This window comes from Macrobrachium rosenbergii, chromosome 10, assembly GCF_040412425.1.
Source record: "Macrobrachium rosenbergii isolate ZJJX-2024 chromosome 10, ASM4041242v1, whole genome shotgun sequence".
Classification (NCBI taxonomy): domain Eukaryota; kingdom Metazoa; phylum Arthropoda; class Malacostraca; order Decapoda; family Palaemonidae; genus Macrobrachium; species Macrobrachium rosenbergii.
In genome coordinates, this window is record NC_089750.1 from 9676937 (window position 1) to 9799436 (window position 122500).

General features: G+C 35.5%; 3 protein-coding genes and 2 long non-coding RNA genes across 5 annotated transcripts in view; 1 reads left to right on the top strand and 4 right to left on the bottom strand.

The window, feature by feature from the left end:
• Positions 1-6595, bottom strand: part of qsm (Zona pelucida superfamily protein qsm) — a 172309-nt gene extending 165714 nt beyond the window's left edge. The window contains exon 1 of the mRNA XM_067109860.1: positions 6291-6595. Within this exon, the coding sequence (XP_066965961.1) occupies positions 6291-6363 (73 nt within the window). The 5' untranslated portion in view covers positions 6364-6595. The remainder of the gene's footprint in view (positions 1-6290) is intronic.
• Positions 6596-14513: 7918 nt separating this feature from the next.
• Positions 14514-23595, top strand: LOC136842968 (uncharacterized). The gene is made up of 2 exons (XR_010854390.1): positions 14514-14667; positions 22692-23595. It is a non-coding gene; the product is annotated as an uncharacterized lncRNA (long non-coding RNA).
• LOC136842967 (uncharacterized) lies at positions 19331-21881 on the bottom strand. The gene is made up of 2 exons (XR_010854389.1): positions 21694-21881; positions 19331-21560 (listed from the first exon to the last, which is right to left on the bottom strand). It is a non-coding gene; the product is annotated as an uncharacterized lncRNA (long non-coding RNA).
• A 7371-nt stretch (positions 23596-30966) lies between the features above and the next one.
• LOC136843002 (uncharacterized) lies at positions 30967-42698 on the bottom strand. The gene is made up of 4 exons (XM_067110994.1): positions 42623-42698; positions 38958-39019; positions 37902-38017; positions 30967-34388 (listed from the first exon to the last, which is right to left on the bottom strand). Exons 1-4 carry the CDS (start codon positions 42696-42698, stop codon positions 34064-34066), a joined length of 579 nt encoding a protein of 192 aa, XP_066967095.1. The 3' UTR covers positions 30967-34063.
• A 13783-nt stretch (positions 42699-56481) lies between these two features.
• LOC136842483 (aromatic-L-amino-acid decarboxylase-like) lies at positions 56482-98810 on the bottom strand. The gene is made up of 15 exons (XM_067109863.1): positions 98506-98810; positions 79709-80044; positions 79425-79590; positions 78701-78771; positions 72855-73091; positions 71186-71285; positions 70617-70720; positions 70305-70372; positions 69950-70040; positions 69413-69606; positions 68883-69028; positions 68575-68651; positions 61927-62104; positions 58325-58400; positions 56482-56690 (listed from the first exon to the last, which is right to left on the bottom strand). The coding sequence occupies exons 2-15, from the start codon at positions 79907-79909 to the stop codon at positions 56534-56536; spliced, it is 1866 nt and encodes a 621-aa protein (XP_066965964.1). The 5' UTR covers positions 79910-80044; positions 98506-98810; the 3' UTR covers positions 56482-56533.
• Between the last annotated feature and the right edge of the window lie 23690 nt (positions 98811-122500).

Consider the following 122500-nt stretch of genomic DNA (forward strand, 5'->3'; position numbering starts at 1 on the left):
GTCCTTGCAATCCTCGGGTGAAGATAAGTATTGAGGACAAATGTAATCTTCTCCAGGTAAACGAGGTTTACACTCCAAGTCACGAGAAACCGCGAATAAAAGCTACTTTCATTTTACGGGCACATGATACTGTGATGATGGTGATGGTTATTTATTACACCATTTATCCCTTTTCCCTGAGACAGGTTGACCTCAAAAATTTAATACAAAATTCACTGGTGCATTCACACTGTCTTCTGAATCGTGGATGAATCTCCTGTGTAGAAAACTAGCACATTAGCCGTTTGATACACCTACACATAATACGTACCAGCAGCACGTTGAACCCCAACAACATACATGCATACGGGCCATTACCTTGCAATGCATTTTTCCAAGGAATAGGAAGTCAATACGTTGAAGGAAAAGCAGGGAGAAGAAAATATGAACTATAAACCAGTGCCAAATATCGTATCTTTCTTAAGATTCTCTGCAAATTTTGGCATAAAATATTTTAGTTCGTTTATTGAAGGTCCTTAAACCGTCGGGAAAATAATGAATCATAACCTTGCCAAGTATAATGCAATATCTCATTAAGCGTCATGGGATAATGAGTTGAAGGTTACAAGATAACAATGCAGAAGTTATTTGCGTTTCAAATATTTATGTCAAAAATCCCGCTGTGGAAAAGAAGCTTGAAATTCTCTCTCACAAAAGATTGTTGATGCTGTGTTGATTCCATAAGTACTGCAACTCTTCCAGAATAATCTCATGGAAGAAATTGATCTCATCTACATGTCGCTAATAAGGAACCTTAAGATTTCCTTTTATTTTTCACCTTATACGATTTTTTCCCTCTAGAGGAAGTGGGCTTAGAATGTGCAACCGTTCCAATTCTCAGCAAATACTGTTGGGGTGAGGTTGCTAGACCTACGTCCTGACCCATATTTACTCAAGGGTCTTAAGTGCTGACGCCGCCTGGCATTTGCTGGTGATCACCAATCCAAGTACTGATCACACCCAACCTGACATAACTTCGCTGTTCGGGCGAAAATAACGTTATACAAATTTGACCAATATATACTTGAGCTTAAATATGCCTCACTGCGCGGCTAACCCGCAATAATCTCTCATTCCTAACGAATTAACCATAATATTCATTTCCCTTTCTCAATCTCCATTCAACAGCTTCCTCATCAAACTTCATAGGTCAGATTACGTCTGCCAGACCCATTGTTTCTTGGATGTTAATAAGGAGAAACCAGCATCAGACCATCCATTATATACCAAGAGCTATTGACTAAACAACATCAATGTCAATTCGTAAAACGTGTTCTGGTAACCTACCTCATTGTGCCTATTCTATTGCCAGTTATGTATATAAAATAATAATAATAATAATAATAATAATAATAATAATAATAATAATAATAATAATAATAATAATAATAATAATAATATGGAGGAACAAATCCACAGTTATGTATGGGTACAAATATATTTATTTAAAAATAAAGCTAAACAGAAAGCTTTCGGGAATCTGTTCAATTCACCCTTTGAGATTAAAAAGGGGAATCGAACAGATTCCCGAATGCTCTCTGTTCAGATTTATTTTTGAATTTATAATAATAATAATAATAATAATAATAATAATAATAATAATAATAATAATAATAATAATAATAATAATACGACCCTCATAATTTGAGTTTTCTACATTTATTTGTAAAAATCTTAACAACTTCCCAGGTGTTTCGGAAACCCTTTGTTTCCTTCCCAAAGGAGATTGGAATGTACCAGTAGGCTATACTACTAAGAAATGCTTCAGGTACTGTTCATAAAGGGAGTGGTTACATATCGTTGCATTTTTTTTAGAATGCCATACTTCAGATTTCACAAAATCTACCAGGAATTTTAGATAATAATAATAAAAATAAAAATAAAAATAAAAATAATAATAATAATAATAATAATAATAATAATAATAATAATGTGTAATAAAAATCCATACTTATATAGTAAATATATTATTACCATAAACGTGTGGATTTTTATTACACATTATTTTTCACGAAATTATGAATCTCTCAGCAATAATAATAATAATAATAATAATAATAATAATAATAATAACAGACATTTTGAGCAACCCTCTGGTCGAAAGGTAACTTTTATTAACCATAAGCGCTACGTTTATAATAATGACCACTGCAGTTATGATAACAGTATATACTAAACATATCACTTCAAGTATTACAATTGCGTATGAATAATGCTGTAATGCTATCATTATATCTGGTGTGCTTGCGCGAATTCAAGATCACATGAAGACAGAAGATGAATTTTTGCAGGTGGGCAGATTCAACCTTTGTAAAAATTTGCTTTTTATCAGAAGTCTGAAAGCATAAATTCTGCTTTGTGTCATAAGTACTGAAAGCATAAATTCTGCTTCCTATTAGAAGTCTCAAAGCATAAATTCTGCTTTGTGTCAGAAGTCTAAAAGTATAAATTCTGCTTTTCATCAGAAGCCTGAAAGCATAAATTCTGCTTTTTATCAGAAGTCTGACAGTATAGAGTCACGAGCGTTAAGGTACAGAAATTAAGCAGAATTTATACAAAGAAAAAAATACAAAAATTGCGAAAATGCATATAAACAACAACAAAAAAATACACAACATGAAAATATTAGTGTTTTTGTTCCAAAACACGAAGGTCAGCATACATAAAATGCATTACCATGATATAAATTCCAGCATGAGAAAGTCACGAATATGCATAGCCAATACGTTTATATAAAAATGTTGAATGACAGAAAATTTGTAAGCACACAAATATGCATTATATATAAATGAATATTTACGGACAATATACATAATACACACGCATACGTACACGCGCAGTTACTAGCACACACACACACATATACATTAGTTGTGTGTGTGTGTGTGTGTGTGTAAAATTTATAAAATGTCGATATCATGATTGTAAAAGGACAAAGTGCTAATCCACTTCCGGTGCACACAGGGTCCTTGCTTATTGACCACACTGCCATTAGTTCCGATGGTTAGTGACAATAGTCTGTTATCCGCTACACGAAGGATGTTAACGCGAAGCTCGGCCCAGACACAGACAATAGCTTCTTTTTTTTGTCTTTTAACCTTGATTTCAGCGAATTCTCCGAAAAGAAACTACAGTTTTTATTATTCTAAAATGAACAGACCAAAGTCTCACTGTTCGATTCCATTACCATCGTGCATTTTGTTACAATCTATCATACGTGTAGGCCTATAGGCTATCATGTATTTAGCTTTCACATTCTTCACTAACCTTTTATGAGGTTTCTTGACAATCAAACATGAATAATTAATAGCTGTTCTCATTCCTGTGAAAGATAATTGCTAACACTGAGTTTCACAAATAAATAAAAATCAAACAAATTTCAAGTTAAAAAAAAAATGAACATTCAAATTTCCTGACAGCAGTTATAGTACATCGAGACAACATGCTTTGAATTTGGTTAGCTCATTTCAACTATGAGTTATGAAGGTAGTACATAAAAATGATAGAATTTAGTACCATATAATAAAAATTCCGATGTGTGTGTGTGTGTGTGTGTGTGTGAGAGAGAGAGAGAGAGAGAGAGAGAGAGAGAGAGAGAGAGAGAGAGAGAGAGAGAGAGAGAGAGAGAGAGAGAAAAAATACACTGGGACCAAACGAAATCTTATTTAGCCTACTCTTATTTAGTCCACATCCTATTCACAGAAAATAATAATAATAATAATAATAATAATAATAATAATAATAATAATAATAATAATAATAATAATAATAATAATAATAATTGTTATTAAAATGAATGGGAGTCGAAACGTTAAAATAAAAACAAAAATTAATAAAATATCATATGAGCTTGTACCTAGGGACTTAAAATCTTGAAATGCCTAAAAAGTTCCGTAGTATCTGCAGCTCTGATGAAAATTCGCATTTCATACAAGAGATACAAAAAATGAATAAATATATAAAAATAAAACTAATAAAAATAGTAATCGCGTCCATGTCGAATATTTTATAAATTATAAACCGGCGCCTTCACCAACTACTTCTGAACTTACCTATCAGGATTCTAAAATATATAAATTAATAGTCTGAGAAATAATTCGCTCATTTTTTTCTGTGAAACATAAAATGAATAATAATAATAATAATCACCATCATCATCATCATCATCTCACCATAACAAACGTATTGACAAAGTTCATCACAATGTAAACGATAAACCTGATGTTACCGCTTCTAAACCACGGTTTTAAAGCTATCTTTCAAGTTACCAAACAATAAACTAAGATTCATAAAACATCTGAACCTATTCCATGGTTCTTATTCGGAAAAAAAAAATCATATACCCAACGGAAAAAGGGAGGCTAGGATATGAAAGGTTGGTTGGTACTTCTCTTTCGACCTTACAGTAGGTGGGTGGCTGGTTCAGAATTCTAGATCAAGATGGCCTTATGCCAGCAGGGGCCTTTACCTTTTGAAAGACCGTGTGCTCGGGTCCTGGTCGTTATGTTTATGGTATTTACCGTTATGTTTATGGCATTTACCATTATTATTTCATGTTTTACGTACATCCCCAAGGGGCTGGTACCAAACACGGCGCCCATTTTGCACGTAGCCTAAACGTGCTTACGGCCGAAATGACTTAAGGCCGAAACAACTCGAATGCGTGAGCTCTAGTGCTGAAGGGTAGGAAGAGGATAACCAACGTGGACCTACCAAAGTAAGTAGGCTACATGGAATAGTGCCCTAGACATACCGATTTAACTACACTCAAGAGAGGACCCTAAACTTATCAAAACAAATTCATGCAACAGAACCCTAGAGCCACTAAGATAACCAAATGAAACAGAGACCTAGACCTACAAAAATAAGCGCATGCAATACACATTAGACCTACCAATTAAGTACATGCAACAGAGAACCATTGCACGTACATGCAACATAGACCTATCAAAATAAGTGCATGCAATTGAACCCTAGACCTACCAAAATAAGTGCATACAACTGAGCCCTGGACCTACCAAATTAAGAACATGCAACAGAGCCCTAGACCCACCAAGATAAGTATATGCAATAGAGCTCTAGTCCTAACAAATTGAGTACATGCAATACAGTCACAGACCTATCAAGATTGGTTCTTGCAACAGAGAACCCTAGACCCACCACGATAATTACATGCAATAGACCCCTCGGCCTACTAAGATAAGCACATGCAAAGAGAGCTAGACCAACCAAAATACGTACACGCAATAGGGTTCTATATCTACCTAGATAAATACATGCAATAGAGACCTAGACCTAACAAAATACGTGCACGCAACAGATCTAGACCTACCAAAATAAGCACATGTAACTTGTAATCAAACGCAAAATTAAACCAAAGATTTTAAAGCATATTCTAAACTATACAAGCAACATTAAGAACCAAAATATCCTAAATATTTCTAGTTTAAAAAGCCAAATGTATTGATTTTAATCTACCTAACATAACCAAAAATAAGTATGACAATGTAAAGAAAACGGAGGATCTAAATTTGAAAATGAACCTAACCATAACAGGAATGTAATACTGGATCGTAACACCAAAATCAACACGTCATCTTGAACTCCAAGGAAATGTAGTTTTTATATATTCTTTTTAAAGTTTGGTATCATGAGAAATTCTTATTAAGCTGCGTTAACTTTAGCCTACAGTGAGGTAAATCATAATTAACTGACCAAACGGAAAAACGTCAAATGGGTGGTTAACTTCAGTCTACAGTCAAATTAAATTAAAAGGCCATGACTGGTTTTCAGCGCACAGTGAAATTAAATTAAAAGACAATGGTCTGTTAATTTCAGCCTACAGTGAAATTAAATAAAATGGTAATTAACTGCCGATACAGAAAAACGTCAAATGGTTGCAAGACAAAATTCGTTATTAATATGCATTACACGTTTCAGAACTCTGTAATTGTGATAAACCTACAAACATACACATAACTATTAACCTAAAACATTTCATAACCTTTACATACACAGTATACATGATATGTATGTATATATATATATATATATATATATATATATATATATATATATATATATATATATATATATATATATATATCTTTTCCTCTCCCAGAACGATCCCGCTAGGCGACGTCCCTACTAGGAACTTCAAGGTGGTGGTGGGGGTGTGTAAATGAGGGGAATGGGGAGGGGAGAGAGGGGGTCACATTGCGTGGGAAGTCGGGTAGGACCCCCTTCCTTACCTTTAGTTGATCCAGTCAAAACTGCCGTTGATGATAAAATCATCAAAATCAAGGCTCCTCCTCTGCCCTCCATCCTGCTGGGTGCTCTGTCTCGACACAGTATCCCCGAAACGCGAGTATCCCTTGCGAATTTACAAGATTCCTTCACTCATAGACGCAAATTTTGAGCAGATGTGGGAAGAGTACAACGAGAGGAAATTTTGACGCACCACCGTCACGTCACACCGTCAAGAGGATACTGAGTGTAGGCAACCTCAAGGTACCTGGAACTGGAAGTGTTGTCGCCCACACGAGACGATTGGTCTTCGGCGCATGCGCGCCTTCACGCTGATCTCATGGCCGTAATATATCTTGAGTTGGTTAGGTGTTAAGATTTCATTTATAGCCTATCTGTTTTTTTGTCTATATTTCTTGTAAATGACCATAAGTATTCATCATTTGCATGTTACACGTTGTGGTATCTTGTATATATTAATTTCCTAAGTGGAATAACACTGATTTTAAGCAAAAAATGTAAACAGTTACTAGACCCAAGATAACATTAATTTCATAGCATGAAAAATAAGTTTTAGTTGCTCACAATCTCCACAATAGATCATTATCATGATTTACAATTGTAGTTCTTTTTCACCACCTTTAGACTACTTTTTTTATAATAAGCAAGAGCTGCAGTTGCAAATGCAATTGTAGCAGCAGGAAAGGCGGCAGTAATACCAGATATAAATATATGATTTATCTGCAAATTACGTGAATTAGAGGAATCCTGAATTTAAAGCAGAAGAATCATTGGCAATAGCAGTAATAATAGTACTAGCAACGGTATCACAGCAGTACCCTAGCATTTATGCTTAAGTATTGAAGGGAAACTATCTCATTTCCCTTTCATCCTGCCAAATTACTCAACGATTTTTCCACGGAGAAAAGAACGACCCTGAAAACACGCGGTCATGTTTCCATCAAGTTATTTCCTTCCCTGACGTCATCGACTGGTCGGTCTCCTGGCCTTGCATTTTCCAATGAGAAATTTCTGTGGCCGGAGACTAAAAAGGAAGTAGTTTAATCTTTTCCAGCATATCTCTTACAGCGTCTTCTATTGTTTTCGTTTTTTTTTATTACTAGGTGCAATAGCAAATAAACATTTTAAAATGAATTTAATTTGAAAAATTAAACTTCGTTCAGCCAGCGATGTTTAGTGGCTTTGGGTCTGGTCAGGACTTGGATGGGTGACCCACTAGGAATGATGGGTATCTTTACTACACGAATCTGTTAATCTAATGACACAAAACTTACACCTTACAGCCTTGTTCCTAAAATATTCCTTTAAACCGGAAGGGTATCACCTACCTGGTGTATATATATATATATATATATATATATATATATATATATATATATATATATATTGCAAGAATGCCTTTTACTGTAACTAAACAGTAATATATATATATATATATATATATATATATATATATATATATATATATATATATATATATATATATATATGTATATATATATATATATATATATATATATATATATATATTGCAAGAATGCTTTTACTGTAACCAAACAGTAATATATATATATATATATATATATATATATATATATATATATATATATATATATATATATATATATATATATATATATGACAACTGTGGTAGACTTATGCTTGCTAAGGTTTGCACATGAAAATTTTACAGCTTTCTTTCTGTCAAAAATCTCTCAGAATTTGGACAAGCTACTCTTTACAGATGAGCCTTATGTGTAAGAAATATACTTCGCAGAGAAAGCATCATAATCGCCATAGATAATATATTGAAGCCAAAATAAACTCCTCCCACAAAAAAACAAGTAAAAAACGCACTGAAGTTTCTTCGGCGCAATCGAGTTTTCTGTACAGCCGCTGCAGCGTATGATCAAGGCTACCGGAGATAGATCTAGAGATAGATCTATCTTTCGGTGGTCTCGGTATAATGCTGAATGAGCCACGGCCAACGAAACTTTAATCACGGCCAGGTGGTGGCCTGGCCTATATCGTTGCCGGACTCACGATTATGGCTAACTTTAACGTTAAATAAAATAAAAACCACTGAGGCTAGAGGGCTACAATTTACTATGTTTGAAGATTGGAGGGTGGATGATCAACATACCAGTTTGCAGTCCTCTAGCCTCTGTAGTTTCGAAGATCTGAGGGCGGACAGAAAAATTGCAGACTGAAAAAAGTCGGACAGAACAAAGTGCGGACGGACAGACAAAGCCGGCACAATAGTTTTCTTTTACAGAAACTAAAAAAAGGAAAACGTTATACACATTCGGCTGTGCTTCCTCGCTATGTCATCCTTGAACCGACAAAGAGACGATCCTCTCACCCCTCAAAATTTGCATCATAACCTTTGTATGGTGATGATCTGATCGTCATTGCATTCGTGTGGCTGATGACGACGATTTCAGAACGCCAGGAGGAAGGTCACCGCTCAATCAGCTACCGCTTTGAATAAAACTGGGTCCGGATGAGGCGAATTTCAGTCGCTAAAATTGATTGGTATTGAAGTTGGAGTCCATCTTTGTGGAAATTTTGCTGACAATTGTTTTGCGTCCTTGGGAAAACCAAACAATTTCCATCGGCAGTTTTAATCTGTTTATATTTACTGCTTTATTCTGGTTGAATTTGTGTCTGAAGGTCAGGCGTGAGTTGGCAAGGATTTGTCACTAATTTTTATTAGCGCATTAGAAATATCATTACCTTGAAGAATGGTCGCTGCTCTGTTCGTTCTCCGAAGCAATTAAGTGAATCAGAAGATAATCTATTTATTTCAACCAAGAGTTCCACTTATATATTTTTGTATATATATAAAGTAATATGCATATATATAATATATATATAAATATATATATATATATATATATATATATGTGTGTGTGTGTGTGTGTGTGTGTGTGTGTGTGTGTGTATTATTATATATATGAGCAAAGTTACAGCCACCAGGGAAAAGTGAAACAATTGAGATGGTAAGTACTGACGTCCTATTAACAAGACATGGTCACTTGCCCTTCGTGGCTGTAACTTTGTTCGTATAATCATCACGCTTTTATCATTTTCGTGATTTAAAATCAAACACACACACACACACATATATAACTGTATATATATTCAATGTCTCTATACAGTTCTTTGAATCTATGACGTAACTGCCACCTCGTAATTCTGCAGTTATGAAATCATCGGTAATTCTGTAACCTCCCCCAACGCTTTTGTATCGGCTGACCCTTAATAATACCTCATCCAAAGATCCTACGAGGGTTCCAAAGGGAGTTTTGCGTCACTAATCCGACGGAGAGGTCCTATTCCACCGCTTCCTAAGGAATTATTGTTACCTTGAAGAATGGTTGTTGCTTTGGGTAAGTTCTCAGAGGTAATTAAGTGAATCAGATAATCTACTCGTTTCAACAAAGTGTTCCATTTAGCGAGCTCCTCGACTTTTGTATTCAACATAAAAGATCCTTCTTATCTGATTACAATTTTCCTCTGTAAAATGTTGTACAGTAAGTTCCAAAAGTGAAGCTACAAATTTCAGAGGATTTCGTTCGAAATTCACTAACTGGCAACTTCAACACGTAGCTGAAAAACTTATTTTTTTCGACATTGAAAGCTCCATCAAGCAAAATAAAGCTAACATGTGATGCACAAATATCATATCTATGATATTTATAACAATCATAAGAAAAAATTACGGTAATAGTAATTATTTCAAAGTACAGTAATTACTTCAAACTACAGAAATTAAACAATTTGAAATTTTCGTTCAACACAGGATTACCAACATTACCGTTGTATATTTCGAGCAATGTGGAAACAAATATTTAATATCATAGTGTATTATCAATTATTTTAGCGAAGATGCATAAAACCATGCAAGTGTCAATAGAATATAAGGGGAAAATCTCCGTAACATTAAGCATAATGAATCATGAATGCACCTAGATTCAACAGAGAAGTTGGGTGTGGTTGGTTGTTCTGATTTTAGATTTCAGTACCCGACCATTCGGACTCTACTTCAGCTTTGGCTTCGGTTTCGACCCACGACACAAACGTAACATTATCTACCCAACCTATGAATCACCAGCCGTGTCCACCCAATACCCCCATCGCCAGCCAGTAATATTGAATAAACAGGTAAATCAGTTCCCTCCTTCATTATGTTTGCAATAACTGACAGAAAGTAACCACTATTGAAATGGTAAACTTGATTGCAAACAGGTTTTCCGTTACAAATACAGAACCGTTACAAATACAGAGAGCTTCCCCAAATAATAAAAGTGTTCCCATATCATTCAAGTCTAAGATCCACCAAGGCTGACCGAAAACAACTGAAAATTCATTTATCTGACTTCCTCACTTCCTCTGCCTTGGCTTAGGCCTACACTTCCTCACTTCCCCGGACTTGACTTTGGCGTAGACTTCCTCACTTCCCCTGACTTGACTTAAGCCTAGACTTCCTTACTTACCCTGGCTTGGCTTAGGTCTAGACTTCCTCACTTTCCCCGCCTTGGCTTAGGTCTAGACTTCGTCATTTCCCCTGACTTGGCTTAAGCCCAGTCTTTCTCACTTCCCCTGACTTGACTTAGGCCTAGACTTCCTCACTTTCCTGACTTGACTTAGGTCTAGACTTCCTCACTTCCCCTGACTTAACTTAGGCCTAGACTTCGGCGTTTCCCCTGACTTGATAATGAAACCTAATTAATGGAAAATCGTGTTTACAACCATCTAGATATCCAAACAACTCAATTTATTAAATAACAAGCTGGAAAATATATTTCCTTGATTTTTTAAATATGCCTAACCATGTAGCCATGCTAAACGAGCATATAACATGGATTTCGTTTTTATTTTTATTTTTCTACACCAACTTGTGTCTTATTTATATTTCATTCAATCAGATGCTAAACTTCTTTGTGCTTTATCAAAAGAAATCATAATAACTTTCGATTTGACGATATAAAAGTGGAAAGTTAATTTACAAATCACATTAGGCCAATGCTTATGCACTCGGTTCCTGCTGCCAGTCAATGGTGAACACTTGATATCACACATTGAGGGCCGCAAATTCTTTTTTTGTTGGGGAATTTTTTCTTTTAATAAACAATTCTTGAACTAACATTGACCACTCACTGGGGAAATACCTTCTGTGGTTCTACAGTTAATCACTGACACTTATTATCAGATAAAGAAGATGACAATAATTGGAATAAAATATACTAACTGGCAACCCCACGAGTTTCTAAAGTAGTACGATCAATTTTGAAATTTGTAGCTTCACTTTTGGAAGTTACTGTACCTAGAATAAACATCTAAAAGCTATATCTTCAGTATTGCTTTGGGCTCAGAGAAATATTAATTTATTTTGGTCAAGTGACACTGACGTTTGTGCAGCAGAGAACAATTTGAGAAGAATTTTCAGAAATACAATTTCCATCATTCACGCAAGTTAGTATTGTAGATAACTATCTAAAATCATAATATATACCTACAGATGACAATCAGAGGGCTCGGAAATACCCCTCTTATAGTCCAGCAACATCTTGTACAACTGCCCTGTGGTTGAGTTTAAATTGAATGAAATTGATTTCTGTACATTAGCACTGATTCTGCTTTCTTCATTAGAGCACACATTAAAAGTATTTATCAACCGTGACTTGGTTTTAGACTACCTTCTTATACCTGCCGGTAATTATTAATGTTAAATATTCAGTGATTTCAAAGTCTTTCAGACATGTGAGATTCGCATTTCGTTCGTGCGCAGGAAGTGCTCTGGAGTTCCAGTAATGTATTGTGAGATCGGATTCCAGACATATCGCAAATGTCATTTCGGCCTCAACCTTAGTTAGAGCAACCTAATGTAACTTAACCTAACCTAACTTAACCCTGCATAGTGCCTGAAGCAATCAGTGCAGACACGGCTTGCTTCCATTAGACACTAGATCCCAGTCAGTTTTCCCATCATTTGTTAAATTCATTTTAACAGTTTCAACTAATGGTTATGAGCCTTCAAGACGTGTGGACTGAACTGCCCTGAAATGGGAAACTGCAGTATCTGCAAAATTTTCGACATTGCGATATGCCACCTACTGGGCTCGTGAAACACTAATACACAAGATACTGCAGTTTCAGAATGATTTTTCAATGCCTTCCACAAAGATATTAATCAGAGGACCTGTAATCAATCTTTGAACCATATTCTGTGATGCAATCAACTTATGAAAGAATAACAAAAGCACTATCGTAACAGTTTGTAGATTTAACTATTTCTGATAGCGATTGCAGTGATTAAAGCGTTATTAAACAACTGATTGCATTAGCAAGAAGGCGCTAGTTGAAGCAATTTTGAAGTTGCTTCAGTTTTCAAAAATTTTTGTTCTGTTATAACCAGAATTCCAGTTTACCACAACGGTTACTATGTGATTCCATTACTATAAAATAATGTTCAGCACGCTGGCAGAGTAGTTAGTCTAAAAGTTCATTAAATTTCTTTGCTTTTGTAAGGTAAATACATTTTGTACTAGACCTCACTGTTACTGTATTGCTAATGTAGCTAATGTTCCCTTTTCTCAATCATTATTGTTACCGCAGTGATAAATGATATTATTATGAAATTCGTCCGATGACTGGGTAGAATAGAATAAAATAGATAGAATTTAGGCCAAAGGCAAAGAGCTGGGACCTATGAGGTCATTCAGCGCTGAAAGGGAAATTGCTAGTAAGAAGGTTTCAGAGGTGTAACAGGAGGAAAACCTCGCAGTTGCGCTAGGAAACAATTGTTAGGAGAGGATGGAAAGAACGATGGAAGAATGAGAATATGAACGCAGGTACAGTAAAAGAAATTAAAGAGGTTGCAGCTAGAGGCCAAAGGGACGCTGCAAAGACCCTTAAGTAATGCCTACGGTGTACTACGTGAGGTGCACTGACGGCACTACCCTCCTACGGGAGTTGACTGTGTAGAGGCCATATATCTAAACGAGGTCCTTTCTATACTTGAGGGCCGCCTTTAGGCAAGGGCCACTGCTGGCATAAAGCCGGCGTAATCCTAACCACTCAACTGATAATCAAATTTTGGGCTGTGCCAATACTAACGCTTTCATGGTTTTCCAAATGTTATCAATAAATCAGCGTGACTCAACTCTTTCATATGCAGTGACGTAAGTTAAGTACACCTTAGTCTAACCAGACGTAAAAGTCCATCATCACCTTCTCTATTATTATATTTAACCTCTTTGGCTCTGCTCCCCAGTTCCTTCCCCTCCCGCCTCGGCCTAGCTCCTGCGGGAAGTTCCAGAAGAGGAGCTCTCGGTCATATCTAGATCCTTAGGTTCCCCGAGGTTCCTTGGGAATCGGCGGGAAAAGACCTCATCTGCAGGAATAGGGACGCAGACCTATCCTCTGGAATCCTCGCTAGTTACGTCACAGATTCAAAGAATATGTATAACAATATTGAACATATCTCTTACACACACACACACACTCACACACACACACACACACACACACACACACACACACACACACACATATATATATATATATATATATATATATATATATATATATATATATATATATATAATCTATATATATATAATGAACAGGTCAGCGAGAAGACTAGCAATCATGTCTTCTTTTCAATTAGCTACGTCAAATCAATTGGTACAATCTTGTTCAAATTGATTTTATTGTAGCCCTATTCATTATTAAACTTTTGATATATATATATATATATATATATATATATATATATATATATATATATATATATACATACAGTATATATCATCGACCGCTTCACATACATGCAAACGAAAGCTTATCAGCAGCCGGTTTATGTCCTACTACAGTGATACCCATCTGTATCACAGACGTATTTTCACGCTTCCTTGAAATTAGAGCTTGTCTGTATCATCTACTTTCCTCTCTGTTACCTATTCTTAGGTTAAAACACATACACGCAACCGTGCGCGAGCGCACACACACACAAACACACACACACGTACACACACACATGTATACTGTTTGTACAACTCTCAGCGAACCCTAATATGCTTTACGGTGAACAAAACAGCGGAAGACCAAAACCAATCTGATTTTATATTTCAGCAATAGATGGCACCACATACCCTTGGGGCGTTTCGATTAACCATGCCGTTAAGATCCTTTTGTTGTTAATATAACAAAGCTGAACTTCGTTTGGTGTACAAAGTGCGTTTATCGTTCACAGTGTCGGCGATATTTTTCAGTTATGGTGACGGAACACGTGTTGTGAAAGTGGCAATCGGTGCATGACAGTGGAAGCGTTCACGGCCGGCAATAGCTGATAAGGTAAGCAACAAAGATACCTTCCTTTTCGATTATATTTACTTTTGCGCTGACCGGCCGCCATATGCGTCCGTGAACTGTAGCTTAGTATGATTTTCATGTGTTTACGAACTTACTGGGCTGCTGCATGTACACAGATAGTTGATAGCATCCCAAAGAATGATGGATCGTGGTTACACATGCACAAATATTCCTAGGGGACGAACAAACTAACCCATAACAGGAACGACGTGAGACCGACTTACATGAACGGGTTGCGTACAGAGTATCGTGCCTGCCAAACTTGGCTTTCCAGAAACAGTATTACTGTGTTAACGAACATGTCACCTAAATTAGCTTAAGCTTACCCTGTTAACGTAGCCTGGCAACTACTTACCTTATCTGAAGACAGAATTATCCCCGACCTCCGCCATGTGCATATAAAGAAATGCCATACGTAGGCTAACATGTAAATATTACATATATAGGCCTACATTTTATCTACCTTATTTACTAGCCTTTGAAGATTATTAGAACCAGAAGGCAGTACGTACATATGTACTGAATTATCGTTTTTATCCAACGCTTATAGATTGATGAAAATTTTGTAAAAGACTGTAGTTTATATTTACTCTCCAGTTACAATTTTACTACCATTGTTTACTGTTGGCTTAATTCATTCTATATTATGCACAAGGACGTTATATTACTTGCAAAGTAAATTTTTTCTTCTTGTTACACAAGAATGCGGCAATATGAGTAATCAAACCGATAATGGTCTTGGTGTGACGTGGATAATGGACAATTATTGTTGTTATTGTTAGGTCTAGAATTCATTAAACAGTTCCACAATAACAGCACTACGGAGCAAAAAACGATCTTTAACATGACTTCTTCGTTATATTGACTTAGACTACAAAATGAAGAATTAATCTGCAAGTACCATTAACATACAACATTGTTTGAACATGTCAAGAACTGTGGTATCACTGGCATAGCGAGTTGCACCTGTTTTTGTATTTACAAGAGTTAATATTGCTCCAGCAAAAGAAAGACCGTCCTACAATGAATTTATTTTTTCTGTGTGAAAAGTTTCATTAAATTTCTCGTTCTCACATTCTGAGGCCTAAAGCATTATACAGGCTGAGATAGCTGCACCAAAGAAAAGGGGTTAAAAGGCAGCTGAGTCTAGCTCTTTTATTACTTAATATTATACTTGGTCACTCCCCCTACCCTCTCTCTCTCTCTCTCTCTCTCTCTCTCTCTCTCTCTCTCTCTCTCTCTCTCTCTCTCTCTCGTAGCAGTAGTAGTAGTAGTATTTTCAAGGCATTCGGGTCGTTTCGGCCGTAAGTCATTTAGGCCGTAAGTACGTTACGTGCAAAATTGGCGCCGTGTTTAGTACCAGCCCCTTGGGGATGTACGTAAAACATGAAATAATAATGGTAAATACCATAAACATAACGTCTTACATTGTTTTGGATGTTACGACCGAAACGACCAGGACCGTTTTCAAGCAGGTGTCCTCTTGGATTCATTAGGTTAGTCAGCTAAAAACAAGGCGCGGTTTGCTCTGGTTTTAATTTCTCTGGTCTGTTCCCAGTGTTTAGTTCCACCTTTCTCTATAGCTGGAGCAGTAAGTTCTGTTTTCTCCTTCTCTAGCTCTAGTTCCATAAAGGAAGTATAATGTACTACTATGAGTTGATTTTTATCATGATTAGCTATTCCTCGAGGTCATTTTTCTGCCTCGGCTGTCCTCATCAGTGGTCCTGAAGGACTTGTTCAATGTAAGGTTATTCGCTTTTTTTTTTTTTTTTTTTTACTAGTTTTATCATTACTGAAACGTAAACTTTACTTAGACAAAAACTCTATTGTTCATCAGGAAACGTGGCTACTGTAATGATATCGTATGTAATGTTAGATGAAATATCACATCTTGACATTGTTAGTGCTTCGTTTATGAACAGGTATAATAAACTGAGTGGGAATGCTTTTATTTAGCTGCATAGCAGCTATACCCCTGTCATAGGGAAGGCTGGTTTTAAATTTATGATTTTCTTGGTCTATTTTTAGATTCTCGTTTTCATTTTCCGATATGCTAAATTAGGAAAGAAGCAAGCAACCCAACTCGTATAAAGTAATAGAGATATATAGAACAAAATATATAAGAAAAGTAACAAAGGAAGACAATTACATTAAAACTCTTAAATTATCCAGAATTAGAGACCAGCTCTTGCTGTCTACAGCACCCTCGTACAGCTTTTAACGGAAACTTAAAGTTCGTTATGTTATGTAATTCAGTAAAAATGGAAACGAAGTAGTTTACTGTAAGACAAAGCCAGTGTAGTTAATTTTTTCATAGGCCTACATCAACTTTCTACAGATGGATCTTGTCAACAAATCAACATTCATTTCAAGCACATTTCTAAGATCAATCTTCACTTCAATCACGTTTAATAGCAAAGTTTCACTTTCCTAGAGGAACTTGTCCAACAATACCTTCAAACATTTCAAACCTTACCTTCTATTGACATTCACTGTCTACCGTTTTACATAATATACAGAGCGATGCTATGTTCCTTTAAATCCTCGTTCCGTCTTTCACATTTTCTCATATGCAGAGGGCCAATTTATTCATGGCATTTTCCAGCCTCTAGGGTCTGTCTAGACCAACCCTTGGCCCATTTAGGCTACCCGTTCGACAGTCGCTGTCACCTCTATGATTCTGTTCCAGACGGTGACAGCACTTGGCACCGTTCGTTTCTTTTAACAATTGTTCGTCCCGCGTTCATCTATATATATATATATATATATATATATATATATATATATATATATATATATATATATATATATATATATATATATATGTGTGTGTGTGTGTGTGTGTATAATAAAGTTTTAATGTTAAAGATAAAACCATACACTGCTGGAGCTTTCTTAATCGACCTCATACAAAACAGAAAAAACACAGTATCATCTTTGATTTACTGTGGCAAGTTTAAGCATTCTCTCTCTCTCTCTCTCTCTCTCTCTCTCTCTCTCTCTCTCTCTCTCTCTCTCTCTCTCTCTCTCTCTCTCTCTCAAAAATTAATATACTGTTATTAGTGTCCTCCATTTGTTTCCAAATTTTCCCTTATTTTTTATAACACGCACATTAAAGAAGGTTTCAGTAGCAGTCGAGAGAGAAAGATTCCTTTATCAACGCGAAGGGAAAGAGTTGCGGGAGGCGTAAAACATTTTTTATTTTTTATCTTCCTTTTTTCGTCTTTATTTTTCCCATTTTTCCTTTTCCCTCGACTTTTCATGTTTCATTTTCCCCACTTTTCGTTTCTCGAAGGACTCGAAATAATCTCTTGGGAAATTAAACACCCGGTAAAGAAAGAAAGGTTCCAAAGTATTGTCCTATCCTAGTCTTTTGAAAATAGCTTGTCTTCTCACTCTCGCTCTTGACAGTGGTTTGTAAACTTCCCAGTTGGTGTGTATCTGTGATTAGGCTTTTTTTTTTTTTTTTTTCTTTTAACATTTTGTAGGATTTTTCCTATTTTTATGGTTTTTGCTCTATCGTTTCGTGTTGCTTGGTGCTTATAAGGATTTGCTTTTATGTAAAGTGTAACAATTTTAAGAAGTTGTTCATGTATTTACCCGCTTGACAAGCTTGTTTGGTAAGCAGTCAGTTAGTGATTTAAATAGCGATGAGGCTGAACTATATTATTATTATATTATTATTATTATTATTATTATTATTATTATTATTATTATTATTATTATTATATTATTATTATTATAAGGATTAGGAGGGCCTTGTGATTATTCGTGTTATAATCACAGTTTCAACATCTTCTTCTTCTTCTTTTAAGTTTCAACATATAATTCTTTTATGTAAAAAGTGTAACTATTATAGGACACCTTGAATGTATATATATATATATATATATATATATATATATATATATATATATATATATATATATATATATATATATATATAATTCCCTTTGCTGGTAAGTTATTCTCAAAGTAATGTAACTTCGATAATTGATATTTGCGGGTTAATATTTGTGTAAATACAGATAATATATATGTGTGGGTTTTAAACATTAGAAATACGTTATGAAGTCAGTCAGTTTAAATTCATAGCATTTCAGAACCCTTAATGGTTACTGAATGGCAGTTTCAGCCAAAATTGACAATCAGCTGTGTGAGTGTTAATGTAGCTTTGGTGAAAAATTATTGATCGTTCAATTCTTATATCTCCCTATAAGGTTTATAGAGTCCTAGGCGTGTTTATGCATCGTAAACGGCAGAAAATTTCAAGTTATAATAATGAAAATACTTTGTATCTTTTTACTATTAATACAGCTTTTACTGGAATTGGACGGAATTCAACGTGTTAGTGTCGTCAGCAAAATAAATATAAACTGTGACCTGTCACGGAAATTAAAAGTGGGTTTGCCAAACTCATTTTACCGTCTCTTATACTTACCTCTCTCTCCTTAACTGGACAATCCCCCCTTCTCCTTTCTCTCAGCCTTGCAACTGGTTCTGTTCTATCCCACCAAAACTGATCTGACTAGGTCCAAGTCACTGTGATTTTCCACCTCCACTCAGCTGGGTAACTAGTTGTATTCTCTATCACTCACAGTGACCTAGGCTGGGTCAAAACGGCAAGGAAATAGAAGGAAAAGCATGCAACATTATCGTTTAATTTAACATGTCTCTTCATCGATAAATAATTACAATACATATCACTTCCATGCTAAATTTTTAAAAGCACACTCGACTTAGGGTATCACTAGGTTTCTGCTGTTTACAGTAAACTCACACTGGTAAAACTTCCATGACAGTTACGTGTTTTAACTATGTATACGCATAATTTATCACATAATATAAAGCACTTTTAATATAACAACCTATGTACATTAGCTTCTAAAATAAAATATAAATATATTTCATTCAATGGCATTTATATAGGAGAATCATCTAGAATATGCTAAGTTACAAGCGAATTTGTAAGTTATAGGAAGGTCCATCTGCTTCAGAATAATATACATTAGTATTTTATCTTTACACCTCACGCTTTTTTACTACTTCGGGATAGCACAGTTTTTGTTTTGAATATTATTTGAAAGGAAAACGCCGAGTGGTGATACATTTATCCAAGTATCCCTATAACTTCAATCCCGTTTTCTTTAACATTGCTACTACAGGAACTATGGTCCCAAACTGTGCTAAAACGTCGCGTATCTAAATTTATATATCAGCAGTTTGAATAATGCAAAAACTTTGGTAATAAAGGCAAACGTATGCTATATCGTTACAGGTATTCTGCACATGCATTGTTAAAGAAAAATACTTAAGCGTTTATATCGAAAATAGAAAGAGTCTTCAAGATATCAGTTTAAAGGGTTACGTAGAAAATACAATTGATTTTCGATACTTTGAAATGTTTTGTAAAAATAATCAAGATTATTTAAGTATAAATATAAAATTCTTAAAAATATAGATTTATGTAACTTTTAAATGAAATGTTGTTGGCTTTCTAGCTGAATGTCATATAGATGAAAACCAGCATAAATATTATTTGAATAATTTTCCACTGAACATGCTGATAAATGTCTATTTCTAACAAAAAAAAAAAGTTTGGGGTTTGAATTAAGAATTTAGTACACATAAGACAATAATATAAATTTCTGCTTACATAAAAATACACATATTTGTATCTTAATACTGAAAAACTATTTAGGGTGCGCAATGCATTTAGCTGCACATTTGAAAAGCATTAAAAATTCTTAGAGATAGAAAAATGGAACAACTAATAACAAAATTAGGAATTTTGAATAGGAACACACGCGAGTAAGCATTTTTCTCTTTTTTTTTCCCCTTCATCTGCATCATCATCTTTGCATCCCAGAAAGAAGAATGCTTTGTGATCTATTGAAGGGCTGGATTCTTAGGCCATTTATATAAGCACTTTTGTTATATGAAATTATTTGTTGATAGAGTGTGTTGTAAGCTATGTGAATGACGTTGATAACCAAATTCCCAGTGGAAATATTTGATTTCGTCCCGTAGGGGGGGGGCGTTAGTGCCGTCAGTGCACATCACGCGGTGCGCTGTAAGCATTACTTAAGATTCTTTGCAGTGTCCCTTCTGTCCCTAGCTGCAGCCTCTTTCATTCCCTTTACTGTACCTCCATTCATATTCTCTCTCATCCATCTTACGTTCCACCCTCTCCTAACAATTGTTTCATAGTGCGACTGCGAGGTTTTCCGTTTGTCTGTTACACCTTTCAAGCCTTCTTACTAAGTCAGTTTCCCTTTCAGCGCCGAATGACCTCACAGGCCCCCGTGCTTATCCTTTAGCCTAAATTTTATATTTCATTTTATTGTTAAAATATTGGCTCTATTCCATTTTTATAACTTCAGTCACTTCAGTTACGTTTGATTTTAGGCAGTATTTTCTATCTAAATACTTAGAACTAAATTTTCAGGAACCACATTATGGTTCATTAGACTTCTGAGATGTTTGATTTTCTGATCGAATTACAAATTGGATGAAGTCTTCGAGGTGGAAGGGCCACATTTTTTTTTTTTTATTGAATTTTGGGTTATTGGCCATAATTTGTTTTTTTTTCTTGGATTTTTAAGAATGATTTTTTAGGTCATATTTTGTATAGATTTTGTTCTAGCGCGATCTGCTTTAAAAATAAAGAATGTTTACATTTTTTTTTGTCATAATTATCTTTCACTTACACATCTCTTGTCAGTAAATATTCGGGTTACATAATTTGGGTAGCTTTTACTCCAGAAACGTATCTAATTCTGTCTAAATACGATCGACTCCCGTAGGGGGCTAGTGCAGTCAGTGCACCTCACGCAGTGCGCTGTAGGCATTACTTAAGGATCTTTGCAGCTTCCCTTCGGTCCGTAGCTGCAACCCCTTTCATTCCTTTTACTGTACCTCCGTTCATAATCTTCCTTATTCCTTACTTTCTCACATCTCTTAACAATTGATTCATAGTGCAACTGCAAGGTTTTCCTCCTGTTACACCTTTTAAACCTTCTTACTATTAATATCCCCTTTCACCGCTGAATGGTCTCATAGGTCCCAGCGCTTGGCCTAAATTCTGTATTCAGTTCTATAAGGTCGACTTCATTCGATTGCAAATGGAATTTACTGGCGATATGAGGCTGAAAGTCATTGTTGTCTTAAAGGTTCCGAGTAACTCGCCTACGCACAAAAGAAAGGTCACTCGACTTGTCCATGAATTTGCTTGCAACGGTATTAAGATTTTTAAGTAAAGAGCCCCAAGCAGAGATTTGTGTAATGTGCATACATACACACACACATATATATTATATATATAAGTATATACTATATATATATATATATATATATATATATATATATATATATATATATATATATATATATATATATATATTATATATATATGATAATATATTAAGAAATCAAGAGGCCATTTTGATAGTAATGATTAACACGCAGACATGTACGGTATATGTGTATATGTATGTATATATATATATATATATATATATATATATATATATATATATATATATATATATATATATTAACAGAGCCTCATTGAAACTGGGTGATATCTAGCGGAGTTATTTATTAAAAAAAATTAAAAGCTTTCCAAGACAATGAGGACTGTTAGTCCTGGGAAACTTGTAATTTTTTTTTTTGAATAAATAACTCCGCTAGATACCATCCAGTTTCAATGAGGTCCTATTAGTAATTGTATTAATGCACACATCCAGTTTCAATGAGGTCCTGTTAGCAATTTTATTAATGCACAGAACAACTGTGTAAGTGATAAAGCTAATTATATATATACACATATATAGCTATATATATATGATATACAAATATGTTTATATGTAATATATAAACACTGTATATATATACTGTATATATATAATGTGTGTAGTTTCGTGTATATATATAAAATGTCCGTAAGTATATATCCACCTCCTTCAAAACTTGAGGTATTTTAACCAAATCTTATTTTATTCCAGAGGAAGAAGACCACGATGCCGTTACGCGGAGGTTGGTGAGTGTTAGACCCAAAATTTGTTTGATTTTTTTTGTTAAAACTTATTTTTAATCTCTTCAAGTCATAAACTGAAGATCAAGCAGTTATTATGAACTATCCTTAAGTTATGTTCGGGTTTTCTCGTTTTGAAATTTTTTGGAAAAACGTGCCTAAATAGATGACAGGCTTCATACTCAATTAAGTAACAATCAAGGTGAGATAAAGTAGGAATGGACAGGGATTTTCGTATATGAGATTCATGCAAATTATTTGCATAATGAAAATACGCTTTGAGGCCGCCATTAACAAATATTTAGGAAATCGGGTTAGGAAAAGAAAATGAGTGAAGTATCAGGGATTTTCTCGACGTAATTCGTGCAAAAATGATGCAAAATTTGTGGTTTTCTCCTAATTCGTGCAAAAATATATGCAAAAATGAAGTAGGTTTAACGCCATTGTGATTAGGTCATCAAGTTAGGACAAAAGTGATGATGAATAGTTAAAGAATTTGTTTTAATAAGATCATGCAATATTATGCCGTACGAAATAAGTTTTGTGGGCGGTACTGATCGATTTCCAGTCAGTTAAGAAGGAGACATCTTGATGAAACTTATTAGGTGCGAGAAATTCTTGTAAGAAAATCAAATCCAAATATATGCTGGAAATAATGGAAATAGAAAGTGAAGTTTTAACAGAACCTTAAAAGGTTCTCATTGTTGAAAGATGAATACTTCGGCAAACGATTGAGAAAATGCGCAATTCAACAAACGAATTAATTCATACTTTCGTCTTATTTGACTCATAACGCTTCATCATCACATTCTTCATCCGTAGGGGGCTAGTGCCCTCAGTGCACTTCAGGCGGTGCACTGTAGGCATTATTTAAGGTTCTTTGCAACTGCGACCACTTCCATTCCTATTACCTTGCTTCCATTCATATTCTCTTTCTTCCATCTTACTTTCCACCCTCTCTAACAATTGATTCATAGTGCAACTGCGAGGTTTTCCTCCTGTTACACCTTTCAAACCTTTCTACTCTCAATTTCCCTTTCAGCACTGATTGACCTCATAGGTCCCGGTGCTTGGCCTTTGGCCTGAATTTTATAATCCATTCCATTCCATCACATTCTTCACCATCACATTCTTCACATACTTGAAGCGTACACGAGATCTCCGTCAAATATGTAACGCCTATTCTTGTTGTTCACCCTCATGATACAAACAGTCAAGAGTCTTTAATCACATACTTAACATCCCAGGAGTCTTGCATCCCACACTTTGCGCCTAGAGAAAGCTTTCATCTCATAATCGACACTTGCGGAAGACGTTCATAAACAATCAACATTACCGTGACTTTCATTTACCATTTAATATTTGAAGGGCTTTTATTATACTTGCCACTCACACACGAGACTTTCATAACATTTTATGTACTTAAAAATAAGACCTATTTTTTCATTAAATCAGTGAAATAAGACTTTCATCACATAATTCACATTTGATGGAAAATTTCATTGTCTATTTAATGCTTGCATGAGACTCCATTATTATTAACCAGGCAGTTCAGAAGACTTTCATAACATACACGAGACTTTCATCACATAACATTACACAATACTTTCATCACATAACATTACACAATAATTTCATCGCGTTACATTACACATGACTTTCATCACATACCATGATACTCAGCACATACACTCGAGACTTTCATTAGATACTTAGCACATAATCGAGACTTTCATAAGATATTTAGCCCACACTCGAGACTTTCATTAGATGTTTAGCCACACTCGAGACTTTCTTTAGCTACTCAGCACATACACTCAAGACTTTCATTAGGTACTTAGCACATAGCCTACTCGAGACTTTCATAAGATATTTAGGCCACATTCGAGATTTTCATTAGATACTTAGCACGTACACTAGACTTTAACACCCTGCTTAGCACATACTTGAGACTTTCATTAGATACTTAGCCCATAACACCAGCCTTTCATCACGTATTCAGCATTTAAAACACAACTTTGAACCCTAGGCTGTATCGCAGCTTTTTAAACTAACTTTGCTTTAATCAAAGTTACATTTAACGATAATTAGCCTACATAAGAAAATAAATTACATGAATTACATAAATTACACGAATTACATAAGAAAATAAATGACCCTTTGGCGTGAAATCGTCCTCTATGCTGATGCAAATTCAGTTTGATTTTGTGTGAGTCTATTCATCTCCTTCCCGTCTCCCGCCCTAGGAAGAGGGAAGAAATGAGCAGGATTGGGAAATGTAAACACAAAAAGGAGGAAATAGGAAAAAATGGTGGGTCCTGTCCCCGGCAAAGAAGGTTAGCTGCCTCCGTTAAGTGGGAAGGTTGTACAGTATTTGTGAAAGAGAAAATAAGGCTAGGTGAGATAGCCAAAGTGTTACTTGTCAAATGGCATTAATGGTGCCCGTTACGCCTCTCCGTACGAATTCGTTTGTCGGGATATATATATATATATATATATATATATATATATATATATATATATATATATATATATATATATATATATATATTACACGCGCACGCACGAACCTTTTATTATGTGCATGTATATGTATATAGGGTATAAGGGTATAAATGTGTATAAGTAATATGTATTGTATATATTTCTTTATACATAAGAATACACTACATGTATAGGCAATGTATATATTTCTTTATACATAAGAAATACACTCGCAAAATTCGCATTTATAGGCAATCAGTTTTAATATGAACGTGCAGGTATCTTCCAAACGGTAAGAACAAATAAATGTCTAGATTGATTTTGAACTGACACTTTTATATGTAGCCAAAGCTTTAATTTCAAATTTGATCATTTACCGGGAAGGTTTGCAAGTCTGTACTTTTTACTCGCAATAGTTCTCCAAATACTGAATAAAAAGAAAACGTTCCGCAGTCATATTCAAGTTCCCGTTTTCTTAAAAGTTAGGAAGAATGTTACAGCGACTGAATCGTCTTTCTTGGAAGTCCCTTTTAGGCGAACCGGCTTTTTGATGAAAACGATGATTCCCCTAACGTTTCCTTGTCAGTGTTGCATTTATCATGTCATCCTGTTTTACACTATGGTAGGTTAAATATAGTCATCTCTAAAAAAAACGTGATTGATATAGGTAGTCTCCACCATTAAAATTTGGCAGTTTTTTTCGTGCGTTCGCCGGCAAACTGAAGTGTAATTTTTTATATCTCCTATATATATTCTTTCAGCAACATACGAAATGCCTTTCCACACTTCGACATGAGCGATATCGTTAGCTATGTGAGACAGGTAACGGTATTACTGAAGTCTAAAAAGAGCAATTTGTAGTTGTTACGGAAAGAATGTAGGAGACATGACCAACTATGCCACTGTTTTCTGGCAAACGCGCGAACATCCAAATTTCAATATAATAGAAGGGACATTATGACCATCTTGTCCCTACAGACTCACTTTCATTGAATCGCTGCTATTGATTAGAGAGAGAGAGAGAGAGAGAGAGAGAGAGAGAGAGAGAGAGAGAGAGAGAGAGGCTGGCGAACATATGCCCCATCAAAGACGCGTTCGGGAAATCGCGAGGGAGTCAGAGCGAAAGCGTTTGCCTTTTAACAGTAAACTTAATGAGGGAGCTACCTAACTCACAGTCATAATCCGATCCGGTTCGTTGTTTTGAATTGGTGTAATGTATTCCATCAACTATAGTTAAGTTTGGTGAAAAGCACCGGGTTCATTCATAAGCTAAGTTAAAAAAAAAAGTCTAGATTGCAGGTACTGAATATCATGAACAACAAAACGGTCATTAGTTAAAGATAATTGAGCGATTCAGGCTTATCGTTAAAATGATAAAACAATAATTTGTGTCATATTTTATGGAAAAGATTAAATTTGGATTTTCCAAAATATCTTTCGTTAAATTTGTAAGGTTCTCAATCAAACGTGAGGAAAAGGCCTCTGAATTTGCGGTTACGTTATGTGTAAAAGCCCTGCAAAGATCTTGAGTTATTTTGGCCAGTATAGGAATGTTCAATAGAAGAGTATTTGTTTTTAAACCGTAGAATGAATTTTTTTTTCTCTTGAAAATTTTGTTTAACATTGTATGTCAAACCTGGTACAACCTGAGAAACCCAACATTACTAACATTTAATCTTTAACGAAGTGTAATTGTATAAAATGTGTTTCACTGTGTACATTGGATTTTAATATATATATATATATATATATATATATATATATATATATATATATATATATATATATATATATATATTTCATGTACTGTGTAGATAAAAGTAATTAGACTAACTGAATGTAATTTCTTTGTATAAAGATTTCACTGTGCACTTTGGATTTTATATATATATATATATATATATATATATATATATATATATATATATATATATATATATATATATATATATATACATACATACATACATACATACATACATATGTATATATATATATGTATATATATATATATATATATATATATATATATGTATATATATATGTATATATATATATATATATATATATATATATATATATATATATATATATATATATATATATATATATATAATCTGCCAGTCACTTTACCGGATACCTATGTAATTGTTGATAAGAATACGTTATTAACGTCTCGATTTCTTCACATTTTGCAAACGCTTGCCACAGCTAAGCGTAGATAGCTATATATATATATATATATATATATATATATATATATATATATTAAATATATATTATATATATATACATTAAATACATATATATATATATATATATATTTATATATTATCATACCGAATAGATAAAGGTAATTAGTGATGCCTTGACTGCTTAATTAAATTCTTCCATGACTGAAAAGCGGTGATAGACAGAGAAAGCATCAACTTTTGCCCGATTGAAACCTGATAAAATGTCGCAGTAAGAAAGCGATTTCGCGCGCGTTGCTTTCTTCGTGACATTTGAGACCGTCGCAAACAAAACTTTTTCGCGCTACTTCTATAGAGCGCCTTTGAACGCGGCCTATTTAAGTCGAAATTGAAATGTCTCATTGCTAAGTGACGCGTTCCATGCCCACCTTGTTTAAAGGGGCACTCATCTTCATCCCGCGAATAGATTTTGTGTCTTCGCTGAAGGCGACTGAGCCCATGAAAGTCCGTGTTTCTGTTTCACGGAAGTGTGTATCACTTACGTCATGAAAGTTCGGTGTTCAGTTAATGAAACTTCATGTTTTTATTTCACGGAAGTGTGTTACTTTGTGAAAGTCATGTGATTCAGGTAATGAAAGTCCGTGCTTTTTATTTGCGGACGTATGTTACTTTGTAAAAGTTCAGTGTTCAGTTAATGAAAGTCCGTGGTTGTATTTCACGGAAGTGTGTTAATTTGTGAAAGTCATGTGGTTCAGTCAATGAAAGTCCGTGCTTTTTATTTGCGGAAGTATGTTACTTTGTAAAAGTTCAGTGTTCATTTAGTGAAAGTCCGTGGTTGTATTTCACGGAAGTGTTTTACTTTGTGAAAGTCATGTGATTCAGTTAATGAAAGTCCGTGCTTTTTATTTGAGGAAGTGTTACTTTGTGAAAGTTCAATGTTCAGTTAATGAAAGTCCGTGCTTTTATTTCATGGAAGTGTGTGACTTTGTGAAGTCATGTGATTCAGTTAATGAAAGTCCGTGTTTTTAATTGACGGAAGTGTATATCACTTACTTCATGAAAGTTCAGTGTTCAGTTAGTGAAAGTCCATGTCTTTATTTCATGGAAGTGTGTGACGTTGTGACAGTCATGTGATTCAGTTAATGAAAGTCCTTGTTTTTATACCATGGCGATTTAGTTTGTGAAAGTCTGTGATTTCTTGCATGAAATTTTCATGACTTTGTTGAAGATAGACAAGAATTTAGTCCTTGAAAGCCGATGATTATATGAAAACCGGGGATTTAATTCGTGTAAGGAGAGAATTATATGAAAGTCAGCAATTTAGTTCATGAAAACTAATAATTATATGAAATTTGGGGATTATCTCATGAAAACCGATGATTATACTGTATGAAAGTCGGTTTTTCAAATTATATGAAAGTCGACGATTTAGTTCATAAAAACATGATTATATGAAAGTCGGTTATCTGAATTATATGAAAGTCGTGATTTAGTCCATGAAAACCAAAGATTAAGTGAAAGTCTGTGATTTAAATTATGAAAGTTGGTGATTTAGTCCAAGAAAACCAATGATTACGTGAAAGTTAGTGATTTAAATTTTATGAAAGTCGGTGACTTAGTCCATGAAAACCAATGATTACGTGAAAGTGATTTAAATTATATGAAAATTGGTGATTTATTTCATGAAAACCAATGATCACTTGAAAGTCTGATTTTAATTGTATGAAAGTCGGTGATTTAGTCCATGGAAACCAGTGATTACACGAAAGTCAGTTATTTAAATTCTATGAAAGTCAGTGATTTAGTCCATGAAAATCAATGATTACACGAAAGTCGGTAATTTAAATTCTATAAAAGTCGGTTATTTAGTCCACGAAAACCAATGATTAAATGAAAGTCGGTGATTTAGTCCATGGAAACCAATTATAATATGAAAGTCAGTTATTTAAATTCTATGAAAGTCGGTGATTTAGGCCATGAAAACCGATGATTGTATGAAATTCGATGATTTAGTCCATGAAAATCAATGATTACATGAAAGTCGGTGATTTGGTCCATGAAAACCAAAGATTACATGAAAGTCGGTGATTTAAATTATTTGAAAGTCGGTGCTTTAGTCCATGGAAACCGATGGGTACATGAAAGTTGGTGATTTAAATCCTATGAAAGTCGGTGATTTAGTTCATGAAAACCGATGATTAAATGGAAGTCGGAGGTTTAATTCATGAAAACAGGTGATTTATTGTATGAAAATCATTGTTTCGGTTCATGGATATCACTGATGTAGTTCAGGAAAGCCGGCGGCTTCGTCATTGAAAAGCCGGTGATTTATTTATGAGAACGTTGCCGTCTTTCTGGTTACATATTTATTTTTAGCTTCTGATATAATCAGCAGTGCGTTCTTATCAAAGGCTTTTGTATGTCGTAGCTAAATTACATTAGTTATGTCTGTTCAGAACGGGTATATTTCGATCTGTCTGATTTATCTTTAATGCAATCTACAGTGCATTCTTGTAACGTGTAACATTTCTCTCTCTCTCTCTCTCTCTCTCTCTCTCTCTCTCTCTCTCTCTCTCTCTCTTTCATATACTGTAGTGTAAAATACGTTGTTTTCGAAGTTTTTTGTATAACTGACATCAAGATAGTTTTAATTTGTCCTCTCTCTCTCTCTCTCTCTCTCTCTCTCTCTCTCTCTCTCTCTCTCTATATATATATATATATATATATATATATATGTAGAACAAAAAGACAAAAATGTTTCCGTCGTTACTTCTCTCAGACATTGGCGCAGTAATTCGCACGATGAACTGTGACTAAAATACTCTTACGTTTCAACATTATCTATAATACCAGCGTCGCTTGTAATCACTCTCTTGTACGACTGGTCACTGATATCTCCATAAAGAAACGGAATAAAGAATTAAAAGGATACGTTCCAAATGACGTCAGTAACAAAGCTCATAATAACAGGCTATCGATAGATGATGGCGTCAGGCGCTGAGCGTCATAAGATGACGTCACTCAAGCGTCATAGATGACGTCAAATAATCTGCTTATAGCGGGAGACGTAAGTAGAGAATAACTCGTTACGTTTGAGCGAGTACGCTAATTTTAGTTTTCTGTGAAAGAAAACTATTGTGCCGGCTTTGTCTGTCCGTCCGCACTTTATTTTGTCCTCACATTTTCTGTCCGCACTTTTTCTGTCCGCTCTCAGATCTTAAAAATTACTGAGGCTAGAGGGCTGCAAATGGGTAAGTTGATCATCCACCCTCCAATCATCAACCATACCAAATTGCAACCCTCAAGCCTCAGTAGTTTTTATTTGATTTAAGGTTAAAGTTACTATAATCGTGCTTCTGGCAACAATATAGGACAAGCTGAAAGTTTCATGGGCCGCGGCTCACACAGCATTATACCGAGACCACCGAAAGATAGATGTGTTTTCAGTTGCCTTGATTATTATCTGTAGTGGCCGTACAGATCTCTCGATTGCGCCGAAGAAACTTCGGCGCATTTTATACTTGTTTTTTTTTTTAAGTGCACAATTGTATAAAACGTAAACGTTAATAGTTTCTTTTTTTTGCCTGTTCTTGAATTCTGTAGTTAAAGTATAAAAGCTGAGATTGTCCTGGTGTCTAAATACATTTAGATACAGTAAATTTCCTTCTTTCATATAAAGGAACTGGTTCTTGATTTTTCAAGCGCTTATATCTTGCAAATTCCCAACAGCTCACTCAGTTCTCCTAAAAATACTGTTAATTTGCATACGTGCTTGCGGGCACGCACAATGAACATTCTGTATATGAATGGCTCCGTAGGTAAAACTATAACCGAAGGAGTTTTTTTGTCTAGGGATTGAGAGAAAAATATCGAGAAATAATATGCAATTGTAGGTCACACGGCTTAAGGAACCCCGTAGTGGGGTAGCGCCGTCAGTGCACTTCAGGCGGTGCACTGTAGGAATTGTTTAAGTTCTTTGCAGCCTGCCTTCGGCAACTCCTTTCTTTCCTATTACTGTACCTACTTTCATATTCTTTTTCTTCCATCTTACTTTCCACCCTCTCCTAACAACTGATTCATAGTGCAACTGCGAAGTTTTCCTCCTGTTACACCTTTCAAACCTTTTACTGTCAATTTCCGTTTCAGCGCTGAACGACCTCATTGGTCCCAGTGCTTGGCCTTTGGCCTAAATTCTGCATATTCAATTCAGCGGCTTAAGGAAGCAGATCGGTTGAAAAAAAAAAACATAAAAAAATAAAAAACAGTAGATAATGACAAAGGTGGAGAGAAAGAAAAGTGGACTACAGGATACTGAATACATAATGAAGCACATAAATAAATAAAACCAGTGAACTTTAATTGGCTAACAGAAGTCAAGGTATTACCTAAAACATAAAGAAAAGTTGACGCAGAGATTGTTTGAAGATGGCAAAATCTTGCGGAAAGGGGATTTATCACAAGGAATTTGTTTATACAATTGTGTTTATAAGGGGAGACAGAGTTATTGAAGCTAACAGAAGAGTAGGAATCTTGAAAAAGATATTCTTATGATAATAAAAATGGAGGATTAGATTGCGTTTTATGTACTATTTGGGCATTTGGTGTTTTAAATATTTCTTGGGAATCTACAAGGCTATGGGGATATGAGATGGGTTTTGTAAAAGAAGACGCGGGGAGGGTTATTCAAGATGACAGAAGACAAAAATAGAGACAAAATTCATTAAAGAAATTTTAATGACTCGAAACATCAGAGAACTGGGAATACATTATGTGTTATGTATTATCTGGGAATTGTTTTTTTATATTCATGGGCAATTTAGGTATAAAACGCCATTTAATACCATTTTAAAAAATTGATTTAATGATCGAAAAGATGAATTGTAGTGGTGGAACGTATGAAAGAACTTGCCTGGTATAGTGAGGTTGATGTTACAAGGATGTTTACCCCATAGGGGGTTAGTGCCATCAGTGCACTGTGGGCATTACTTAATTAAGGTACTTTGCAGCGTGCCTTTGGCCCGTAGCTGCAACCCCTTTCGTTCCTTTTCCTGTATCTCCTTTCATATTCTCTCTTCCATCTTACTTTCCACCCTCTCCTGACAATTGATTCATAGTGCAACTGCGAGGTTTTCCTCCTGTTACACCTTTCAAACCTTTTACTGTCAGTTTCCGTTTCAGCGCTGAATGACCTCTTAGGTCCCAGTGCTTGGCCTTTGGCCTAAATTCTGTTTTCAGTTCAATTCAACAAGGATGTTTAAGATTAAGAAGGCTGTGGACCATGCAAGTGAAAGATTCTATGAAACTTGAAGGTTTCAGAATCCTCCGTGGGATTCTTTGCTTTTGCTAAAAACGCTTAGTGTTTCAGTAAGCAGATTGGAAAAGCCAGCACGGGATGTGTGCAATAACTAACTAGAATAAGATTAAAAAGAATGTGTTGTGAGTACAAATAATTCAAGAATGCTCTCAATAATGCTCCCTTTCTTCTCTAGTTGTTTGTTCCTTTCAAAGGAAAAATACTCTCAGTAAAAAAAAACCACTTTTATATTTGTTTTAAGGCTGTCTAAATGTTAAAAAAATCGAGCAAAGGCAGTGGTTAGACTGTTGAAAAATAATCTCTCTCTCTCTCTCTCTCTCTCTCTCTCTCTCTCTCTCTCTCTCTCTCTCTCTCTCTCTATGATTCCAGAATCTTATAATAATCCAGGGTTCAGTTTAGAGGATAGATTCATAACCTTATTACACAATATTCTTGGCATTACTTCTGTTTCTTCATTTTCACTATTTTCCTGAACTGAGCTACACCTGGTTTTGGACACTGAAGTTTCCCCAACGAAAATTAGTATAAACAAATATAGATGGTTAAATTACCAGAGGAAAAGGAATGAGAGATATCGTAGTACAGTAGATAATGGAAGAGCACGCTGAAGGTTTGCTTAAGAAATGAAAGCAATAGCAGCCGAAGCTTGAGCAGCATATAGATTTGAATTTCAAAGATTTGAAAAGGACTCAAAGCGCAGGGAAAGTGCGTGTGTTCTTGTAGATTGCAGGTATGCCCTCAGGGAGGTCCTTGAAGTATTAACTTACTGAGAATTTTGAGAATTGAGATGATAGTACATAGATTATATGAGATGAGGTACAACAGAGGCGCTGGTCAAAGGATATGATGGGAAATGGGATTAGTAGAATAATAGAGGGAAGAGAGGCTACAGTGGGACTATTCTTAGGTTATATAAAGTAGGGATATTAGAATGATAAAGGAAGCAAAATTCATAAAGGACAGATGAAAAGATGTTTGTTGAATTCTTTACCTAATTGATTCTTTGTTACCAGAAATAAGGAAGACTGAAGGTTAATGTTGGCTGCTTTAACCTACTTAAGTAATGAACCTTTTAAGCCAATGTATGTATATATATGTATAAATGTGTGTGTGAAAGGTTTACCTCTGATAATGCAGCAACGCAGCGATAGGGATTGTGGTCTGGCACACGAATTTGAATATTTGTTGCAGTGGCCTTGCCTGTGCAGTGTTGAATACTTCAAGCCAAGCCACTTGAACAGCCACACAGAGACTCAGCCACCTTCTATCCCAAAGCGATGATCAAGCACGTCACAAACAGAAACGCTGGATACTTTTTGGTATTTGCTGGCCATCACGAGTATAACCTTAGTCCTAACATTTCCCGTTGGCTTGCGAGCCAACGGCTTTGCTAGGCGACGTAGATCCATTCCTCTTGCTCGGGGAGACGGAAGCTGTCTTCGGCTTGACTGGAGACTCGCAGCCGCAGTTTGCCGCGTTGTGGGCTCGGCAGCGCTGTCGGACGGGAGACCGATGCCCTATGGCATGGGTGTTGCAGCAGGTTCCGGGATGCTGCTGCTGGTCTGGGATCGGCGAGGTGCTGGGCGAAGGCTGAGGCGACCTCCGTTCGATGACCTTTTCGACGATTCGCGATGGGGAGGTTCCCTTTAGTCTCAGGGTCGTATTCCAGTTGCGGAACCTGTTGGAGATCACAGTAGGAATGTCAGAAAAGTCAGGTTTTCCGTTTTTTTTACTTTTCGGTTATTTCAGTTGTATTAAAAGTACTAGGTACATGCAAGGGGGATCGATAATTGGTATGGTGTGTGAACATTATTACTCTGTAGCTTAAAGTTAATTATGGATTTTTTTTTTAATGGATGCGTGTCTTTGTGGACGTTCCAAATTTAGAGTTTGGCCCACTTTCCCTCTTTTAAACATTATACAAAAGTGTTCTGAAACAACTGAAGGGTTTCAAAGTTACTGTTGGACAAGATGCCATCTTGATGGCGTTGAAGTTGACTGAAACCCCCTTTCTCAAGTTTTGACTACCCTTGAAACGTTACCATAACCTAAATTTTGGAAAGAAATTTTAATCTTCTAAAAGTTCTGACCACCGTCTTCGAAAGTGATTAAAAGACAAAAAATAAAAACGATGACTTGTAATGTTTTAAGGTTCTTTTACAGAGGCCATCAGATAGGAAGTGAGAATCGTGAAATGCTATGTAGTGTTCTCAGCAGATTAAGTTGGACAGTTTTGTTTTTGCTAAATCAGTACCACCTTCAAAGTGTCAATGTCGAGGACTTTTGAAACTGGGACGCTAGCATAGGCAGGAAGTAAGTTACAAACAGGATGTAGATATTATTATTATTATTATTATTATTATTATTATTATTATTATTATTATTATTATTATTATTATTTATTGCTCTTGTTGTTCTTGTTCTTATTTTAGTATCAATTATCTTGACTCGAACTGACTGCATTATACTCCTTCCTATTTTACTTAAAGTGTCTTAATTATATAATGTTAATTATATACATATTTTAAAAATGCACGGCAAATGTCATGACGTTTTTATTAGTAATCTCGTACAGTTTATCCCGTTAATTTCCATTACATGGGACGTTTATTCCAAAAATAACGATGCATTGCTCAACGACGTCTATTGTGTCATAATCTTACTGCGTCATTATCCTAGAACATCCCATTTCAATTGCGAAACCATTTCGTGAAGAGGATTATTTAATTTTTCTTCTGAAATTTGATACGACAACTGCTTATTATTAAGCTGGAAAAGTGGTGTGTAACATAAAGGGATGGATTAGGATTTAGGAAGCTCTAAAAATACCGTAATAGCGGCATTCGCCTCTGCAGGTCTCCGGGTGCTATTTTTATTATTTTTTTTTATCATTATTGTTATTCAAAAGGAAGGTGGAAGTTGGTAGTAGGTTAGGATAGAAATTGCCGTTATTATTGTTGTGGGAAGAGATTAAGAAAGGAAATATCAAATAATTTATCTCCAGAGTTTTCAAAATTCATATTATAAGCCCGGCTGAGGAACTTGGTGACTGAAAGATTAAAGTAAATATGCAGGATTTAGAGGAAAGGTGAGAGAGAGAGAGAGAGAGAGAGAGAGAGAGAGAGAGAGAGAGAGAGAGAGAGAGAGAGAGAGAGCCGCTAAGCGATGGAGTTGCAACTGAAATCATTCTTACTAAAATTCACCATAATTTCCTTACATTATTCCATTGCGCCAATCACCTGGCATTTAGCTGATAGCCTCATTTCTTAATTCCGCCATATTGCCTACATAAAACTGTAATCTCACTTTAATGAACGAGTATTACTTAAGGCATTAATCTCACTTAAGTAATCACCTCTACCCGGTCGCTATAATCTTCCAGGTATACCTGGCCTGCTAGCCTCATTTAGATAAACCCTCTGTACAAACGATGCTAATCTCACTGCAATTAACCACATCCAGAATGGTTAATCGTTAAGAAAACAAGTAACACTGCTCTAATGATTAACTTTTATTCGATTAAGATAAATGCTATTCAACATGAATCTTTTATGTATATAACTGTCTTCAGATTGCAGAGATTTGAATGTCCAGTGTGATTGATATTCATGATGGAGGCATAATGAGATTTTATCTTTTTTTCAATATCACATTATTACGAGGCTGTTGAACCTTTCATTAAGCTTAAAATTCTCTCTCTCTCTCTCTCTCTCTCTCTCTCTCTCTCTCTCTCTCTCTCTCTCTCTCTCTCTCTCGTCTGATAGCTCAGCAGCGAAGGAACACTTAGCTCATTAATAATGAGGGATTTGCGTTCAACTCTCGAGCCAGACGTCAAGGGACGATGTGGGCGCGTTCCCTAAAATCCGGTATATATCCCTGTTGACTTCAACGGTGAATTAGGTATCTAATTGCTAGTCGACCTTTGAGGTGGGTTGCCGCTGAGGCGGAGGGAGATATTATTAAAATGGAATGGCCTCGACGAGGTAATTCTCACTCCAAGTCTATAGATTCACTCTTTAGATCTTGCCTCCCTCCACCAGGGTGAAACCATTCGTACGATGCTCTCTTTCTCTCTTGCAGTGATAGTGAAAGCATGCGAAGAAACTTTGTTTCGAAATGCTTGACTAGTGAAAGAACGCTCGAACCAGCACGCACACACACACACACACACAGTGAGATACAGATTATAAAGGACAGAACATAATAGAGTGGAAGGCGAAGGCTGCGAAATCATAGACAGGTCTTGAATGGAAGAAACAAATGGTGTCTTTGGGTTTCAGGTAGTGAAAGGAATAGTTATGATTTTCTAATTACCAACGATGGAGTTCAGTCAGTAGTTCACATAAGTCTTTTTTTTCACATAAGTCTTTTTTTTCAGTCTTGGATGTACGGACATGTCAGAAAGAAAAACTGAAAGAAACGAGTGCATAATTAAGTAGTGCCATGCAAGTAATAAAGATTCATTCGAAACAAGTCACAAAGACAAGATTCCAGAGTAAGAAGATAAATGTAAAAGATGAATAATAAAGGTAAACTCACCTTACAAGAAAACTGGACTTACCTTCTGAAGTTTTCCAGTGCTTTGTCTCTTAATGAAATACATTAAAGTATTGTGCGGTGCCGGAGAACAAGGTGTGAAAAGTGCTTAAAGAAAATTGGAGATGAGACGTACCTGGTATTCAGTAGAACGTGAGGCTAATCAGGCAACGTGTGGCTGAGGTTTTTTCTTTTTTGCTGAATTTAGTTGAGGACATAAAGTTTGATCCATTTGCGATTGCACAGTGGATGTTTTTTTTTATGATATTTCAGGCTTATGACACAAAAGTAATAGTTTTTTAAATGCGTTAGAATGTTCTTAGCTAACAGATAATGGAAACATCCTGTGCAAACGCATTAGACTGGTCCTCAGAGTGGCAGGTTTTGTTTAAGAAAAAATAGTGACTTTTAAAAAACAACAAAAGAGGAGAAACATACTTTGAGTTATTAGGAATGGTTTACTTTAGTAACAAATTGAAGGAAAGCATTATTAGGGACTAGTCAAGACAAACGGTACATTTTCTAGGGGCAAGGGAACATTCTAAGAGTTTTAAAAAAGTAAGTTAAAAGATACATGAAGTCGCCTCTGTACCTGGGCAGAAAAAAAATAGAAATAAAAAAAAATTATGGGGTCGAAGGTCATGCAAGGACTGACCTGACAGGAAGGGCTGGGTCGTCAGCCAGGTCGTCGAAGACGCCCTGCAGGAGGAAAGCCAGGGGCCACGAAATCCAGGATGATCTGGAACATAGGAATCCTTCTAAAAAATCCGTCTAAGGAAAGGGAACACCGAATGGGGGGTGTGTAAACTAGATTCTCTTCCTTTAAGCTTCAGTTAGTGCATCTCTATTCACTTCTCTCTTGGGGTTGGTTGCTAAGGGGTTTCTGACTGGGGTTGCTATTTAGGTTGTGTAATGTGAGGTTGTCATTATCTGGGTATACTAAGTAGCGGGGGCACACCATTGGGCTATTTGTGGCTTGCTTACCATAGGCTAATGGTTTGAAGGGGAGGTCGTGGTGTTTCTGAAAGTTCTAACGTTTTATAGGAGACTAAAAGATGCATAAATAAATGAGTAAATGAAATTAATTTTTAAATAGATCAATGAAGAGTCATGGAAGGTATTCTGTACCTCTGTTTTCACACAGTTGTAAAAAAAAAAGAAATACGTATTTCCAAATAGTGTTTTGTAGCGAAGTTGCTGTTTTAATAGTTTGCCTTATACCTGGATAAGTAAAGGAAGAGATGTTATCAAACGGTTTCTAGTTTGCCTTACAGGACTAGAAAATGTTTATGGTGGTTTTGCATATCTCTTATGTATTCAGTTGTGTGAGTCATAACGTTGTAACTAATAGGCCTTAATTACTCTTATTACTTCTGCCGTTAATATAAACAGAAGGAACCCAAGTTATATATATATTCTAACAGACGTTATAGTTTATAGCGAAGTTTGCCCCCCTGAATATAGAAATATGATGTATATATCATTGGTACACATGCCCACATTTAGTGATAGAACCACTGCTAGCACTCATCGAGTTTGAAAGCTTTACAGTCGTTATTCCAAAGGAAAGAATTTGGCAAAACCTGTTGTCTTGTAAAGATCTGGAACCCCCATCATTTTTTTAAATGTCTGTATATATATATATATATATATATATATATATATATATATATATATATAACCTGATATATATATATAATTTCTGACTCACATCAGGATCGAATCTTTCAATTGAAAAGTAAGGGCAAGCCATAAAAGTCTGAAAGTTGGAACCTGAGAGCAATTGCACCCAAGGAATTACTTGGGCAAGCCAACTGCTTGCATACCAGCGAGTTTTCCCCAACTTCCCGACTCAGCAATGACCCATTTGACAGCATTTCATTCGAATCATCCCTTCTGAGTGAATAAGATAGAAATAATCAACACACAATCACGTGTGGAAAAAAAATAAATTTCTGACTAACATCAGAAATTGATTTCTGTTCCACACGTGATTGTGGGCTGATTATATATATATATATATATATATATATATATATATATATATATATATATATATATATATATATATATATATATATATATATAGTCTATATACAATATAAATTGTGTATGTATGTGTGTAATACACACGAATATATGTAGCTTCTTAACAAGCGCATGTTTTTCATCCAAAGTTTTCCAAATCGAGCATAATATATTTCTCTCTCTCTTTCTCTCTCTCATTCAATTTGTGCTGCCGTGTAACTTATATTTAATGTGAGTTTTCAATCTACTCTTGTTTACCTCTACTTGAGGACTAAACACAATTTGGAAAAGCCGAGTCAGTAGCCCAAGGTACCTGGTAGTAATTCCAGTTGAAGATTAAGGTCTTAGACTGTAGCTTTGAAATCCAATCCTTATACATCTAGGAAGATCCCAGTCTAATTAGGTTCGTTTACTTCTCGCGTGACGTCACGTCCGTTGGATATCTAGTTGCGTAAGTTGCGCTACACGTTGTTTCATTGTTTCGTTTGTTGTTCGTATAGAAATACACCCAGAGGATTTTCCTAGGGCGTAATTATGGTTTGTACTGAGTAGAGGGGCGGAAAGGCAATAGGAAGTTAACGCGTTTGGTACTTCTAATCAGTTGTTTTGTACATTGGACTTCCTTATCCCTCTCTCTCTCTCTCTCTCTCTCTCTCAAAGCTACCTCGTTTAGGGAGTCGGTAGAGTTGTCGGCTAGCACTCTGCTAGGCCCGAGTTCGCGGCTCCGGCCGGCCAATGAAGAATTAGAGGAATTTATTTCTGGTGATAGAAATTCATTTCTCGGTATAATGTGGGTCGGATTTCACAATAAGCTGTAGGTCCCGTTGCTAGGTAACCAGTTGGTTCTTAGCCACGTAAATAAGTCTAATCCTTCGGGCCAGCCCTAGGAGAGCTGTTAATCAGATCAGTGGTCTGGTTAAACTAAGGTACACTTAACTTTCTTAAAGCTACCACCAACCAGGCAACTTTTAATACTTACTTTTGACGTTAATTTCCTCTCTCTTTCTCTCTCTTAAAGCTACCACTAACCAGGCAACTTCTAATAATTCTTTCTTACGTTAGCTCTCTCTCTCTCTTTTAAAGTTACCACCAACTAGGCAACTTCTAATAATTTTTTTTACTTTAAATCTCTCCCTCTCTCTTAAAGCTACCTCCAACCAGACAACTTCTAATAAGTTTTTTAACTTTAAATCTCTCTCTCTCTCTCTCTTAAACCTACCACCAACCAGGCAATTTCTAATCACCTATTTTTAACGTTAACGCCCCCCCCTCTCTCTCTTCTAAAGCTACCACCAACCAGGCAACTTCTGATCAATTCTTTGTCACGTTAACTTTCTGCTCTCTCTCTCAAATACACCACCAACCAAGGGAATAGCGTAGGAAAAAAAGGCCCATCTAACCCGAGATGATGAAGGAAGCCCAGTCCATAGATCAAACTGAATAGGCCTCGCCGATGTGCCCGCAATACCCCGCCCACCAATTTCTCCAACTCTCCCCGTGTCCCTAGTAAAGGTTAAGAGGTTGAAATCCCAGAAATGTTTGGAATTCAATCAAGGGATCCATCGTTAATCATCCTTCTCTATCTCTCTCTCTCTTCCTATATATATATATATATATATATATATATATATATATATATATATATATATATATATAAATATATATGTATGTATGTATGTATATATGTATTATGTATATACTTATGTATACATAAATATATATGTATATATGTTTATATATGTATATATATCTATATATATACACGTACATTCATATGTATATATTCATATATATATATATATATATATATATATATATATATATATAATTTATTTATTTGTATGTGTATAATTTATTTATTTGTCTAGTGGGAAGGAAAATTTATCTAGATAGATATAAGTATACCCGGCTACTGCTACTAATTTTTCATTATTTACGTGGTAGGGAAAAACCAATTATGACGGTTTAAAAAAAAAAGCATTACTAATTAACTTTTATCATGAAAAGAAAATTCCGAAGTAAATTTCAGTTGTTTCGGTAAACTTTCACCATCAGAATCATTTTCATGTTTATTACCTCACTGTACTGCACTTCCTTATAAATTGTCGAGAGAATATGTTGCAAAGAGCTTGGGATTTTGGGGTTGGGGTTCGGTTGGGTTGGTGGGGTTGTGAGAACGGCTGTTCAAATTAACTGTGATAATTCCACGTCCACGGTGTCACAGTTCCTGTCACCGTCGCAATGTTGTCGATAATCGGAATTTTAAGAGGCCTTAATTTTTCTTACTCATATTTTAGCCATTCATGTATTGCCTCTGGAAGCGGAGGTCTTGTTGCATGGCGTGACACTATTTTTGTCACGTTTACTCTTGCACATATAGGTATTCTTTTCAGAGAGCTTTTCATTTACTTGCCAGTGGGTTTTGTTATATGACGCTATGTATACAGATTTTGATAAATGCTAATACTGGCTTTTTTTTTAAATTTTGAGCTATGTGATATATACACGTGAATTGTATCTTTAAAAATATTCCATATTGTATCAAGAAATTTCCAAGCCCCACTTTCATACCATGCTTAAAAGCGCTGGAATATATCTTTTGATAACGAAGAATTTTTTGTTTTTCATAGTATGAGCATTATCTCATGTGGCTGACTTGAAAGTAATTTATACTGTGGTTAATTGAAAGTAATTTATACTGTGGTTAACTATCATAGTATATTATCTTATGCAGCTGAAGTGGAAGTACTTTATAGTCACCCCTCTAAAGATTCATGTAATTTTCTCTGTTCAATTTTAGGTATCTCCTTTTTGCTAGAAAACGGAATATGAACTCTTTTATGGATAACTTGCTTATTTAGCCATTCCCTTAGTGGTTTCTGACAGATGTCACAGTGCCAGAATCAAGTGTATCATGCTATATTTACAGTAAAATCCTCTTGACAGCATTATGAATACTGAAAGGCTACTTATACGTTGATAGCTCCATGGTCCTGTGTCAGTTAGTTCATTTAGAATTTTAGAGTATTTAGTTGCATCGGTAATTAATTAATTGATTACTGTAATTAGCTATCCTTTATGATATAACTCTGGGATGCTATTAAGATTAAACACTGAAAAACTTCATTGTAGTTTGACGGATGCTGACACTATAAAACGTTATATATATAATTTAACTTCTATTGACCATTTATCTTTAAAGTCACTTGTTCATAATTTTCTTTTTTTATTGAGAATAAAGATATCAACATTTCCATTCAGTGTTTCAGCCCTGTTGTTTAAAGATCATTCTATATGTAACGAAGTAAAACTATCCCCAAATATCCTAGGGACCGCCAAAGTGCTTACCCTTAGCCACAATACTCCGAGCTATAAGGGTACTGGGTAGAATACCTTCCTTCTCGGCATCTCGCTCCACTTTCATGGTTCGAGAGAACGGTGATCGATAATTTGCACGTCAGGGTATTTCAGGGAAGTCGGCGAAATTATAAGTGAACAATCAGCGGTAGTGCGCAATGCTAAACTCCCGGGAAATCAATGTCTAGAGATGACGCGCGCGTGTCGTGGGATTTTATCGAGAGTAGACCGTAAGCTTTCGTATGATTCATACTTCGGATGAGATATTCAGAAGCTACTTGATTTTATGTTTGTAATTCTTAACGAGGAGTAATGCTGATTAAAAATATTTTTCTTTTGGTCGAAAACGTATAAAAACAATTGAATAAATCGAGAAATTACGAATTCATTGCACTTAGCTGTTTTATTTACATAGATCCGGTGAAAGTGCTTAAATTTGATAGCTTAATGTGGATCCAAAGACTCGCTCTCTTCCATTATTAATAGGGAATCATTCGTCCGAACCTGCCCACGCAATCATAAGTTACGACGAAGTCTCAATAACTGGAATATGTCTGAGTGTGGAATACACGTCCTTTCTCAGTAACCAGTAACTTACGTAATCCATTGATAATTTAAAGGTTACGAAAATGTTACAGGTATTTTCGTATCATTAGAAGCTTCAGTGATCAACTTGATACAGTTAAATTGTTTCTAAATAAGTAAAATGTAGCAAGGCCTTTTTTTTTTGTGTTTGACCATCCAGGATTGTTCATTTGTCCATTTTGATGTCATTCTGTCCCTGGCTAGGGGGAACATTGAAAATGTAGGAGGGTAGAAGAGTTTAACCTCTGTAGGACGCGATAGACCTTTCAAAGGAGGGAATTGTAGAATGTATGGAAACCCAGGCAGGAAGAAAATTCCGAAGTATTTATGGGAGGGAGAGAAAGTCACCAGACCATGCAGTCTTAAGCAAGAAAACGTCTTCGCCTGTAAATTGAAATCCGGAGTTTATAAAATTTCTAAGTATAAATCCAAGTAGTTCTCAGTAGACACATACGGTATTTCACTTCAAAGAGAGTTGAAGGAATCGAAACACACGTAACTTCATAGTATAAATGCCGTAATCTCTCAATAATCCCATGTTTTAAATTCTGATAGGTCAAAGAAAGGGAGTACAATATTTTTATTTCTTTCTGTAGACATTCCTTGGGTAATTTTTAATTCCGTCATGACTGGAATACCTGTTGGTTGTTTGATAGAATGCTAAATCGTAGCACTTAATTTTATGAAGAGTTATTATTACTTGTAGTAGTAGGTTTCCTTGATGCTTGCCATGAGGCAGGAAGTGTGTTTGGTGAGATATGTATATTACCTTGGTAACTAATGGACCATTTGTCACCATACTTTCAGCGAAGGTTGTCCCTAAGGCAGTGACTTTCACGTCACGGCATATCTTAATGGAGACCCGGATTTTGATCCGCATAGTTGGGTACAAAATTGTTTAATAATATAAGTGTTGGCACTTTACAGAGTACCTTTTAATAAAAAGAATTATAGTACTACTTGTTTTGTTGTAATTATTTTGTATAAAATTACAAGAGATATTTGATACAATAAAGAAGTAATCTGATTATTTCGTTCTGCTAAAAAATAATAAACAAAATAAAACCATAACTTTATTATTATTATTATTATTATTATTATTATTATTATTATTATTATTATTATTATTATTATTATTATTATTATAACAAAAATCCACAAGGAAGTAATCCGACTCACTGTGGTTCTCTAAGAAATAAAACAAACAGGCTTAATTAAGCCTCCTCCTACAATATTTTTTCAGCTTTAGATTCTGAAAATTTCCAACTGAAAGATGATGAGTTAAAATAGGGTTCGCCCGAATTCCTTGATTAGCTTGGCTGCTCGTTCACGCCTCAAAAATTTCCAATTTCCGAAATCTACGGAATGTTTTTTTTTTTTATCGTAATCATCACGGAGGCTATTCATTTGGCTTTGACTCTTTTCCCATTGATTTTTATCAAGTTGGTATGGGTTTATTACTAATTTTTTTTTTCCAGTCCAGATTTTCAAAGGAGTTGATTGATTTAATGGTATGTTTTGGTTAACTATTTTGTTAATGTTTTCTCAAACTAATTGATTCTTCAAAAGGTATTGTGCTCTTGCTAGTGTGTCTTGACACACAGATGTTTGAGGGGAGTTGATTGGTTAAGTTGAATGTTTTAGTTAATTATTTTGTTAATCGTTTTCTCAAAGTAAGTAATTCTAAGATTTTATTATATCTGAGGCTGTTAATTGTGCGGTGTCTCCAGCCTTAACTATTTTAACAAAATTAATGTGTATTCACCAATAAACTGACGTTCTAATTTACAAGTTTAAAGTGGTTTCTTGAATATTTAGTTAGGTTTAGCTATTCACTTAATTTTTCGTTATTCCGAGTATTTCACTGGTTCTTAACCGTTTTCAATGTATGCACCCCTTTGAAATCAGCAGTCAGTTCTCGAACCCCCTGAATTGCTGAAATAAAAAAAAAAAAACTAAAATACAAAGTTGATACGATGTGTATTGATAACAATACCACATTTTTCTAAACTTTTATTTTATTTTTCATTTTTGCAGAAAAAATAACATGCGTACACAAAAATATATTTTGCTTTAATTATTCATAGGCATCCTCACACCCCATAGGAACCGGCTTTGCATCCCTGGTGAAGAACCATTGGACTATTTGATTCTTTAAGTTTTCAACTATCGCTGCAGTTGTTCATTGAATTCAGAGTTTGATTTTGTAAAATCATTTTAATGTTTGTTCATTGTTAAGTTCGTGTATTCAACCCAGATGTTTAAAATGGTTTCTTGATTATTTATTAACTTTCAGGTAGTTGTTTTGTAGCTTATTTATAAGACTACTTGGTTCTTCTTTACTCATTTTAGCACGAAAATTCCTATACGTTTGTGTTTGCTTATACACAGGTTATTGTAGAAGAATGTAAGAGGACTTTAATATAAAAAGTAGGTCAGTGAGGAAATAGGCCCGTAGGGGGGTTAGTGCCGTCAGTGCACCTCATGCGGTGCAATGTAGGCATTACTTAAGGTTCATTGCAGCGTGCCTTCGGCCCCTGGCTGCAACCCCTCTCATTCCTTTTACAGTACCTCTTTTCATATTCTCTTCCATCTTGCTTTCCACCCTCTCCTAACAATTGATTCAAAGTGCAACTGCTTTGAGGTTTTCCTCCTGTTGCACCTTTCAAACCTTTTACTGTCAATATCCGTTTCAGCGCTGAATGGCCTCATAGATCCCAGTACTTAGCCTTTGGTCAAAATTCTATATTCAGTTCAATTTGATTCAATGAGAAAATAGAACAGAACCAAGCAAACTTTTTAAATGAATATAAAAAACAGGAAATTTTTTGGAAAGCAAAAATAGCAATGTTTATGAACACGGGAACCTTGAAGTGAAAGATACTGATTGATGTTATTATAGCTAGTGAATGTGCATGATTAAAGAGGTGCGGAAATAATTGAAAAAAAAAAACTGGCGTAATAAACGTAAGTATAATAAATACTAAGTGACTTCTTGGGATCTAATAGTTAATAGCATAAACTTGCTTATGAGAAATACTATAAAAGTGCAGGGTTGGGATGTTAGTGTTTGTTGATGGAAAATATTGTTAAGATAAAAGATCTTCACATATACGTATAGATGAAGAGATGAGGAAAAAAAAGATAGTTGTGTTTATATAAAAACAGGCTCTTAATAGGAGATGCATTGGTCTGGTGTGGTCCTTTTGTCACCAAAGGAAGTATTGACACTGACAAATGCAGCGGGCAAGGTCAGCACTTATTTTGGCGCTTAATCGTAGTCGCGGCTATCTTATCATAAAGTGCTTTTGCCTACGCTCGTTCAGGTTGCTTCTAAGCTGGGATTTTAGAATGAGTTTCCTTGAACTTAAACTTGTTGTTGGTAATGGGGTAGTATGTATATATACATATACATACATATACTGTATATATATATATATGTATATACAGTATATATATATGTATATATATATATACTGTATATCTATCTATCTATCTATCTGTCTATGTCTATATATATATATATATATATATATATATATATATATATATATATATATATATATATATATATATATAATGATATAATGTAATGTATATGTATAATGAGAGAGAGAGAGAGAGAGAGAGAGAGAGAGAGAGAGAGAGAGAGAGAGAGAGAGAGAGAGAGCTGTTTTCTCATTCAGGCTAATAGCATATATCTGTATATATGTCTATCTATCTATCTATCTATCCATCTATCTATATGTATACACACACACACACACACACACACACACACACATATATATATATATATATATATATATATATATATATATATATATATATATATATGTAATGCACGTAATGTATGTATAAATAATGAGAGAGAGAGAGAGAGGAAGGCTGTTTTCTCATTCAGGCTAATAGCACAACCGAGGAATTTTCAATCACCGTAGGCTGTTCTTCGTTATAACCTCCATTAGTCTTATTGACGGTTTTGCGTGTAAAGGTACTTACAAGAGGTTATTATTTTTACCTGTTGTATAACCTGTCGATGTTAGTAGTCCTTTCAGGAGGAATTTTGCATAAATTTTTTGTATTATTTTGACTAACACATTTTGTCTCATGTAAATTGATGATTTTTTAAACCCGGCTGATGCTTAGTTAACTAACGACCATGTAGCTAAATACATTAATTGCTTATGTCAACAGTATCACTAAAAATCTATAAGTAAATAAGTACAATAATTGCTTGATGTCAAGATTTAAGTGACCAAATACATTAATTGCTTATGTCACCAGTGTCTGTGAATCTTTATATACCTAAATACATTAATTGCTTATGTCAACAGTGCCACTGTAAATCTTTCAGTAACTAAATAAATACGTTGTTTGTCAACAGTATCCTTATTAATCTTTAAGTAACTAAATACATTGATTGCTTACATCAACAGTGTCATTGTAAATCTTTAAGCAACCAAATACATATATTGCTTATGTCAACAGTGTCATTGTAAATCTTTGAGCAACCAAAACATTTATTGCTTATGTCAAAAGTGTCCTTGTAAATCTTTGAGCAACCAAATACATTTATTGCTCATGTCAACAGTGCTATTGTCAGAAGTAACTGAATACATTAATTGCTTCTGTCGACAACGACATTGTAAATCTTTAAGTAACCTAATACATTCATTGCTTATATCGATATTGTCATTGTAAATCTTTTAAGTAACCAAATGCATTTATTGCCTATGTAAATTGTGCCATTGTAAAATTTAACTAAACACATTAATTGCTTATGCCAACAGTGTCTTTGTAAATCTTTAAGTAACCAAATCCATTTATTGCTTATGTCAATTGTGCCATTGTAAAAAGTAACTAAATACATTAATTACTTATGCCGACAGTGTCATTGTAAATCTTAAAGTAACCAAATCCATTTTTGCCGATGTCAGCTGTGCCATTGTAAAAAGTAACTAAACACATTCATTGCTTATTTCAGTCGTGTCATTGTAAATCTTAAGTAACCAAATGCATTTATTGCCGATGTCTGTTGTGTCTTTGTAAAAAGTAACTAAACACATTCATTGCTCATTCCAATCGTGTCATTGTAAATCTGTAAAGCTTGCTCCCATAACGTTTCCTTACCCTGCTCGATTGACTGAAAATACCACTATCGTCTTAAGAAGGAGAGAGAGAGAGAGAGAGAGAGAGAGAGAGAGAGAGAGAGAGAGAGAGAGAGAGAGAGAGAGAGAGAGCAACTAATGAGACTCTCGTGGTAATACTTTACGTTCAAGTAGTTCCAATTGTGGAACTTATCACCTCTCCAAAAGCGACATTAATAGATTCCTGTTGCAAGGAATTTGGCCTCGTTGCGTAGAATATATAATGATTCTGTTCCTAATTTTGCTCCTGATTTTGAGAATTAATTTCGAGAGTTATATTAGTAAACTGTTGTTGTGGGAATCTCAGCTGGCGTCATACTGGTGCGCATTCTCCTTGTGTATGAGTGTAGTGGTGCTTTTTAGTATTCATAGTAAGTTCATCGTGGTTTGCTTTTCAGTTTGTCATGTAATTTGGCTAATGTTGTTGTACATCAGGTCATTTAAAGTGTGATTATTCTTGTAACAGAGAGAGAGAGAGAGAGAGAGAGAGAGAGAGAGAGAGAGAGAGAGAGAGAGAGAGAGAGAGCCTTATGAATATCTTAAGAATGGTTTCAACTGATTCTCCAATTACAAGCTGAAGGAGTACTGGTCGCTCAAGTCTTCTAAAACTTGTGCAATAGTTCACTGCTAATCCTCGCCATTATCATTATCCTCGCCCGATTTAAAGGTTCGAACGCGGGTTTATTTGCTTGCGAGACGAGGTCAGGGAATCTAGAGGCAGACATATATGTTATACACATTTATGTTAATACCATTAACCCTTTGTCCTCTGTATGACAGACACTGACAGGTGGGGTCCGCCATGTCACTATGAAAGGGATCATATCAGTCATTTGATGGCTATTGTTGCTGTAGTCGATTTCTGGAGACACTGCAGAATTAAGTGATTTGTGGTCAAGCATGTCAAAAACCATTGTCCAGATGGAATCGAATTGTAACATTACTTCGGTATGTCAACCCTGGACGCTTACTGCTCATTTACCTTTTTCTTTCGAATGAGGCTGAGGGATCCTCACTAAAATGAATTCGACAAATTTTGTAAGTTTTCCGCCATTGTGCTCGGAATTATAAGAGAATATTACGAAGTTTTGTGGTTTTAGACCTGAAATGTGTGATAAGTACAGTCTCGGCAATTAAAGCAGTTACCCTTTAATATTTGTTGAACGCAAAACCAGTCGGTCATCAGTTAGTGGTAACTGTTTTGAAAAAAATTACATAATATTTTAATTTCCTCGGACAGTAAATGCAAAAGACTGCAGTTTTCGTCTTCCAGTGAATAATCGTGTCCTGTAAGTGTTTCCCTGTCTGTGCGACAGTCTGTCTGTCTGTATCTCCATCTCCGGCGTGTCTCCCTCCCATCTCCTCCTCCTCCTTCTCCTCCTCCTCCTCCAGTTCTCTCCCTCGCCCTTCAACATGTCACCGTTCTTTTCCGAGCTCTGGGGAGAGACGTCATCGTCCCATCCGCCTCCCGTACTCTTCCCTTCTTTTGGGGATGTCTGTTACTGTTTACCTGATCCCAGTGATATCTTTGATGTCAATTTTACCCTCGAACGTCGCCTCTTATGACAGGCGAAGGGGAATGGGGGAGGGGAGGGAGGGAGCAGCTGGAGGAGGGGGAGGAGGAGGAGGAGGAGGAGGAGGAGGAGGTGGTGGTTTAGTTTAGGAGACTTTAAATGGCCTCTATCCCCCAAGTGAATAAGGACGGCGTCCCTTTGGTGTAGCGTCTACTATTTCCCGAAGTACTCCCGTGATCCCCCCCCCCCTCCACCCACACGCGGATGAGGTTGAATTTCTTATGTTCTTCTTCTTCTTCTTCTTCTTCTTCTTCTTCTTCTTCTTCTTCTTCTTCTTCTTGTTTTAAAGGGGGTGGATAGGTTATACAGTGGGCAGAGAACACTTGCTTTGACTACCCGTGTCAGCTATCGCGATGATTGAATTTAAATTATTAAACGGCTGGCGAAAGGTTTTAAGAGCATCAGGTTGTTGTCGGCTTTTTCAGTAGTTCATATACATACACATGTATATATATGTATATATATATTGTATACATATATATGTATATATATATATGTATACAATATATATATGTATATATATATTGTATACATGTATATATATATATATATATATATATATATATATATATATATATATATATATATATATATATATATATATATATATATATATTAAGTTGTTTGCCCAAGTATCAGTTGGTTCTTGAGAAATAGTCATTCATCCTTATACTGCTGAATCCCACGTCCGGAAAACCTCCACGACATTAACTGCTTCATAACTTACACAGAAAGCACGTCAGCAGCGCATGGGACCTCTTTCTCCCTTCCTAGATGTTGAGGTCTTTCCTTTTCAGTACCTCTTTCACCCCTAGGTCCCTGGGTCGTACACTCCTCCATCCTCTTAACATCTCCAAACTGTACACTTCGTGTCAACTTATCCTCCATTCTTTCCGCATGACCAAACCATCTCAAAACACTTCAGTGCATATTTTCACTTATATATATATATATAGCATTTAAATATTATATATTGCATTTATATGTATGTATGAATGTATGTGTGTATGTATGTATGAACAATAAGATATACATGCGTGTGTATGCATGAACAGTATTTTCTATTAACAATGAAAAGTATCTGGGAGTTACTTCGTTTCGTTTTTGGTGAGAACAAGTAACTGCAACAAGAATTATATCATAATAGTCAAGTCACACACAAAAAAGTTCCAGATCAGTAACCTGCAAAACTTCATGTCCACTAAAATCTCTTTGCTTATCTCTCGAAACCGTTTTGAAGTGAATCAAACAGATAAACCCCAACATGAAAGTCATGACGGTAAGGTATCGAAAAATTCTATAGAGGCAGCACTATAAGTATTCCAGTCATGATTGACTTGGGTGCAGCTTGCAACATCTGGAGGGACTCGCACGTTCCTGATTGTCAGAGATCAGGTTTCTCGGCTCAGGATGCTGAGTTACGGAGGGGCTTCGAGATCGGATAATCAGAAGGCTTCGGGGATGCTGAAATGACGAGGCTGGATTGTGATTATTGCGGTTTGCAAGATGCGCGGAGCTGGATAATTTTTAGTTTTCTGTGAAAGAACACTATTGTGCCGGCTTTGTCTGTCCGTCCGCACTTTGTGCTGTCCGCACTTTATTCTCTCCGCCCTCAGATCTTAAAAACTTCTGAGGCTAGAGGGCTGCAAATTGGTATGTTGATCATCCACCCTCCAATCATCGAACATACCAAATTGCAGCCAGCTAGCCTTAGTAGTTTTTATTTGATTTAAGGTTAAAGTTAGCCATAATCGTGTTTCTGGCAACGATGTAGGACAGGCCACCACCAGGCCGTGGTTAAAGTTTCATTGGCCGCAGCTCATACAGCATTATACCGAGACCACCGAAAGATGGACCTTTTCGGTGGCCTAGATTGTAAACTGTAGCGGGTGTACTGAAAAGTCGATTGCGCCTAAGAAATTTCGGCCAATTTTTTACTAGTCACTCTTGTGGAAAAGTGTTCATTTTTCGAAAAAAACTAGAAGTGTTGCGAGTTTTGGGAAAAAATACCCTGTACATCTTTTTGATAAATGATGTGGAAAAAGCAGGTTTTACTGGAAACCAGTTTTCTTTTTTGGTGAGTGGTCGGTGGTTGGTATAGATTTAGCCAACCCTATGCCGGTACTGGACCTTAATCAAAGGCAGCCCGTCAGAGTGGTGAAATGTTAAAAGGCTTTAAGAGGCCTAGTGTGGTCCTCAGTACCCGGATCACCCATCTGAGACGTAAAACGACCTGTTACTAAATGCAGTGTGACGTAGCGGGCTTTGCCGTCAGAATTGGATAACAGTCTCTAATCCTAGCATAAAAGTTTCTAGACGTTACATAACAAGAAAAGAATAGTAGATACATTCGTATGCGTCAATGGAAGTTTTAATATTTAGCAGCTTAAGTAAGTAATGAGGTTTAGTTTTAAATCGTTTTCTCAAATTGGTATCGCCTATGTCTCCTAGTAAGAGAGAGAGAGAGAGAGAGAGAGAGAGAGAGAGAGAGAGAGAGAGAGAGAGAGAGAGAGAACCCACTGATGTTTAGAGATGAATTAGTTTAATTACAACATAACTCCGGAAGTTCTTCGATTCAGTGCGGTGATGAAGCACTGAATGGTACTGGGAGATAGACATGTCATTTCCAATTAAGGTACAAACTCTCTCTCTCTCTCTCTCTCTCTCTCTCTCTCTCTCTCTCTGTCTCTCTGTGTGTGTGTGTGTGTGTGTGTGTGTGTGTGTGTGTGTGTATCACTCTCTCTCACTATTCGGTTGAATGGATGTTATATAAAGGCTGAAATTAGTATCATCTCCTTCTGGAAGTTTCGTCTCGGCCAAACAAGACATCTTCAAGTTGCATATTACTTCAACTATACTTTTCAGCTTGAAAGGTGCATGTACTAATACTACTACTACTAGTTCTACTGCAATGATGCTACTCCTGATAATTATCCCTATTACTCTTATCATCGCGTTAATACCACTGCTAGTTCTGCCACTGCTAGTACTACTATTACTACTAAAACAGTATCATGATGGACCCTCTATCTTAATTCATATTACAAAACAGAACTCCCAGTTCACGCGCAGCGCTCATTTCTCAGGAATTAGTGCGTTCTACTTTCTTTTTTATTTGGGTGGCAGGCTTAGTGGTGGGTGGTGGGTAGGGTTGGAGTCGGGGGAGGGCGTCTTTAGCCGCCCCCCGCTCTCTGAAAGGCCCCCTACTGGATGTTGAAGCCCATAAGTTGAGGAGGGATTGTAATGCCACTTTAAGATGCTGCCTTAACTCCTTGACTTGCTTTTGTTACATTCTTAATTACACTTAGTTTATATTCTATTGTACGAATACCGGCAGAAATGACGGTAATATAAGAGAGCATCGATGCCATACTTCCAAATGCATATACGGGTTAGTGGTGAGAGAGGCTGGCCCGGGGTTGGATAACGGCAAGTGTCATAAGGGATATTTTTGCAAGCGTTAATAAATGGTCCGTGCATATCTAATTTATTTTATTGAATAATTAAATCGCTTCTTTGAATGCTTTTCCGGATATATATGATTTGCCCATAATTATTTTTCAGACTTTTGCTTTGCGAGATGGCAACATTCTTCGTTTGTTGTATATGATGGTTATAATCATAATAACAGTTATTTAGTTGTGTGTGTGTATGTGTGTGAGAGAGAGAGAGAGAGAGAGAGAGAGAGAGAGAGAGAGAGAGAGAGAGAGAGAGAGAGACTGCTGAACTATGTGTTTTTTAAAATAGCAATGTAAAAACAAAATTCTTATTTCTGTAGCGCAGACGGTTAATAGGCTGTAATCGAATTGTTTCTCCTTATTTACTTTTAAGTTTTATCTCTACTATATACTCATATATTTTGCCTTAGTTCGCTCTCTCATAATTATTTTTCACTTTCTTTAAAAAGTTAGTTGGTGACTTGACATTGTTTTACTTCCTAAAAAAGAACAATTAATGATTACCACCACCCTTTGAACATCAGTCAGGTAACTATGCAGATTTTCACAACTCTCTCTCTCTCTCTCTCTCTCTCTCTCTCTCTCTCTCTCTCTCTCATTATATATATATATATATATATATATATATATATATATATATATATATATATATATATATGTATATATGTATATAAATACAATTCAAAGTGATTATAATTATATAATGTATGTTTGTATATATAAATATATATGTATATACTGTATAGACACTATGTATACAGATATAGATATATAAGATTCTTCAAGTTCTCTCCAGTTTATTTATGATAATGTCAAAGTGATTATAATTATATATATATATATATATATATATTTGTATATATAAATATATATGTATATATTGATATAGACACTATTTATACAGATATATAGATAGATAGATCGATAGGCAGATAGACAGATGAATCTTCTAGTTTATTTCCAGTTTATTTATGATAATGTCAGCTACCCTTTATATATATATATATATATATATATATATATATATATATATATATATATATATATATATAATGTCATTATATATATATATATATATATATAGTGTGTGTATATCTACATATCTACATAATATATATTATGTAGATACACATAATATATATTATGTAGATACACACACACACACACACTATATATATATATATATTTATATATATATTTATATATATATATATATATATATATATATATATATATATATATATATATATATATATATATATATATATATATATATATATATATATATATATATATATATATATATATATATATATATATATATATATATATATATATAGTGTTTGTGTGTATTTACATAAAATATATATTCTGTTAGTTTTCCAAGGAACACTTGCGATGAAAATCATGAATAAAATGATGCTGGTAGATAGTAAACCATTTATTTTGTTTTGCTATAAAAATATCACAGTTTCTCATGATGTATATAAAAATTTTTACTATATATATATGTATGGAATTGATGTGATGATAAACTTCAGGCAGAACCTAAGAAAATTTCTTATTCCTTGACGCTATTCCTCTTCAGGGGCAAGAATTTCGCCAAAAACACAGTGACAGAGAGTAATAATCGTTCCGTTTTACCTCTTCCACATTTCCGGAAGGGGCAAAAGGTTGCAAAAGTCCACAAGAGAGTGTCAGAATGCTATATGAACTCACTGGTTATTGTACCAAATTGTACCAGTGATGATAATTTTTTTCAACAACATTAACAGATTTTCACATGATGAGATGCACTGCTAGTTAGACTGGAATATATCGTTCTTCAGAAAAAAATATGTTGATATGATATTTACATAGAAATCCCAGTTGAACAAAAATGAAAAAAAATATTCTGTAGAATGTGCAGTATAGAAATAAATTGTACAAAAATGAAAAAATAATCTGTAGAATGTACAGAAGTAAATTGTACAAAAATTAAAAAATATTTTGTGGAATGTACAGAAATAAATTGTACAAAAATTAAAAAATATTTTGTAGAATGTATAGAAATAAATTGTACAAAAATGAAAAAAATCATTCTGTAGAATGTACAGGAATGAATTGTACAAAAATAAAAAAAATATTCTGTAGAATGTACAGAAATAATTTCTACAAAAATGGTTCTAGATAACAGAAAACAATTGATTTAAAAATATGAAATATGGGTGTAATGTGAAAAATTTCTTTTTTTAGAAACAACATGAATGAAAATTCAATTTACACAGAAAATAATGGCTGTGATGCAAATGTTAAACATGCATGAGGTATGACATTTGAATAGTGTATATTATTTATAGATAATAAAATGCCTAACATTAGACAAACCTGTTAGCTTTCAAATCTTTTGAGAAACTGATTTCATTCAATATTTTGGTTCAACATAAATCATGACTTACTCAGTTTTGTTCAGATTCCTATTCATCCAATAACACAATATTCCCACGAACTGATCATTTCATTGACCTTTCATTATAATGCCCATATTTTTTATCCATTTTTCGTCGGTTAATATAATGCCCCAATATATTTTTTTTAACATTTTCGTTATTGAAGTCGCGAGGGGCGTTATTTATGAAATGCGATTCCGCATTTATTCAACTCCCAGGCAATATGCCCTTATTTACTAGTTAAATGCAAAAGTGTTAAATGATTATGAGATGTGCTGGATGACGAAAATACTTATTGTTATGATTATATGAACAACTTCTCTCGTACAGTCGCCTATCTTACAGAAGCACGTGGAAAAAGGTACACTTAAAACCACTTAAAGTATTGCTGGTTTTGTATATATATAATATATATTATATAATTATATATGTTTACTTATATAGATATAATTATATATATATATATATATATATATATATATATATATATATATATATATATAATATATATATATATATATATATATATATATATATATATATATATATATATATATATATATATATATATATATATATATACATATACATATACATATATATATATATATATATATATATATATATATATATATATATATATATATATATATATATATAACTATACACGCACACACATTTGATTACATCACTGTGTGAACAATTGCTAGTGCTTGATCTCTCCTTCCCTCCTGCCATACATTTTGATCCTCTCAGAGAGGTCGCTGGTCGTTTTGGTGAGGAACTTGAGCTTGTTGTCCTCGTCCTTCAGCGCCTTCTCCAGGTTGGTGGTCTGCATGAGTTCCGTGATGATTTCGTGGTCACTGTTAATGGGGGCATGCAAACACGTCAACAACAACGACAACAACAACGACAGCAACAAAACAACAGTAATAAAACAACAGTAAAGACAGACATGTATCACGACATGAACATTTCACAAAAGTTAACTGAAAACAAACGTTGAATTTTTCTGATCATCTTCGTAATTTGTCGTAAAAATTGAATCAGAATGAGGCTGTATTTTTTTTTTCAAAATTAGGTAAATAAATTGTACAATAATTAATTGTATAAATTAAACATTCCAAAAAAAATTCTAATTATTTTAAATAAGAAAACTTCGCCTCAAAACAATAGCTACAAAAATACTACTTGAGAAAAGCTCTCGGTATTTTCCATTAACTATAAAAACAAACTTAACAGTGAGGAAAATATTTTTTTCAAGATATGAAGTATATATAACTCATCGATAACTTTTAAATTAAAATCACTTAAGCTATGACTAATTTAATCAAATTTCAAAGGTCAATAGCAGTTCTAATTCTAATTACTAGTACATGACAATTCATGTAGGCATTCACCAGCAACAAAGCAGCAATATGTATGTATGTATGTATGTATGTATGTATGTTTTTCATGTATGTATGTATGTATGTATGTATGTATGTATGTTTTTCATGCGGTAGCCAAGGATTTTTTTTGTGATGAATTTTTTTATTTAGCCATATGGTGTACTGATATAGTTTCGTGAATAATATTCACATTCAAATACATGAATTCTCATTTCTGAGTTTATCTAGAGCTGTTAGTATTTTTTGAAACTGTAACATTTTAAGGTCTTCGCCTTCAGGAAAAATTCTAGGCATGTGATTTGTTTCTGATTTTATGTAAGTAAAAAACTTGAGTTAATTATTGCTCCTGGCTATGGAAATGAGGGCTCTTCAGGAAGGTTGAAGTTGCCATGCTAAATTGATTAATGACTAGATCTGTGATTCAGTAGTAGGATATTGAAATAGGATTTTAATTATCGTTAGCTGTAGCTCCTTCTGCTTGATAAGCAGGAACTAATGTCAGCTGAATTTTATTTAAACCAGAATACTTAAAAGTGAATTTTTAGATGACGTGTTGTGGAAATGTATGTAGATTTGGCGTTAATTCTCTGTGCCCAGTAATTGAGGGAAGGTTATGTCATGCTGCTCAACCAACGACAACAACAGATCATGTATTTCACACCAACAAAAGCCACTCACTGATTTTGACTTGCTTTTTTTTTCCTAAGGCTTATTTTTTTTCGGCTGTTGGCCCAAGGACGTTCGATTTGAAATTGATTCGAAATTTGAAATTCTTATTTGCATTAATTTTAAATGAATCTATTGGCATTCACTGCTGTGGAATATGCCTGTTTAAACGCTCCCTGTTTAGGGGTTAATTAACTTTTTTTTTTCAGTCATTGAAAAGCAGATTGAAGCATTAGCCACTTACCAAAACATTATTCATTTTTTTCTATGGTTCCCCTTCAGTAATTATATAATTATTTCCTTTTTTTTAATTAAATTGAAACAGAAATGACAGTAATCTGAGCCAGCAGTCGGAAAGGTCAGGCGAAAGACAGAACCACAAGCTAAAGGGAAGTTTGTGGTGTTCGGGAGTGACGATGCGAGACTCGCTTGGTACTTACATGGTTGGAGAATTGACGCACACGTTGTTTTCGTCCGTCGTCGTCTCCGACGTTGTGTGACGTCTTGGGCCAGACGCTGTTGAGGAAAAAAAAAAAAGGTTGTTGAATATAGCTGCAGTAGGGGAAAAACGCTGTTGAATATATTTGCAGTTGGAAAAAAATGTAGGTGAATATAGCTGCTGTAGGGAAAAACGTGGTTGGATACATTTGCAGTTGGAGAAAAATGTAGGTGAATATAGCTGCTGTAGGGAAAAACGTGGTTGGATACATTTGCAGTTGGAGAAAAATGTAGGTGAATATAGCTGCTGTAGGGAAAAACGTGGTTGGATGTATTTGCAGTTAGAGAAAAATGTAGGTTAGTATAGCTGTAAAATAGGGAAAAAATCGTAGTTGAATATGGTTAAAGTAGGGAAAAGCGTAGTTAGGTATATTTGCAGTTGGAGGAAAATGTAGGTGTATATATTTGCAGTTGGAGGACAATGTAGGTGAATATGGTTGAAGTAGAGAAAACCAAGTTGAATTTGTTTGCAGTTGGAGAAAAATGTAGGTGAATATACAGTATTTGCAGAAGGAAAAAACTTAGTTTAATATTGCAGTAGGAAAAAAACGGAGTTGAATGTAGTTGCAGAAGGAAAAACTTTGTTGAATATTGCAGTGGGAAAAAAACGGAATTGAATATAATTGCAGAAGTAAAAACTCTGTTGAAATTTTGCAGTTGGAGAAGAATGTTGCTGAATATAGTTGCAGAAGGAAAAATCTTAGCTGAATATTGCAGTAGGAAAAAACGGAATTGAATGTACTTGCAGTACAGAAAAGACGTAATTGAATATAGCTACAGTAAAAAAAACGGAATTGAATGTAGTTGCAGTACAGAAAAGACGTTATTGAATTTAGCTACAGTTAAAAAAAAGGCATTGAATATAATTGCAGTAGGGAAACTTGGTTACATGTAGTAGAAATGGTAAAAAGGCGTTGTTGAAGATAGATTCACTAGGAAGAACGTAGTTGAATATACTTGCAGTAGAAAAATAAACGAAATTGAATATAACATGCAAAATGTGTGTTCCCTATCTTGAATGTAAAAGACGGAATTGAAAGTGGTGAGAGCTTTCATCTACACAAATCTATCGATCTATCTATCTATCTGTCTATCGACCCGACCGGCCAGTGAAAAATTAGAGGAATTTATTTCTGGTAATAGAAACTCATTTCTCGGTATAATGTGGTTCGGATTCCACAATAAGCTTTAGGTCCCCTTGCTAGGTAACCAGTTGGTTCTTAGCCACGTAAAATAAGTCTAATCCTTCGGGCCAGCCCTAGGAGAGCTGTTAATCAGCTCAGTGGTCTGGTTAAACAAAGGTATACTTTTCTTTCTGTTGATACTGGGAAAGTTGTCACGCACTCAAGCTGCGTTTTCAAATTGGCCAGTTCTTCTTCTCCCTTCCCCAATTTAATGCCAAACACTTACACGAAAAAAAAAAAAAAAAAAATTCCCAGTTTCATCACGCCATGCATCCTACCATTCCGTACGCGAGTATGACTTGTCTTTCCGTTCGTGGCTCGCTTGGCACCTCCTACGCACGCCCCACGAGTACAGTGTGAATCGAGCCTTTTCACTAAGGGCCTTGGAATGTCATGCGTTTGTGTACTGGGTGTCCTCCTTATGATCTCGCCTAATTAACGGGGAGGGGAGTTTTTCCAGTTCGCATACTTTCTCTCTAGTGTGCGACAGAATTCGGTTTCTCTCTCTCTCTCTCTCTCTCTCTCTCTCTCTCTCTCATATACACGCACACAAACATATATATGATATGTATTCATATGTACATGTACATTATATTGAATATATATATATATATATATATATATATATATATATATATATATATATATATATATATATATATATATATATATGACTATTTATCACATCACCGTGATTCATATACAGTCAGAAAGCTACAAACGTCCTTTAATATCAATTCACTCTACCTCGGAAGTAATATATTTTCATATATGTTACCGAAGGGGAATTTTTTTGTTGATAATAAGTCCACCGTCCCGTGGGATCGAACCAGCGACGGACGAGGAATCAGGACTACAGTGACACACTAACCAGTCGGCCACAAGAGAGGGTATAAGTGAATACCATCTCCCATCAACCCACCCTTCGGTAACATATATGAAAATATATTACTTCCGATATGAATTGATATTAAAGGACGTTTGTAGCTTTCTGATTATATATATATATATATATATATATATATATATATATATATATATATATATATATATATATATATATATATATATATATATATATATATTATTCCTATCCTTTGGCGAGACAAAATTCTCTCTCTCTCTCTCTCTCTCTCTCTCTCTCTCTCTCTCTCTCTCTCTCTCTCATTATTTGTTATTCAGAACGCACAATAAACTTCATTTGATGGTGAAACGAGCAAAGCATCTTTCTTTGAACGAATAAGCAGTCCTCCTCCTCCTCCTCCTCTCTCTCTCTCTCTCTCTCTCTCTCTCTCTCTCTCTCTCTCTCTCTCTCTCTCCAGTCCTCACCGACGACATGCAATTCGCCCTTGTGTGCAGGTATTTGGTGGGTGTGAATGGCCCAGTGGCTGTCTGTTTCGGCCGAAGAATGGTGTAATTTTAGTCACTTTCATTTAATTTGCCAACAAAGCCTTTGGAATGCAAGGTCGGGAGAATGCTCGATTTGGCGTTGCTTCATTACTTGAAACTAATTATGAGAGAACGTTGGGATGACTTATAATAATGTTAGTTGACCTTTTTTGCATGACTGTTCGTGGAAAGGATATTTTTCTGTATTCGGAAATTTTTTTTCTGTGTTTGGAAAATATTTTTCTGTATTTTGAAAATGTATTTCTGTATTTGGGGAATATTTTTCTGTATTCGGAATTTTTTTTTCTGTATTTGGAAAATATTTTCTATATATTTTGAAAATATATTTCTGTATTTGGGAAATATATATTTTTTCTATATTTGTGAAATATTTTTCTGTATTTGGAAAAGACAAATTTTTATATATTTGGAAAAGATATAGTTCTCTATTTTGAAAAGATTTTATCTATATTTGGAAAATATTTCTCTATATTTGGAAAATATATTTTTCTATAGTTGAAAAAGCTATCTTTTTGTATTTGGAAAAGATATTTTTCTATATTTCTCTCTGTCGGCAGGAAGGGTTTAAGAACAAGAGCCCGTGCAGGTATACGGCCGTCTTAATCTTATAACAATAGAGCATTTTTCTCTGCTTAACGTGGCAAGGTAAATCATTTAAGTAAAAATATTATGAATTTTATTTTAGCAGCAGAAATTTCTAACCATGAAAGTGTACGAAACTTTTTTTTTAATCAGTTCAATCTTTTAATAGAAAATGAACGAAAGACCTCTTCTGCAATCAGTGAATTTGAAAAAAATGCTCTAAACTTGTATACATACATACATAAATACATCCACACACACACCATATATATATATATATATATATATATATATATATATATATATATATATATATATATATATATATATATATATATATATATAACTTTTTTTTTTTTGTTACTTACATGGAAGGCTCCTGACGATTTTGGGATTGTAGATCTTGGGATCGGAGACCATCCTGACGAAGAAGGACCTCTTGTATCGGAGGCTCTTCTTGTTCTTGCGGTCCAGCATGGCGAACACTTCTTCGGCGTTCTCCTCGGCTTCCTTCTCCGCCTCTTCTTTCTCGTCCTTCGTGGCCTCCTTCGGGAGAGAGAGAGAAAAAGAGTAATGATGAGCAAGTCTCGAAATGGGTACAGCGTCGGCTAAAGATAGAATGTTCATAAACCGCTTTGAAGCGATAGACTGTATCAGCTTTCATCTTTCATAAAAAAAAAGAATGGATTTAGAATTTTATTAAAAATTTATCTACTTATAGATAATGATAGTTACTTTTCTCTACTTCCTCACTTTCTCTCATCATTCTTAGCGGTCTACGGTTCTCGGCAATTTTGTTTATAGAATTATATTTAATAATAATAATGAATAATTGTAAGTGCTCTGTCTCGGGTTTGATGGCTTCCGAAACAGCTTAAGATTATATAACTTTTTATAGTCGCAGCTTAAGTTAAATAGGAAATGATGCACATAAGAACAGTGTTAAACCCATTTTTATATGAGAGAGAGAGAGAGAGAGAGAGAGAGAGAGAGAGAGAGAGAGAGAGAGAGAGAGAGAGAGAGAGAGGGAGAGAAACAGCGTTTGGGAAGTGATAACTATGTCAGTAGTTTAAACCTGAATTAGTAGTACCATAATCTGGCAGTATTAATAATCGTTATTATTTGGGAAGACATCCATTAGACTGTTACATATTAATATCGTTACGTAAGAAAAGACAATTACTATATAGTCTTAACTGTGGCTGTATCCCTAATCTGTCACTTTTCTGGGCCACAATGAAATTCAGCTTTGGATTTGCAATTTTTTTTTTAAACCTTGTGAGTATGTCGTTAGTAGACCCTCCTGTAAATAGAAGGATTATTCTGTGTTCCCGAATTTTTTGGGTAAGTCGCGGCTTAGTGATAGAGTGCATGTTCATCAGTTTCTTTGCATATTCTACAGTCACTTGTGTTTCCTCCTTATTTTCTATAACCTGCCATGGGTAGCCGTATCCTAATCTGAATCCCTTCTCTTTCCATATGTATACATAGTTTGCATTGCAACCTTGTTCTAGAGCTAAATTGACCTGCTTGACTATTACTCAATGTGCCGCTGTTTGCAAATTCCCAGCCTCTGAATACCCCTGATCTTTGTTCTGATCTGCTCTATTGATAAGCCATAGTCGTAGTCAGTAGTAACTGGTGTCTTTCAGAACAGCCTGTTTGGCCAGCTCATCTGCCCTTGCAGTACCAGGTATTCCAGTGTGAGAGGGCACCCATATGACCTTGACCTTTATCTCCTTTGTGTCAGTGTCCTCATTTTCCTTTTTGACGTCACTGACTAATTTTTCTTACAAAGACTCCTTGGTATTTTTTAAGGGCTGGAGGGCACGGAGACTCCTTGGTATTTTTTGAGGACTGAAGGGCAGACATAATTTCAGTGATTATTAAGAAATTATTACACTTCCGACTGGTTTACGTTACGGCCAGAGCAAAATCATCAGTTCAGCCTGTGTGAATGAAGAAACCCAGTCTTGTATCCTGAACTTTTTATGTCTGCTTCTGAGTCAGAGTTACTACCACCATTCGTTAGAGACACAGCGGCACCAGCTCGCTTTGTGTCAGTACTCAGTGATCCATCTCATTACAGGTGGTCGGTGTAACCTACCTCATCCTGTCTCATTTAGTAAAAGCAGACTTTTTCGAAAGGTGGTCTGTGTATAGGCAAGTCCATCGGCAAGCACTCCCAGGGAGTAAATGGTTGCTCAATTGTCTTTGTAAAATCTTCAACATTTTAATGCTGAATATTTTTAGCTGTCACTGTAGTCCAGCTGTTCTCTGCTATTTGCTCCAGTCTAAGAGCATCCAGTATTTATGTCTTTGGAAGAGAGTCTCCGTCGTCTCTCACTCCTTTTATACCAATAACAATGGTGATTTCTCTAAGTCTCTTTGCTATAGATACCACTCCTAACTCTATTATAATACTTGATACTCTTGTAGTTACTGAAAAGCCGAGGATAATTCTCATCGCCTCATTCTGAATGGCTTCAAATTTTGCCAGTTTGGTTTTTGAAAAGCAGACAAGAGCAGGTGTAGTATTGTTGGTCATAGCTTAGATTTATGTATGATACATTGCACTGATGCCCTTTTGGTGCCAAATGCCATGGGTTTACAGAGGACCTCTTCCCTTGAAAAAGTGCATAACCCTTCCTGTGTGTTAGGTAATCTTAATGCTGTTAGGTAATCTTAATGCATGCCAAGTGCTTACCTTTTACACTCATTTTTGTAAACTCATACAGTACCATTTGTCTACCAGCTTCGTCAAAACAACTTTCAAGTCCAAGAACAGAGAATATTTTGAAGAGTTATTATCAAGGAATGCTGTTATACAGCAGCCTGTATTCCTAACTTTTATGAACCCATTTAGCATTTTAAAGGATCAAGAATCCCTAGATACTGATAAAAAAATTGCCTGGATCTCCAGGCTTGGAAGCAGGCACAATGATGACCCTTTTCCAATAATATGGCATCATTCTACTCCTGTAAACCAAATTGGAAAGCTTAAGGAGAGGCTTGCCCTCTGTTACAAGGCTGATGTTGTGCCATAGGTGATCCCGTCCTCTCCCGGTTCTGTTGACCTTCCTTTCTTTATTGATTGATTGCAACAACTCAAACTCAAAAATATCTACACAGGAGTATTAATACAATGATTCCTAAGTTTTGATTTTACTTTTAGTTTATCTTTTATTCTATCAGGTAGGCTGCTCATGGATGAAGCAGTTACCTATCCCTCCACCAACTCCTATACCTTGCCCTGTGGGTCTTCATGAGCTGCCTCCTGAGTGTAAGTATCAAATGCAGTATGCATGCATTTCCATACTTTCTATGGTGGTGCTTCAAAGTGGATAGTTCAACAAAATTGGTCCAAAATTTTTCTCATGACTTCATTTTTTTAATTACTCTACATTGCTTCTCTATGAATTGGAAAGCTCTGTAGTGTTCTTGGGCATGACATTCGCGCCACCTATGGGACACACAATTCATTAGTGTACTGTAGTATTTGGCACGAATCGTCCTTGTATCATTTGTTATTTTTAGACCCATTAACATTACTCTTGTTATTTTTACATATCCTATTTGGTTTTGATAAAATGATTTCCATTTGGTTCTGTAAATCATTTGCAAAATTTAGGATACTAGTGTCTGACACCTCGTATCTTTTATACCTTTTCCTCATGACTTCAGTAAAGGTGGTAGTTTTGCCCTTAAGTAATGGAGTATTTTTCTGCTGATAATGTATTCTGTTCTTGACATTTGTCAATGGTAATTTTGTCCCTAGGTAATGGAGTCATTTTCTACTTGTATTGTATTCTGTTCTTTTGAATGGTATTTGTCAATGGTAATGGAGTCTTTTTCTGCTTGTATTGTATTCCTTGACATTTGTCAATGGTAATTTTGTTCTTAGGTAGTATTGTATTCTTTTTTGTCAATGTCTTGTAATGTATTTTCTGTGTATTCTGTTCTTGACATTTGTCAAATTTTGTCCTTAGTAGTAATGGAGTCATTTTCTACTTGTTTTGTATTCTGTTCTTGACATTTGTCAATGGTAATGGAGTCTTTTTCTGCTTGTATTGTATTCTGTTCTTGACATTTGTCAGTGGTAATTTTGTCCTTAGGTAATGGAGTAATTTATTCTGTTCTTGACATTTGTCAGTGGTAATTTTGTCCTTAGGTAATGGAGTAATTTTCTACTTGTTTTGTATTCTGTTCTTGACATTTGTCAATGGTAACTTTGTCCCTAGGTAATGGAGTCTTTTTCTGCTTGTAATGTATTCTGTTCTTGACATTTGTCAATGGTAATTTTGTCCTTAGGTAATGGAGTCATTTTCTGCTTGTATTGTATTCTGTTCTTGACATTTGTCAATGGTAATTTTGTCCTTAGGTAATGGAGTAATTTTTTACTTGTAATGTGTTCTGTTCTTGACATCTGTCACAGCTGTAGTACAAAATGGTCAGAAGCCAAAGGATCACCCCCCCCCCAAACACCTATACTGGATCTCTATACATGCACACATAATCAAGCCTTCCTTCCTTTCTTCCTGTGTACCGGCTTCATTATCACCCAAGACCCTCCTACAAGTGTTCACAATAATTTGTATATTCCTATCATCTCTTTCCATTTTCAGTGCAGTGATTTCCTAAAGACCCCAGTGCAGGATGCAGTGCATTTAAATACCATACAAAAATCTTTAGTTTTTCATGCAAAAAATCATGAGTATTTATTTTTATCCAGTTCTCCATTCGGGACATAAAGATTAACATTGTAATATTACTCTTATTGCCATGCATTTGGTATTATTCCTGAAATCAGTTGTCAGCAGCTGAGTTGGAATAGTATTCTTAACTTAATAAATATTATTAAAATCTTCTTATGTTATTTTGATGCTCAAGAATAAATAATATATATATGTCTTTTTGTATTACTGTACATCAAATAACTCTATTGAAGACTGTTCACATTCCAACTCAGAACTGACAACTCATTTTTAAACACTGAATTGAGGACCATACATGCTACAGTTATTAACCATTTGATCGGTCAAGTAAGGGATAATTTTGACCAAATGGAATATATATACTTTTTCTTCAACATCGTCAGGCACTTATTCGGATGTAAACAATTTTGTAAATTTGTCAGAAGTGAGATTTGAAGTTCGCTTTCCCCTCACTTCCATCTTGAGGAGTCTCGGTGTCGGCTAAAATATTTTTCACATTTTCTAGTAAAACTTTTGTGTTGCTAGAGACACGTGAATCATTGACCACTTGAATCGAAGGATTATCCGTGCGCCTGTTTCCTCCATCAGTTTTTGGTGCTAGATGTCGCTGCCGACTCGGGTGTTTTGAGCACCATGTATTGGTGAAGTTGAGACCCCACCACAATTCACACACTTTGGGATTACGCTTCGTCTTCCATCTGTTTTCTGTCTACTAATTCAGTCATGGTTACTTGCACAACATCTACATCGTGTTGAATTCCTACATCTCCAGGCTCGTTGTCCTCAGGCGCTAGCTGCACTTAGAGCAGAAGATCGGCGGTTGTTGTACAGTATATCGACGGGGCATGGTGGCATAGCAGGAACGACTTCAAGATATTCTGGTACCTCCCTCGTCCACAGAGCGATGATCTCCGCACGTTGCTCGTTCCCAGCCTTGTTTCTTTTTGCCCAGTGACTTGTTCGTGCCTAGTAACATCCATACAGGGAAGTTCTTCATTATGATTTTCGTCATCTTCTTAACTTTTGGTTTTTCCAGTCTCGTTCCTTCGTTGCCATCGTCACCTGCACTTTAGCATAAATGGACGGTTACGCCCCTCTTTGTATCTGAAACTGAATAGGGGTAGTCTCTCAACTACCATCACCACCCACTTTGTCATCTTGTTCGTGAGACCCTTAGCCGTCGGGAAATAGAGAGTGGTAACATCTTCTTCAGTAAGGTCACTCTCCTTCGGCTTGCTTTGATAAAACAACGTTGGTAGGATCTTCTTCAGTTAGGTCACTCTTCTCCAGTTTGTTTTGATAAGGCAAGGTTGATAAAATCTTTTCCAGTAAGGTCACTATCCTTCGGCTTGTTTTGATAAGACAACGTTGGTATATCTCCAGCAAGGTGACTGCCCCACGGCTTGTTTTCATAAGACAACGATGGTAAAATCTTCTCCAGTAAGGTCATTCTTCTTTGGCTTGTTTTGATAAGACAACGATGGTAAAATCTTCTCCAGTAAGGTCACTTTCCCCGGCGTGTTTTGATAAGACACCGTTGGTAAAATCTCCAGTAAGGTCATTCTCCGTTGGCTTGTTTTGATAAGACAAAGTTGGTAGAATATTCTTCAGTAAGGTCATTCTCATCTGGCTTGTTTTGATAAGACAACCTTAGTAAAATCTTCTCCAGCAAGGTCATTCTCCTGTGGCTTGTTTTGATAAGACAACGTTACCCTGGTGCTCTTAGCCATTCCTCATTTTTCTTTTATTTACCTCTTTGTATTTCTGTTTCTGTAAGTTTGGAAATCCTTATCACCACTTGTTTCTTCGTGACCTTTGTTGACGTTTCTTCGTGACCTTTGTTGACGTTTCTTCGTGACCTTTGTTGACGTTTCTTCGTGACCTTTGTTGACGTTTCGTCTTGACCTTTGTTGACGTTTCTTCTTGACCTTCGTTGACGTTTCTTCGTGACCTTTGTTGACGTTTCTTCGTGACATTTGTTGACTCCATGATATCACTTTCTTCTCATCTGGAGTCTCTTTGATAAGGGAGGTAGTAATACTCCTCGCCTCACTTAGCTTGGCATTGGTGTTTTCCTCCTAGCTTTGTGTGAGTTATTCTCACTGTTTATATGTTACAACTTTTCACGTATATACGTAAAGAAGAGAGAGAAATGTCAACAAAGTTTAAGAAATAAAAAATACGAGTGAAAGGTTCTCTCACTTCTGCGAGTGACTCAGGACGCGTTTACGACCTGACCTGACGAGAGAGGGACAGAGAAAGAGAGAGGGAGCGAGAGAGGGAGAGGGAGACGCTACTCACTTTGTTGTCGACAATCTCGTCGTTGATGATGTCTTGCATATCTGTTGCGAATTGTGAGATCACGTCCCATGCGTGGTCTGCAAAAGAAAGAAAAAAATTCTTTAGTATTGAATTTGATCCTTCCCATCACAAAAATGTAAACAAATAAAGGAAAAGGGATTACAAAACTAAATTAGACCTTTGCTCTTTCAAAAAATAAAAAGAAAAAATAAAGAGTATGAAACAAAGTGATTTAGAATTATATTGTTCAAAACTGTCTAGCAATGAACTCGCCAAATCGCGGCTAACAAATCGCCAGAGTTTCTTACCTATGTCGGCATCAGTTGCATTCTGTGCGCAGACGCAGAACCTGATGACGTATTTGTCGTTTAGAGAGGCCGGTACCATGTGCAGTTTTCCGGAGGCGTTAATGGACGAAAGCAGTTTCTGATTGATCTGGTTGGATCCTCGTAATCTGGAAGGGAGAGGAAAAACTGCTGTTAAAGGCTGAGAGAACTTTTATTTCCAATGTGTTTCAGTGTTTAAATATTTTGCATTCGCTAAGGATGTCGATGAAAGATGGATGAGTAGTGTAATTATCCTGTTAGGTCCAAGGAGGAAAGGTTGCCTCATTTTTAGATGCACGAGGAAAGGGTATATTTAGCAAAATTCGATGAAAATCACTTAACTGAATAGAAAGGATTTGTATATCTAACGTAAAATACCAACTGTCATACCCATTCTTCCCTTTTAAGTCAATTTATTGCACCATTTTCTTAACCCTTAAGTTAACTCCATCTACTTTGCTACCAGATATTAAGTCCCAAGTTTCATCAAAAACGATGTCCTCTCAATTTACCTGAAACACACAAGACCAAGATGGACGGGACTGGCGACTTCGAACCGACTGTCTTTCCTGACGTGGACTTCGAACCTCTGGGCGAGACGACAGTGCTCTCGGATGTACTTCTGGAGACCCTCCACTCCGAAGGACCTGATCACGAACCACAGCTTCAGGGCTCGGAAGCGTCTGCTGAGGGGAATTCCCCAGTGCTGTAAGCGAGAAGGAGAGAGGAAGAAATGTTAGATTGCAACGCACAAATAGTCGTCTTTGAACCGTTACAAGAGCTGTGTCATAGGAACAGTTGTTATTTAAGATTAAGGTAGCTTTATGCCAGCACGGGCTCTTGCCCGTAGAGCAGCCCGTAAACATAGGCATTGAACCGCTAAGTGCGTGGCAAGTGGGTAAAAAAAAAAAAACCATGCTGGCTAAAAACTGATAATTTTATCCATTCATTAAGATATGCTTACTAAGACTATTGTTCACGATTGACTTGTATGAGAAATTATATTACTTTCAAGTGATTTACAATGTGGTCGCTCGTAGAACACTTACCCTGTAGTCAATAGATTTCTCAGAGTAGGAGTGCTGTAGATAAAGTGGGTCCACAACAAGTGCCTGGGTTAACCTGAATCTGTCTTTCACCCTGCAATGAATTAAAATGTACATTTTTTTTTAGTGAACTTCTAAAGTTGGAAAGTCAGTATGTAACAGTGTAGCATGCAAAAAACTTTCAAGGTTATGAAGTCCAGATTGCGAAAATTTTATAAATTCCAGAAGTCAGAAAGCATAGTATGTGAAATTATAATAACTTCTAGTGTTAGATAGTGAAAAAGAGTATACTGCACATATATTCCCGCGCAATTATAAAATATTAAAAAAAGAAATAATCAAAAGCAGATGAACTTACCACATAAGTGAGCAGTCGAAGTTGGTCAACATGAATTTGTTGGGGTTGAAGTTGAAGGAAGATGCGTACTGAAGAGATGAAAGAATAAGCAATTAGTAAATAACCTACTAGTGTTCGAAATGCTAAAAGTGACCCAGAATATGAAAAATCAACCCAGAACTTCCTCTGGATAGAAGGAAACACGTTAACTGAGACTCAAATCGATTCCTTACATTTGTCAAGTTACTTTTGAAAGTAATGAATCCTATATACACAATTTGTTTGTGTAGTTATTAAGTTGATAAATCCCTCTTATTATCCTCATTAACTCACCTCAATACCCTTCATGGGAGCCCTCAATTCGGGGCAGATGAAGGAGTTTCCAGCATAGGCTCCGTCGACGTGCAACCACACTCCGTATTCCTCACATACGGGACCTATGGAAAAAAAAAGTTGAAAGGGTTCTCTAAGTTAATTTTGCTGTATTTGTTTCTTTGCGACTTTCAAAAAAATTAGTCTTATTTTTTGGCGAGGTGGGAATGATTTATGATAAATTCGTATTTTGATGATTCTCGTTTTAGCTGGCATTTCTTTTCGTATTTTTTTTTTTTTTGTAATTAGAATTCCTTATGCAAGACTTTGTTGTTTTTTTATATAATTCACAGTGACTCAATTCACAGTGACTAGTAAGGTAAAAAAATTATAACATTATATAAGTTTTGTATAGATGTACACATATAAATGTGTATATATATATATATATATATATATATATATATATATATATATATATATATATATATATATATATATATATATATATGTACAGTATATATATTCATGCACACACAGACATACATACACAACACACGCACACATAATCAGTCTCATTTCCAACTCACCAATCTCGGCTAGATTATCGAAGGAACAGCAGGACGTGGTTCCTAGAGTTGTTTCGACGTAGAATGGGATGAGTCCCATGGCTCGGTCCTCCTCCATCACCTGTAATTAAGAGAAAAAAAAACGTTCGTCAATCGTTTAATCGGGTTAAGTGGTAACGTTTTGTTTCGAGTCCTCGTGAGTTAGGACGAGCAGACTTCCCGCGTCATTGTATGACTTATTGCTCGAAGGCTTGGCGTTACGTTTTCTTTTGCAGTTATCATATTTTTCTTATTTAAAATGATTTTGTTTTTTCTTCCTGTTTTTGGAGGAGATATCTGGAGTTTTTCAAATAGTAGAATAATTCTGAAATAGTTCCCAGAGTTTTTTTTTTTAAAGGAGCTGTTATTTTGTAAGGTTACCACGAACTTATATATATGTAAATATATATATATATATATATATATATATATATATATATATATATATATATATATATATATATATATATATATAAGATTATTATATATATATATATATATATATACAAGATTATTACATGGAAGCAAAATTTAAGTCATAGTGTTTTTTTTTCTTTATTTTAGAGAATTTTTCGGGCAACCACAATTTCAGCATTTTAAAATTAATATTTCGTGAGGTTTGATCAAATTTTATATTTTCTGAAAAAATCCAATGTGTACAATAGACCTTTTCCAGATATGACGATTTAATAAAATTGCATTATTTTCCATAAACAAAATTAATATATAAAATAATCTAAACTGAAATTCTAAGTTAAAATGTCTTGTACCGGTAAGAGCCCTGTTTCCAATAACCTGAGAATTCTTTGAAAATGCAGCGTTCACATGCATTGCGCATTGCCTAGCCCCGTTCAAGAGATCAGTCCTAACAAAAGACAGTCGGATCGTGAGACTCGAACCCTCTAAAGCTTCGGTGCCCTTCAAGGATTAAAAAGCGAAGCCTATCTGTCAACATGGAAGGTACTCGTTTTTAGTACGTTTTTGTGACTATATATTTATCTTCATTCTATCTATTAACTCCTCTAAGACCAATTCAGCTGGAAAGTACCCGCACAAAAACATTTTTTTAATTTATCTACTGGAGGTGGTTACTATAAAAAAAATATTTTTTGAAAATACAAAGTTATTGATTTTTTTTCTGATCAATTCCACTCTGCTTTTGGATTGTTTAAGTTTTGGATTTTACGTTCTGTACACCGGAGAAAAATCCATTGATCTAGGTTTGCGTAGGGAAAATGGTGTTTAGTTTTGGGAGAATGTCAAAAGAATAGGAATTACTGGAGAAGGATGGGAAAAATGGAGATAGATAGTAAGGAGAAATCTGTGAACATTTGTTACCAGCACTGAGTTTCATATGTTTATAGGAAATTGATGGAATGTTAATGAGAGAGAGAGAGAGAGAGAGAGAGAGAGAGAGAGAGAGAGAGAGAGAGAGAGAGAGAGAGAGAGAGAGAGAGAGACTTATTTGACCTGTAGATTGTCATTGAGTTTCTTATACTTATAGGAAATTAATTGATTGATTGATTGATTATGGTTGTAAGAAATTGATGTATTGTTAAAAAGAGAGAGAGAGAGAGAGAGAGAGAGAGAGAGAGAGAGAGAGAGAGAGAGAGAGAGAGAGAGAGAGAGAGAGATTTTACTTCTAACTTACCTGCTGTAGAGTTGAGCCCCTGAGAGACTGGTTCTCATCTGGTTCCAGAATCCTTAGCTTGACGAAGGCCATCATGGCGGCCTTCTCGACGCAGGAATGGGCTTCCTTGCTGCAGTAGGCCATCATCTTGGACAGGAGGAGCCCTTCCTCGACGAAGGGGTGTTGCTTCTTCAGCTGGCGGATCATGTGGGCGCGGGCGGCCAAGAGAGACACCAGTACGCATTCTGATGCTGATCCCTAGAGGGTGAAAAGTAGAGAGGAAGTGTCATGTTAGTGAAACAGGCATCAAGTTTAAGTTAGAATTTAGTTTTAATTTATGTTTGGTAATACCTGTAATAGCTGAAGGCAGATGTTAGTCCGAAGAGCCCTTAATTAAATAGTGTGTATGTTAAGACAAATTTTGGTATTTCTGTCTTTTTGACGGATTATGGGGCATAAAAGCCACTGTCATTGTCGTTGTTGTTACTGCTGTTGTTGTTTGTTTGTTATTAATTTCATTGTTCTAAACTGACATCAAAAGATGCAATTCCTCCAAACCCCGTCCCTTTACCAAGAAACTCATCCAGTCAAAGAAACAATACCAAAACACATTTCTTTAAAATTCATTCGCAGCATTATCCGACCACCTCATAATTCTCTTATCATAATTTCTTTTAGGAACCCAACGTATCCTTCTTTAAAATGCCATCTCCTCATTATTCTGCGAAGCCAATTTTTTTTTTCTCAGAATAGCCATGCAGGAAAATCTGCGATCCCTGGCTGGCTAAATTCATCGGCATCCCTCTGATCTCTTCCAGAGGAGAAGAGAACAATGAGATGAGTGCCTTCCTGGAAGCACCTCCTCCCTTCGATGACGTGCCTACATAAGCAGTTAGCCCTTTCCCCCCAACTGAGAGAGAGAGAGAGAGAGAGAGAGAGAGAGAGAGAGAGAGAGAGAGAGAGAGAGAGAGAGAGAGAGAGCTTTTCATCAGTAGGTAGGAAATAACAGTTGACTGTAACGTGATCAACAATAGTTACACTTATAATTTTAGAGAGAGAGAGAGAGAGAGAGAGAGAGAGAGCTATTTAACAGATGGAAAACAGCAGTTGATTGTAATGTAATCACTTATAATTTTAGAGGAGAATACTGATATAATTTTTGAGAGAGAGAGAGAGAGAGAGAGAGAGAGAGAGAGAGAGAGAGAGAGAGAGAGTTACCAAAAGCCTCACATTGAAAGTCCTTCCTTCAGATAGAAAAGAAAATAAAAATAAAAACGAGATCAACCATTCAATCCTATATACTGTATATATATATATATATATATATATATATATATATATATATATATATATATATATATATATATATATATATATATATATATATATATATATATATATATATAATATATATATATATATATATATATATATATATATATATATATATATATATATATATATATATATATATACATATAGATCAAAAAAGGATATCCTTTTTGCTCTCTTATGACAATCCTCAATCATCGAGACGGATTGAAAATGACGTAACTAAGCCTGCCATATTTCAATAACTTCTAGATCGGGTAGTACGGATTTATTAATAAAAAAAAATTCCAGAGTGTGTGGGGGTGGATCCCTCATATCCTTGGGGGGGCTTACGATATCCTTCGCAGTCCTCTCTTGTTAAACCGCTTATTGTAGGCAGACGATCCACCTGATTGCTTTTGATGTTTAACCCGGGGAATTTTATGTCATCAGATATTTATTCCCAATTTTACATTTCTTTTATATCGTTGAGGTAGGTCGCTCGTTTACTGATTATTATTATTATTATTATTATTATTATTATTATTATTATTATTATTATTATTATTATTATTATACGATTCATCTGATTACTTTTGATGTTTAACCCGAGGGATTTTTTATTTTTTTTCCCCAATTTTATATTTTTAATATATCGTTGAGGTAGGTCGCTGTTTTATTTATTTATTTATTTATTTAATTATTATTATTATTTATTATTATTATTATTATTATTATTATTATTATTATTATTATTATTATTATTACTGTGAGGAGGAGGAAGATACCGATACTTATGTATGATTTTATATACTATGATTGAAAAGAAAGCGTCAAATTTGTTATTCATGTGTGAAATAATATAATTAAATACGCATAAACACGTGTTCCAAGCGGCATTGAACTGACAGAGGGAGAGAGAGAGAGAGAGAGAGAGAGAGAGAGAGAGAGAGAGAGAGAGAGATATGGGGTGGGTACCTTATTCAAAATGCTACCCAAGAACGAGATAATGTTTTTCTTTATGTGGGACAATTAACAATAGAATAAATGTTTTATTTCGTCTCTCTTTAAAACGTGAGCTACCTAAACCTAGGAAAGAAATTTAGATTAGATGAGACAGGAGTATAGTTTCTTTTAGAATTCGCTACGATGTGTTTTTTTCACTCTTTCACAAAAGAGGATTAAAGTTTTTTTTTTCTTTGCTCGCTTTAAGAATAGATTCATTCATTTGATGTAAATCTACCTAGAGTTTTTTTTGTTTTGTTTTACGAAGGTGGGTGTAATATCAAAGTCTCCATGAGCGGAATAGCCGACAAGATTTGCGAGAACTTCATCAAGTTTGTAGTTGGTGAGTGTGAGAATGCTGGTATTTTGGAGGTTCATTTAAAGGTGCTAATTCGGGGAAGATACACACAACACGCACACACATACACACATAAATGTATGTATGTATGTATATATGTATATATGTATATATATATATATATATATATATATATATATATATATATATAATATATATATATATATATATATATATATATATATATATATATATATATATATATATATATATATATATATATATATAATAATCGATCTTATCATGTCTCCAGTCATTTACAGCCCTGCTGTTCCGGGAGCAATCTTTTCCGCCTCCTTCGCAAGATGTCACCGCAAATATTCCTTCGGTCCCTCTTTTTCAAACACCCCAAAAACGAGGCAAAACGAGGCAAAACTCCCACCTGGAACATCATTATATAGCTTAAGGATATATAGAAGAAGAAGAAGGAGATGAAGAAGAAGAAGAAAGAGGAGAAGAAAAAGAAAGTCGAAAGTCAGATTTTGGACTAAAAGTTCGCTCGAGACCGACTCTATTGTGAGGGGTAATAGCCACATATCGATTTCTCTCTCTCCTTCTTTCTCTCTCTCTCTTTCTTCCTCTCTCCCTCTCTCTGGTGTTCTCCGTTAAATTCTTTCTCATTCGCTTTTTTATTTAAAGGACGAACATTTTTCTTGATAAACTCGCTTTAATGAGAGCAAATATTCCCAAATGATAAGAGTTAAGTTTGGATGTAAACTCATTTCCCGTCAGGTTTGGCTAAAAATACTTGTTTATTGCTGCAGCTACTAATGATACTACTATCAGTAGTAGTGATCATAACGATTATGCCGTTGATGTGATTCATAATAAAAACGAAGACGAAAGTCGCAACCGCAAACTCATTTTTAGTTTTCTGAAAAAGAAAAATATTGTGCCGGTTTTGTCCGTCCGTCCGCACTTTTTCTGTCCTCCCTCAGATCTTAAAACTACTAAGGCTAGAGGGCTGCAAAATCGTATGTTGATCATCCACCCTCTAATCATCAAACATACCAAATTTCAGCCTTCTAACCACAGTAATTTTTATTTTATTTAAAATTAAAGTTAGCCATGATCGTTCATCTGGCAACGCAACAACACAGGCTACCACGGCTGACTGAGAGTTTCATGGGACGCGGCTTATACAGCCTTATACCGAGACCACCGCAAGATACATGTATTTTCGGTGGCCTTGATTATAAGCTGTACAGGAAACTCGTTTCTTCGGCGCATTTTTTGCTTATTATCTAAAATTTACTGGCAAGATAAACGTGGCGATAGAAAGCAAAGGTTTCTTAAAAACCTTATCACAGTCGTTTCCCTTTTTTGTAATAAGTTTAATTATGACATCCTCACGTAAGGCCCGCCCTGTATGCTAAATTTGAACTGTCATTGACCTGACATGCGAATTATTGTCGGCAGTGATTTTTCTGGTAGTACACGTCTCTTACGTTAAGCTTGAATTGGCGCTGTTACCACTCTTAAGAATCATAATGAACACTTTGGAAATTCTTGTGTTTATTTGTTATAGATTCTGGTGTTCCAAAATTCCCATCTGTTGCTTCAAAATCCAGGTTGGGGTGTTTGACTTCATTAGAAGAAGAAAAAAGTTAGAAAAAATGTAGGATCGTCCCAGATGTCGCTGGGTAATCTGGATCATTTCTTTTCGCAATATTTATGGAGGGCGCCGGAGCCCTTGTGCTTGTCGCCCGGACGATTTCGTGCCATCCTCCGTTCCATCCATCTCTACATGATATCGCTGCTTGACAATTGCAACGGCCTTTAGTCGAGACAATTCAATTTCGCTGAAAGGAGGAGGAAGAAGAAGAAGAAAAAGAAGAAGAAGAAGAAGAAGAAGAAGAAGAAGAAGAAGAAGAAGAAGAAGAAGAAGAAGAAGAAGAAGAAGAAGAGAGAGAGAGAGAGAGAGAGAGAGAGAGAGAGAGAGAGAGAGAGAGATAACCTAGAAGAGAAGAAGAAGAAGAAGAAGAAGAAGAAGAAGAGGAGGAGGAGGAGGAGGAGGAGGAGGAGGAGGAGGAGGAGGAGGAGGAGGAGGAGGAGGAGGAGGAGGAGGAGGAGGAGGAGAGAGAGAGAGAGAGAGAGAGAGAGAGAGAGAGAGAGAGAGAGAGAGAGAGAGAGAGAGAGGTCTAGAACCTGGTTTGAAGTTAACCCATTTCTCATTTCCTCCTTTTATATTTTGTTCTAGCAAGACTGTTGCATTGACATGGGCTTCAGGGCATTGCAAGACACAGATATCATTATGGTGTTAAAGTGCATTGTAATAAAGTACATTGTAATGCATTCCAGTAGTGTATCACATCGCATACTGCATAAGTATCTCAAAATACAAAGGTCGTTGTACTCCTGCGATGTGTTACATTGTACTGTATTTCAATTATGTGATGCATTAGGCGTGGTCGAATGAAACCAACATTATCTTTGCGTATCGTAGCATTGTACTCTATGATGGATGATGTATTCCAGAATTGTATTGGATTGTACCGTACGACATTGCATGATCCACAATGCATTAACGTTGCAAAGTGTGTTGCAATGTATTGGTCCAAGTCTTTACATTGTTTTTTATTGTTGCATGGTAATCCAATTCACATTGATATGGTAAAGGTGGCGATTAAATTGTTATAGTCAAGGTGTCGATTTAGTGATTATACGTAAGGCGTCGATTAAATGATTATACTTAAGGTGTCGATTGAATCATTATAGTAAAGGTGTCGATTAAATCGTTATAGTAAAGGTACCGATTGAATTATTATAGTCAAGGTGTTGATTCGATTATTATAGTAAAGGTGTCAATTAAATCATTATAGTAAAAGGGTGGATTGAATTATTATATTAAAGGTGTTGATTAAATCATTATAGTAAAGATGTCCATTGAATAACTAGTACTGGAAAGGTATCGATTAAATCATTATAATAAAGGTGTCAATTAAATTATTATAATAAAGGGATTGATTGAATCATTATATTAAATGTGTCAATTAAATCATTATAGTAAAGGGATCGATTCAATTATTATAGTAAACGTCTCGACTGAATCATTATAGTAAAGGTGTCGATTAAATCATTATAGTAAAGGTGTCGATTGAATCATTATAGAAATGGCGTCGATTAAATCATTATAGTAAAGGTGTCGATTGAATTGTTGCAGTAAAAGGTGTCGATTAAATGATTAACTCACCTGTATGACGCCACCTCCTTTGCTGTTCTCGGAGAAGGACAGGAATTCCTCAGGCAAACCGACCATCTTTCCTGTTGGGGAGAAGCAGAAGAAGCGTCAGAGCTGGTAACGGAAAGTCATAACTGGGAGAAATGTCTGCTCATGTGCCTATGCAATTTTATCCCCGTACAGGTGAACTGTGCTTGCAAATGCACGCATGGTGCTGTGTGTTGTGGTTGTTGTGTGGGAAAGAGTTTACAATAAATGATAAAGGAATGAAGTATTGTGTGTGGAAAGCGTTTACATTGAGTGATAAAGGAATGAAGTGTTGTGTGTGGAAAGAGTTGACAATGAGTGATAAAGGAATGAAGTGTTGTCTGTGGAAAGAGTTTACAATGAACGATAAAGGAGTGAAGTGTTGTGTGTGGAAAGAGTTTACAATGAATGATAAAGGAATGAAATGTTGTGTGTGGAAAGAGTTTACAATGAATAATAAAAAAATGAAGTGAGTAAAAGTTAACAAGAAGTGGGTTTCGATAAATTTTGTCTTTTAGTGTATCTTTTCTAAAATGGTCTGCTGTGTTTTCTTGTTATTAATGGCAACAGTAATAAGATATTTATTCAATGAATAATAAAAAAAGAGTGTATAACATGAGAGACAGCTGTATAGAGAGAGAGAGAGAGAGAGAGAGAGAGAGAGAGAGAGAGAGAGAGAGAGAGAGAGAGAGAGAGTAGCTTATCTTACCTAGCCAATCTAAGACTATGGTCTCGAGTTCAGTGCAAGCTGGGGAGGCAGCCCATGAAAATCCTATGCAGCCAATTCCGTCACTCAACATATCCCCCAGGATGCTTGGGTAGGAGTTCCCCGATGGGAAATAGGCGTGGAATCTGGGATGCTGCCAGTGAGTCACCTGAAGAAGGAAACGAGATATCGTTAGTGACCTAAAGGACAGAGTGGTTGTTGCTTTTGGTAAATTTTCAGAGACCTTGTTTCAGTGCAGATGAGTATTTTCGTGAAGCATTACTTACCCCGGGCATGATTTTGTTCTCCACATCCTTCATGATGTCGTCCCAGTCTTCGCCCTTCTGCGGCGCCTCCAGAGGGACCAGGTCCTTCAGGTAGCCCGGCTCTATGGCAGGAGTGACGCGTCTGTTTTCGATGGTGTCCATGTAATCGGCGATGTAGTCCACCATCTCACGCCCCCTCTTGCGGAATTCTTCGGAGTTCATTTTGATGTGGTGTTCCCCTCGGGTCTTGTAAGACGACTCTCTAACCTTTGGAAGGGTTTTCCCTCTCGAATTGCTTATCAGGTACTGCTGAGGTGGGGTGCGTTACCTTCGGAGTTTTCGGACAGGTATCACAATCTGTTGATAAGAGAGAAAATAATCTTTTAGAAAGATGTACTTCGTAAAATAAAAGTTATTTGTAATGGGGTTAAACATTCAAGTTTGCAGTCCTCCATTACATGCAGGGAAGCAATGGCACCCTGAATTCTTCCCTCCCTACAACATCTCCAACCATCTTGAAAAAATTTTCTCATGAAGTCTGCGGCTTCTCATTATGGCTTTTTTTTTCTCTCCTTTTGAAGGATGGTTTATAAGTGCGGACGAGAGAGAGAGAGAGAGAGAGAGAGAGAGAGAGAGAGAGAGAGAGAGAGAGAGATAAGGTGCCGTTGTGAGTCAGTGGGGGCACGCGAATAGCACCCAATTTACTGGTAATGTTCATTTCCTCTGGCGCCACCCACCCATTCTTTCACCAGCCCAAGAGATTCCATGGTGATGACTACCGCCGCGTTATGCAATCAAAATCTTTTGCCCAACTTCTCCTCCGACTCGCCGCCCACGCCTGCGATTCTTCTTTAAATTCTTTAAGGACCCCAACAGCGCCTTCACCTAACGCCCTTTCATCTTATTCCAGGCACCGCGGCGGCCCTCATTCTTTGGGGGAATCTTCTGGAACCTTTCACGATCACCGGGGCGCGTGTATCCAAGTACATCCGATACCCCTCTACCTTATTGGTAGTTTCTCGAGGTTTAGGACCTCGGGTGAGGTATCATCGAATAAAGGCGTCCTTAAACTGGGTACTTTCTCACGAAATTAAATAGTAAATAGAATCTGCGGTCTCGGTTTGACCTTCCATTCACACATCCTTCATTGATTCCAGACACCATTATCGCCTCTATCCTTCAACCCTTCTTTTCCATGCCTTCCCTTCTTACTCCCAGCTCACTATCTTCTAGCTCCCTCCCATCCCTACCCGCCCCCCCCCCCTCTTCCAGCAGAGAATCCTGGACAATGAGACTCGTGCCTGGAATTCTCTTCATTCCGGAATTCCCACTTCGGTATAAGATATGGAGAGACCCAACCGCCCTCCAGTGCTCCCGCCTAACCCAGCCCAAACCATAGCTGGTTGAAGGCAGAGGCTGATTTTATTGGACTGTTCTTCGTTAGCTTTACTGTCTAGTATTCCTTCAAACACACACGTACAGAAACACACACATGTATATATTTATGTCGGTGTGTTTTTTTTAATAGGTTTCAGTCCCTGCAGAAATCTTATTCTCGGTTCAGCAGTTCTTTCTGAATTCGACAGTGATCGCTGTCTAGATATTTTTATGGAGCCAACACCTGATAAGTAAAATGGTTTTGTGTTTATATATGTATATATATATATATATAAAGTTGTGTTTACACATTGGAGCTTATATATGAAAGAACATACCCATTTACAAGCGTTTCTACGTCCTGGACCAGCCCTAACAATTTAGGAGTGAAAAAATTAAAAAAAATCGCTAAACTATTAAAAACTAGTAGGGTTGCCCTTTCCTCTTGTTCTTTATAATCATCCTCTCATCTTTCCCCGAAACCTTTGTGCTCCGTTTCCGTGGAGCTGAGATGAACCTGGGCTGTCCCGAAATTGATTTTCATTGTGATGATTGAGGACTCGGCATCAGCCTCCTGTGCACAGTCAGAAACGCCCACGCTTCTCGAGGGCATCCCTTCGTTAGAGTCAAGCCCTGGAGCCTCTACACTAAGATTTTTATCTCCGTAGGGGGGGAAATGCCGTCAGTGCAACTCACGTGGTGTACTGTAGGCCCCTGGCTGCAACCCATTTTATTCCTTTACTGAGCCTGCGTTCATATTCTTTCTTCCATCTTACTTTCCACCCTCCTCTAACAATTATTTCTTAGTGCAACTGCGAGGTTTTCCTCCTGTTACACCTTTTAAACCTCTTACTCTCAGTTTTCCTTTCACCGCTGAACGACTTCGGCCTAAATTGTATAATCTATCTATCCATCTATCTACGATTTTTATACGTTTATAAAGGTTATATATAAATGAAAACGTCTGTATTGTGTTCCTCTCAGCAACGAGGTACACGACATTACCAGACGCCCCTGTCAAGAAGCCGTCCAGTATGAAGAGAATGTAATTAGCGATGGTCATTGTCTCGCCGAGTTCATGTTTGATTGAGGATCCTTCAGTCATGGAATTCTCCCGCCTCTGATGGAACGTCTTGAGAACAGGACGATTTTGTTCCTTGCCATGTAATGGAAGTAGGGAAGTGGTAACAGTACTTATAATCGTGATGGTAATATCAAAATCAGCTTCATTCTGTTCATTACTTATTGATTAGATGAGTATAAGACGGGGAATAATTCTAAGATAATTAAAATTAGCATTATAATTATCTCAATTATTTCGTGCGATCAATGGAAGTTACAGACATACTGAAGTAGCATATTCAGGATAGAAACGCCTGTAATGGGCGGGATGGAAGGGGATGGGTAGGTAGGTTTATTGAGTGGGGGGGCTAGGTTATTGGGGGCGGAGTCTGATATCTACGGAGAATCTGCCGAGAGAAAAATTAGTATGGAGAGAAGATAAAGAATGAGAGGGGAGGTCTGGTGCCCGTGATTAAAATCCGCCAGAGAGAGAGAGAGAGAGAGAGAGAGAGAGAGAGAGAGAGAGAGAGAGAGAGAGAGAGAGAGAGAGATATTTTGCCTCCATTGATGGTTGGTTTTGGGATATGTCTGAAGGAATAGAGAATGTTTGCTTGAAAAAATATCTCTCTGTTGAGGAAGCTTATCAATAATCGCTTCAAAACCTCCCGACTTGATAATGAATATCAAATGACATGAAATGGAATAATTAAAATTCCTCTTTGATAATACATTGGATTAAAACTGATTGCTTCCCCTGGGGAAAGCGTGCCTCAGGTCTTCCGGCGGATTGGAATTATCTCAGCAATGAGACGAAGATGTGGTAATGGAACTGGAGAGTTGCTTCGTCGCTAAAATGCTTTTCTCTCTCTCTAATACTTAGTCAAAGTAACCTTTTCAATTACCATCTCTTTAGGGATATTGTCCAGACAAGAACGTGTTCGGCCGCTGTTGAAAAGTGAACGAATTTCCTCGCGGTTAATATTGAGCACTTTTGTGCCTTTGGCATCAAGCTTAATGGAAACTTCTTTATTTACAAGAGTTTAGGTGATTTTATACAACGCCTTATTGTTTTGCTTCCTTTTACATGTGTTAGTGGATTTCGTCAGAGCTATACCTTCTGTAATGTTATCACGCGGACTATAGCGAGTATCTTTGGCAGTTATTAAGAATATGCCGGTGTCAATACCAGAACGATTTCTGTTATATTATATTATAATTGTCATTAGTACCCTATACCATTTATCATTTAGGTAATTTATATTGTAAAGCCGAGTTTATAATAGATTCTTTATCATTATTATCATAAATGTTTCAGCCCGATATTAAAAAAAAAAAAAAAAAGCCGATTGAGACTAGTTCAGCTCCAAGAGTCGACGTTGCAGAAGTCTCATTTTTCTTCCTCTTTTAAACAGCTGAATTCCTCCTCCTCCTCCTCCTCCTCCCACACTGCGGTCCCTTCTGTGTCGGGCGTGAAAAGCGACGCCTCTGAAATAAGAAGGCGAGAAGAAAGGAAAGAAAGCAGCAGGTGTGGACAAGCCTAAGGAAAGAAAAGGTCGAAAGGCGAGCTTTGGTAAAGGGTGAGAGAGAGAGAGAGAGAGAGAGAGAGAGAGAGAGAGAGAGAGAGAGAGAGAGAGAGAGAGAGAGAGAGATTAGGTAATGATTTGGCTACTGTTGGAGTAAAGAAGGAAGAACGTCGACTGACGTGAAACGGGCAATATTTCTTAAAAAAAATAAAATCCTGCTTTGCTGATAACGTCTTTCTTAAGAAGAACCTGTGCAATCAAAGAAGTGTTTAATTTTCAGAGAAAACTTCGCTGATTGCACTTAATCTAGCTTGAGAGTCTTTTAGCTCCCCTCATTAGCGCATCCTTCAGCCGTGGAATTTCAGAATAAGGTCTTTCATATTCTTACAATGGTCACTTTTTCCGGAGGGCTGCGCCAGCCGCGATAGCAAATGATGCCATTAATTTCAGTCGTATGGATGAGACCGCCACGAGAGATGGCTTGATTAATAAAATTCCCCCTTTGGGGGCACCCATACCCGCGCCCCTCGTCCTCCAGAAATCATTTTCGAAGTGGCCTTAGGAATTTTAATACTCGTACTGAACCGAATATATGGGTTCCCCGATTGCGTGAAGGGGTTCTTAAATTGAAGTCAGTGTACCCGTTGGATTGAAGCCCCGGGGGAACGATGATAGGGTTGAACGCAAGGATAAGGCGGGAGAAAAGGGGGTAGGGGAGGGGAGGGGCATAGGTAGCTTCAAAAACGAATTTAGGGGTTGATGGAGGTAGGGGTGGGCGTCTTTCCCTGTGATCTTCGACGCCGGTGCTGCTGCCCAACACCCGGCTTCTTCGTAATGAGTCTGTCACCAACAGACGAGCCTTCCCCCTCATTTCTTGCCCGTCTTCTTTCGCCCACCCACCCGTCTTCCTTCCTCCTACGCCTATCCCTCCTCACCCCATCTCTCTTCCCATTCGATACCAGAAGGCTCTTCTTCTTCTTCGAGCCCTCCTGAGAAATGGACGAGTGATACTTTTCGAATTATTATTATATCACTCTAGTTGTTCCTGACGCCTTGCGAATGTGAGTGAGATTCTTTCTCTTCCAAGACGCCTTTCTTTTGTCGTTCTTCTTCTCTCAGAACTTTCGAGATTCCTGGTCTTGTTTTGGTCTTACAGCTACTGTTCTTGAAGACCAGATTGGTCATGGTCGTAAAGGTAGCCAATCTATCAACAGGTTCTGTTATTTTTCTTTTCTATGGCAGGAAAAGGCTGTCATAGCCAAAGTATTGTAACAACGTTGCACTCTTGTTAAATATCTGAAATCATTACAGGTTTTTCCAGATAGGATATTCGCTTTGATTCAAAGCTGCACATAGGTTCAATTTCTCATTTTACCTTCCAGAAACTCTTTCCTATGAATCGTATAGAACGTATCGAGACTACGACAGTCTTTGATTATTCGACTTTATGGTAAAAAGATGAAACATGAGGCCTCACGGACGAGGCAACATCCATTACATAACGGGGAAATCTGACTGACAAATGAGGAAGTGCTGTCGAACCACAAGTGGATTTGCCTCTTAATAGGCCCACGTGAAACTCAAGAAACCACAGACTGTGATTTCTGGTATGTCCTGTCCTTCGAAGGCACCGAATGAAGGGAAGGAATTTGATTAGGCCTACTTTCACATAAATGAAGCCAGTTTGAGGTTTTATGTGATTTTTGCGGTTATAAATAAGATGACTGTTGTCATTGAGCAGCAAATGTGGTTTGGTTTAGTGCTGCCATGTTTGTTTTTATTCTAAGTTTATGCCTATTTCTCATTTACTACGTTGTTCAGATCTCGCCTTTTGGAATAAGAACTTTGTTCGTGAGTTGCATTCGCGGTTTTGCGCAGTTTCCTTTTCATGAGAGAGAGAGAGAGAGAGAGAGAGAGAGAGAGAGAGAGAGAGAGAGAGAGAGAGAGAGAGAGAGAGAGGAGAAAGCTTCTGTAATTGACGTTCATTACAGGTCATAAGAAACGTTGAGGTTGTTTTTATTAATGGCCTCTTGTTCTTCGTGGGTTGCAATTGTGCTCCCGGCTTCCTCATTACGTGAAATGTTCGGTGTTGCTGCCGAAAATAAAGATTACTTATTCATCAGCTGTTTCAAGTTATTTGAAAATAGATTCTGCTGACTTCGAGGCTTCTGGCAAAGAGCGTGCGATACTTTTGAAGTTCCTTTATAAATCTCTCTCTCTCTCTCTCTCTCTCTCTCTCTCTCTCTCTCTCTCTCTCTCTCTCTCTCTCTCTCTCTCTCTCTCAATCAGTAAATTCATGCATTGTTGCAAGATTAAGTCATTGCAATCGAACGAGCAGCCAGCGTGACAGTTTGTGAATTTGAATTGGTGTAATTGCAATCAGATTTCCTTATGTCGCACAAACACACATACACACACACATATATGTACATACACACATACATGCATTTATACATTTACACTGTACATTTCAGGTTTCATTAAAATCATCAGTGACAAAGAAAGCTAAGGTCATAGTATAATTATCATTACTATTATTATTGTTATCATCATTATTATTAGTATTATTTTAAGTTGTGTCAGTATTTGGTCTCTTTAGATAATACTGTAATAATATGCTCAAGTCTATTTAAACAGTGATTCACGGCTAAAACTAAGGATTCTCTCTCTCTCTCTCTCTCTCTCTCTCTCTCTCTCTCTCTCTCTCTCAAAATGAGGAAGTTGTAATTAGCCTTAACTCGTGGGTGAAGGGCGATCATCTGGCTTTCCATGAATAAATGAATGTTTAATAGTTTTCTCGAGTTGAAATCTACAGACACATGGGATAAAAGATCACGGAGTGGACTCAGACAGACAGACAGACAGACAGAGAAATGTTCCACCTGCTTCTTGCAGGAAGGTAAATATGGTTGAAAGATGATTTCTTTTGCCTTCAAGTGATGCCTTTTGTAGGGCTGGTTGCATCATACAGGGAGGTAGGTAGAGGGCGCTGATGCTGGGGTATTGGAATCTCTGTGGCCTCGGTTGGGGGGGATCGGGGTATGGTAAAGAAAGAGAGAGAGAGAGTGGGGGGAGGGGTGTGTGTGTGTGAGAGGGAAAGAACCTTACTTCAATACCCAACGCACGGTTGAACGAGAGACTTCCGGGCCAGCGATCATAAATCCTATCTCTCCCCGAAAATCTTGGAATATACCCACGACCGCCCACACTCCCATTCCTTCTGCTGCTTCTTCCCCTCGTCTCTTTTCTTTTTTATTCCGTTTTTCGTGGTCGTTCCAGCGGCATCCCACACTCAAACCACACTCAGACAGGTCTTCTAAGGCAAGAGAGGACATATATTCTTTTCATATTTGGTTTGACACTCCTGTATTAAATGTTTGAATTTGCTTCCTTTTAATTTTTAGATATAACCCAGGTTACAGTTGCATTTGGTACGTGAGATTTTGTTTATTTTATGTTTCCTAGGTCGAGTATCTAATCATGAAAGTGCCAATCAAAAATGGGGTGGGAGGCTGACAGATAGTGTCCTGTAAACCAAGTACCATAGAATACAGCTTAGGTTCCTTTTCTTACACTACAAAGGGCAACGGTGAAACATAAAGCTTTCATCCGCAGGCCCACTGTCGTCTTCTAATCGCTCATCCAAATTTATAACAAACTAGATAAAGCTTTACGCATCCAAAATGAACAACATACTGCACTAAGCACATGCACAAAGAAAATAAGCAGAAACCTACACCACTGCTAATTACTGTTACTAAGATCAGGCCTTGAAATAGAGACGAAAGCTCAGGATCTACGATCTTTCCTTAACCTTTTCCTGCGAGCGCTTCTTATATGTAAAAGAAGTAAACGATTATGTATACCATTTCAAGACGGGTAGTGAACTACACACATATACAGAAAAAAGGAAAACATCCCCTTCTCCTACCCCGCCCCCCCACAGACGTTCACAAGATCAGTAAACACTTAAGGCTCTAGGACCGCCTCTTGGTAAACCAAAAACCACAGTGGCATGGTGTGCATTTATCACGAACTGCGAGCCCCTGGAGGCTCAAATGCGTGTAATGATGTTCCCTTGAAAGGATAATCGTGTTCGCTAACAAACTGTTTCCTCACAGATTCCTTTGGGCTTCGAAATTCCTCAGCGTTGTTACAGTCGCCAAGTTAAAATCCATTACTTCTTCAGCTCAAGTACGTATGAAAATGACGCATGGAACATACTGTGAATATAAAAACGACAAAATATGAATTAGCACCTAAAGCGAGTAATGTAAAGCCAAGCCAGTGGCTTTAAAAATAATTTTCCTTTTTCAGAAATGACTGTGCAAATCAGGAATGTAAGTCCTTCGTCCCGCCCGCAGCTCAAACAGGAGGAATCTTGACGCATGCGGCCTTGAGTCCAGTTCTTGAACTTGAACTTGCAAGTAATTGCCGATGTCGTTTAAACGGCCATAATTATGGTGCTACCAGACGCATTCAGTCTTATGTCTGGTACGTAGCAGGAAGTCTCGAGGAATTTTGCATACGGGCCGTTTACTAGCCAAGAGCCTGTGCCGGCATATTACGTCGAAGACCATAAGAGCGACCGGCTCGATCCAGTTGTGCAATTAGTATCCAAAATGGATATGGTGTCCTTCGTGGTCATTTAAGGATTAGTTTTTGCCATTAAGCTTTCGTAAGTCCTAATGACATTTGGTCTGAGCTTGTTTTTATTCAGTGGTTTGTGATTTTTGTATTTTTAGCCTCTGAATCTTCCTGTATGTTGGCTCGTAATTCTCAAAGCAAAGGATCTTTGTTTTTTAATTCCTCAGAAGATTTTTGGAATATCAGGTTGCTTTCGACATTAAATAGAAAATTGTAATGCCTTAGATATCCGAACGAAGGCAGACAAAGATACAAAGGTCATTTAAAAGAATTATTAATGATTTAAAAGAACTATTAATGTTTGTGTTTCGCTGTTTAAAGAAAAAGACATAGCATGAATGTTAACGAACCAATAAGTTATTAAGTAAAAAAAAATTTAGCCTGTAAGTGATGAGATCAGTTACCGAAGGCGGCCGGAATTTTGTAATCACCCATTTGATGACACCGCAGCGTCATGCTTAATTATTTTTCGCTCGTCAAGTTCGAACGTGGCATCGCAAGGCGCCGAGTTCTCTGAAGGTCGATTTTAATGTGAGGCAAGATTAGAAACTCTGATTTGACCTTGTGTTGTAGAATGGTGAAATGAGATACTTGTGAAGGTAGTTAAAATAAGTTCATCGGCACCTCAGTTGTAAATTTACCATAGAAACGGTAACATATTTCTTTATATTTTTCTGATATTTGACAGATCGAATAGTTTTAAGGAATTTTTTCTGCCTGTATTTTTTTTTTTTTTTTTTTTTGCGGATTTTTAACGTATAATTGGAATGGTACGGTTAAAGTTTCACTTCCGACTCTTTAATATATATATTATATATATATGTAAGTATGTATGTAGGTATATATATATATATATATATATATATATATATATATATATATATATATATATATATATATTCGATAGTAATAATAATAATAATAATAATAATAATAATAATAATAATAATAATAATAATAATAATAATAATAATTTTTCGCCGGTAACCCGTTTGTCTTCAAAGACTCAGACGTGATTCAAAGGGAAATCCTGCTTCAGTCGTAAAGACCTTATCTGATGTAGTACATCAAACAAGACCTAACATGTTAATAATTCCTCGGAATCTGTGTAATAAATAAGCAATTTTTTACCAAATGGGACGCATTTCCCTTAGTAATGACTTCAAAACCGATTTATGTATGACTACGGGATGTAATATATAGCTCGACCGAAAATAGAAATGAAAGACCCTTAATTGATTTAAGTCTTTGATCTGTGAATTGAAGGTTATTTTTTTTTTAACAAGCTTAATAAGCTTAGTCCCTGCGTCATCTCTTGCTAAGTGGGCGGCTCATAGAAGAAAGATAAAATCGTAATGAATGTAAGCCGTACAAAAAATCGTGTACATTAAGCATCCGGAAGTTCAACCTGAGGGGAAATTGGCCCAGGCACCACCCCCGCCCCCGTCTGCTGGCCCGGAACTCACGGGGGGTGGGGGGGTGTCGGGTTTGGGATGCGTGAACGCTGGCTGGCTGACTCGAGGTCTGTTGAGAAACAAGAGGCGCTTGAGTAACAGGTGGTTGTTAGCAGCTCACCTGCCCTGGGATGGGTAGGGGTAAGGGTAGGGGTAGGGGACTGGGTGGCGTAGGATTCCGAATGGGTAGTGGCTGCGGCGGCCGTGGGATTCCTCTTGGGAAACGGAACTCCTGGAAGGGAATGAACCGTGACTCGCTGGAAAGGGTACTTACTCGATTAGTGCGTATGGCTATTTCTGTAACGAGCTCTTTTGCAATACGTTTTTCTTTGCAAGGTCGGCTGACCCGAGGCGATATACAGGCAGGAAAAGTCCTCCCAGGTCATTGCGAGTAAAAAAAAAAAAAAAAAAAACCATCACCACGCAGTAAGCTACAAGACATTTTGAGGCTAGAAAACATTGGAGCTAAAAATTTGATCCAGATAATTCCAGACGCTTGCCGCCTTACTGGGAAGCTATAAAACATTTCTGGATTAAACATTTGATCGACGCAATTCCAACGCCAGCAGGACTGCCAGGCTACAAAGCGTTTCGCGTTTAAACGTTTGACCAGATAATTCCAGTGCTTGCCAGACCACTCAAGATCTACACAACTTTTTTTCGATGAAACGTGTAGGCGGGAGAACTTAACGAGACGGGGTTATTTACTTGTGGTTCTTCATTGGCGTTACTTGCGAAGGCTGTTTCGTTTTGTTTGTTCGTCGGTGGTTTGTACCTTTCCTGGATATTTATCGGGAATTCAGTTTTCATTTGCATGTTAAGAACAGATTATTATAATTATCCCGCTACCGCATAGTGATTATGATTAAGTATATTTGAAGTGAGTAGTGATTATTATAAAGTAATCGCAATTGCTTATTCTCCATAGCTGCGTTATCTTTTTTTGTATTTATGTTAGTTTCTTAGGTTATGATGGAATGGTTTTATTCCCATTCGTAGGACATAAAAACCACTATTTATCACCGCGACGGATTCCCAGAGGCGCCGAATTGCGTGACTCTTCTTCCCAAATGCGAATTCCTGGGGCCTTGCAAATATGAACCATTTCTCCTCTTGGGAAGGGGAGAAGAAAACTTCCAGTTTTTCCTTTGGAGAAATTCCAAAACTTCTTTAATCCAAACTTTTATCGAAAGGCACTGAATAATAAAAAGACCAATTAATGGAATCTCCCCGGGCTAGGTTTTACCATCGTTTCCGGTGGTCATTGGGAAAGAAAAGCTGGGATTTACCAGAAGGTTGGCGGACTCGTATAAACTAGAAAGGAAGAGTTAGAAGATGCTTGGTACATGTTATCAGCTGATTTAGAATGGAGAAGGAAAGCAGATTTGAGGTTACACAAACACAAACACACACACACACACGCTCGCGCGCACTCACATGTACGCATGGGTATGTTATGCCGCATAAAACTCAAGAGTTCAAGAGCTCATTGAGACGTGGAATATATATCTGTATATAAATATGAAAAATACTCATGAATAATATGCATGTGGACTTTTTAGCAACTTGTATTTTCATCTTCAGTTCGCATATTCAATTGTGACAAAAGTTCTTGAGTGTGCGGAAGGCGGTAACAGGAAGAAATTGCTGGATTCTTGTCAACATAAATGATGCTTAGGATTGGAACGTAGAGCAAATAAGCGCAAGTAAGCAAACATAATGTGGAGTAGATCGGAACGTGTCATTGTTAAATCTGTTTTTCTCTTTAGGAAAATAATAAATTCTTCAAGTCTTGGGGAATTTTTCCCGGTGTAGTACTGGTTATACGCATGAGTTTTAAAATCTTGTCGAGAGGATGTTGGGTTTTTGAGTTTCGTAAGTTTCGTACAACCTGTTTATAATCTTAATTTTCTATTTCATCTTATTATTATTATTATTATTATTATTATTATTATTATTATTATTATTATTATTAATTACCGATGTTGTTGTTGCTCAGAATGTTTGCTCATTTTAATTGGGGAGCCGAGACGTTGTTACTGAGAAACCTTTTGTTTTACAAGAGAGAGAGAGAGAGAGAGAGAGAGAGAGAGAGAGAGAGAGAGAACGCATGCTACTACATAAGGTAGGTGCACAGAAGTATGGAAATGAATGGCTGTACAATTCTAATTGTATCTCACTCGGCGAAAATCAATGACTATGATGTGCCTACGATGTGAGGCAAAGTCCCTCCTTTATTTCGAAGCCACGCCCCTACGTCTTTCTCCTCAAATACATACACAGTCATATAGAACACCCACACACACACACACACACACACACACACATATACACACATAAGCGCGCGCGCGAGCGCACCAGCTCTTACACCCGTTGGCCTCAGAATCGTTTTCAAAAATTCAGGAGTAGATCCCACGTCCGCTGCTGAGTTATTTATCCCAAAGTGTTCGCTCTGTCAGGGCTTTTTACTGCACAGAGACAGTCGTGCTACTATTTTTGTATCTCTCTTTCCTTTGGTATCTGACTTTTCTGCAGTATGGAAACAGAAATAACGATGTGGAAATCAGTGAAAAGAAGTCTTATAATTTTTTTTTTTTTGGTGTTTCAACTTTCATTATCTCACGAGCATAGCAGCTGCTGAAATGAAGTAAAAGCCTGGAAAAATGGGTCTTATTTTTCTGGTAGCTCTTGAATTTTCTTCAGATTATAATCTTCCAGTGTATAGTAGCTGGATGAACGAGGTATTAATCACATAAAATTTAAGTTATCTCAGAGGCAGATTCGTCTCTTGCTCTACCAACTGAGTGGTTAGACCGTTAGACCAACAAAGCTGAAATCGTAGAAAATACGATATTAGTTGTTTTTTTTTTATCTTATACTTTCTGGGCCACATCTCCTCCAGTGCCGGAAACAATGAAACGAGGCAGAAATATGGGGAAATATGTCATAGTATGTTTATCCTTGAATTTTCATCAGCCAGCCCTCTTCCAATATGGCGACTGCCTTCCCTGTCGATACAACCTTTACACATCACCCCACCTGAGCCTCTTTAATTATTTGTTGCTTTGGGATTAAACGACAGATTCACTCTCACCGCCATCGTTCAGCTTTTTCTTTTTTCTCTTCTCTTTTTTTTTGGTCATTTCGTCGCCTGCATCATACATGAGTTACGTGACGTCATCCGCTGTACTTTTAAAAAGATGCTTTTAGCTTTTTAAGAGCTCCGCGAGAACTGAATAAAGAATGTTCTGCTTTCTCTTTTTTTCCTCTCTTTCTCTCTTGATTAGGATTGGCTTTCGTATAGGCTTCTAATCGGTAAACTGAATAATAATTGAAATAAATACTGACGAAGGCGCTTTGCAACAGTGTATGGGTCTAGAATTATTTTTATTTTTTCAATATGGCAAAAACTTATTATTTTTAATGGGCTCTAAAAATTGTTTTCGAAATTGTTCGCAGGTTTTTACTGCACTAATTCCACGCTTGTTTCATCCTTCATGTTTTCATTCTGTTATATTAACTTTTTCGCCCAGGGCTTGACACGTCCTTTCATAAAGGACACTTTTGAAAATAACCTCTGTCAAGAAGAGTTTATATGCGAATTAACTCCCCCGGTTGATTTCTAAGGGAAAACCACATGCAGTATTTACTTATTTCTTGTTTTCTTCGTAGATGAGGATTAATTCCTTTCAAAGTTGTTTTAGCATACTGGATAAATAGAATTTTGAATAGTCTGTAAGATCAAAGATGGTGATAAATTTCATTGTTTTTCGACATTAATTTTATATTGCCTGACAAATCTAAACATCACACATATGACCAGTATTATAAAGTATAATTTAACACGTTGTATGCGGCAGGCTGCGTTCAGTCTCCCGGAGACTCAAATTGAGGGTAACAGTTTAAAACGTCACAGCCTTCTGTAAAGAACATTACCTACTCTTTAAAGGGACTGCTTTTCAAGAACGTGCTGTTATATAATTTTTTTTTTTTTTTTACATATTCAAAATGCCATTGAGCTCAAAGTGACGCTTACTAAGGAAGGTAAGGTCTCGTTCAGCTGGCGGAGATTCTACGCCGAAAACAGCAGTTTAACCCTACGGCTTTGCTAACCTCGAAAGAACGCGACTGGCTCCGTCATCTTTGAAATTAGCCGCGTTAATTGAAACCGGGTGTTTTCAAAAGCGGATCATAATTGAGGTCGCTGTTCGGGGGCGACTAAATCCGCCGCGAAATTGTCGTTTTAGAATATTTTTCCTGCCCTTAGATAATGTTGTTTTTAGATAAGGAAACGAGGGAAGATTTTAGAAGTGTTGGGAGCCATATAGCGGTAATATAAAGTGAGTTTGTCGCGTGACAGTATGCTCGACAACTTTTTCTTAATAAGCTTATTCCAAACAATCTTAGTCTTAAACATAGTAACAGTTTTAGAGAGAGAGAGAGAGAGAGAGAGAGAGAGAGAGAGAAGGAAAGCTTTAAGGATTTGTCAGACAGAATGTCAAGACGGGCTCACGGTGTATTTTAGGATTGCAAAAGAAAACTGTTCAAAGTACTTTTCTTGTATAGAAATGAGTAGCTGGCATTTGTGCAGTTTATATGCATTATTGTAGTTCAAAACAAAAAAATCCCAAAATTTTACAGGCGAATAACAAGACTAACTGGTAGTAGTCCCATAGCGTACAAGAATTTTATATCTATAATTTTTCAACTTCGCAATTATACATGTCTATATTTGGTATAATTTTCATTAATTGGAATTGGAGAATGGATTGGCAGAGTATAACTGATTCCTTTGTGAATAATAGCATTATATTAAAGTTATTTTCCAAAAAAGCAATTATATCTGATGCCAGGAATAAAGATGGCTATAATAATTGGGAATCAACCAGTATGTAAATAATATAATTTCATAAAAGTAAATTTCTAACCACACATCTTTGCTAAATGTCCATTTTTAGACGACCTGATTTTCAAAATGGAAGAAAAAAAAAAGAAGAATGCTGGTAAGAGAAGAAGAACAAAGAGAAAGGGAATCGAAAAAAATAACTCTATGTAAGAATTATGGGAAATAACAGATATATCAAAAACAGACAAAAAAAAAAAAAAAAAGCGTGCAGAGAATTTGTTATGCTTTCCCTCTCGTAACATGATGCTGATTGACAGGTTATGTATACTTATCCTGTTCGGAAGGGCCGCCATTATTTCAGAGACAAAGAATGTTGGTATGGGGATGGGTTGACGGTGAAGGTATTATTATTATTATTATTATTATTATTATTATTATTATTATTATTATTATTATTATTATTATTATTATTATGGTAACTCATTATTATTATTATTATGATTATGATTATTACTATGTTACTCATTATTATTATTATTATTATTATTATTATTATTATTATTATTATTATTTGAACATAGGCCAGTTATTAGCAAATATCAGCCCTGATGAGAAGAAAATAACAAGAGGAATTGAAAAACTATATATAAAATCAATTCCGCTGATGCTGCCATTCTCTTTAACAAGACATGTTTGAAAGAGGGTCTCCTCCCTTCATATAGTATTATTATTATTATTATTATTATTATTATTATTATTATTATTATTATTATTATTATTATTATTATTATTATTATTATAGTCACTGTTATAATTATAATGATTTCGTTTTGTGATTTCCTTTGAAAAAATACCTGCCATTTTGAATACTGTTGTTACTGTTGAATAATTTTGTGAATACATAAAAAAGTTAATTAACTTTATGCATGCTTGTATGCGTCTATACACCTGTACAAGTAAGCACTATATATAATCTATTGACGGAGATGTTTTAAAAATAACGTTATAAGTATATATATATATATATATATATATATATATATATATATATATATATATATATGTATATATATATATATATATATATATATATATATATATATATACATATACATACATACTCGTAAGCACCTGGGGTATTAATGACTTGCCAGAGACCTCTGTGTAAGAATTCCACTCTTAGGTCCCATTTCTTTGGTCTATAAGATTTTGGGAATTGCCGAAATAGCACGCATACTTTCGCTTCCTAATCCCGAGAATGGTATTTTTAAACTGTCCTTAGTATTCCTCGCTCGCACCTATTTTAGGATACACCGCTCTTTTAGGTGCAGAGGTTGATGATTGGTCATCGAAACTAGTTTATCAGAATGTAGTCAAATTATTTTAGAAGGGAAACAGTCTTTTTAACGAAAACGCGAGTTATGGAGATACTCTGTTGAGTTCAGTAGGAGACTCTACAAGAAGTTAGAAAACATTGAAGAGAAAATAATAAAAAACCGATGGTCAGTTGCATTCAAGAATTTTCGCTGGAAATAACATACACACACACACACATATATATGTATATATATAAATATTTCTCTCTCTCTCTCTCTCTCTCTCTCTCTCTCTCTCTCTCTCTCTCTCTCTCTCTCTCTCTCTCTCTCTCTATATATATATATATATATATATATATATATATATATATATATATATATATATATATATATATATATAATATATATATATATATATATATATATATATATATATATATATATATATATATATATATATATATATATATATATATATATATATATATATATATATATATATATATATATATATATATATATATATATATATATATATATATATATATATATATATATATATATATATATATATATATATATATATATATATATATATATATATATATATATATATATATATATATATATATATATATATATATATATACTGTATAATCTACGTGTGTGTGTGTGTAAATATGCTCGTCCTGCCACACTGAGAGAAGTACCGCCTGTAACAAGAGCGGGCAAACAGATGGTATTTCTAAGTTTGGCGGAGGCGAACTATATTTAGTTACACCTTGAGCTCGACGTCTTTCGTGAATTATAGATTGTGTCACAAGTAGTCCCCGTATTGACGTTTGAATTTACGATCCTATTTATTGTCATTTTCGGGTAGTAACTGAAATGTTCTCTTATTATGTTTTTTACTGTTTTTGCTCGCGTTTTCGATGAAAATGTGGATGTTTATCATTTTGGTTATGTTCGACGTTAAGAAGAGAGAGAGAGAGAGAGAGAGAGAGAGAGAGAGAGAGAGAGAGAAGAGAGAGAGAGAGAGAGAGAGAATATGGTACGTAATCTACGCATTTCCTCAATTAATTTCAGTACAGTTATTGATGAGTTTTTCATGTCTTGGAAATAAGAAATAAATATCAAAATGAGTTCAAAATAAAAAATCTAAACCTGAATTAAATTGTCTTTATATGTATATGAACATATATAGATTCAGTACATTTTTCATAATTTTTTGATATTGTATTTTTTTTTAGCTACATAATACCTCTTGATTGAATTAGCCAAGTAATGCATCTGTGTCTAATAAGGGAAAATGAGTGGTCATTACAAAGGAAATTGAGAGAATTAATCGCAAAATGATGTGGAGATTGATGTGGTTGTCTGTGATGATTCTCGTGGCGCAGACTGGGCTTGGCTTAATTGATTTGCTTGTCGCAAAAATAGCTTGGTTTACTTAATTTATGGTCCTCCCAAGAAGCTGGGTTTACTGGGCTTGCGTGGCTGTGGTTTATCTTTTTATTTTTTCAGTTAATGAATTGCACTGTTCAGGCGATTTAAAATGGTTCACGCAATTAAAAATGTGTCGCAAAAATATCTTGGTTTACTTAATTTATGGTCCTCCCAAGAAAGCTGGGTTTACTGAACTTGCGTGGCTGTGGTTTATCTTTTTTCTTTTTTTCAGTTAATGAATTGCAATGTTCAGTCGATTTAAAATGGTTCACGTAATTAAAAATGTGTCGCAAAAATAGCTTGGTTTACTTAATTTATGGTCCTCCCAAGAAAGCTGGGTTGATCTTTTTTTTTTTTTTTTCAGTTAATGTATTGTAATGTTCAGCTGATTTAAAATGGTCAATTTAATGTGTGGCAATTGTTAAGTTATTGAATTTATGTTGCGGAAAGAGTTTGGTTTAATTTATTCAGTTGGAAATGGTTGATCTTTGTTCAGTTAATTCGTTTGGCAAAGGTTTAAAATGATTGACTTAATTTATGGCTCTGGTTATCTTATGTTACTCTACTTATGCAGCGCAAAAAATGGCTTATTTGATTTATTTGGTGCAAAAACCCAGTCTTAGTTTGATTCAAGTTGCAATAGTATTTTCGTTTTGTTCAATAAAGTTGCAGGTGTAAATCTGTTTACCTAATTTATGTCACGAGGTTTATCTAGAGGCGTTTATAGGACTGATTTGGTGGAAAAGACTGGTTTTGCAATAATGCGTTCGCTTTCTTCACTGATGTTGGGGATTTACTTAATTTGTGTCCGTGAGGTTTATCGAGTTGTAATAGACACGCGAAGATAAAATAGAAAAAGAACTGGAAGTTATAAGATTTCTATTTTCTCTCTTTTAAGTGTCTGTTTCTGATGGTGTAATAGAAATGGAAGCACGCATGTTTTATAGTATGTGTTTTTGCACATCTTTGTTCATACACAGTATATGCATAATAATTATGTATATATATATGTATATATATATATACACACACATATATATATATATATATATATATATATATATATATATATATATATATATATATATATATATATATATAAATGTTTAAGCAAACGCACTGAACACAATCCACGGGCTGTACTCACCGATGAAGAAAAGTTAACAGTAACAATGTTGGCGCAGACGAAGCAACTTAGAACAAAAATGACTACAAACGTCCAAGGACCTCGATAGCTGGAGAGAGACACAACGCACAACGTCGCACAGAAATATGTTTTCAAAAGTGTCGGGTCTAGGCGCGGCGCACACTGCCTTTCTTACGGTGTTTTTTCTGCTTTTAAGAGGATCTCCCAGTCTCGCGTGCGCGTGTGTGCGTCTGGACTGGCGAAGCCCAAATGATGAGGTCGCTTACTCGAGACGCCCTTTTTGTAGGACCGCCGACGCTGCAGTCGCTCGCTCTCTCGGCGTTCCGACCAGGAGAAGCTTGGCACGGGGCTGGGGGGGTGCGGGTGGGTGTCCCTCTAGGGGGAGTGGGGGAGGGAGGATTGACTACGAAATCATCGCAGAGTAGTCTACGTAACGGAGTATGGTAGCCGTAGGATTGTAACCGGGGTGTTACCCATGGAAAGACTTCCTGTCTTCCTAGAGTCTTTCGCTGGGAGAAGGACTAGGAGCCTTTGTTTTCGTGGAGTTCTCTTACGTATGACTTTTCGCCTGTTTGTTTGTTGGACATTACACCTATTTGTTTGTTGTGTGTTGTCTTGCATATCCTTAGATTTTGAAGAGAATAATAATAATTATAATAATAATATAATAATAATAATAATGGATACAATTGCCTTAGTGTTTTCTGTTAGTTACAGGTTTCTTCGATCGATTATGAAATTGAAGAATCATCAGGTATTCTGCTTGTTCTTTTTTACGGGCAATGGCTTTGACAATAAATTCAGCGAAAATAAATCCAAACAAAAGAGACTGTAAGGTGTATTATTATTATTATTATTATTATTATTATTATTATTATTATTATTATTATTATTATTATTATTATTATTGTTAAAGACAATCTTACCTGGTCAGTGATTTAAATCTCCAAGAAGGCTAGTAATTTCAGTATTATTATTATTATTATTATTATTATTATTATTATTATTATTATTATTATTATTATTATTATCAAGGACAATCTTACCTGGTCCGTGAATTAAACCTCCAAGAAGGCTAGTCATTATTATTATTATTGTTATTATTATTATTATTATTATTATTATTATTATTATTATTATTATTATTATTATTATTATTATTATATTCAAGAAACGGAGGACGAGGCACAGGTTAATTTCGATATGTTTATAAAATAACAGGCATCAATATTGCAACTCCAAATCAACTGATTAAATTGAAGGACATGTGAGGAGGAATAATACGACAATGCATTTGGACTGAAATTAAAACTTCCTTTTTAAATCGTCATGCGAGTACTTACCAATCGTGGACCTTCGATTCTATAACACCAATCCGACATAAATCTTTCTCACTCACTCTCTCTCTCCCCTCTAAATTATTATATTTATCGGTCATAAACCTTCGACTTTCTAGAGCTAGTTTGGCATAGAGCTCTCTCTCTCTCTCTCTCTCTCTCTCTCTCTCTCTCTCTCTCTCTCTCTCTCTCTCTATATATATATATATATATATATATATATATATATATATATATATATATATATATATATATATTACGTACATACACATATACATATATATATGATGTATACATATACATGTATATATATATATATACTGTATATATATACGTATATACATGTGTATATATGTATATATATATTTATTTATTAATTTGTCTATAAAGAACCTATGTATCTCTGTTTAAGAATTAATATTTAACAGATAAATTTTATCGCTCATAGACCTTCGATTTTAAGACACCAAAGTCGATGCACATTCTCTCTCTCTCTCTCTCTCTCTCTCTCTCTCTCTCTCTCTCTCTCTCTCTCCACTTTTCAATACATCTACCCTTTGTTTCACAGAATGAATTACAAGAGTGTCATGTATCCGGTTACTCATGATATCCTTTGTGATAACGCTTGTTTTTTTTTGCCAGATCATCTACGTTAAAGTCAATGATCACCGTTTACAGTTTTCTGTAAAAGAAAACTATTGTGCCGGCTTTGTCCGTCCGTCCGCACTTTTTTCTGTCCGCATTTTTCTGTCCGCCCTCAGATCTTAAAAACTACTGAGCCTAGAGGTGGTCTGCAAATTGTTATGTTGATCATCCACCCTCCAATCACCAAACATACCAAATTGCAGCCCTCTAGCCTTAGTAGTTTTTATTTTATTTAAGGTTAAAGTTAGCCATAGTCATGCATCTGGCAACGATATAGGACAGGCCACCCCCGGGCCGTGGATAAAGATTCATGGGCTGCGACTCATACAGCATTATACCGAGACCACCGAAAGATAGATCTATCGTCGGTGGCCTTGATTATGAGCTGTATAGAAAACTCGATTGCGCCGAAGAAACTTCAGCGCGTTTTTTACTTGTTTTTAAGTTAGTCAGATATTTGGAGACTATAACGTAGAATTATAATTTCTCTTCTTTCGTGGTGGATTCTGTGGGTGTGGCGATTTGATTGTCCTAGTTTCCCAGGTTTGTCTTCTTCAAACTGGCTTCTGTTATTAGGAAACCAATGGTTGGTCCCAGTGATTTTGTGAGTTCGCGTCTGCACAAGATCGCCTGCGTTTGTTTTTCTCGTGCTTTGTCTTAAGTTGCGTTTCATTAATTCAGACATCAAATGAAACTTCCCCATGTATTTATGTATATAAGTCTGTATCTAAAAGATTTCTCTCAAAAGGGCTGCCAGCTTTTTGCCATTTTCGTATATTATCCGTTGAAAACTTAAATAAAAGTCCCATGCATGTAGTGTATGTACATCCCTGATTGACCAAGAAACAGTAATCTTTTTTTTAAATTGAACAGTTAATTCAGTTTTTCAGTAACGTGTCGATGTTATTTCCTTTCTTGTGGTTTTTGTCATGATGTTCAGCTCAATAAATAAATCATGTATATAAGATTATGTATATATATATATATATATATATATATATATATATATATATATATATATATATATATATATATATATATATATATATATATATATATATATTATATATAAATGTATGTATTTGTGTATGTATGATATACATATATATGTATATATGTAATATATTTATATATATATATATATATGTATATATATATATACATACATACACATACACAGTACATACAGTATACACAAAGACACTAGGCATAGGTCCTGACCGATTTCAACTTTATTTCCAAGCCTTATGACTGTTGCATGTTATTTACGGCCAGTTGATGTCCATGATATGTTAAAGCATAGTTATTTCCTTGATTGTTGAATTCGAGGCTTTTCGCCATCGTCATCACTCGTTAGCTTCAAGTGTATTACTCCTGTTAACGTAAAGAATTATTCGTGTTTATTGAGTTGCACTTCATCCGTGTAGTGAAGCGGTTCGAACCACTCCAGATTTAGCAAAGTAGTCAGGCGTGATCTGTGACCTGACCTCATTCATGGGTCGCGGAAGTCTGTCTGGCTTAGTTACTGGATTGAGTCACTCGTGCATAAGTGCCTTAATGCCAGTTTGTAAATATTGTGAAAGTGCTTTGCAAAATGCAATGAAAAACGGCACTTTCGACTGTCACTGTGACCAGTAGCTTGTCATATATATACTGTATATATATTTTATATATATATATATATATATATATATATATATATATATATATATATAATATATATTACCGGTATATATATATGTGTGTGTGTGTATATATGTATGTATGCATGTATAGTAAATACACACACACACATATATATATATATATACATATATACTTTATGAGAGAGAGAGAGAGAGAGAGAGAGAGAGAGAGAGAGAATTTCCCTAAATACTGGTACAATGGGATCTTTATGGCACTTAATTCTTTTAAAAACTTTTGCATTGTAATTGTTGTACTATGTAATTCCTGTCAAAATTTTCATTGTAAATGTATTTATTTCTGTAATTTATTTGTGGCAAGTAATTCCTCTGAAGATTGTTATACAGGAATTTATTAATGCGCTGAGCCATTTGAAAATGTAAAAAAAAAAAAAAAAATCCTCCTAAATATATATAGGAAGTTTTTATGCGTCTGGTAATTACAGTATAATTCATGCTTTCTGGCTTATCATAAGAAAAAAATTTTTTTTTTTGGATGCATTTTGAACTCGAAATAGAATTTATGCTGCCACTCATGTTCTTTATTCACTTTTTTTTTTTATTTATGGCAATGTGTATAATCATTTCTCTTGGGTCTTAGTTACCCGTATTTTATAATTTTTATCGCTAAATTATCGTGACTTCGTATATTTGACCGTTTTTCACAGTTTCCACCGGTGGGAATAATTTTATTTGGATGTCACCTGCCATATATCACTCAAAATACTGGAGAATTGCTAAGCAAGTCCAAGGTATTTATGATTAGTTCCCCAGGAGTCCTTGTACCTTTCAAATAAAAGTGTGCATGCATTGCCTCCATCTCTTATTTTTAAAGCATTTTCTTTTATTGCCTATTAGTAATCTATTACGCTGACCACAACTCGTTGCGTGTTTGACGTTACAATAGGAGATTTCCTTCCTATTTCACTGCCAAATGTTGCTTGAATCGCTTGGGTAATTTTTATTTGTTTACTTATTCACTTTTCCAAAAAATGCAAGAACGTCCAAAACCCCTGTGCCTGTATCGTAGCCTTCCTTAAAAGGACATTCTGCTTGCATTGTGGACTTACCTATGACGTCAGCTCTTGGTTAGTAGGCCTATACCTGGACACAAGTTCTCGGGAATGATGACGCGCGTCAGTGGTGGTAGGTTTGCCACTTTGTCATAGCTACCTGTGACATGTGTGGTTGGTAGGCCTACCTGCTCACAATACCTTCCTGTGACGCAACTGGTTGGTGAAATGTCAAGGGAAAATCTTTGTCTTCGTGCCCTGACCAAGAAAATTTCCCGGGAAATTTCCAAAGGCTCGATAAGTCATAGAAAGAAAAACAAAACTGTATCCTGCTACGTTTGTTGACAGTGTAAAGGTGCAACTCAAATAAAAATCCTTTAATCTTTCACTTCTTTCGTCTCCACGGATTATCTACAATGCAAGGGAAAATGCTTAACACCCAATGTGATTCAGTACTGAAGTTCCTCTTTACAGTGATGTAGCAGAATTTATTCCTTTGCGCTGTGACTTCAAGAGGACAGCGTAGAAAAATGAGAGCTCACCTCAGCCTACGATCCTTTCAGAACCAACAGTTGAATCGGTGCCTGTCCTGTTTTGTATAACTAGTTAAAATTAACTTCTGTTCTAAAAATCCTTGTTCCGGGAACCTTAAGATCTTCACTGTGATCCTTTCCCGTAGACGTGATGGTCCGGAGAGCATTATTCCATTTCACAATATCTCAGGAAGTTCGTAGACACTTGGTCATCTCATCTTTGTGCGTTGTGGTCACAAAAAAGTTGTTCACGCGCGTTTCCTCTCCTCGTGATGTCAAGAACCAGTTTGGGTAGGTTTTAATCTCTTGTGGTATACGTTTCTCTTGGCTTTCCGTCCCATTGGTTTCCTTTTAAGACTTCTGTTTAGTAGACGTAAGAGAGAGAGAGAGAGAGAGAGAGAGAGAGAGAGAGAGAGAGAGAGAGAGAGAGAGAGAGAGAGAGAGAGAATGTAGATCCGCAAAATTCCGCCTCTTCTACTCGGCTTAATTACTCATGGTTATTTGATTTGTACCACTTTCTTAGTAATTCGTTAACACGGAGTACACACACCCACACACACACACACACACACACACACACACACACACACACACATATATATATATATATATATATATATATATATATACATATACACAGTATATTTATATATATATATATATATATATATATATATATATATATATATATATATATATATATATATATGTATATATATATATATATATATATATATATATATATATATATATATGTGTATATACTGTATATAATATATATATATATATATATATATATATATTATATATATATATATATATATATATATATATATATATATAATATTATATATTATCCAGTTCGAAAGATGAGACCTCAGTTCTTAATTTGTCTTTTGTACACTTATCAGATAATTGCAGAAATAAATATGCAAGCCGGATAAAAGATCATTGACGCCTAACATAAGCAAGAAGTTCAATAGACTCAAGGGGATTTATGCTGTTGCTTAGCAAGTGTCCCAGAGTCCACAAAATTCTACGGTAAAACAAAGAATATTGGCAACAGAGAAACTGTCAACGGGATCCCCGCAAGAGAAAGTAAGCCGCAATACGTTTATGTGTTTGGTGCTGCCGATGCGTCTGCGCTGTGCTGCCATCTGTCGGGAGGACGGTTAACATTCATGACACACCGGGTTTGCAGTGTAGAAATTTTCCCATTTCTAGTTTTCTAAAATCTGTCCGCCCTCAGATCTAAAAAACTATTGAGGCTAGAGGTCTGCAAATTGGTATGTTGATCATCCACCCTCCAGTCATCAAACTTACCAAAGTGCAGCCCTCTAGCCTCAGTGGTTTTTATTTTATTTAAGGTTAAAGTTAGCCATAATCGTGCGTCTGGCAACGATATAGGCCAGGCCACCACCAGGACGTGGTTAAAGTTTCATGGGCTGCGGCTCAAACAGCATTATACCGAGACCACCGAAAGAATAGATCTATTTTCGGTGGCCTTGATTATACGTTGTACAGAAAACTCTATTGCGCCAAAGCAACTTCGGCGCAATTTTTGCTTGTCATAAATAATTCCAGGTTTTTTCAAAGTCCCGCGAGATAAAAATGAACTAGGCTTATTACGTGCATTACTAACCCACATAATTTTGCTATACAGCGATGTTACTGCTTATTTTCAGAAACCTGAAAAGAATGGGTACATTGTTTTAAAAGTAATGAAATCAAATAACACACGAACTAGAATTTTATAGAGCTCGTTAAACTACACCACACTTAAACATACATTTATCAGTACCTTTAAAACGAAATAGTACGCTTTCGTTTTATTATTACTAATTCACAATAATTAAGTATTAAAAAGCAAAAAAAAAAAAAATTATTAACTTGATTCGTTCACTAAGTCTGTTCTTAGACACTATACAATAATTATCATCTTTACTTTGGATATGACTTCAGTTTTAAACATTTTGAAATATAACTGTTCACAAATACAGTTTGGAAAGTTTGCATATAATTATTTATACGCATAAACTTCAATGTACAAGTATGTGAATTTATATATATATATATATATATATATATATATATATATATATATATATATATATATATATATATATATATATATAATATATATATATATATATATATATATATGTATATATATATATATATATATATATATATATATATATATATATATATATATATATATATATATATATCACACAATACCACAGGTAATGTGTGATAAATGATTCACGTACAAAAGTGAAATATATGATGTACAGCAGAGTTGATATCAGTTTATACCTCACTTGATGGCTTGGTGGTCAAAGGTCACCGTTCATTGTTATTTCTAAACTCGCACTAGGCAGCGGTTGCCACTGGTGACGAAGCCCTTATTAGTTATAATTCCTCTTGGGTGTAAGGTATTTCCGAGGTGTAGTGAACTGGATATTAAGCGATATTTGTGGCTTATTACTTGTACGTATAAAAAATGTCACGGTATATGTGACAAAAGTTCATAAATAGTCACGTGTTGCAAACCTACCAATCACCTGTCATGGTGGAGGTGGGTTGATATCGACTCAAAGTACAAATTCCAAATGTGACAGGCGGAGCGAGAGAGAGAGAGAGAGAGAGAGAGAGAGAGAGAGAGAGAGAGAGAGAGAGAGAGAGAGAGAGAGAGAGAACAGGGAAATATTATGGAAAACCTTGGGCTTTCTCGGGGAACTATTCCGAAAAACCAGGGAAGTTTTCTGGTTCCTGCTTGGTTGAAATTGACCGGGGATTTTCCCTGACCAAGAACACACTTATTGGTCCGTTTCTCTCTCTCTCTCTCTCTCTCTCTCTGTCCTATTGGTGAGCAGCGTTAGAGCTGGAACGTTCTTTGTCTTCGAATCAATCTTTTATGATGAAATTGAGTTATGCATTTAGAGTGCAATGTATATTATGCATTATGTTCACCTGAAAATATTTCAGTGCATGTTCGTATATTTCGAAATATCGATTTAATAGTGATAGTTATAACCGTATGCTCAATATTTATTTCTTTTGGCAGCAATAACCTCTACATTTATCGATTTCATCATGTTTTTATATATGTTTTCCTTGCAAGACGTAATTTCGAATAGGAAATAATTGAGGAAATTCTTTTCCGATGATGGGGCTCGAATCCCATCGGGGAAGGAAGAGCTTCTTCATTTGTTCCTCTTTCGGATTCAGGGTTTGCAGATGCAAGCGTATCTAAGACCATTTGGGTAATAAAAACGTACGTATGTGGTGAAAGTAACCAGTAGATTGTATTTAAGTGTAGTATTTGAATTTAAAGCGCCGTAATTTGATGACTTAATGAAATAAAGAATAAAAAACAAACAAGTAAAATGATGCGCCGAAGTTTCCTGGTCGCGATCGAGTTTTCTGTACAGCCGCTACAGGGTATAATCAAGGCCACCGAAAATAGATTTATCTTTCGGTGGTCTCTGTATAATGATGTATGAGCCGCGACCCACGAAACTTTAAACCACAGCCTGGTGGTGGTCTGTCCCTATAGCGTTGCCAGACGCACGATCATGGGTGACTTTAACCTTAAATAAAATAATAACTACTGAGGCTAGAGGGCTGCAATTTGGTATGTGTGACGATTTGAGGGTGGACGATTAACATACCAATTTGCAGGCCTCTAGCCTCAATAGTTTTTAAGATCTGACGGCGGTCAGAATAAAGTGCTGACGAATAGTTTCCTTTTACAGAAAACTAAAAGAGTATCTCCCCTTTTTTAATCATATATCTTATAATAAAGATAAGGATAGTCCGAAAATATTTAAAGCTTGATATTTCGATGACTTAATAAAATAGGAAATAGCAAACGCACCTCCCCTTCTTTGAATCTTCATCACATCATATCTTATAATCAAAGTGAGAACAGTTCGAAAATATTTCAGCTTGACATTTTGATGACTTAATAAGATAAAGATAAAAAATATATCTTCCCTTCCTTGAATCCTCTTCACATCATATCTATTATTAAAAATAAGGATGGTCCGGAAATATCTCCAAATAAAGCAACGTGTTGTGGGTAGATGTACTTTCATTTTTCCAGAGGATATGTTACTTAGCTGCGCCTAGTTGTGTTTTCCGTGTCTATGCCTGTGTTTTGGTAAAAATATTTTTGCACAGCGATTCCTTTGAAGATGGGAGCTGTTTTCTGTGAATCAGAGGCTTGCTTTTTTTTGCGGTTTCCTTTAATCTTAATCTCCGTGTTTAGCATAAGAACATATTAAAAAACATATACAGTATATATATATATGTATATATATATATATATATATATATATATATATATATATATATATATATATATATATATAATATGTACATATATGTTACAGGCATATAGCGAAACCAGGCATATCACGAATCGCCTGAAATTTCCGGCAGATAGCGAAATGCACTTAGGGACATTTGATCCCCCCAGGGCCTAGTACTAAACACGGCGAAATAATGTAGGTGAGTCACTGAACATCTTGAAAAATTATATATAAATATTTATATATATTTATAATATATATATATATATATATATATATATATATATATATATATATATATATATATATATATATATATATATATATATATATAACCATTTATTCCGACGTTTCATATATAATATATTAATATAAATTAATTAAAAAGCAAGACTTTACTTTAAAAACAGAGAGCGCAAAAAAATAGAAATAGGATAAAATTATCAAGAACTGCAACACTGAAATTTAGAACAAAATAGCAAAAACCAGACAACAGATGCAGATAATGACACACTAAGTATAAAACAACACACACAAAAAATGCACAGAGGTTAAGACAAATACAAGGGTACCTTTGTTTGACACCCAGGGGCTAGTACAGTTCTAAACACAACGAGTTCCTCAAATTGTCAAACAACTGTAGGTGAGTCGCCTGTTTCGTGTGTTTGTGTTTTATACTTAGTCCCTGGGAACCCTCCAGTGTTTTTAATGTCATCTGTATTTAAGTGTTGTCTGGTTTTTTGCTATCTGTTTCTAAATGCTGTGTTTGAGAGTGTTGTCAGACAGTTTTATCTTTTATATGAATAAATTTTCTGGTTTCGCTATCTTGCCTGTAATTAATTTATATGTAATATATTGTATTTTACTACTCCTGATTTAGAAACTTTATCGAGACGGAATGGTTTATTATTCATTAGATTCAAGATTCTTTCATTTTCACCGGTACCTGATGGAGAAGACTGTATGTCTTCGAAAGCGGCGAAATATGTAGGTGAGTTGCCGTGTTGTACTTAGCAAAAATTGAAGAATCTCACATCTGAACCATCCCTGTTTCATTGAAGCCTACCTTTAGACTTTATAGTAATGGTTTATTATATTAGATTCAAGAGTGAAGTTGTGTCTTCGGCTATTTTTGTACTTAGCATATGTATATATGTATGTATATACCAGGTGTTTATTTTGCGAAATTAGATATGCCCCTCCACAGAACAAATGGAAAGTTATGAAGTTTTCTGCTACAGCCTATCTCCAAGTACATTATTTTAAGTTTCTATTAAGCTATTTTTTCATTTTACATTTCTTGTATTTTCAGACTGAGTGACGGAGTTAGATACAGCCATGGCTAACGACTGGAGGAAATCAGATGGATTGACCGAATCCGGGCTATAACCTTCAGAGAGGCCAGGGGTGCTGGCGCATCCTTCATTTCACGTTCCTGGATAGCTAAATTTATTAAAAGAGATGAATCCTTTGCTAAAAGAAACTGGAACAAAAATCCGTATGACTGTCATCGCGAAAAGAGTGAGAATCTTGGAAGGCCTGAAGTCTTTTCTCAGGAGTCAAAAGACATCATAGCTGAGGCAGTGGGGAGACCAAGAAAGTCTTTACGTAAATTGGCGTTTGAACTAGAAACAAGAAGGGGAAAGAAGAGAAGTTATAGTGCTGTATATCTGAGTTGAAAAAATCTGGTATCAAGCCATTTCAAGTTATCAGCAAGCATAACATCACTCAGCAACAGAGAGAAGACCGTGCATGGTTTTGTGGTTCATTTCTTAAAGATTGGGATGAAGCTGACTTTCTCCATGTTGCCGCATCAGATGAATTCTTCATTTACGCAGTCAGGAAGCCAAATAATAAAAATGACATCATTTGGGCTGCAAAGTTGGATGATATCAGCGATGACGTGCGCTATCGCCACGTTGTGAAATTTCCTGAGTGTGTGGGAATTTTTATCTGTTTCACAGTCAAACGGTTAATGTGGATCATCAAAGAAAACGGACAGTCATGGAATTGCGAATACTTCAGAGAAACTGTGCTTACTGGTGGAATATTTCCTTTCCTCAAAGATCCTGAAAATGTGTTATCTGTTGAAGAAGCCACATTTTTGCATGATAAGGCACCATGTTTCAAGGCTCTTCAGACACAGGAGCTACTTCGAAACAGTGGTATCGATTTCTTCTCGTCAAGTGAATTTCCAGGTAGCTCCCCTGACCTTAACGTGTGTGAAAACATTGGTACTATCTTAAAGGATCGTGTTGAAGCGCGCACAGTGAACTATGATGGTATACCAAGCCTTGCCGCGAAGAGAGGTGACCGAAGTGCTTAGGGAAATGTAGTTTTTGAGTCTAAGCTTTTTTGCGATTTTCTGAAATCATACCCCTCAAGAATGCAGGCTGTGGTACAGGCAGATGGAGGCCACACAAAATATTAAATTCCCAGAGAGAAACTTAAATAAATACCTGTTCTGAATTACTTTTGTTTTTGTCCATATCAATTTTAGGTTATGCTGTAGGTCGGGGCGGGGGGCCTCTAATTTCGAAACACCATGTATATACATTTACATATATACATACATATGTATGTATTCATATATATATGTATATATATGTATGTAAATATACATATATGTATATATATAAATGTAAATAAATTATTTATATATATATATATATATTATATATATATATATATATATATATATATATATATATATATATATATATATATATATATATATTATATATATATATATATATATATATATATATATATATATATATTTCCCCTGAAAGTGATGGCCGTAGGTAACAGAATTATAGAAGTCAGTCCGACATTCATACTTAAACTACTGAAATGTGAATGAATGAAGCCCTTATGTTGACAACTTCCTAAACATTGGCCACTTTGTACACCTGCACGTAAAGCTCTTCAACAGTACGTCAAACCTCCTACACATTGCGTCATTCGCCTCTCGCGTCTCCATGATATTAAGGTGTGTCTTTCCAGTGCCTCTTTCACTCCATCTGTGGTGTTGCTTTCTTCCCTCCTAACACTGTCGAATTATATACACGCTTTCACCATCATGTCATTTTCCATTTATTGCACACCATTAAACCATCTCAAAACATTCAGATCTAATTCATTACATAAAGTAACCTTTTTTTCACCACCTCTACTATGCATCTCATGAGGTGCACTGTACTCATGACTTAAGGTTCTTTGCAGCGTCCCTACGGCCCTTAGCTGCAACCCCTTTTATTCCTTTTACTGTGCCTGCGTTCTTATTCTCTTTCTTCCATCTTATTTTCCACCCCCTCCTAACAGTTGATTCATCGTGCAACTGCTTTGAGGTTTTCCTCCTGTTACACCTTTCAAACCTTCTACTGTTAATTTACGTTTCAGAGCTAGATGACCTCATAGGCCCCAGCGCTTGGCCTTTGGCCTAATTTCTATATTCTATTCTACTATATATCTCCACATTTCTCACACTTTCAGTTTTCCTTACGGCATTTACTAATGGGGCAGTCCACTTTAACAACTTGGATCTTCCCTTCGTTTGCACGAAACGTCCACTCTACTTTTATACAAAGATGATTGGAGTCTACTCCTAATCTTCTGGACACTTCTTACTAATATTCTTGTTCCACGTATTCTGTGACACGTCTTCTTTCAGCCTACCATACCGTCCTTGTTTCCATTTACCCTCACAACCTTGCTTTTGCCTACATTTTCTGTCGACTTTCTCCTCCTGCGAACATCTTTAAACTCTTACTAGCTCATGCAGTTTCTCATTACTATCCTCTGTCTATATTGTATGATCTGTCGTAATCATTCATTTTACACCCTGTGTATGATTTATTTTCTTAAAGCAAAACTTTGCATCTACATCTTCCCTTTCTCTGACTTCTCACACCACCTATCTATCTATAAAAATATTAAACAGCCATGAAGACAACTCACCTTCATCTTAGACCTGCTTTTATGCCAAACCTGTCACTCTCCGTCTACATATCTTCACACGCTTCATTGTCGCCAAAGCTCTCAAAATCTTATCTTTTATACTCGCAACATCCCCCATGTTGCCTTTCTGTGAATACTAAGAGTATTTAATGCTTTTTTTATTTTAGGTTCAAATATGCAACATTCGGCTTTTCCTTCTGCTTTCAAACTTCTTACAAAAATGTATTGTAACAGCATTCTTATCCAACGGACACTCTTCTCCCTTTTGGAAGGGCTGGTGCCAGAAGGGTACAGCCTTCCGGTTTCTCAGCAAGTCTTTGTGGGCATGCGGTTGCTAACCACAGGCCCTTTCTCGGTACAAAGCACAGACCTGCCTTTTCCCACTTGGGGGGGCTGGTTCCATAGGGTGCCCCCTTTCCAGTTCATAGCAGTTATTTTTGGGAAGTGGGTGCTTGCCCACGCTCTAGCCCCGCGGATGTTGAAGGGGTTTCCTTGCTGACATCATATGGTATTTCTTGGCGTCGAACAGAACCTGAATTTGATTTCCTGCCGACTTGTTACTTCCGTCAGCAAAACACACACACACACACACACACACACACCCACACACAAATGTATATACTGTACACCCACACACAAATGTATATACTATAAATTAATATAAATTATATATATGTATATATGTATGTGTATATATATGTGAATATACATGTATTTATTTATTCATTTATACCACTGTATAAAGGTAAAATGGGAAATAAACAATAACTACAGTGAAATACCAATATATATATATATATATATATATATATATATATATATATATATATATATATATACATATATATATAGAACCTGCTTGTCACTTTCTTCCAGATACATATGTAACTGTAATAGCCACAATGTCCTCCTAACAAATCGAAGTTTTCACAAGTTTTTTAGGATACTCTTGTCACTATGAAGACTGAGATATTTGGATTGATGCTTTTTAGTGACAAGCTTATCCCAAAAAGTGTGAAGAATTCGAGAAGTTAAGAGGGCATTGTGGCTACTACAGTTACATATGTATTTGGTAAACAATGACCAGTAGATTCTCTCTCTCTCTCTCTCTCTCTCTCTCTCTCTCTCTCTCTCTCTCTCTCTCTCTCTCTCTCTATATATATATATATATATATATATATATATACATATATATACATACATATACATATACATATACATATATATATACATACACACATATCTATCTCTCTCTCTCTCTCTCTCTCTCTCTCTCTCTCTCTCTCTCTCTCTCTCTCTATATATATATATATATATATATATATATATATATATATATATATATATATATATATATATATATATATATATATATATATACGCACATACATTCATACATATTGATATTATATTAGAATTACTTTTTTATTCCCCATTTTTTCTCTTCTCATTTCTCATTGAACTGGATTCTTTCCTTTATGTTATCCATATTCTCCACTTCCATCTCTCCCAACTCCCTGTTGCCGTGAATCGTAGATGAAGTCTATAAAATTGCCTCTGCAATAAAGGTTTCTTCCTTACTCAAACATGCTTTAAGAAATGCTTGTGTTCCCTTTATCCCGAGCTTTTATCAACGTAATGGAATCTTATTTTGGTTGCTGTGTCAACAAGCTTTTCGGAAAATAGGGGAAAAAAAAAAAAAATGTGCTTTGAACTGTTTGATATTGACATGTTTACAAGGTAACCTTATATAAATCCTGTTCTTGTCATGTAGATTGTACGTTTTAGTTTTCTGTAAAAGAAAAGTATTGTGCCCTCAGATCTTACAAACTACTGAGGCTACAGGGCTGCAAATTGGTATGTTGATCATCCACCCTCCAATTATCAAACCAACCAAATTGCAGCCCTCTAGTCTCAGTAGTTTTTATTTTGTTTAAGGTTAAAGTTAGCTATACTCGTGCGTCTGGCAACGATATCGGAAAGGTCCGTGGTTAAAGTTTCATTGGCCGCGGCTCATACATCATTATACCGAGACCACCGAGAGACAGATTATTTTCGGTGTCCTTGATTATACGGTGTACAGAAAACTCGATTGCGCCTAAGGTTTCTTCGGCGCATTTTTTACTGGTTTGTGTTGCCATCAGTAACTATATCCACCTGAGAGATGGAGTTTTTCAGTTCTGTGCATAGCATTTCATTCTCCCACTTTGTTGAGGAGGCTTAACCAAACAAGCTAAGTTGATACTAACAGAACTCTTGCAAAGTCTGGAAATTTTTACACCTGTGTTTCTGTCCATTAAATTTTGCGAAATTCCACGTAAAATAAGTCTAATCCCTCGGGCCAGCCCTAGGAGAGCTGTTAACCAGCTCAGTGGTCTGGTTAAACTAAGGTATACTTAACTTCTTTCATTATTATTATTATTATTATTATTATTATTATTATTATTATTATTATTATTATTATTATTGTTGTTGTTGTTGTTGTAAACTGGTACATATTCAGTATGATTCTTATAGACGGTGCGTTTATATTATTATTATGTTATTAGTCAAAATGTACAAATATTCATACAGAGCTAGAAAAAGGCAAATTAAATTGTAAAAAGCTTCGATAGAAGAGAATAACTGTATATGTGAACTGAACAAAACCACAATATAAAGAGGAGTAAACCAAAATGCATATTGACTAAGTAACCAAACGTTAGTTACAGTCATATACGTAAAGTATTCACCGATTTTCCTCAATTAAAATCATTCTTCCTTTTCGGTAGACCTTTTTCTTAACGAGGAAACAAACCAGAACTCTGTGGATGTCCAAATCGGTTTGTAGCTGCTGCAAGGAAAAGGTCTCTTGTTTGAATTTTCTAAATTATCGAAAAAATATGAAATATTACATTTTATTACTTAGGTCATTCGCTGCGCTTCTAGTAATCCGTGAAAGAGACTGAGCTGAAAATGTTAATATTAGGGCATAATTTAAAGAGACCGCTTTGTCGCTCATATTCACCAAGGCTCATACGAAGGAGCTGTCTTTAAAAGAAGTGAAAATTTTGTTGAGAAAAAAAAAAAAACGCTGAAAGAAGTGCAGCTTAGTAGAGAAAGGACGCAATAAAGAATCTTTAGCTTCGTCTACACTGTGTGGTGTATGGCATACTGTAATCAGTAGCCTTTTATTGGGCAAAAAATTATAAAAATAGAGTTGTTGGGTAGGGCATTCTACAGTAATGTGTTCCTTTAGAAAATAAATAGATTTTTTTTTTACTATTTTTACATTTTCAGATGCATAGGTACTTCAGGCGTATTCGGATCAGAATAAATTTTTTTTTTTACCTATTTGCGTTCATGAACAAAAAAAAAAAGAGAGAGAAAAACAAAATACGAGTTTATCATAAGTTTGTAGAAGGAAGAAAGCAGAGTATTTCAAGCTCGTGATGACGTCATGGAAAGGAACAGACTGATGTTTATTATTATTTTTTTTTTAATTATAATCTTGACGTATTTAAATCCTGAACATATAATTTCCTCATTTTATCTTGATTTATTCCATATATTAGACCATTTTTTTTTTGTTTTTTGCATTGCCTGCCTTAAAAGGGTTAAAAAAATTCCTTACAGACTAAAGTACTTCAATTTGAGACTGGTCCTCAATATTTTTCAAATGAAACATTGTTTCACTTTTACAATGGAAATGGAATTAACTTTTCCCCCAGCCCTCGTCTTTAATCCAGGTTTAAGACTGGCATGAATATCTTAAATCCTGTGCTGTATTTTATACATTATATATATAATATATATATACATTATGTATATATACATATATACATAAATATATGTGTATGTATGTATTATACACACACACACACACATATATATATATATATATAGTATATATATATATATATATATATATATATATATATATATATATATATATATATATATATATATATATATATATATATATATATATATATATATATATATATATATATATATATAATGAAGGCAGCCTTAATAGATATTCTATAATGGGGTATCCGACTACTGTTAAATATTGCTGCGCTAAAGAGGACTGATTTATTTACAGAGTTATGTCACCTGGCGTCCAAGTGATAATGGTCATCGAGGTCATGGGAAATAGTAGCTGTATAGTACTGAAAAAGGTGCTTGCTATCTCAAGTTGTCCTCGAATATGTGTGTCTTTCTGCCCTTGAAACAGTTTACTGTCCTACTTGTAATTCCAGTTAGTACTAGAGAAAGGTGACTGCCGTTGCCTTCAGTTGCTTGTTAAAATCATGCCACTCTGTCCTTGGGGGACACTTTATCAGTGGTTTGTTTACTTTGCCACATCCGCTGTCCAAGGACTCGCGTCCTGGCGTCCATCGTGTCCTCAAGTGTGCTTGTCACGTTTCATTCATAGTGTGTCCCAATGTCCAGAAACCTTGGTCTGTGTCCCACGTGTTCCGAGGGAGATCTGACCAGATGCGTTTCCGTCGTGAGGGACTTTTCATTTCTTTTAATCCGACTTCGGAGAAATGCCATTCGGTGCTTAGTGCGTTCCACGATTTCGGGGTCTGACTTAATTGCTCGAGTACTTTTCAAAAAAGTACTCTTTTTGTTTATTTTTTTTTTCAGTCTGTTAGACTCTTGATAACCAGCATTATTGTTGTTCAGGGTAAATATCATTTTTAGACGTTGCTTTTTTCTAGAAACATTATTTATTTATTTTTTCGTTTGTGTGTTAATTACAGTCTCTCTTCAGTTTTCGATACCAGCATGGCTATTCATGACATCTTTACAAAGATAATCTTGATTTCTGTTATCCTCGATATCACTAATACATTGTAAAAATTATTTATTTTATTTATATTATATATATACATATATATTTTATATATATATATATTTATAATATATATTTATATATACATATGTGATATATATATATATATATATATATATATATATATATATATATATATATATATATATATATATATATATATATATGTGTGTGTGTGTGTGTGTGTATATGTATGTATACATATATATCTGAAGTCATTATAATTTTTCTACAAAAGAAACAGTAGGAAAATTACTTGCATAAATCAGTGCTCTGACATGTCAGTTTCCATGGTGGTTCATTTCTCGTGCGGAAATGCGCAAATAGGAAAGCGGGACTGACGTCACAAGCCGCTGTCCATCTGGTCCGCCGCGGCAGAAACAGAAGGGTCTCGAGCGACATCCTGCCGGTTCGTCACTTTGCCCTCCGATACCCAAAGGGCGAGAGATGCCAGTTCATCTCAGGGTGATCTCAAAGTCACTTTATTGCACTGCAGGGTTTGCTGAAGAATGCTTGCAGCTTCCCTTCGGCCCCTGGCTGCATCCACTCTTCGGCCTTTGAACTTCATCTGCCTTCGTTCCTTCTTCCTTTCTTCTTTGAATTTTCTCCCAGTTCCATCTTTAGGTCCTTGTAATTCATCGCTTTTATTTTCTGGATCTCTTCATCTTGCTGTCCAGCCACTCCAACTTCCCCTTTTCAGTGTTTTGAGCGCTGAATGGCTGAATGTGCTCCAGTGCTTGACTTAACAGCCTAAATTTCATAGCTCAATCAGTCAGTAACTTGCGCGCGCACACACACACAAACACACACACCCATATATATATACATATATATATACATGTATATATATATATATATATATATATATATATATATATATATATATATATATATATATATATATATATATATATATATATATATATATATATATGTTGTTTGGGCATATTTTTTCTCTTATGCAATTTCCATTGAAGTCAATAGCATTGTTCGCAGATACTGTCTTCTTATCAAGACTTTGCATTGGTCTATACTTCTTTTTCTCTCCCGGAAAGCTTCTCAGGACCTCATTTAAACAGGTTGGTATCTGATGCAGATTTCATTAAAAATAGAGTCAAGCTTTTATAAGGATTGTATGTCTTCATCGTCCGGTAGCCGCAAAATACATTTAACGGCTACTGGACGATGAAGACAGATAGTCCTTGAAAGCTTGTAACTTTTTAAAATGAAATCTCTGTTAGATGCCATCCTCTTTAAACGAGGTCCTGTTATTAATTGTACGAATGCACAGAACAGTTTTGCATGTGCTAATTACACACACACATACATAATATTCGATATTAGCTTACGTCTACTTGATAGCCAAATGGTTATGTCACTGCATCTAAACCAAAGGCATAAGTCCAAATCCTGGTCGGGGCACATGCACCTATCAGTTATAATTCCCCTTGTGAATAAGTTATTACCAAGGGTAGGGAATTCAATATTGAGTAGTATTTATAACTGACTGTTTGTGAGTATGAGAAGAGTCACGCGTGTGTAAGTGGTAAATATATATATATATATATATATATATATATATATATATATATATATATATACATATATATATATATATATATATATATATATATATATATATATATATATATATATATATATATATATACATACATATATATAAAGACAAAATCCATTTAAGGAGAGAGAAACAACGGAGTGATGCAAGGCCTTTCGACTTATAGTCCTTTGCTTAGCAGCACTCCATTGTTTCTCTTTCCTTCGTGAATTTTGTCTTTATTTATATATTCATCACGTTCCATATTTTCGTGATTCAGTTATACACACACACACATATGTATGTGTATATATATATGTATGTATATATATATATATATATATATATATATATATATATATATATATATATATACATACATATATATATATATATATATATATATATATATATATATATATATATATATATATATATATATATATATATATATATATATATATATATATATATATACATATACATATACACATGTACTGGGAAACATCATCTGTACCATTTTCAAATTCGTTGAAAAGGAAGCGGTTTCTCCCATTAGTGAACCGTTTTTATTATAATTTTTTTGGTATACAATCTCTCTTCATTTCGAAGGCTGAATAGAAGGGTTATGAAATCTATCCTGAGAATTATGTCCAGAAAATAAAGTACCATTTTTGAATAGCTGAGAAATATTCGAATAATTATTAAACGTCCATAGGGTCTGCTTCGCTTAATTTCGTAAAGAGAAATTTTTAGCAATTTACGGTTGATTTTTAATATACAGATATGCGAAAATATCGAGGTTAGTAAATTTTATTGCAAATAGATATATGAAAAACAAGAGAGGAAGTAACATATAATATATATATATATATATATATATATATATATATATATATATATATATATATACATACATACATACATATATATACACATGTATATATGTATATAATTTATAAAGATATTAACTATATCATTTATACAACTGTTTTGTGCATTAATACAATTACTAACAGGACCTCATTGAAACTGGATGGTATGAGGACTGTTGTTCGTAGAAAGCTTGTAACTTTTCTTGAATAAATATTATCTCCGCTAGATACCATCCAGTTTTAATTAGGTCCTGTTGGTATATATATATATATATATATATATATATATATATATATATATATATATATATATATATATATATATATATATATATATATATATATATATATATATATATATATTCGTACACTGTCTCTAGTGGCAGTGATTATTTTCATTACACTTCATATATGTGCATTTTAAGCTAAAACCACAATTATATTATAATGATATCAAAGAAAGAAATAATAGAAACGATAAAAGTGCACACAACCTGCGGTAGTAGTGTTGCGTAGTACCAAGAGCATATTTAGAAAACTGTAGCGCATGAGTTTTTTTTTTTTTTTTTTTTTAATAAATACCAGGAAAAACAACTAGCTGTTTTAACTGAGTCAGATCGGAAAGAAAGTGTACGGGACGCCAATTCCTGAGATGTTTGCTAGTATTGCACCAGACCCGGTTTTTTTACCATGTCCCTGGGTTAGGTTAGGTTATGGTAGGTTAACGGACAAGCAAGAATTTCGGTGTGGGAAACACTACGAGATTATTTTCAAGAAAATTCCATGGTTAGTTTTTAAGATCTGGCGTCCCGCTTTTTTCAGGGAACTGTCCGGTACCCGGTTACATCTCGGGTACGGGAGCTGAATATCCAATGATCATTCGTAAACGACCTATCGGGTGCGTTATGAAAATGCCAGAATCTATCATTTTCATTCCAACAGATTTTTGACAACAATTTTGTGAATCATCAACTTGGTTTTTATTATTTTCTCATTAATGAACTGTGCTGAAAGCATGCACTATAGCTGTATATGCTTATACACGCTCTATGAGTGCGTAGTTTTTTGTTGCTTCTCATTAATGAAGTATGCTGTAGTGGAATCTGCTTATACGCGCGTTAAGAGTGTGTATGTGCTTGTGCATATGCATGCATACATATGTATATTATATAATAATTTATATATATATTTATGTATATGTATGTATAATATATATTATATATAATTTACATATACATTATATATATAATATATAATATATGTGTGTGTTTGATGTATATATATATATATATATATATATATATATATATATATATATATATATATATATATATATATATATATATATAAAAGTATTAGAGTAAAAGATTATCTCTTAACAAGTACCTCTTCAGTAGCTCACAACTTTGATCTTATATTTACTTTTGGACCATAGATTTTATTTTAATTTTTTTTTTGCTACCTGATTTTAGACCATACGTTTTATTTATTTATTTATTTATTTACTTTGTTTTTTTTTGCTACCTGATCCAGTCAAATAGCTCTCGAGGTTGACCAAGCTTCCATCTGAGTTGCAGGCCAGTTTGCCCTTGGGTTAATTGCATATCGTATTATATGTAAAAACTAAACTCCGACTGAATCCTGATCTGTCCTTGTAGTATGATACTAGTTCTTGTGAGCTTTTATCATAAAAGTTAAACTTAGATTGTTCTAGTGTTGTGACGGCAATCGTCGTCTACTTCAGAATACATAAATCGTCAGAAAAACTGGAATACATTATATGTCGTCTAACAAATTGCAGTGCATTTTTCAATAACGTTGTCCCAGCAATAACTCATTCCATTTTGATACTTGCGGTTTCAGTTGATTGAAAGCGTCTCTCAAAATGAATATGGAAAATCAGACTTTTCTCTGATCAGCCGCACAGATTCCATAGGACGGCGTCATGGGGTAAATTATTATTAATAGTAAATATGGAAAATCAGACTTTCCCCTGATCAGCCGTACAGATTCCATAGGACAGCGTCATGGGGGTAAATTATTATTGACAATAATATTAATGACAAGATGAACCCCATTCATACGGAACAAGCTCACTAAAGGGGCCATTGACTTGAAATTCAGGCTTCCAAAGAATATGGTGTTCATTAGAAAGAAGTAAGAAATGTAGAGGGGGATACAGAGAGAAGAGACTTCACTGATTAAAAAAGAAAAAATAGCAAATTAACAAACAGATAAAAGTGTAAGTTATTAAAATACTAGAAGAATTGTATTGTGGTAGTAATGCAATGCATCTTCCCTTGAACTTTTGAAGTTCCAGCTGCGCGACATCCTCAGGGAGACTGTTCCACAGTCCAACGGTGTGAGGAATAAAGGTCCTCTGGAACTGAGAAGTTTGATAACGACGTCTTTTTATTGAATATTGGAATTTCTTCTTTCTTATATTTACTTGTCTCTCACTCAGAATGCTGCTGATCGGCATTTCCCAGCCGGTTAACAAGGTCATCCAAAATATCAGGTAATAGACACAGTTATAGACCAACTTAGACAAACTTCCATGAGAGAAAATGCTCTCGACTTTGTTGCAGAATCTTATCGCTACTTTTTGCAAACTCTGCTTATAAGCATTTGGGCAAATTACCTGTGAATTGTGTTGCAAAGGTGAATTTGTCTTATATCTGGAGAGAATCTTTTAAAAATTCTTTTTGTCAGAATTTGAAGCCTTCTTCCGCTAGATACTTCATGGCCCAACTCTGTTCTGCCCAAAATTTGCTTAATCCTCCATTATCTATAGAGGAGTTGGTAGTGTTTGTCGTAGGAGATCATTGACTTTATACCATTGATACGTCTGGCAGATGCTGGGTGGACCTTTTCAATAATGTTTTCACAGCAATAACTCATTCAGTTTTAATCCTTGTGGTCTCAGCTGATTTAAAGCTGATCTAAACATGAATATGGAAAATCACTGACTTTTTCCTGATCAGCCGCATAAATTCCACGGGACACCTTCGGGTGGGGGGCAGTTAAAGTGGATTATGTAATCCCCGTCAGCTGGAATTTCTTCTTTCCTATATTTCTTTCTCTCTCACTCGGTGTATTGTTGATATCGGCATTTCCCAACGGGTCTAACAAGGTCATCCAAAATATCAGCTGATGGACACAGTTATAGATAAGCTGAGATTAACTTCCATGAGAGAAAACTTTTCCAACTTTTTGAGGAACCTCATCGC

Excerpts from the sequence above, each read along its gene's own strand:
- LOC136843002 (XM_067110994.1), bottom strand. The coding sequence starts at position 42,698 with ATGAAAGTGGAGCGAGATGCCGAGAAGGAAGGTATTCTACCCAGTACC. Across the intron at positions 38,018-38,957 it reads TTGAAAGATTCGATCCTGAT|ACGGATTTTTTAGAAGGATT; the intron begins GTGAGTCAGAAA and ends CCCTTTCCTTAG. Across the intron at positions 34,389-37,901 it reads GACCCAGCCCTTCCTGTCAG|GTTCCGCAACTGGAATACGA; the intron begins GTCAGTCCTTGC and ends GATCTCCAACAG.
- LOC136842483 (XM_067109863.1), bottom strand. The coding sequence starts at position 79,909 with ATGAACTCCGAAGAATTCCGCAAGAGGGGGCGTGAGATGGTGGACTAC. Across the intron at positions 71,286-72,854 it reads GGGGCTCAACTCTACAGCAG|GTGATGGAGGAGGACCGAGC; the intron begins GTAAGTTAGAAG and ends TCTTAATTACAG. Across the intron at positions 56,691-58,324 it reads TGCGTCAATTCTCCAACCAT|TGACCACGAAATCATCACGG; the intron begins GTAAGTACCAAG and ends CCCCATTAACAG.